At 41.5% G+C, this 144,179-nt stretch overlaps 1 protein-coding gene across 1 annotated transcript; it reads left to right on the forward strand.

Annotated features, from left to right (window-relative positions):
- Nucleotides 1-5,405: 5,405 nt before the first annotated feature.
- On the forward strand, nucleotides 5,406-121,282 carry ECPAS (Ecm29 proteasome adaptor and scaffold). Its single transcript, XM_062207765.1, has 49 exons — nucleotides 5,406-5,482; nucleotides 27,617-27,747; nucleotides 32,948-33,064; nucleotides 35,756-35,874; nucleotides 37,007-37,156; nucleotides 42,681-42,849; nucleotides 46,431-46,570; nucleotides 50,300-50,381; nucleotides 53,161-53,280; nucleotides 61,425-61,510; nucleotides 61,713-61,791; nucleotides 63,538-63,587; nucleotides 64,584-64,650; nucleotides 65,091-65,213; nucleotides 68,516-68,619; nucleotides 70,660-70,783; nucleotides 71,705-71,785; nucleotides 74,136-74,361; nucleotides 74,791-74,882; nucleotides 76,380-76,514; nucleotides 77,625-77,787; nucleotides 78,205-78,377; nucleotides 80,482-80,583; nucleotides 84,787-84,910; nucleotides 87,520-87,665; nucleotides 88,087-88,141; nucleotides 89,677-89,791; nucleotides 90,431-90,499; nucleotides 92,231-92,348; nucleotides 92,620-92,787; nucleotides 94,041-94,120; nucleotides 95,256-95,361; nucleotides 97,158-97,205; nucleotides 98,076-98,197; nucleotides 100,135-100,285; nucleotides 101,929-101,994; nucleotides 104,042-104,131; nucleotides 105,400-105,466; nucleotides 106,635-106,726; nucleotides 107,191-107,257; nucleotides 107,454-107,645; nucleotides 109,545-109,753; nucleotides 110,556-110,599; nucleotides 110,695-110,887; nucleotides 113,130-113,268; nucleotides 115,195-115,300; nucleotides 115,488-115,576; nucleotides 118,746-118,817; nucleotides 120,994-121,282. The coding sequence occupies exons 1-49, from the start codon at nucleotides 5,443-5,445 to the stop codon at nucleotides 121,131-121,133; spliced, it is 5,541 nt and encodes a 1,846-aa protein (XP_062063749.1). The 5' UTR covers nucleotides 5,406-5,442; the 3' UTR covers nucleotides 121,134-121,282.
- Nucleotides 121,283-144,179: the final 22,897 nt, after the last annotated feature.

The raw sequence follows: 144,179 nt of genomic DNA on the forward strand, positions 1-144,179 counted from the left end.
AGCTATGGGAAGGAATCGGCCAAAGTAACTCTTGGTGTGACAAAAAGAACCCACACAAAAGTGCGATTGTGATCACAGGTGGATGGATTCACTTACAGAACAAATGGAAAAATTCAACTATTTAAAGCAGGAGCCTCTTTATTATTATTAAAGAAACTGCAATCATGATAAGAAGAAATATAGCCCACATAGATTTGAAACACAGACACGATCTTTGCTCTTTAGTTATCTCTTATTCATTGTGTTCCTGTAGTCATCAGAATGGAAGTTTTAGGGGTGAGCATTTGGCACAATGTTTAAGCTGTCACTCGGGATACCTGTATCCCACATTGGCAGAATGGTTGGGTTGAAGTCTCAGCTCTGCTTCCAGTCCAGCTTCCTGTTACTGAACATCCTAGGAAACAGCAGACGGCTGAAATATGTGGGTCCCTGTCACCCTTGTGGGAGACCTGGAATGAGCTATGGGCTTCTGTCTTCAAGTTGGCCCAGGCCTAGATGTTGCCGTCATTTGAGGAATGAACTAGTAGATGGAAGATCTCTCTGTGTTTCTCTTTCAAATAAAATTTAAAAAAAATGTGATTTTTCTCTAATTATCTCTTTAGTTGAGAAATTTGGGGACCAGCAAAGTGTGCTGAATTCTCAAAAGATTTATGTCAGCATGATGCTTTACCTCTCATCCAATATCAATGCAATCTATGGTTTCTTGTAATTTTACCCAAGATTGAATCCAAAGTTTGGATCTTACAATTCTTAACCCATAAATATTGTATTATTTACAATAGAACTTGTCAGAATTTCTCCTTTTCAATTAAGCTATGAGGAAAAGTTTTAGATGTCAACTCAAATACGTGAATGGGTTACACTTTTTTCAAAACTATTTTATAGGTGTTGGAATGAAAACCTTTGAACACATTGTTTAAAGGAAACTAGAATTAAGATATTTTGGTACAGGGATAAATTTTCAAATGGGGTAAGAGTGTCTTGTTTCCTTTTTCCTTTTTCTTTCTTTCTTTTTAAGATTTATTTATCTACTTGAAAGAGTTATACACAAAGAGAAGGAGAGGCAGAGAGAGAGGTCTTCCATCTGCTGGTTCACTCCCCAGTTGGCCACGGGACTCGAACCAGAGCCCATATGGGATGCCGGCTCTGTGGACTGCGGCTTTACCTGCTACGCCACAGCACTAGCCCTGATTGTCTTGTTTTCTAATATATGCTGTTTAATTAAAAAAATATTTAATTATTTGTTTATTTGAAAGGCAGAGTTGAGGGGGGGAGGGGATAGGAGCCGAAGGGGAGGGGAAGGGAGAGGAGGGGAGGGGAGGGCAGGGGAGGGGGGAGGGGAGGGGGAGGAGAGGTGGTCCGAAGCCAGGAGCCTGGTGCTTCTTCTGAGTCTCCCACATGGGTGCAGGAGCCATCTTCCAGTGCTTTCCCAGGCGTGTTAGCAGGCAGCTGCATTGGAAGTGGAGCAGCTGGGACAATAATCGCTGCCCATAGGGATGCTGGTGCTGCAGACAGCAGCTTTACCCACTATGCCACAGCGCTAGCCCCCCCAACCCCCCACTGCTTTGTTTTATATTGAACCATGTCAGCTTTTTGCCTTTTTTTTCCTTTCAGAGAGGGGAAAATAAAGTGAATGGCGGGGTTTGCCCAGGTTGGGAATTGACTGGCATTATGGAAAGAACTTGAAGGTGTTTTAGTAAGAATTCATTGCTGTTTCTGGAGTTTGGTCTAGGACTGGAGCAAGGGATGGGAGAGGAGCCATGGTCCCGAGAGCGGCTGCAGCGCTGGAGACGATGCGGATGTACAGGGCTCCTATTCACGGGAAGTGGAGAAGAAGAACAGTGGAAGGAGTCTGCCTGGTGGTTAAAGACTTTCCCAGTGTGATTTTTAGGAAGTGGATTGCTCTAAGTCATGACATGGTTTCATGTGTGGTGAAGTCTATCTGTAAAAGCAGAAAAGAGCAGACAAGAGGGTCATGAAAGTGAACTAGGCTGGCAGGCTGGACCCAGCCCCTGACCTCCAGCAACCAAAACAAATACTGCCTGAGACTTCTTTCTAGAGAATTTTGACTTGTCCGGAACTCTCTGGGGATGGATAACTGGGATAACTTACTGTTCTAGAGAGTTTAGGACTAATCCAGGCACTTAAAATTGCTCATTATAACCATTTTTGATGAAAAACTTACTGAAATCTATTCCATATTTTGTTTTTTGATGATGCTGTCCTGGATGTAATTTCCTTCCTTCCTTCCTGAAGGGCAGAGAGATAGAGAGAGAAAGAGAGAGAGAGAGAGAGAGAGAGAGAGAGATTGAGAGAGATCTTCCATCTGCTGGTTCACTCCTCTAACGTGTGCAACAATCAGGGCTGGGCCAGGCCCAAGTCAGGAGACTGGAACTCCATCTGGATCTCCTCTGTGGGTGGCAGGGACCTAAGTACTAGGGCCATCTTCCACTGTCTTCCCAGGCACATAGCAGGGAAGTGGAGGAGCCAGGGCTGAACCAGACACTCTGATAGGGAATGTGTGCACCCAAAGCAGCCGCTTAACCTGTTTTGCCACAGTGACCACCCTTCTGCTTCTTTATTCTGCATTAATTCTGGCAACAAGATTTTTGATTTTTTTAGGCTGTGTATGCACTAAAGTGTGACTAGGGCCTAAAAGGAAAGAGGGGACTTTTTTTTTTTTTTTTTTTTTTTTGGACAGGCAGAGTGGATAGTGAGAGAGCGAGACAGAGAGAAAGGTCTTCCTTTGCCATTGGTTCACCCTCCAATGGCCGCTGTGGCCAGTGCATCATGCTGATCCGAAGCCAGGAGCCAGGTGCTTCTCCTGGTCTCCCATGCGGGTGCAGGGCCCAAGCACTCGGGCCATCCTCCACTGCCTTCCCGGGCCATAGCAGAGAGCTGGCCTGGAAGAGGGGCAACCGGGACAGAATCCGGCGCCCCGACCGGGACTAGAACCTGGTGTGCTGGCGCCGCAAGGCGGAGGATTAGCCCGTTAAGCCACGGCGCCGGCCAAAGAGGGGGCTTTCTAAGAAGTAGAAGAAATTTGTAGTTCATGGATTTTGAATGGTAACTTACTTGGTTTCTCAATGGCCTCTTCTCTGGCTCCCTCCCAATTCCTCCTGTGTATGTTACTGAAAGTTGAAGTAAATTCTAGATTGCTATTCTAAACCAAAGTGCTTCATAGGATTATGAGGCTATTTAGTGAGAAAAAGAAACTATAGTTTGAAGGGAGAAGCACGTTAAAAAAGGTTAAATAGTAGTGATCAGGAAGTAGGCTTGTAACCTTCCACAAAAATCAGTATATACAATGATGAAAAAAACCATTTTTTTTTTTGCCTAGTAATTCCATATATGCATATGAGGGTACTTCAGAAAGTTCACGGAAAATGGAATTAAAAGATTATTTTGGGGGCCAGAGCAGTGGAATAGATTAAGTCTCTGCCTGCAGTGCCAGCATCCCATACAGGAAGTGGTTTGTGTCCCAGCTGCTCCTCTTCTGATCTAGCTCTCTGCTAATGCACCTGGGAAAGCAGTGGAGGATGGCCCAATGGGAGACCCAGAAGAGGCTCCTGGCTCCTGGCTTCGCATGGGCGCAGCTCTGGCTGTTGCAGCCAATTGGGGAGTGAACCAGCGGATGGAAGACTTCTCTTTCTCTGCCTATCTGTAACTCTGCCTTTCAAATAAATAAATCTTAAAAAAAAAGATTACTTTGGTGCGAAAATCCATAGAGACAGTCCTAGAAATAGAAAAAGAAAAGGTTGCATACACAAACTTTTTTTTTTTTTTTTTTTTTTGCTTCACTCCCCAAACGGACACAACCCTGGCTGAAGCCAGGCACCTGGAACTTCTTCCATATCTCCCACGTATGTGCAGGGGCCAAGCACTTGGACCATCTTTCCTGCTTTTCTCAGGCCTTTAGCAGGGTGCTGGATCTGAAGCAGAGCAGTCAGGACTCACCAGCACCCATATGGGATGGGGACCTCACCGGGGACAGGGGGCTTAGCCAGCGCTCCCAGAACGTTAGCGCTGTCAGGTAATTCTGTAACAATAGCTATGTCTTTAGTGTTGTGTAAGTTCCCTTGAACTTGCCTATGTTACATCTGGAATGACAAATACTTAATTGCAGGGACATTAATTAGGGCTCTTAGGAATGAAGACCCTTGCAATCCAGTTAGGATCTTGATTTCGTGCCCCTGTGCAGAAAAAGAGAAGTATATGATTTCGTCCCCAGCTTGTTGTGACAGTACCAGCACGTCAAGCACAGCGATTATGCAACCTCTTAATTCGAAGCTACTTTACAAGTGTATCTGACCTCACGTTCAAAAGTCGAAGGCTTCAGGTAAAGTCCGGATGCCAAAAAGCAGTCAGTCACCCGGGTTACCCCCCCAAAAAAGGGGAACACAGGTATGGGGGGGTGGGGAGTAAACAGATCTTAACAGCTCGTGGAAGCGTCTACGCTTCGGGTGAACTTAACCTCCGCTCGTGGAACTTTTCGCAGCGCCCGGGAAGTCCCTGCACCTGGGAGCCAGTTTCTCGGGGCCACGGCGCCCTGCACCTGCCCGCGGGCCCCGGGCCTCGCCGGGGCCTGAGTCAGCGCCGCGGCCGCGAAGTTCGGCGCGAGGCGCAGGGCGGGGCTTCCTCCCGCCGACTCCGCACCCGGCTCTACTTTTCCGAGTCCACGTCTCTTCCTTTGGACAGGCGTTGTTTCCTCAGGTCGGGCCCGGCCAACGTGACAGCCACGGACCTTTAAAAAAAAAAAAAAAAAAAAAAGGCAGTCGGGCCCCGCCTCGGAAGGATCGCCGTCGGCCTGGGCAGCCGAGCCCGGCCCCCCTCACGGACTGCGGCCCGGCCCGCCTCACGCCTCACGTCGCGGCCCCCGGCTCGGCGGCGCTCGGCGCGGCATCCCCAGCATGGAGACCGGCTCGGACGCAGGTCAGAGGCCCGCGCGGCAGGCTGCACGGCGCGCCGAGGGCGGCTAGGCCGGGCCGCCCGCGCAGACCGCCGCGTGCCGGGTCCGCGCGGGGAGCGCTCGCGGGGCGGGCGGCGGCAGGTGGGCAGGACGAGCCGCGAGCGAGCGAGCGAGCGGGCAGGCGCGCGAGGGGCCGGCGGGGGGGCCGCCGGGAGGATGGCTCAGCTCTTTCTAAATATAAAACCGGCGTGAGCCGGGCGAGCGCGGCGCGGAGCCGCAGAGCCGCCGGGGCGCACGGGAACTCGGCCGCACCGGCGGCTCCGCAGAGGCGCGGGGCTGCGCGGGGCGGCGAGAGCGACGCGCGCGGCGCGGAGGACGCAGGCAGCCGTGGCGGCGGCGGCGAGCGGCCCGCGCCCAGGGACCCCCCGAGGCAAGCTCGCGGCCCCTGCCGCGTCGAGAGCCGCGAGACCCCCGCGCCGCCGGCCCGCGCCCTCCCCCTTGCGGCCCCTCCTGCGCTCCCTGCCCGGCTCAACATGGCTGCGGCCGCCGCCTCCGCCTCCCAGGACGAGCTGAGTAAGTGCCGTGGCCGAGCCCGAGGCTTTGAGCCGGCGGCGGCGCGGCGTAGGGCCTGGGGGCGGCGGCCGGGCCCGGGCCGGAGGGCAGGGGCGCCCGGCCGGTAGGCGGGCGGTGGCCGCGGCGTGCTGGGGGGCTGGGGCGCTCGGGCCTTGGCGGGCGGGGCGCGGGACGCCGCCACCGCCACCGCCACCGGCGCCGCCGGCGTGTGTAGGCCTCAGGTTTGCACCGTCACGTTGCGAAATTGAAACCGGAGCCTCGGGCGGAGCCACCTCTGCCCGAGATCCGCCCCGGTCCTGGGGTGGGGGGCGCTCAGCCCCCGGCCCGCCGAGCCTTGGGCTGGCGGAGGGGCCGGAGCCCCCCCAACCCCGGGGGCGGCGGCGGGCACCGTCCGCCCGTCCCGTCCGACCCCGCCGCGGACCCGGGTCCCGACAGTTGGGCGAGTTCTAGAAATAGAGCTCTCGGGAGAGGGCGAAGGTGCTTTTCTGTGACACCCTAGGAATCGGCCGAAAGGTCACGGACAGGCGGTGACCTCGGGCGGAGCTGGGAGGACGAGAGGGCCGCGGTGCTAGCCGCAGGCGACCCCGAGGGGTGACAGCACCTTCAGGAAGGCGAGCCAGGGTCCGCCCGACCCTCCGCCCCGCAGTGTTCCGGGGGACAGCGGTGGTCACCCCGAGTCGCAGGCCGCCGCGCCCGGGTGCGCCTCGCTGCTTGTGGGAAGTGTAGTCCCGGGGCTCCGCAGGACCCACGCTGGGGTCAGCAGCCTTGAAGGGTCACTGCACGCATCAGACACTTTGTGATTGCGTTCTGGGTGATGGGTTGAAGTGCTGTGTGTTTATTTGAGGTCCATCGTCCCCCCTCCCCCCCCCCCCAACAACCAGTGCTGACTTTCAGTCGATGACAAAAACAAGAACGGTGTTATTTGGGGGCATGATGTGAGTTTTAAGTGGAATGAAGCATGGGTGAAGTGTTGCAAGCTTGTGTTTATGAAGCTCATGTTGTTGAAGCTCCTTCTGAATTTCCATTTGAAAGCGGTTATAAACATAATTTATGTTTCTTTGGTGCTTGGCAGTTGAAAGCTGCTTTTATATACATGAGCTCACTTTTGCCCTCATAACAACCTTGTGAGGCAGCTAGGTAGGAATTATCTTTGTTTTTATAGGAGAGGAGGCAGGTTTAGAGATACTGAGTTCCTTGCTATGTTGACCCAGAACTGGTGGAGCAGGCGTGCTGTTTGCTCTTCTTGGAGCTGAAGTAAACACTCGCTGTGACCCAGGACCTGTGGTTGGAAGTAGATGGAGGCCGATAGCCACAGAGTTGATTGATTGTCTATTCCAAGTGGCAGCATCAGCAGGCCTCTGGAGATGCAGTGCCCTGATTTTATTTTTCAGTTTATTATTATTATTGTTGTTTTGTAAAGTGCACATAACATAGGATTTACCATCTTAATCATTTGTAAGTGGTCTTAGAATAAGTAGTCTGAAGCCACATTAACCATTTGTCCGTGGCATTAAGAGCCTTCACGTTGTTAAGTCATCCCCACCCTCCATCTCCAGAACTCTTCCGTCTTTTGGAGCTGAACCTGCATCCCCTCACCAACTCTGCATTCCCTCCTCCCCGCCAGTGCCTGGCAGCCGGCATCCTACTCTCTGTCTCTGATTTTGACTACTCTAGGTGCTTTATGTAAGCGGAATCGGACGGTATTTATCTTTTTGTGATTGGTTTATTTCATATAGCGTAACGTCCTCAAGGTTCATCCATGTCGTAACGTGTGTCAGAATTTCCTTCTGAAGGCTGAATATTCCTTTGTATGTGTGTATATGCTATGGTTCCTCATCCATTCATTCCATCTGTGGACACTTGGGTTCCTTTCACATTTTAGCTATTGTGAGCAATGATGCTGTGAACATGGATGTTCAAATATCAACTTGAGGCCTCTCAGGTCTTTTGAGTATATACCCAGAAGTGGATGATATGTAATTCTGCTTTTTAGTTTTTGAGAAAAAAACTCCATGCTGTCCTTCCCCACCTCCCCCATGGCTGTACCATTTTACATTCCTACCAACATTGCATGAGTGTTCCAGTTTCTCCATGTTGTCAACAACACTTGTTTTCCGTATTCTCAGTAGTAAGCATGGTAATGGGTGTAGGATGTTTGATTTTTTAAAAAAATGACTTACTGTATGTCTGCATTCCTGTTGTAGCACTAAACATGTTAAAATCTGAATTACCAGTAGAAATGGGGAGGAAAGCTAGAGGAAGAATTGGGTAAGTAAATGTGTATATGCAGTGCGCTCCTGTGCATCAGATACCTGGTACAGTGTTAAAGTTGTTGGTTGTGCTTCTGGTTAATGGATTTACTGGCTTTAGCAGCTAGTGAAAAGATAAGAACAAATAATTCTGGTCTTTACCTTCTGTTTTGTTTGGTCAGCTCATCAATGAGACACAGGTGTATGTTGATTGGTTTTCCGTATTTCTTCAAGAGGGATTAAATACTTGCAATTGGTGTCTTAAAATAAGCAGCTTGAAGCCACATGAGGGCTCTCCCAGAAGTTCATGGAAAATGCATTTTATGAAAAAACTCTGCATGGCTTTCAAATTTCTGCACCAAAATAAACTTACCTTTTAATTTAATTTTCTGTGAACTGTTTGAAGCTCCCTTGTATATACTGGTCCAGAAGTTTCAAATAAACCGTTTTTACTTTTATACTGGCTATGCTACAAGATGCCTCTTAAAATTCTACCTCTAAAAAACACCTAATTATTGACTATTTGCTGTTATTTCTGACCAGTAGATAGAAATCAAACCACTGGGTACCAACACAGTTTTCTTCCTCTAATATTTTATTGTAAACATCTTAAAACATACAGAAAAGTATTGAAACATATGAACATTCATATATCCACCACTTGGATTTTACCGTTGATAGTTGAATAATTCTATCAATCTTTTATTCTGATTTAAAAATTTTTAAAATTAAAGTTATACACATTTATGGGGTACCATGTATTTTTTTTTTTTTTAAGATTTATTTACTTATTTGAAAGGCAGAGTTGCAGAGAGAGAGAGAGAGGAGAATCTACTATCCACTGGTTCACTCCCCAAATGGCCGCAACAGTTGGAGCTGTGCTGACCCGAAGCCAGGAGTTTCTTCCAGGTTTCCCATGTAGGTGCAGGGGCCCCAAGCACTTGGGCCATCCTCTGTTTCACCAGGTGCATTAGCAGGGAGCCGGATTGGAAGTGGAGCAGCTGGGTCTTGAACAGGCACCCATATGGGATGCGGGCACCACAGGTGGCGGATTTACCTGCTATGCCACAGTGTCAGCCCCTAAATTAAAAAAAAAATTAAAATTATTTCTGTTTATTTTTAAAAAGTGTGGTAAGATACACAATATATAATTTATCATCTTTAAAATTTTTTTTTTTTACTGATTTGAGAGAGAGAGAGAAAGCTCCTATCTGCTGGTTCACTCCCCAAGTGCCTGGAATGGCGAGGAATGTAATCCATTTCCTACATGAGTGGTAGGAACCCATCCACTTGAGCTCACTGCTGCCTCCCAGAATCTGCATTAGCAGGAAACTGGAGTCAGGAGCTGGAACTGGGAATTGCACCCAGCTACTCCCGTAAGGGATGTTGGTGTTGTAGCCACGAGGCCAATTGCCTGCCATTTAACTGTTTTTAAGTGTACAGTTCAGTGGCATTAAGTACTGCATATTTTTGGGGTACATTTCTAAAGATTTATTTATTTGAAAGGCAGAGTTACATAGAGAAAGACAGAGCTTCCATTTGCTAATTCACTCCTCAGATCGCTGCAGCTGCCGGGACTGGACCAGGTTGAAGCCAGGAGCCTGGAACATCATTGGGGTCTCCCATGTGGGTGGCAGGGATCCAAGCACTTGGACCATCTTCTGCTGCTTTCTCAGGCATATTAGCAGGGAGCTGGATTGAAAGTGGAGCAGCCAGGACACAAACAGGTACCCTTACGGGATGCCAGCGTTGGTATCACTGGCAGCAGCTTAACTCTCTGTGCCACAGTGCCGGCCCCTTGGGGTGTACTTCAGAGTACGTTGGTGACATCAACACACTTTCTCTCTGTAAATATTTCAGAACCAGCCTTGCTTTAAATGTTTGTATATATTTTACTCTTCAGAATAATGCTAAGAGGTAGATTAAATTGCTATTGCTGTTTTTTGGAATGAGAAAGACTCCTTAGATCCCCTGGGTCCTGCAGCTAAGTGTGGTGCTGGAAACAGAGCCCAGGGGTCTGGCTCCAGTGCACTCATAACCAGCCTTGAGGCCAGGTTAGCCTTGAATACCATGGTCAGTGCTCTGGCTGAGGAAAAGCTCAAGGTGGATGTATGGTTAGAGTCTCAACTAGATACTGCTTTAATCCAGAGACTGTTAAGAAGTTTCTTGGTACAAAAGAAATGCTAAAGCCGGCCAAAGTATTTATAATACTACAGAGGGAGGGAAAGAATATGCGTAAAGAGATGTGTAAGGACCAAATGTTAAGATTATATGATGTGGGTAATAATTGAAGCAGAGACCAGCATTGTGGTGCAGCGTCCTGCCTGTGATGCCATATCCCATGTGGGTGCTGGCTCAAGTCCCAGCTGCTCCACTTCAGCTCCAGCTCTCTGCTCATGCTTCTGGGAGAGCAGCAGAGGATGGCCCAACTGCTTGGACCCCCGCCACCCACGTAGGAGACCCAGGAGTTCCAGGGTCTAGTTCTGGCTTGGCCCAGCCCTGGTCCGTTGTGGCCATTTGGGGAGTGAACCAGAGGATGGAGGATCTCACTCTCACTCTCTCACTCTCACTCTCACTCTCTTTCTCCCTTTCAAATAAATAAGTAAATCTTAAAAACAAAAGCTGAAGTAATAGCCATCTGTGTTTCTCAGGTCTCTTATTTAAAGATGTGGCTGTTAACACTGCATTTCTACAGACTTCAAATCAACATTTGCTACATTTGTACTTGAAACAAGCAAATATAGGTGTCATCAATTTAAGTTAAATCCATAGCTGCTTCCAGTTATCACTGCGTCACATTTTTGCAGGAGTGCCTGAGAAGCAGGGTTGACTGTTAGGTTTCTTCTTTCTTTTTTTCCCCCCTTGCTTTTTTTTCTTTCTTTCCTCTACCCTCCCTTTTCTTTTTTGTTTTTGAGCATAAACGTTGCCAAAAGGTTAGGAAACAGTTGCAGGATAGCCCTGCAACTCCTATTTGTTAGGATTTGTTCTCTTTTCACTAACTTCATATCATTTCCTTGCGAGTCAGTTGATTATACTAGCATACCAGTAAAGCTGTTATGAGGTTCTACCATGTGTTCTCATTGCTTTGTGAATCCTCACAACCACCCTGTGAGTTTGCTACTGTTGTTGTCTCTGTAGACCTTTACTATATAGTTATCTTGAACTCAGAGTCTCCGATTCCCAACTTTATGTTAATTCTGCGCCACCATTGTGTTACAGTTTATGACAAGTTCAGGGTTACTCCCCTGACCCCATGTCTTGCTAGTATCTAGAAGGAATCTCCTGTGGTGTATTAATTTTGGCAGTATCTGACGTTCGTTGAACAGATCGTTAGCTTTTTGGGTAACATGTAAAAAAAGGAGAACAAATTAGTTCTGTTAAAGGCACTTTAGTTTGTCAATTACTTAAGGTCAGAGTCTTTCTTTATATTTGGGTTGGTTTAACTGTTGGAAATAAAATGAAAATTCAATGCAGGGCATGTGGCTGGTTTTCTAATACCGTCCTCTGCCAGTTCCTGGAAAAGTTGACATTGTAGTTAGATTTCAGCAGCCAGTAGAGAGATTTCTGATAGGGAAGGAAGCATTTGAGACTTTTCACCTGGTCAGCTGTTTAGTGGTTTTGTGTTCTGGGCTTTATAATAACAAAGCCTCCTTAGAATCTAATGTTTGTTGGGATAAAGACCATTCTGGAAGGGGCAACAGCCTGTGATCTTAAAGTGTGTGCCATTCAATTTGACCACTTGACATAGCCCGGGGAGACTTGTGTTGCAGAAATTGGCCAGATAATCATAGAGATTATCAGTCAGAGAGAGAGAGAGAAAGTCTCTTGTGGTGGCATGAGTCCTGGTGCCTCTTGGAGGATGAGATGTGGGAAGCTGTGTGTAGCTGTATGTGATTCTCTAGGCATGCTGACATAGCTCCAAGACGTTGGTCCCTTTAAGGACAGGCGTACCTGCTGCTGAGTTGGTTTTTGTAGAAAGGCTATGTCAAGCCTGTGTCCTTTAAATTTTGGTTATTTAACCACATATGGAAAACCACATATGGAAAATGGTCAAGATATTTCTATTTTTTAGCTACTCCCATTCCAGTTTTTTTTCACTTTTATCCATTTTTATTTTGGATGATGCTTTCTGTATACTGTTGTATTTAATAAAGGCCTCTCAGTGAGAATAGTTGGTGCTGGGACATTGACCGTGTTCAGAGGGTAGATGTGGGTATCGTAGGCACTGCCAGTGTGCTCACATGTTTTGATCCAGTTGCTGAGCTCTCCTCTTAGATCTTGCCAGTCTCTGCCTTGATGTTTGCCATCTAATATGCTTGTTTTATCCACACATCTGTTAGTTCAATAGGCAGACTTTTAAAATTGAATGGACAATTTATGGTCCTGCCCTCATATGGCCTATAGTTAAGTCTAAAGACAGATTTATGGCCGGTTCCGCGGCTCACTAGGCTAATCCTCCGGCTGTGGCACCGGCACCCCGGGTTCTAGTCTCGGTCGCTCCTCTTCCAGTCCAGCTCTCTGCTGTGGCCTGGAAAGGCAGTGAGGGATGGCCCAAGTCCTTGGGCCCTGCACCCGCATGGGAGACCAGGAGGAGGCACCTGTCTTTGGATTGGCGCAGCGCTGGCTGTAGCGGCCATTTGGGTGAGCCAACGGAAGGAAGACCTTTCTCTGTTTCTCTCACTAACTCTGCCTGTCCCCCCCCCCCAAAAAAAAAGGTCAGATTTATATGTCAAAGGCTAATATGAAAAATAAATACCTAACAATGCTTTGGAAACCTCAAGGAATGAGAATGGCATTCTAGGCTAGAGGAGTCATAGCTTGAGCTGAGACCTGTAGGCAGGGAGATGTTTTCAGAAGAAGCTGAATGAGCGTGATGTGATGGGGATGGGGGCGCTGTGACCATGTGAAGTGCTGGGGAGGGAGTTCACCTAGGGAATTTGAGACTTGGCCCATGCTGCTTTTATGATTTGAGATCTTGGTCAGATGACCTTACCTCCCTTTTCATAAAGTTGGAATAGCAAGAATCATTGAGAGAGTTGTTAGGATCAATGTGTATAAAAAGGAACTCTGTAAACATGTAAGCTGTGTATAAATTATTATTTTTGGAGTGGGAGCAATAGCAGATGACGCTGGGAGGATGGGTTGGGACTAGTATGTTGTAGGAGTGCCAACACAACTAGTTTGGACTTTGTTCTGTGGATGGCAGAGTACCATCAAAGGCTTTTTAAGCAGGATTGTAACATGAGTAGATCTGTTTTTATGAGGATAACAGGTGGCACTGGTGTAACATTGATTACAAGGGTCTGGAGACCAAGAGCAATAAGACTAATTAGGAGATTATCACAGTGTTCTGAATTGGGACAATGGAAGGGTTTGGCAAGGAGGTACTATGAGTATAATCTAAATTCCCCAAAATGGGCAGAAAGTGTTGGTCAAGGAGATGAGGGTTGGAGATGATTCCAAGAGTTTGACCTCGGGGAGACTGGTAGGTGGAGAAGTAAGGAAGTATAGAATATAGACTTGATTTACGGAAGTAGAGAAAAGAGAACAGGTTTGTGTTCAACAAATACTTCGTTGGATAAGTGGGGAATTATTAATGCACCCATGTTGAGTTGTTCAGGAAGACTTGTTTAGATTCAGTGGCTAACACCTCTGGAATTGGAGTCAGAGCCAGTTTTGAATTCTGGCTTTGCCACTCTTTAGTCACTGTGTCCATGAGTAAGAGACCCAGCTTCTGTTTCCTCATCTGTAAAATGGGGTTAATAATACAATGTGTCTCGATTGTTATGGGACTGGGAAGCGATAACACATAATCAAAAGTTGCACTGTGCTTGGCGTGGATTGCAGATATGTCGGAACTTTTGGGAGGGAGTGAGGATGATGGTGGAATCATGAGAGTGGACAAATTGTCCAGAGACACAGGACAGTGTCTGGGAGCTACACGTCAGTAGGAGGAGAAGATGGGCAGGGAAGGAGGTGACTGCTGAGAGGCCAGTTTACATTCTCGGTTGTAATGTGCCAGTAATACATGTGTACATACTAACATTTACCTGTAAAGCTGTTGTGTAATTCAGACACTTCTAATTTTAATGTCAGTTTGTATGTGTATGATACATGCATACAGACATATATATGATCAAATGTATGTTGTGTTGATGTTGGAGTTTTTTTGTTTTCAGTGAATAGTTATCAGGGTATTTTTTAAACATTAGCACATTCTCAGTAAATTCTATTTATGGACATCTTCCGTATTCTTTCCCAAATTTGGTAAAACTATAATTTTTACTCCTCATTCTGAATTTGCAAAGCAGGGCATCAAAGATCTTAGCAAGAAATGAAAAGTGCTTTTTTTTCTTAAAATGGTAGCTATGCGTATAAATCTTTTAATTGTATTTTTTTTGGTGTTCTGAATAATAGATTCTTTATACAATTGCATATGTACGAGTGGATGAACATACCATTGGTGACCCAGAGGATTTTTGTCAAGATTGGATAAACCATGTATCACATTGATTGTAGAGGTTAGTAGACTTAGTTTCTTAGGATTTGTACTTTTTTCTGTAGCAGCATTTTAAAATGCATAGGTTTATAAGGTAGCAATTTTCTCCCAAAGTTTTGATGTCCCCCCTACCTTTTCTAGATGTCTTGATAGAATCAGTGATGTTTGTGTTAGTTTGTAAATGCAGAAGCTTTTATCTTTGTAATGATAAATACAAAAAATTAGCAAGAAAACAAAAAAGCTAAAACTTAGAATGTACACAAGGAAAAGACAATGGGGTGGTAATGATCAAGGAACATTGTCTACCACAATCACAAAAGATGATTTCGCGTGCCCCAAGAATGTCATTATGAAATTGTTTTATTTGTGAAAAGAGGAATGGAAGGAGGCACCATTGTAGTAACTGGACATTCTGAATTCTGCCAATTTTGACATTGATTTCCCTTTTAAAAAATTTAACAAGTGTGAGTTTCACTTGGGTGTGATTTTGCATGGTCGCTCGTTCTGTTAAAACTTAAGTTCAGATTGTAATTCTCTGATATGGACTCAATATCCCGTGAATACCTAGGGCTTCCTGTTCAGAAGTGCATTTTCTTGCTATGTTCCAGTTTGTCCATTGGCTCCTCCCCTCCCAGAGTATTCTCTTACTTCTCAGTATGTATATTGCTGCTGTTGTGTGATGCCTTCATTCATGTAGGTGGAATTTTGAGAGGTGATTTTTAGAATGATTTTTCGTTTATTTTTGCTGCTCTTTGGATCTTCATTCCTGAAATGTGTAGAGAAATGGAAACTTGGGAGGCTGAAGAATTATTTAGGGGAGCAACAAGGGCATTATTTTCTTCTAGGTTCTTGTCTCCTGGGCCTTCGATTGGTGTGTTAGTGCTGTTATGATACACTGAAGGCAAGCGTTCATATCACAGATGCTGGGATTTAAATGGTGACTTTCAGAATGTTCTGGAGTTTACACTTCCAAATGAGCATTTTTCTAAGTGATTTGCTGCCTTGGGTGGATCTTAACTATCATATATTTGACTTTTATGCAGTCTGATCTCTTATATGTTATCTCCCCTCAGCTGGCTGTCAGAAGCTGAGTTAATCCTGCTCATCACCTTACTGGGCCTCATTTCTAACTGGGTATTTGCCAGCTGTTCTTTCTAGGGGAAGGGGCTTCCCTGGGAGATGGAAGTGTTTGTGCACCTCAGTGTGTCAGGTGTTTGGCACTTAGACTTTAAATGTAGAGTACAGATGAGGACTGAGTTCTCATCACCTGGCCCAACCCTGCCAGGCTACCCCTGTGACTCTCACCTCTTCCTGGTGTGTGTGTGTGTGTGTGTGTGTTGGGGTTAGAGGGAGAGGCAGCAAGGTGGGGTGTCAGCAGGAGGAGGGGCCTTGTAATGGGCTGTTCTGGGTGGTGTGGGATTTGAAACAGCCTGACATCCTATGTAGAAGCTGGGACTTTGGAAGTGGCAGGGGAAGGAGGACTCCTCTGTTCCCTGCTTTGAGGGCCAAGTCACTAGTGCATTCAGTTGTAGGGGTTTCCAGACTGGGGCATCTGCCTGGGCCCTGGACAGGGCAGATTGGGGGCTAGGGTTGGGAAGATGATCCGATTGCTTCAGCAGGAACCTACTGCTCTGGACCTCATTACCTCTAAAGGTTCTCATTGTTGCTTCCTGGGCTGCTCTGGCTGCGGGGAGGCAACTCTTGTGATGGGTGATCTCTGTGGGAATGGATCTTCTCTCTACCCTCAACTTAATACATTTGTGTTTACTGTTGGGCCACCTGACTGTTGAGTATATTTGTACTTAATGCATCCCTCCTTCCCTCCCTCTCTCCCTCCCTTCCTCCCTTTCATTTATTATTTATTTGAAAGAGTTATGGAGAGGCAGAGGCAGAGGCAGAGAGAGAGAGAGAGAGAGAGAGAGGGAGGTCTTCCATCTGCTGGTTCATTCCCCAGATGGCCACAACGTCCAGAGCTGCACCAATCCAAAGCAGCAGCTAGGAGCTTCTTCCAGGTCTCCCACATGGGTGCTTGGGCCATTTTCCACTGCTTTCCCAGGCCATAGCAGAGAGCTGGGTCAGAGGTTGAGCAGCTGGGACTCAAAATGGTGTCCATATGGGATGCCGGCCCCTAATGCATTTCTTAAAAGGTGGCTGGGGGGGGCGGGGGGCAATCCTGTATTTAGACAAACAGGCATCAAAATCAAATTTGTAGGCATTAATTCCTAGAGAAGTATCCTGCTGATTTGATTTGGATTTTGCTAAGATTAGAGCAGCACTTTGTGATTTGAGATGGTGTTTAGGGGTCAACAGATGAAATAGACTTTACCAGTTAGTATCCAGTTAGATTCATAAGATTGATCGACTAGAAAATACTGCTGCTGCTGATTATTTTAAAAATGTTTGCTTGTTTATTTTGAAAGGGTTGGAGAGACAGATTTCTTCTGTCCTTTGGTTTGCTCCCCAGATGGCGACAGAGGCCAGGGATGGGCCAGGCAGAAGCCAGGAGCTTCATTTGGATCTCTCACACTGGTGGCAGGGGCGCAAACACTTGGGCCATCTTCTGCTTTTCCCATGCCATTAAGAGGGAGCTGGATCAGAAGTAAAGCAGCCAGGACTTGAACTGGTGCTTGTATGGGATGCTGGGATTGCAGGCTACACCTTAACCCACTGTGCTACAATGCTGGCCCTGAAAATATTAATTATTACACATGAAATGTAGGTGCCAGCCAGGGTTTCCTTATTTTTTGTAGTACTCATTTCAAACTGCTAATTTCAGAAATTTTCAGAGTCTGGAGGTGCTCATTCTCTTTCTTTCCCCCAAGTTGTTACTTAGAATTCTTGAGTTTCTTTTAATGTAGTTTCTTAAGCTTTTCTCAGCTTATGGACTTCTGTTTCTGAAAAATGTTGCTTTCGGTCTGCTCATGTTAGCTTGGACATGAAGTCCACCTGTTTCACTGGTTTAGGCATCCGCACACGAATTAATTCTTTTTTATTTTTTTAAAATTTATCTGAAAGCAATGTTACAGAAAGAGAGGAAGAGACAGAGATCTTCCTTCCACTGGTTCACTCCCTTAAAGGCCACAATGGCAAGGGCTGAGCCCGGCAAAAGCCAGGACCTTTATCTTGGTCTCCCATGTGGGCGGCAAGGGCCCAGGCACTTGTGCCATCCTTTCACTGATTTCCCAGGTTCATTAGCAAGGAGCTAGGTCAGAAGTGGAGGAGCTGGGACTTGAACTGGTGCTCATATGGGATGCTGGAGTTGCAGACCTTAACCTGCTGTGCCACAGCAATGACCGCAGGAGTTAAGAGGTGATGAGTCCCAGGGAAAGGATTTGCTTTAAGAATGCTTGGTTTTCTGGCCTTTCACTGGTCCCTCTTAGTCTTTTGCTTTTTCTGTTCGCTTGCTCTGCTCTCTGCAGTAACTGCTGCACCTTTCCTGGTTTGTAGCAGAATAGTTCTACCACACAGATCCTCAGGAATCTCATTTTTCAGTTTTTAAAATCCCTAAGCACTGGTATGAAAAACATATGGTGCTGTTTTGAAGATTCTGATGTTGGTATTATAAATTACCACCAGTCCTCTCCTTTCCCGTGCTACAGATGTTAGATGTATAAGCCTCTAAACAACTTTTCCAAAGCATGAAGAATTAATATTTCAAGCATTCAACAGGTCTTTGAGCAGGCAGTCTCTGCACAGCACTGAGGTAAGTGCCAGGACTGTTATAGTTTTTCAACTTGAGCTAGAGGTGATAGACGGATATAAAGTAGGAAATCAGGTGAAATCTGATTCAAACCAGGCCTCAAATTACTGTTATGGTTTAGGGAAAGACAAATTGGGCAATTACATAGTCATACAGCAAAAGATAACAAGTGCCAGGAAATACAGAAAAGGTCTGCGGGAGTCTGTAGGACCAGGGTGAGAGGGAGAGGGAGAGGATGTGTGTGTGTGTGTGTGTGTGTGGCATACTGTGTTTGACATGGACCTTGGATGGGATAGATTTGGGGGGTATGAAGATGCAGGGTGGGCTGGAGCTGTTGAGAATATTCCTGGTTGAGTGAGTTTCTTGATCAAAAGAACTGGCCTGTAGAACTTTGTGTAAGCTTAAAAAGCTGTTGGAATTTGAATGACTGCTAAGGAGTGACAGCAAGTGTGGTACATAAGGTCCCTTGGGGATAGATTGATCTAAGAAAAACTCCTCTGTTTTGATGATCATCGAAGGCGTGGGATTGCTGCTGCTTTAAAAATGAAGACTTATGGAATTGTATCTTTTTCCTTGGCAACACCTTCCCTTTGTGTGTGGAGCCAGTTGTGAACTGGCTTAAGTGAAAATGAGGTCCTTAGAAGGAGTTGGGAAGTCCTGTGGAGCCAAGAGGGGCTTTCGAGAAGAGTTCAGAACTCTGGCGTAGAAGTCATTGGACTTGCCTCCACGTCTTTCTCTCTGATGTTGTGCTTCGTGGGGTGGGCTGAAGGTGCTGGTGTCTTACTCTTAATCTAGTCACTCAGAGGAGGCTTACCTCTTTGATCCCAGTTTTGATGACCTTAGGAAGGGATGAATTGTGCCAAGAACCTGTCCCTGGCACATTGGCTGTAGCCAGTGTACAAAGTCTTGTTACACTTAGTTGTGTAGTAAGATCTAGTATCTTCATCTACTTTTCTCTGCTTCAACCTGTAGCTAGAAAGAGCATTAGAGGTAGACTGGCTAGGGTTTGAAACTTACCCCTGCCACTTAATTGCCTTGCCAACTTGGTTGACAGTGTTTTGTAGGCTGTTTCCTCACTTGTAAATTGGAACTAGTTTTGCCTAGTTGGTAGGTCATGCGTTGGAGGGTGGTGGTGTGTTCCAGTGTGCCTGTGTAGGGTGAAGACCTCTCTGGGTTCAACTTCTGATGTTGTGTTTGTGTCTTACTAGCTTGGTGACCTTTGGTAGGTCAGGTTATGAGTCCCAGTTTTTAAGCTGTAAATGTAGAGAGTATCTCTACCTCAGTGTTTTTTCTGAGGCTCAAAAGGCCACCTTAAACTGCTTTATGACTATGGTGTGTATTTGTGTGTGTATATGTGTGAAGTATAAAGTAAGTTCATAAAAAATGTATAATATGAATAAATATGCATGATTTCAGTTTCTTTTGCACCATGTTAACCATGTTGCCTTTTAATTCCATCTTCACAAACTTTTTGAAGTATCCTTGTATGCAAATCAGAATAAAGTAAATACCTTAGGAAAACTATTTCTTCCTTTTTAAAAAATATTTTCATTTTATTTGAAAGATCTTTCATCCACTGGTTCACTTCTCAAATGCCTGCAACAGCCAGGGCTGGGCCAGGCCAAAGCCAGAAGTCTAGAACTCTATCTGGGTCCCTGAGGTGGGTGTCAGGGACTTAAGTACGTGAGCCATTACCTGCTGCCTCCCAGGAATCTGGCATGGAGCTTGGACTCAAAGCCAGGAACTCTGATGGGATGTAGGGGTCCCAAGAGGAGATTTAAACTGCACCAAATGCATCCCACCCCCACCCCCACCCTCGCCAAAATATTCCTTTGTGAAATCTTTTATTATACTATGTTTCCATGATCTTTTTTTAAAAAAATAATTTATTTACTAGAGAGAAAGGGGGGAGAGAGGGAGGAGGAGGAAATAGAGGAGGAGGAGAGAGAGAGAAAGAGAGAGAGAGAAAGAGAGCAAGCATGCTTTCATCTGCTTGTTTACTCCCCAAATGCCTGTGATGGCCAGTGCTGGGCTGAAGATATAGCCTAGAGCCAGGAGCTCCATCCAGGTCTCTCATTTGGGTTGCAGGAACCCAGTTCCTTGAGCCATCACTGTTACTTCCCAGGGTCTGCGCTGGCAGGAAGCTAGACTCAGCAGCAGAGCCTGCATGTCAAACTGAGACACCGTGATACAGGACATGGGTGTCTTAACCAGTGTCCCAACTGCTAGGCCAAAATGCCTATGCCATTAATAGATCTTCATTAAAATACTTTTTAGCTTTAGATTATTAATTGATGTATGATGTGAGGGCCAGTAGTTTAGATATTTTCAGCTTTCCCTTCTTGCTCAGCTTCTACTTAAGACCTTCAATTTGTGTGTATTTTGAAATTTATCTTCATATTCAGAAAAAATTTGGTTCTTTCTAGAAAATTTTAGCAGCCTTAAAAAATCTGAAACCTGGGGCTGGTGCTGTGGCATAGCAGGTAAAGCCTGCACGCCGGCATCCCATTTGGGCACCAGTTCAAATCCCCGGGGCTGCACTTCCAATCCAGCTCCTTGCTAACATGCCTTGGAAGGCCAGAGAAGATAGCCCCAGTGCTTGGACCCCTGCACCAGTGTGGCAGACCTGGAAGAGGTTCCTGGGTCCAGATTGGCCCAGCTGCAGCTATTGTGGCCATTTGGGGAGTGAACCAGCGGATGGAAGATCCCTCTCTCTCTCTCTTCCCTTCTCTCTCTGTGGCTCTGTCTTCAAATAAAATAAATAAGTCTTAAAAACAAAAAAACTGAAACTTACCGCTCAGAAATAACCATGCTTTCATTCTAATTTACACAACTAATTCATGTATATGAAATAAATTAATAACAGTATAAATTAAACAAATAGAAAAGAGTCCTGTGAAATGCTACTCTCTCTCTTTTTTTTTTTTTTAAAGATTTTTATTTGTTTACTTCAAAGTCAAAGTTACAGAGAGGCAGAGGCATAGAAAGACATCTTCCATACGCTGGATCATTCCCCAGGTGGCTGCAGTGTCTGTAGCTGCACCGATCAGAAGCAAGGAGACAGGGGCTTCCTCCGGGTCGCCCACATGGGTGCAGGGGCGTAAGGACCTGGGCCATCCTCTATTGCCCTCCCAGGCCACAGCAGAGAGCTGGATCGGAAGTGGAATAGTCAGGACTTGAACTGGCGTCCACATGGGCAGCTTTACTCGTCACTGCAGAGCGCCAGTCCCAATGCTGCTATCTTAAATTCAGTCCTTTCCCTGTTTCTTTAAACTGTATGTGTGTATACATAAATGTGTGTGTGTATATATATATATATATATATTTTTTTTGCATACTTTCTGAGGAATGTTTTGGTGTTTAGGTTGTTCTTTAAAGGTGACATATCTAAGGAAACTGATTTATTGTTTTTTCCTTTTTCTACATGTTTTTCCCACAAGTAATAAATGGTATGAGTGAAAAACTAGTAATTATAGGTGTATTACCTTTTTAAGTCCTGTAAGAAGATAGCTTTACCTGCTTAACTCAGAAGTCAAAGTTATTTATTTTAGACCATTTTAAGAATGAGTAATTTGTCTGGATAGCATTATTACCTTAAAACTCTTTTGATAGTGTTATTTCTTAGTTCTGAAAGTATTAAGTTATTTCTATTTTATAGGATAACCTTGGGTAACAATGAAGTCCTTTAGCCTATCTTGGTCATTTTTTCCTTGGAAGTAGTAGGAGGAGAGGATGAAACTAAAGACAGGTGAATGGTATGAATTGAATAATTACTTAAAGGAAAGTAAGTGAATTTTTTTAAAGACTTATTTATTTTATTTGAAAGGCAGAGGTACAGAGAGGCAGAGAGAGAGAGAGAGGTCCTCCATCTGCTGGTTCACCTCCCAGATGGCTGCAGTGGCTGGAGCTGCACCCACCTGTAGCCAGGAGCCAGGAGTTTCCTCCAGATCTCCCACGAAGGTGCAGGGGCCCAAAGACTCAGGCCATCTTCCACTGCTTTCCCAGGCCATAGCAGAGAGCTGGATTGGAAATGGAGCAGCTGAGACTCGAACTGCTGCCCAGTATGGGATGCTGGCACTGCAGGTGCAGCTTTACCTGCTATGCCACAGTGCCAGCCCCATGAATATATTTTTAATATATTTTTTCCTCTTAAGTGAATATAGTAGTTGACGTGAGCTAAATTGGAAAGTGTATGTTTGTGTGTTTTGTTATTTATGGTTTTGGTTTGGCATTTAAGACCTTCATAGTTTTGATAGTTTTCCTTTGGGAGCAAATGTTCTTATTAATTTGAAAACTTTTTTGTATAGAATTGGAAATAGTGAATGTCTTTGTCTTGCTCCTGAACTCGGGAAAGGTGCTTAGTGTTTTACTAGAAAGTATATTTGTTGTAATTTTTTGCAAACATCCCTTAACAGATTAAGAGAGTTGTCTTCCTAGTATATTCAGCATGGAGAGTTTATTTTCATCTGTTTTACACGAGTCGGAATGTTGCATGTGATCAGATACCTTTTCTGAGGGAGGCATTTGGCAGGGACACCACTTGGAATACCCACATCCTATAATGGAATTCCTACTCTGCTTCTGATCCAGCTTCCTGTTAATTTGCATCCTGGCATGCAGCAGGTGATGGCTCAGGTACTTGGGTCCTTGTCACCTACATAGGAGACCCAGATGCAGTTCTAAGCTTTGGCCTGGTTCAGACTGGCTGTTGTGGACATTTGGGGATTGAACCAGTGGATGAAAGTTTCTGTCTTTGTCTCTCTCTTTTTACCATTCAAGTAAATCACAATAATAAATAAAAATTTAAAAATACCTTTTCTGAATATGCTGAGATGATCTTGATTGTTATTTATTTTGTTAGTGTGGTTGATTGCACTGATTTAAATGTATACCAACTTTACATGAAGGGGATAAGTCCCATTTTAGCATGATGTATGAGCATTCCCCTTTTATATGCCACTAGATTTGATTTGCTACTACAGTCATGTTCTGCATGACAATGTTTTGGTCAGTGACAGATTGTGTATGTGATGATAGTCCCATAACATTATAGTGCCTCATTGTAGCCACCTTAGTATGTGTAAGTACACTCTATGATATAGGGCAGTGATGAAATCAGCTACCTACACATTTTCCAGAACATATCCCTGTGTTAAGAGTACATGACTGTATTTTACTTATGAATTTAATATTTTGTTATTTAATTGTGTGTATTCATGAGAGAGTTATTTTATTTGCTTTTGGGATACCCTTGTTTGGTTCTGGGGTTGTGCTTACCTCTTAATGCAACAGGAAGGCAATGTCTCATCTCTGGAAGAGGTTGTGAAGAATTCAGTGAATTCATAAGGTCCTGGCATTTTTCTTTTTAAATAATACATTCAATATTTGTGCTAATTTGTGCTAATTGTGGTAATTTCTTTTTAAATAATAGATTCAGTATTTGTGGTAATTTAAAATGACTTTAACCTGTTTTTAAAGGCAGATGTTTCAATTGCAAGTTTTATCATTGAAGTGTTATCATTAGAAGTAATAAAAGAATCCTTTAAATGACTCTGTACCCAGTGTGTCTCCATTTGATGAATTCTTCTGTCCCCGAGGTGTTATATGTAGTATGGGACTTTAGCTTTTGGCCTGACTTGGTTTTCCTTTGGGGTTAGTAACATCCAGCTTATGTGGATATTGTGGGTGAGATTCTGTTAATACCTGTAACTCATTTTCTGTTCCCAGCTGATGGAATGTGTATTCTCAATATTTGATAGGCTCCTGATTTCTTTATTTTTGTAATAGTAGTTTGATTTATTAAAAAAAAAAAGGCAGTGAGCATTTGGCCTAGTGGCTCAGGTGCTGGTTAGGATGCCCATGTCATATTAAGAGTCCTGGCTCATATTCCTGATTCCAGCTTCATTGTCACTGAAGATCCTGGAGCCAGCAGGTGCTGGCTGAAATAGTTGAGTTTCTGCCTCACCCACGTGGGAGTCCTGGATTGGGTTCCTGGCTGCTGGTTCTGATCCCAGCCCAGTGCTAGATGTTGGGGGCACTTGGTGAGTTAACAGATGGGAGTTCTCTCTCTGCTTCTCCAGTAAAGAAAATAAAAGGGGCTAAAATTCAAGGAGTAATGTATTGTTGCAGTTACTAACTCCACATTATATATTTTATATGGTATGCATTTACTTAGAGTTAGGGACTGTGCTCACTTTTGGGTTCATGCATCCTCACATGTGACTAGCTACCTACAGATCAGGAGTCCCACAAATTCTGTCAGGTTCAATCATGTGCCCGAGTGACTCAAAATTCAGCAAAACCCTTTGCTTATGATTACAGTTTTATAGCAGAAGGATGCAAGTTAGAACCAGCCAGTGGGGCAGACGAGTAGGGCAAGGTTGGGGAGGGCTCCAGATGGGAAGCTTCTGCGGCCCCACATTGCTCTCCCAGCACGCTGATGTGTGATGATTCACACAGAGGGTACTGCTGACCGGGGAAGCCTCGCTGAGCTTTAGTGTCCAGGGCTTTCCTTGACCAAGTATGATTGAAATGTCGTCTGTGTGACTTGATTTCTAGCTCCCTGGCTCAAAGCTGCAACATTCTGATCCTGCGATTTTTCTATCTGTCCCTCTCTCTTTCTCTTTCTGTTAGGATTGATTTATTTGAAAGGCAGAGTTACAGAGAGAAAGAGGAAGACAAAGATCTTTCATCTGCTGGTTTACTCTCCAGATGGCTACAATACTCAGGGTTGGGCCAGGCTGGAGCCAGAAGCTTCTTCTGGGACTCCCACGTGGATGGCAGGGTCCCAAGCATTTGGGCCATCTTTTGCTGATTTCCCAGGCCATTAGTAGGGAAGAGGAGCATCCGGAACTTGAGCCAGTGCCCATAAGGGATGCCAGTGTCGCAGGCAGTCGCTTAACCTGCTGGGTCATATTGCCAGCCCCATATAGTTAGTTGTAGAGTGATCAGCCCTCAAACTGAGATATCCTTAGGGATCCACTGTGAGTTCCTTCCTTAGCATAAGCTCTCAAGGGGTGATCAGAGGGTCCTGCCATGAACAGAGGTAGTGTAGTTGCTGGCTGCAGTGCCACGTTGTAAGGTTACTTCCCCAGAATGGAGCCAGAGGTCTACAGAGATCTGTTGTTACTCAGTTACATGAAATAGGCATTCAACATGATAGCTGCATATAATATTATATAATGTTTCACACCCTCCCAGCGTCCTGGTGCAGCTGCCTTGTGTTGCTCTTTGTAGACAGGAAAATTACCTGAGAGTTTTACTTTATTAACTAAAACCAGTAAGGAAGGTGCCATGAAAATACGGGTTCATTGGCTTCACTATATCTCTTAAAGTCTCCAAGAGAACTGTTAATTGGGCTTTCACAAGTGATAGTAATTATAGTTTGTGAATATTGGCCATTTAAATTTTTGTCATGTTCTCAATGTGCATGTTTGTGTATGCACACACATAAAATCTAGATGTTTGACAGAAGTTCTTCTTAATTGGTTGATGTGAAACAAAGGATATTTTCTCAAGTCACATTTGTGACTGACATTTGGAAAACCTTGGCTGTATGTTTTTGTATTTTTTTCAGCCATTAGGCACTGGGGTGAGTGTTGTGGTCAGTTTGTGTGGACCAGGGCTGCTATAAATTTATGTGTACTAACTTCTGTTAGGTCTTGCACACTGCTTATGGCTGTTTATTTTGCTGGTTTCCTTTTCTTCACTGTGACAATTGGAAACCTTTGCCTACTACTGTCACACCTCTCGTTAGCCCCAACCCTGGCCTCCAGTTCTCCACAGAGGACATTGCACCAGTGAAAGCCATCAGAAGGGAATTCTTCCGGGCTTTTCCATAAAATTTAGAACACTGATCTAGTCAGTACCAGTGCTTCTGTTTGCCTCCTGTTATTAACAGAGATGGCCTCCTTCTATCAAAGGTAGTTCCTCAAATGTCCTGACCCTCTTTTATTCTCAGGCTCCCCTTTCAGGAATTTTCTCTCCTCTTTAATTTCTCTATCTTCTGTGGCTTTTCTCATCATTTAAACATATTCAGATCTCATTTGATCGAAGCAATGAAAAATGATGGTTATTTCTTCCCCACATCCTTTTAATCTTCCGCTGATTCCGGTACCTTGTGCAGTCTGCTTTTGCCTTTGCCACTTCATTGAAACTGCTTGAGCCAAGGTCAGATGTAAACTCTCTTGGTAAAAACACTGGATTCTGTTCAGGTCTTAGCTACATCATTTGGAATGATTCACTGCTGCCTCCTGGAAACTCCATAATAACTCTTCTGACCCAATCCTCAGTTTCTTCCTATTTTTGTCTATTGCCTGTCCTTCCCTTTTTCAAATGCTTCTTCTATCCTTAGATGCTGCTGTTCTCAGGCAGCTTGTGTGCAGTTATTGTATATACAATATGTGTGTATGTGCATACACAGCATAAACATACATACAGACAGACGTGCGAGGTAAATCTGGACAATGTCCATGATTTTTTCATCACGCTGTGTACCTGTGGCCGCCAAGCTCTGGCATAAAGTAGGGTTTAACTACATACTCGAATGAATCAAAGAGTGACCTAAATAAGGGAGTGATCGCTGCGTGGACGGAAGGGTGAATTTAGATGAGCAGGGAGGGAGGAGGAGGAGGAGGAGGAGGAAGGTTGAATTGCAGTTTGTCATGATTTATGTGGGCTGCTTCTTTATAGCAGTGAGCTTTTTCTAGTGATGTTTTCTGACTTTAAATTTGTATATTTTTCCATTTGTTGTGAGTACTGCCTGAATGAGACACTTTTGAACCTTTGGACATTTTCTCAAGCAGAACTCCTTGGAAACAGGGTCATTATCGCACATAGGTGGATGGTGCAGGCAAGGCGTTTTAGATGACAGCTACTTTCAAGTTCTTACTCTGCTGCTCGTTAGCTTAGGGACTCCTGAAGACTCCCTGCTTTTTCATGTTACACAATCTTTCCAACTGTGTAAGTCCAGTACACATTTTTATGTAGATTTCAAAATAAATTTTTCTCTTGGAACAAAGTTATGTGAGTATAATAATTTGTGTGCTACAGTTGTGCATGTGTGTTTCATATTTTTGTAACTTATTTCACAATGAAGATGATTAAAAAATCCTATAAGACTAAATTTTTTTACATCCCTTCATATACAGAAGAAAATTCCAGATAGCTCAGACTTGAATGCAGAGAGCATCCTCCATGATTTTTTTTTTTAAACAACCATGACTTTCTTTGAGGGGCTTGGGTATCCCTTCTCCCAGCATAGTTCAGGGGCCGGTGATACTGTGTTTGGAGAAACTTCAGAGCTGTATTGTCCTTGGCACCTGGTGAGAGTTTTCCTGCCTTGATCTGCTAGCAGGGTCTAAACTCCTTTGAAATCTTGTATTCTTTCTCATCTCCAAGTCCTTTTGAAAAACTCAGGAACTTTCTGTGATTTAGGACAGAATTTTATTCTTCTTGGCTTTGTTTTCCTCCCTTCTAGAGGTCAGTTAAGCATAACAGTTGTAACACAATTAGCTAGTAAACCTCTAGTGTTGTGCAGCTATCTCAAGAGTCATCTGTGTACAGGGCTGGATATGGCTAAAGTTTTGAGTGAAGGGTTTGCAGTACAGGAAGAAGAATTAAGCTATAAGAAGTCTTGATCATATTTTATTTGCTAAATTATCTTTTTTTTCCTTTTTAAATTGTAGATCAGCTTGAACGGGTCTTTTTACGGCTTGGCCATGCTGAAACAGATGAACAGTTACAGAATATTATATCTAAATTCCTCCCTCCAGTTCTGCTCAAACTGTCCAGCACCCAAGAAGGAGTACGTAAAAAGGTAAGTATGTTGGGACAGTTGTGGGAAATAAATGACAAATGAATAATATATATTCCAAAGTGAGTTTTCCATTTCCATTGTTGAAATCTAGGTTCATGATCTTAATAATGGCCCTTCAAAACGGAGAGTAAATCTAGAACCAGCTGTGGTGATTTAAAAGGAGCTTTTGTTTGCTTAGCAAAGCTGCATTTAGTATCAGCTGTACACTTGGCATCAGTGCCAGATAGTTATTCTGGAAGGTATGGAAGCTTGATCTAAAATCCTTGCTCCTGAAAGTCAGGTGGTTATGGGGCAAAAATGTTCTTCAACCACTGGCTGGCAGTGAACAGGGGTACTTTAGAAACTTCATATAAAATGGACTTTTAAGTTAAGTTTATTGTGATGCAAAAAATTTGAAATCTGGGGCTGGTTTTGTGGCTCAGCGGCTTAAGCCGCTGCTTGCTACACTAGCGTCCAATATCAGAGCACTGGTTTGAGTCACAGGTGCTTTACTTCTGAACCAGCTCCCTCCTGATATGTCTGGGAAAGAAGCAGATGATTGCCAGGTATTTGGGTCCCTGCCACCCACGTGAGAGACAAGGATGGTATTCCTGGTTCCTGACTTTGGCTTGGTCCAGCCCTGGCCATTGGGACTATTTGGGGAGTGAACCAATGCATGGAAGATCTCTCTCTTTGTCTCTATCTCTGCTTCTCAAATAAGTAAAATCAGTCTTAAAAACATTGAAATCCATGCAGGTACATAGTTTTTTTTATTTTTTAAATTAAATTAATTAATTAATTGATTTTGACAGGCAGAGTGGACAGTGAGAGAGAGAGAGACAGAGAGAAAAGTCTTCCTTTGCCGTTGATTCACCCTCCAATGGCCGCCGCGGCTGGCGCGCTGTGGCTGGCGCACTGCGCTGATCCGAAGGCAGGAGCCAGGTGCTTCTCCTGGTCTCCCATGCGGGTGCAGGGCCCAAGGACTTGGGCCATCCTCCACTGCACTCCCGGGCCATAGCAGAGAGCTGGCCTAGAAGAGGAGCAACCGGGACAGAATCCGGTGCCCCAACCGGGACTAGAACCTGGTGTGCTGGCGCCGCAAGGCGGAGGATTAGTCTATTGAGCCACGGCGCCGGCCCCCATAGTTTTTTATAATATGTGTTTCTATGAACTTTTTGAAGAATCCACAGATGCATGAATTTCAAGACTTTCTGCACCAAAATAAACTTAATTTTTTTAAAGATTAATTTCTTTGAAAGTCAGAGATACACAGAGAGAAGCAAGGAGAGGTAGAGAGAGAGAGAGAGAGAGAGAGAGAGGTCTTCCATCTGCTGGTTCACTCCCCAATTAGCTGCATTTTATTTGGAAGGCAGAGAGAGAGAGAGAGAGACAGACAGACAGACAAGAGATCTTCTGGTTCACTCCTCAAATGCCACAACAGTCAGGGCTAGGCCGGGCACCTGGAACTCAATCATGAGTGTTCCCTGTGGGTGGCAGGTACTCTAATGCTTGAGCTGTCACCAGCTGTCTCCCCAGATGCCTATTAGCAGGAAGCTGGATTCAGAAGCAGAGCTGTGACTCCAACCCAGGCACTCTGATATGGGATGTGGGCGTCCCAAGTGGCATCTTAAGTGCTGTGCCAGACACCTGCCTGACATGTCGTTTCATTTGATCTTCATAATAGCCTTTGAAATGTTACCATTTGGTTTCTACAAATGAAATTAATAATAATGGCTTAAAGCATTGAATGTTTATGTGGCCATTGTCTCATTTTGCATTATATAGATACTTTTACTGAAAGATGAAGAAACTGAGGGTCAGAGAAGTTAAATAATTTGCTTTATTTCACATGACTAACAGTGGGGTTTACAAATATATTTTCTGCTAGGTACTGCCTCTAGTCATGGTTAAGTGTGTTCTTTCTTTATATTATGTATGAACGTGAATTCAGTACACAAAAGATCAATTAAGGGAAATCATTTGAGGGTAGACAACAGGATGACTTGGGAAACAAAAGTTTTCCTGCATGTTTTGTTTTCATTTGATGTACATTTCCCTTTTTTTTCTATTTTGAAGTATAGCTGCTTTGTCAGACTTGATGATTTCTAGAGTCATGTACTAATATTAATGCTTCTTGCAGATTATAAAACCAATGTAATAATTGGATTTAGTAATTCTTAATAAAAAGTTATAAATACTAAACACAAATCTACAATGCATTTACTACTAAGGGACTTTTTCCTGCTATATAAAATTAGACTCATATGAAAGAAAATTTTAAAAATATTTTTAAAATAAATATGAATATGAAGAAAAAAGTATAAATAATCTCAATATACAAACTTTTATAATTGATGAAACTAAAATTGTACTGTGTTTTGTCTGTTGTAAGGGATTTTTGATTTCCTTACTGTCAATTTGATAAGGCACATTAGACTTAACCAGAATATTCTGTAGCATAGCTGATAATTTATTATTATTATTATTTTTTTTATTTTTATTTTTATTTATTTATTTATTTTTTTAATTTTTGACAGGCAGAGTGGACAGTGAGAGAGAGACAGAGAGAAAGGTCTTCCTTTTGCCGTTGATTTACTCTCCAATGGCCGCCACGGTAGCGCGCTGCGGCCGGCGCACCGCGCTGTTCCGATGGCAGGAGCCAGGTGCTTCTCCTGGTCTCCCATGCGGGTGCAGGGCCCAAGGACTTGGGCCATCCTCCACTGCACTCCCTGGCCACAGCAGAGAGCTGGCCTGGAAGAGGGGCAACCGGGACAGGATCGGTGCCCCGACCGGGACTAGAACCCGGTGTGCCGGCGCCGCAAGGCGGAGGATTAGCCTGTTGAGCCACGGCGCCGGCCGGCATAGCTGATAATTTTTGAGTAAATTGGGCAAAGGAGAAATAAAAGTTTGAGATTTCTGCTGACGTGTCATTAGTATACATTTCCTATTTTAAGGAAAAAGACTTGTCATGTAGAATTCTCCTTTATAGCTAGTTTTGTATATTCAGACTCATCAGAATAGCTAAAAATTTAAATGTGATCATATACCGAGGAGCAATACATGCACTGGTGGTAGGAGCATCAGTTAGTGTAACCAGTTTGGAAACATCTACTGATGCATACTGCATGACAAAGCACTTTTAGTCCTGGCTTATAGAAAACATGAAGAGAGATCTTCTATCTGTTGTCTCACTCCCCAAATGGCCACAATGGCTAGGGTTGGTACGACCCAAAGCTGCAGCCTGGAGCTCCATCTGGGAATCTCAGGTTGGTGGCAGGAGCCCAGAGTACATGGGCCATCTTCTGCTTTCCCAGGTGCATTAGCAGGGAGCTAGGTTGGAAGCAGAGCAGCTGCAATTTGAACCAGTGCTGTGATAGGGGATGCTGATGTTGAAGGTGGCAGCTTATCTCACTGCACCACAATGCCAGCCCTTGGAGTCCCATCCTGCCTGTGCCACTTGCTGGCTCTGTATCCTTGGCCAGGTTACTTTACTTTCCTGAAACTATGCTTGCTCTTCTGTAAATTGGGAATGATGACACACCTCACTGGTGGTTGTGAGAATACAGTACAAAATGCTGGGCACAAGTGCAGAGTACAGTGAAACTACTTGGTAAGTGATGATTATTCTATTACTGTTTTGTCATTCATTTAACAAACATTGGTTAAAGATTTGTTTTTATTCTTAAACACAGTTCACCTATTTCACTGTTGCTCTAAATTCCTTTGAACTTTTGCTGTCACTATTAAACATCCCTACAGCTTTCTTAAATGCTTGCTCTGATGCTAGAGTACACATTTCAGAAGTGGTGGAGGATAGTATAGTTCTGTATATCTCTCCAGGATAACTATCTGTAATTCTTGAGTCTTTCTTAGTTGAGGCTTTCTGAAAATCTGTTCTCAGTGCTCAGTTTACTCTCTTACTGGATAGTCTCTCCATTCGTAAGCCATTCATGTCTTAAGCCTCTTTATCTCTGCTCCCACCCTTGGGAACCGTTGACTTGTCAATTCTTATTTCTGCTCTTTTCCTTTCCTTTGGAAGAGGAAGCTTGTTATTTCATACTTACATTTAGTAGGATCAGATGATGTTCAGAATAAACTAAAAATACCTAGGCAGTTTGCTAGAATTTTTCGTTAATCCAGACCCTGTTTTTTTTTTAAAAAATACATACTTAGAGTATGTGCTAGAAAGACTTCCCATTCATTGGCTTACTCCCCAGATGCTTGCGGTGGCCAGGGCTGGGCCAGACTAAAGCCAGGAGCTGGGAACTCATTCTAGTTCTCATAAGTAGATGGCAGGAACCTAGTTACTGAGCCGTCAATATTGTCTCCCAGGGCCTGCATTAAAGGAAGCTGAAATTAGAGTTGAACCCAGGTACTGTAGTATGGGATGTAGACTTCTTAACTGTTGGGCTAAATGCTTGCCTCTAGATGCTGCTTTTATGACATCTTATCACTCTGGACTTAGCATCAGATGCAGTGTGCTGTGTTCTCTTGGACCCCTCAGTTGGTCCTCTGTGAGATTCGTGTGGTCTCTGAGGCTCAGTGTTCCTGTCTTATTTTCCGTGGAGTTGCCCTTGATCTGGCAGCGGGTGCTTCGGTAAATCCACAGGATCTTGGACCTTTTTGTGGTTCTCATGGTGTGGCAGTCAGTTGTTTTCTGGGGGACTGTGCTGCAGTGTAGGCCCAACTTGGATCTCAACTTTTTTTTTTTTTTAAAAGATTTATTTATTTTAAAGTCAAAGAGAGATCTCTTTCATCAGCTGCTTCGCTCCTCAGGTAGTTTCAATGGCTAGGGCTGGGCCAGGCTGAAGCCAGGAGCCAAGAACTTCTTTCAGGTCTCCCACGTAGGTATTAGGGATCTAAGCACTTGAGGCATCTGCTGCTGCTCTTCCCAGGTCATTAACAGGGAGCTGAATTGGAAGTGGACTAGCTGGGACTCGAACCAGTGCCCATATGGGGTGCTGGTATTGCTAGCCCCTGAATCTCAGCTTTAACCATAAGACATTATAAAAATAAATGTACTAGTAAAACCCTGGTGCCTGGATTCTTGGGTGGTGGCATTTTGGAACAAGGCTCTGATATTGTGTACTCTCTTGCTGGGATGTTGTATTTATGTCCTTTAAAAGAACAAAATATCTACTTACAAAAATAAGTAATATCTGAGAGATGAATTTGTCTTAGGATATGATGGGTAACATCAATTTCTGTCTCTGTATTTTAGGTAATGGAACTGCTAGTCCACCTGAATAAGCGTATAAAAAGCCGCCCCAAAATACAACTCCCAGTAGAAACACTGTTGGTTCAGTACCAGGATCCTGCCGCAGTTTCCTTTGTCACAGTGAGTATTATGTTGGATCATGTTTTTAAAATGATTTTATCTTTCATTTAAAAAAAATTGTATTTCATTTATTTGAAAGTCAGCGACAGATAAAGATTGGGCCAGCCAAAGTGAATCAAAATCTTCCATGTGGGTGGCAGGGACCCAAGTACATGAGCCATCATCTGCTGTCTCCCAGAGAGCACATTAGCAGGAAACTAGAGTCGGGAGTGAAGCTGGTAATGGAACTCAGGCACTCTTTTTTTTAAAAAGATAAATTTAACTTATTTGGAAGATTGACACAGAGAGACAGAGATCTTCCTTCTGCTGGTTCATTCCCCAAATGAGAACAATGGATGGAGTTGGACCAGGCTGAGATCAGGAGCCAGGAACTCTGGGTCTCCCATGTGGGTGATAGCATCCCAAGCAGTCAGACTGTCATCTGCTGCTTTTCCCAGGCACATTAGCAGGGAGTTGGATGGGAAGTGGAGCAGGTGGGACTTGAACTGTGCTCTGATACGGGGTGCTGCACCTCCGACGGTGACTACCCACTGAGCCACAATGCCAGCCCCATCAGGCACTCTTTTCTGGGGTGCAGGTGTCTGAAGTGGTGTCTTAGCCATGAGGCCAAATGTCTATCTTGGAACATTTTTTGACTTATAGTATGTTTTCTTTCTGAAAACATCTGACATTCAATCAGATCTCATCAGTGTATTGGCAAGTTTTTGTGGCACAGCAGGTAAAGCTGCCACCTGCAACTCTGGCTGCTCTACTTTTGATCTAGCGCCCTGTTAATGGCCTGGGAAAAGCAGCAGAAGATGGCCCAACTGTTTGGGTTCCTGCCACCCACATGGGAGACCTGGATGAAGCTCCTGGCTTTGGCCTGGCCCAGAACTAGCTGTTGTGGCCATCTGAGTAACCAGTGGATGGAAGATATCTCTCTGTCTGTCTCTGTCTCTCTCTCTCTCTTTCTCTCTCTAACGCTGAGTTTTAAAGTAAATAAACAAATCTTAAAAAGATACTGTTTTTGCAATCCAGAGAAGAGACTACTTTAAAGGAAATGGTAGGAATGGTGTAATCAATGGCTGTTTACATTGGGCGAAGCGATGATGGCAATATGACTTGGAGATCTGTTGATTTATAATAAAGAATGATTTGATTATTCATAAGAGATTATATGATTTGATTATGAATAGAGAGGAAGAATTATGTTGCATAGGTATGAACAAAGGATAATAGAATAAAGGAATAAAATGGCAAGAAGAGATGTGAAGGCTTGAATTAAAAAAAAACTGTTTCTTGGGCCGGTGCTGTGTATAATAGGCTAAGCCTCCGCCAGCCGTGTCGGCATCCCATATAGGCACTGGTTCATGTCCTGGCTGCCCCCTTCTGATCCATCTCTTTGCTATGGCCTGGGAAAGCAGCAGAAGATGGCCCAAGTCTTTGGGTCCCTCCGTGTGGGAGACCCAGAACAAACTCCTGGCTTTTGGCTTCGGATTGGCCCAGTTCTGGCCGTTGCAACCATCTGCGGAGTAAACTAGCAGATGGAAGACCTTTCTCTCTGTCTCTCCTTTGCTCTGTAACTCTGTGTCTCAAATAAATAAAATCTTTAAAAAAAAAAAAATCAAAACCAAAAACCCTGTTTCTGATGTATGTATTCAGAGGGATAATCCTTTGAAATAAATCTGAAGATGCAATAGATCTCTTTTCCTGATGGTTCCTGGTATTGAGGCCCAGTCTATGAATCTGAACATCAGGAGGCACAGACATTTTGGAGCCACTTACTTATTGGTCCAGACATTTCATCTGTGACCATTCTGGATGCATAGCTCCATCATACATGTTCCTGTCAGTAGGCAGGTAGAAAACCACGTGCCAATGAAAATGCCAGATAGAATGTCTTTAAATAAGTAATCTTATGGAGCTTGTTTGTATTGCTGGAGAATCCTTGGAAGAGCAAATTTTTATCTTATGGGTAAATCCAGATAGTGTCTTTATGGATTTGCTTAAAATGTGACATTCACATACATTATAGAGGTAGAAACACCCATAGCACCAGCTTCCCTTGTTTTTTCATCCATTGGTGATGCAATATTATAGGTGATTTTAGTAACTGATCAGTTGGGAAGTGACTAACCAGTGCTTAGGATTTGTTAACATATGGTCTTCTAGCTTGTAAAGATTAACACAGCAAATTGGGAGATCTGATGCCAGTGTGCTGTCCAGTGGAGGATGGCCCAAGTGGTTGGGCCCTGCACCCCATGGGAGACCTGGCTCCTGCCTTCGGATCAGCGCGGTGTGCCGGCTGCAGTGCGTCGGCCGCGGCGGCCATTGGAGGGTGAATCAACGGCAAAGGAAGACCTTTCTCTCTGTCTCTCTCTCTCTCTCTGTCCACTCTGCCTGTCAAAAAAAAAAAAAAAAAAAAAAAGATTTAAATGATCATTTTTCCTTCTCGGTGATAAGTAGTAGTCTATGACTCTAGGTCATGTTTCCTCACATACCCACCCTAAGCATTTGGAATACTTGGGACTGGAACTCTTCCTCTAAGATGTAGTAGTTGGTGAAACTGTGATAAACTTGTGGAAAGAGGATGATTCATATTTGTGATTCTTTTTGTTGTAACTATAACTCCCTAGGTTATTGACCACATGTTTTTGTTGAAATCATAGAATATTTCCTTCAGACTCACATACTTCTCTCTTGTTGTATTAGAATTTTACTATAATTTATGTTAAGATGGGCTATCCTCGCTTACCAGTGGAGAAACAATGTGAACTGGCCCCTACGCTTCTTACTGCCATGGAAGGGAAGCCGCAGCCCCAGCAGGATAGGTATGGTTTCCCCAGTTACCTTACTGCTCTCCTGCAGAGTCAACAGCTGCTTGGCAAATACACAGCCATACATTTGCTTTTGCTTGGGCAAATGGGCAGGCTTGAGCTCTTTCAGCTGGTAAATAATTCAGCTTTCTATGCAACTTCAGAGTCACTGTTTCTTTAATACTATTACAGAATTTCTTCATATGAATATCGAAAAATGAGCTGAACGAACAACCGTTTCTAAATTGAATGCGTTTGTCGCTTGGTTATTGTGAAGCAGTTAAGCTTCTATGATTGCAAAAATTGTAGTTGAAATCCTTTGTAACAGAACATTTCCATGTTGGAGAACATAAAGCTGCAGGGCAGTGCTCTGAAGGAACAGAGCCTGTTTGTGTTGGTGTGGGGATTGGGGAGGTGGCCGGCTTTCCATAGCATCGTTTGTTTCTGGCCTTATCCCCAAGTTCTGGGTGTGAGTCCTGTCGTAGAATCATTACGAAGAGTGCAAAATTGTGGAAGAAAGATGGATTTTAATAATATTTTCAGTTCACTTTTTACAGCATATTTATGTTAAGAGAAAAACTATACCACACCACAGTTTTTAAGTTTAATTTATAAGTTAAAAACTTTACACTGTTTGAAATTGTTTTCTTGTGTTTTAAGATATCAAAAAATGTTATTGAAAGAAGGAATTATTGAAGCTATGTTACTTAAATTTACACGTGGAAATTTTACTATTCAGAATATTGGTAGTTTAACTTTGACTTTTTTAAGGTTTAGAAAAATGTCATTTTAATTGGATGCAAAAGAAAAAAATTATTGAAAGGGAATGTTGTTAGTTGAACTTTGTCTAAGATCTATTATTAAATCTCTTCAGATGTTAAGCTTGGATCCAGTTTAGATACATTTCTTCTAGATGTTCTTAGTGATGAGCTAGATTGGCTAAATGCCAGTTGTCACTCAGTGTATAATGAGCTCTCAAAAACAAAGGTATCTGCGAATGTCCCTAGATTAGGGCTTTGGACCTTAGTGTAGTGTTGAAAATGAATGACTCGCTGCCAATTAGTGTTTTGTGATTTTTGTTCTGTCATTTGGATGTATAAAAACTTTGTTTTTTACGTAGTTGCAATAAATGTAATTGTTTTTTCAGCTTAATGCATCTTTTAATACCAACCCTTTTTCACATGAAATACCCTGTTGAATCGTCAAAATCAGCTTCTCCGTTTAATCTTGCTGAGAAACCAAAGACTGTGCAGCTGCTTTTGGACTTCATGCTAGATGTCCTTCTGATGCCTTATGGGTGAGTTGAAAGATAAAGACGGAACCATGTATCCTTGTCTTGACCGCTCTGTTGATGTGGAGTTAAGTGCTGTTTCAAAGGAGTCAGCTCTCACTTGTAAATGGATGCATCTCAGAATTTCTACTGTGGATCCGCCTTCTAAATTCCTATTTCCCTGGTTATTTTCCGTATGGATGCCCAGCTGCTCTGGCGATTTCAGACTCGGCTGTCCGTGCTGAAAGCTGTCTTTTCACATAAAAATAGTTTTACTTTTTTTTTTTTTAACTAAATTTTAAAGTAATCAGATTATTAAAACTATAGTAGTATAACATTCTTAACTATTTGTTTGACAAAGTATAAAATAGAGTTTTACAAAACTATATTTGCAGCGATACTGATTCAGGTATTTCTTTTTTTTTTTTTTTAAATTTTGGCTCCTACCTATAAGAGAGAACATATAGTACTTTTCGATGTATTCTGTATATTAATCCTTTGTCAGATAGTTTTGCTTTTGTTTGTGCTTTGGGGGTTTTGTCCAGGAATTTATCCCTACGCCAATGTCTTGGAGTGTTTCTCCTGTTTTCTTCCAGTAACTTTATAGTCTCAGGTCCTAAATTTGAGTTGATTTTTATAGATAAGGTAAGAGGTATGGATCTAATTTCATTCTTCTACATAGATACATCCAGTTTTTCCACTGTGCGGTCTGAGCACTTTTATCAAAAATCAATTGGCTGTATTTACGTGAATTAATTAGTGTTTTTTATGCTGGTACCATACCATAATTTCTGTAGCTTTGTAGTATGCTTTGAAGTCAGGTGTTAACGATGCCTCCAGCTTGGTTTTTCTTATTCAGGATCACCTTGGCTATTCTAGGTCTTTTATGATTCTATATGAATTTTAGAATTTTTTTTGTAATTCTGGATGGAATAGCATTAGAATTTTGATAGGGATTCCACAGAATCTGTGGATTGCTTTAGGTAGTATAGACTTTTTTTTTAATGACTTGTTCATTTTTTTGAAAGGTAGGGTTACAGAGAGAGGGAGAGACTGAAAGAGACAGATCTTCCATCTGCTGGTTCACTCCCCAAGTGGCCACAACGGCCAGAACTGTGCCAGGCTGAAGCCAGGAGCCTCTTCTGAGTCTCCCACGTTGGTGAAGGGGCCCAAGCACTTGGATTATCCTCCACTGTTTCCCAGGTGCATTAGAAGGGCGCTGGTTCAGATGTGGAGCAGCTGGGACTCAAACCAGCTCCATGGGATGCTGGCACTGTGGGTGGTGGCTTAATCAGCTATGTCACAGCACTGGCCCCTCCTGATTTTTGGACAGGCAGAGTGGACAGTGAGAGAGAGAGAGACAGAGAGAAAGGTCTTCCTTTGCCGTTGGTTCACCCTGCTAGGTGGAGCCTGTTGAGCCACGGCACCGGCCTCCCTCCTGATTTTTTTAAAACACAGATTTTACCAGATCTCACCAAAATCCCTGGGTTCTCATTTTCCAATATGTGTCTTTGCCTTTTTATCAAACTTTTTATTTTTTATTTTTATTTTTATTTTTTTGACAGGCAGAGTGGATAGTGAGAGAGAGACAGAGAGAAAGGTCTTCCTTTGCCGTTGGTTCACCCTCCAATGGCCGCTGCGGCCGGTGCATCGTGCTGATCCGAAGCTAGGAGCCAGGTGCTTCTCCTGGTCTCCCATGGGGTGCAGGGCCCAAGGACTTGGGCCATCCTCCACTGTACTCCCAGGCCATAGCAGAGAGCTGGCCTGGAAGAGGGGCAACCGGGATAGAATCCGGCACCCCGACCGGGACTAGAACCCGGTGTGCCGGTGCCGCAAGGCGGAGGATTAGCCTGTTGAGCCACGGCGCCGGCCCAAACTTTTTATTTTTTAAAGATTTATTTATTTAGAAAGAGTTAGAGAGGTCTTCAGTCTGCTGGTTTACTCCCCAGATGGCTGCAAAGGCCAGCGCTGGGCCAGGCTGATGCCAGAAGCCAGGAGCTTCACCTTGGCCTCCCATGTGGTTGGTGGGGATCCAAACATTGGGGCCATCGTCTGCTGCATTTCTCAGGTGCATTAGCAGGGAGCTGTTTCCGAAGTGAAGCAGCTTGGGCATGAACTGTTGTCCATAGGGGATACCGGTGTTGCAGATGGTGGCTTCACTCACTATGCCACAGTGCTGGCCCCAGCCTTTATCTTTCAGGAGAATACGATTCCCTCTGCTTAGAGTGCTTCTCTATCAAAAAGAAATACAGAAATACCAAAAGACAACAACAAAAAACTGCTTTGAGAATGCACCTCAGACTTACTTAGGTAGAAACTATTTCTGACATAAAATTTCTTGCCCTTGGCAGATATGATTTGACTGCTTTCCATGTCCTTATAACATTGAAATCTTAGCTTGGCTACTTTGTGTGTTTATTGCATTACTGACATTTCTGTCGTCTGATGGATTTTGAACCTCTTGTAGACAATACCTATTTTATTTAGCTTTTGTCCTTGGCACAGGGCCCGGGTTGTGATCTGTTTCTAGCCTGCTCACTTTGTCCTCTGCCAGAATAGTTCTTTTGAAATTCTCCTTTCATCAGGTTTCTTGCCTGATAACCAGTTCATGATAAGCTCTACATGCAGGGCTCCAAATTATCTGCTCTGCAGTCCAGAAATAAGAGAGTTCATTCTTATGCTTCCTTTCTCTTACAGTTTGCTTTCCTCGGTCTGTCTTGTTTGGGGGCTTTTGAACGCTGTATTCACTCCTACTACTTTGGTCATATCATTTCTTATATCCCTGTGATTTCTTTGCTTCTGATGTCATGGCAGATGCTATTGTATGTATTGTGTTGTCTCAACTTGCTCCAGATAGCACATACCAGACTTATACCTTGTATTTCTTTTTTTCTTAAAAGATTTTATTTATTTGAAAGAGAGAGACAGAGAGAGATCTTCCATGTGCTGGTTCACTTCCCAAATGGTTGCAGTGGCTGGGGCTGGGCCATACTGAAGCCAGGAGCCAGGAACTTCTTCCAGATCTCCCACATGGGTGCAGGGGCCAAAGCACCTGGGCCATCTTCCACTGCTTTCCCAGGCACATTAGCAGGGTGCTGGATCGGAAACAGAACAGCTGAGACTGAAACTGGCTCCTATTTGGGGTGCCGGCTTTGCAGGTGGTGGCTTAACCTGCTTTGCCACCGCGCCGGACCCCGCCTTATATTTCTTGTATTTAGGATGATGTTTTGTAGTGTTAGCTGTTCAGTACTTAGTAATCAAGCTAATGCCATTAATCTTCATATTTCTTAGAAATAAATGGAAGCTTCCTTTTACATATGTTAAATCAGGCAGCTAGCATTGCCAGATGATGATGGCTTTGGGAAATATGAGAGTACTTTGAAGAGTTCATGGAAAAATGGGAGTGAGTGTTTAGCTTAGTGGTTCAGACACTCAGGTAGTACTTGGGTTCAGTCCCAGCTCTGACTCCTGACTCAGCCTCTTGCTAAGGTAGATCTGGGGATGGTGGTGACAGCTCAGGTAATTGGGTTCCTGCCGCCCATATAGGAGACCTGGGTTGAGTGCTCAACCCCTGGCTTTATCCCTAGCCCAGCCCTGTCCATTGTGGGTGTTTGGAGAGTGAACTGATAGATGGGAGCATTTCACTTTCTCCTTCTCTCCCTCTACTTCTCTCTCTCTCATTCTCTCCCCTTCCCTCCTCCTTTCTCTCTCTCTCTTTCCTCTCAAATTTAAAAAAAAGAACTTGAAAAATGGAGGTAAAAGATAAGTTTATTTTGGTGCATTGTTTGAAATTCATAGTTTTTTTTCATACTGCACATTTTCCATGAACTTTTTGAAGATTCCAGGTAAACCTTGAATTCCAAATTTAAGAACATAATCCACTGCTTCCTCACATTTTTCTTAACAGTGAGCACTTACCTTATTATAGATAAATATTAAAGTGGTTCTTCAGTGGGTTTTTAAAGAAAATAGATACATTTTTTTAAAGATTTATTTATTTACTTGAAAGAATTACACAGAGGAGAGGCAGAGAGAGAGAGAGACACACACACACACACACACAGGTCTTCCATCGATGGTTCACTCTCCAGTTGACCACAACGGCTGGAGCTGCGCTGATCCGAAGCCAGGAGTCAGGAGCTTCTTCCGGGTCTCCCACGTGGGTGCAGGGGCTGGGCCATCTTCTACTGCCTTCCCAGACCATCAGCAGAGAGCTGGATAGGAAGTGGAGCAGCCAGGATTCGAACTGGTGCCCATATGGGATGCTGGCACTGCAGGTGGCGGCTTTACCTGCTATGCCACAGTGCCGGCTCCAAAAATAGATAAATTTAAGAAAATAGATAAATTGAATGAATATGGGATGTAAGTAATATAGAATAATTCATATGCTATCTGGTTCCGAGTGTTTTCTTTAACTTGTATCATAGTGAGTATTTTATTTTAATAATCAGTATGATAATGAAAGTTTCAGGATAGGATTTTAGAGTTTGAAAGGATTTGAATTTATGTAAAAATTTGATTTTGTACATGAGAAAATACCAATTTAATTGGATCAATATGAAATCATTAGAATTTTAATTTCTACTTATGCTAAAAAAGAAATGATAAATCAGTAATGAGGCTCCGCAAAGGACTTTTGAATATATAGTGGGAAAAGCTAATTCTCTTGTGACTTTTTCTCCTTGGTTCCCTTTTGATATTTTTATTTTGGGGACATTATGTGCTTGTGTGGTTTAAAAGTTCCGGGTGTGTGTGTAGGGGGGACGGGGCTGTGGTACAATGGGTTAAGCTACCATTTGCAGTGCTGGTATCCCGTATGGGTGCTGGTTCAAATCCCAGCTGCTCTACTTCGGATACAGCTCCCTGTTGATGTGCCTGGGAAAGCAGCAGAAGATTGCCAAAGTGCCTGGGCCCCTGTGCCCATGTGGGAAACCCAGAAGAAGCTCCTGGCTTTGGATGGGCCCGGTTCCAGCCATTGTAGCCATTTGGGGCGTGAACCGGCAGATTGGAGACCTCTCCCTGTGTCTTTCTCTGTAACTCTGCCTTTCAAATAAATAATTTTTTTTTAAAAGAAAGTTCCAGTGGGTTTTCTACTATAAAGAGTTCAAGAAGAATTGAATTACATCTTAGTAGAAATGAGAATGGTCATAACAGTGTGCTCTTGGGTATAGAGTGTTGCGTCCTCACCACTTGTCCCAGTCAGCAAACGTTTCTCTGTATTTGTCAATTGTCAGTTAAAAGCTCAGAATGTGGTAGGTCCATGGTGGCTCTCACAGGGCAATGGTTTATCGATTGAGGGTGAACAAAATGTTTTTCTTCGTTGCTGGTAACTGTTGTAATTTGTTTATAACCACATTGAGTGATATACTGTTCTGGTTAATTTGCAGAAGATGTAGGTTCTTAATTAGCAACCTTGAATTTTTCTTTATGATGAAGTTATTTCAAATATTTATTTTTCTAGAAAAATACTGCAGGAGGACAGTATATGATTGAATTTTATGTGTAAATGCAGTTGCTTTTGTAGAGAGTTAAAGATGTATTTCCTTTCCAGATATGTGTTAAATGAATCCCAGAGCCGCCAAAATTCATCTTCTGCACAGGGTTCTTCTTCAAATAGTGGGGGAGGTGCTGGAATTCCACAGCCTCCCCCAGGAATGAGCTTTTATGCAGCTAAGCGAGTTATTGGTGATAACCCCTGGACACCTGAACAGTTGGAACAGGTATGTGACACTGTTTGCTCTGGATCCTGTACACGTGCCCCTGTGCAGTCCATGGAAGCATGTGCAACGTAATTCCAGTGTATCTGGTCTCGAGTGAAGTATGCTGTTGGAAAGGAGCAGTTGATGTAATGTGCTCGTCTTCTGTTAGTTATTTGTTAGAGCCCCAGGGAAAGGGAGGAGTGGGAAGTGCTCTGTAGCTTCTCTGGGATTGCTTATGTATTTCAAGTATAAAACACAACCTCCTTACGAGTTGAGTATATTTAACTTCTGTTGTCTTAGTTTTCAGTTATAGGTTTGATAGTCACCTAGCTCCTTGGGTGCAGTAAAAGTGAAAATGTGGGGGAAAAGCATGACCCCCTTTTATATTTCTTCCCGGGAATTTAAAAATTGGCATTAAGCATTTTATTCTGGATTTAAACAGGACACAGATGTTCTCTGAGCAGCTTTTAAAAATGACTGGTGCTCTACACACAGAAGGTGCCTCAGTGTGTCTGTGTCGTCAGGCACCTCAGGGAAGAACAGATGAGATCAGTATGTAATTATTTTGGAATTCAAGCAACGTGGGTTAGTCCTCTAATCCTTCCTTCATCTCCATGGCAGTCTAAATGGTTTGATCCTTTTCTTTTTGGGAATGTAAGTGATCGTTGATCAAAAGAATGTTCCCAGGAGAGGGAAAAAAAGATGAGTGGGACATTCTTGCTACCTACAAATTGGTAGAATGTTTTATTCAGTAAGAGGTATGATTGATTAGATTTACCTCTTCATGTTTTATAGGTCTTTATTTTTTTTCCTCTTTAAACTATGATGCAAGTAAGAAAGGTAAATAGTAACAGAAGCTACTCTTTATTGAGTGTGATCTGTGTGACAGGCACTGTACTAATACTTGGAATACATTATCTCATTTAATCCTCACAGCTGCCCAATGGGGTGTAGAAGTTTGTTCCTTCTATTTTCTAAAAGGCACTGTGGTTTTGAGATTCATCCAGGTCAAGGTTCTAGGACCAGGCTTTGAACCTAGGACTGTCTGAGGGCGGGATCTGTAATTGTTGGAGAAGAGTAGTTAATACTGAATTGTAACTTTATTTTGTTCATTATTTGCTAATTGTAAGGGCCTCTGTACATGTTAGTTTCATAGTCTAGTTAAAATGAATAGTTTAGTTTCAAGACTGAAAGCTTTTTTTTTTTTTTTTTAAAGATTTGTTTATTTATTTGAAAGGCAGAGTTACAGAGAAAGAGAGAGAGAGGCAAAGACAGAGAAATCTATCTGCTGGTTCACTCTGAAACTGGCTGCAGCTGCTGGAGCTGAGCTGATCTGAAGTCAGGAGCCAGGAACTGCTTTTGGGTCTCCCCTGTGGTTGCAGGGGCCCAAGCTCTTGGTCCATCTTTTGCTGCTTCTCCCCAGCGCATAAGCAGGGAGCTGGATGGGAAGTGTAGAGCAGCCGGGACTGGAACCGGCCTGCATGTGGGATGCCAGTGCCACAGGTGGTGGCTTTACCTGCTGTGCCACAAGGCCAGTACCTCTTAATTTTTAAATATGTCTTGTTTTATACTTTTTTCTTCCAAGTAAAGCAGTTTTTTTTCTAATTATAAGCTTAATCGTAATGATTCAAATAGTCAGGAGTGGTATAAAGATTAAAAATCATGTTGTCCTAGTTTATCATTCATCTACAAGTTGTTCTCTGTGTGTAATAGTTTTACATAATGCATTTTTTACTTATATGTCATTTGTAGCTTTTTCCCATTTAACCAGTACTTCAGGTTTTGAGAAAATGTCCTCCTTTTTTAAATGTTTATAAAAAATTTAGTTACATGTAATATATTTAACCAAGGCTTCTAATGAGGGTCTTCTGTATAATTTTTAGCCTTTTTAATAATATCTGTGTATTCAACTTGTGTAATTGTCCTTTTCATGGCTTATGTAAATGTGTGAGTCTTTTTCTATTTTTTTTTTTTTTGACAGGCAGAGTTAGAGACAGAGAGAAAGGTCTTCCTTCTGTTGGTTCACCCCCCAAATGGCCGCTACGGCCGGCGCGCTGCACCGATCTGAAGCCAGGAGCCAGGTGCCTCCTCCTGGTCTCCCATGCGGGTGCAGGGCCCAAGCACTTGGGCCATCCTCCACTGCCCTCCCGGGCCACAGCAGAGAGCTGGACTGGAAGAGGAGCAACCAGGAGAGAACCGGTGCCCCAACCGGGACTAGAACCTGGGGTGCCAGTGCCACAGGCAAAGGATTAGCCTAGTGAGCCACGGCGCTGGCCTTCTATTGTTTTTAATACAGCAAGTTGTGTTGAGCAGGAGAGGGAAGGCAGGCCTTTATATGATCTGTTACGCCTTTTTAAATTGCATCTTTCTTATTTAGTAATTGTCAACTTTATTGTTCCTAATTAATATATGTCAGAACTGTGATGTAACTGATTAAGATGCAGATATTGTTTTTCTTTTCAGGTGTATTATCCTCATTAGAGTAGCTTGTAGTGAAATTTGTAGCCTCTGTCTATTGCATAAAGATAAACTGGTTCTCTCTTGGTCTTTGCTTCATTTTGGCTGGTTAGATTGAATACTGTTTGATTGGAATTTCACTTGCCTTGTGTAGAGTACACTTGAAATCATACTCTTTTTGTTTTTAATAGCTAAGAATAAAGAGGGTGTGGGTGGGAGGAAAGTTTTGGGAGGGGGAAGCCATTGTAACCCATAAGCTGTACTTTGGAAATTTATATTCATTAAATAAAAGTTTAATTAAAAAAAAAAGAATAAAGAGGGCAATAATTTCAGTGTTAATGGTAGAGTGAAACTCCATGGAATATGAGTAGTTTTTTCTTTGAAGTTTTATAAAAATCCTTGGTGCAACCTTATTATTTTTTTTTAAGATTTTTATTTATTTATCTGAGAGGTAGAGTTACAGATAGTGAGAGGGAGAGACAGAGAGGTCTTCCTTCCACTTGTTCATTCCCTAAATGGCTGCAACAACTGTGCCGATCCGAAGCCAGGAGCCAGGAGCTTCTTCCAGGTCTCCCACGCGGGTGCAGGGGCCCAAGCACTTGGGCCATCTTCCACTGCTTTCCCAGGTAGGAGAGAGCTAGATTGGAAGAGGAGCAGCCAGGACTAGAACCGGTGTCCATGTGGGATTCTGGCACCACAGGCAGAGGATTAGCCTACTGTGCCACAGTGCCAGCCCTAGTGCAGCCTTATTCTTAATGTACTACCCTGGAGGCCCTGGAGTCCGACTTTAAGGCTTCATCATTCAGGAGGCTGTCTAACTCCGTATCATAATAGTTTTGGATCAGAGAGACTTGGGTTTGAATCCTGCCTTCATCACTTAGTGTGTGCCTTCATCATTTAAGTCTCTGTTTCCTCATCTGAAAAATGGGTATGATAATATCTGTATCATAGATTGTGAGGGTTAAATAAAATAACAAACATGAATGGTTGTTCCAGTCCCTGGCACATTGTAAGCCTCAATAGGAGTTGCTGCTGCTATTACTATGAATGCTTGGTTTTTGACCACATTGATGTGTTAAACAGCGCATTTAGACTGTACTTTGTTTCCTTGACCATTCTTTTTCCTTCCCTTCATTTATCAACAGTGCAAATTGGGCATAGTGAAATTTATAGAAGCCGAACAGGTACCTGAACTTGAAGCTGTTCTCCACCTGGTGATTGCTTCTAGTGACACACGCCACAGTGTGGCAACAGCAGCGGATCTGGAATTGAAAAGCAAGCAAAGGTAACTGCTTTCCAGTTAAGCTTTCATAATTGGAAGGGCCGGGTTTCTAACAGCTTACCCAGCCAACGTTTGTACATTTAGGACCTTCTGTAACAATGAGATACTCCATTTAGAAGTTTAGGAAATGTACCTAGTTTGTCATATATAAAGTTGATAACAGATTTCTGTGTAAGCTGAGGAAGAAAAACTGTTGGCAAATGCGGTTTAAAGCTGGAATAGGTTAGGAATGTCATCATAAGAAATGAGACTTTGGTTAGGTAAATATTTTAAAAACTGATGTTTAGAAAAATGTCTCATTGAAGAAGTTGATCATTTTTGATTCTTCCTTTGAGATTTTTTAAAAAATTGTTTTGAGATTGCTTTTAATAGAGATATGTATATATTGTGGTTAATTTAAAATTAGATTTGTAAAAAGAGTTACTGAATAGATTCACATAGGATCAATACAGTCAGTTAACAGACATGTAGGAAATATTCTATATAAGATATGAAAACAGTGAAAGATAAACACTGGGATACTAATTTGTATCCATTGGTAAATAAAATTGTGTAAGTAGTTGACTAATTGATTTACATCTCTGGTGAAACTGCTACTCCTGGACCCTGTTGATTGGTATTATAGATTGAAATAATTTTTGGAAGGCAGTTTGCAGTAAATAATGAAATAAAAATATTTGTAACCTTTTATTTAAGTTTCTTGGGAAGGGTGGGAGTTGGGGTGCAGCAGGTGTCGTGCTGCTTTGGATGCTCGCATCTCCTGAGTGCCTTTTTGAGTCCTGGCTACGCAGCTTCTGATCCAGCTTCCTGCTGGAAGGTAGAGGATGAAGGGCTGATGGCCCAAGTAGTTGGATCCTTGCCACCCGTTTGGGAGACCCTGGTGGAGTTCTAGGCTCCTAGGTTCAGCCTGGCTCAACCTTGCTGTTGTGGGCATTTGGGAGAGGTAAGCCAGGGGATGGAAAAGCTCTTTCTGTCTTTCTTACTCTCTCTCTCATTCTGTCTTTCAAATAAATAAATAGATAAAATAAATAAATCTTAAAAACAATAGATCTGGTAATTTACCCTGAAGAAATCCTTTGAAAGAAAAAAAAGATTTTATTTAGGAAATGTTATATATTTATTCATTATATCGTTTCTTAAAATTGTTAAAAGGTGGAAAGAAATTCAGTTTTCCATGATGGGGATATAGTTAAGTTAGTTACTGTATGTATCATTATGGAATGCTATCTGTTAAAATAATTAAAAAATGGTATAACAGCATATAAATTGCCCCTAAATAGTAGCAAATGAATAAAGCAGAATATATAAAATGTGCCAATTGTAAATTTTATTGATGATGTGTGAAGATTGACTAGTACCATAAAAATTTTGATTAAAAGTCAAATCATGGAGTAGTTCTAATTCATTTCAGTACTCATATATAACATGCTCGAAAACTGTGAAATATGGATAAAACCACAGTGCTTTGTAGAGGTTGCAGGTTTTGCAGTTTTTCCTTGGTAAGAAAACTGAAATGAGTAAGTGTAACAGAATAAGGAAGTTAACCTCATGGTGTCTCAGTTTGCTTGCTGAAATGTGTGTGTGTGGGAGGGTGAGGCGGGGCAGTGGTAGGGGTGGTGGGGAATGCCTGCCTCTGGGGAGCATGTGAGGTGGCATGCTGGAGAAGGGTGTTTAGTCATGGACTTCATTGTGGTCATGCCTCTTGCTGATTGTATGATTTTGGAAGACTTGGCTTAACCTTGCCATGCCTTAGACTGTAAAATAACAGTTGGTCTGGATTCTATTCAGCATTCCTCCCAAGCCTAGATTCTTTCAGGATGTTTGTAATTGAGTATTTCTGACATCACTTTCAAGGTATTTGGTTTTGGTTTTGGTTTTAGATGTATTTATTTATTTGAAAGGCAGAGTGACAGAGAGGAAGAGACAGAGAGAAAGAGATCTTCCATCCACAGGTTCACTCCAGTAATGGCTGCTTCATCAGGGCTGGGCCATGCTGAAGCCAAGGACCAGGAACTTCATCTGGGTCTCCCATGGGGGTAACAGGGGACCAAGTACCTAGGCCAACTCCTACTGTCTTCCCAGGTGCAGGAAGCTAATAGGAAGCTAGATCAGAAGCAGAGCAGCTGAGACTCCAACTTGTATCCCAGTATGGGCTACCAGTGTTACAAGCGACTACTTAACCCAATGTACCACGACCCTGGCCTCTCAAAAAAAACAAAAATCTTTTAAAACTACTTATTATATTTGAATTGGCCCCATTCTTTATGCCTTGTAATGGGTTTGATTGTGGACAATACAAAATGTGGTGTTTAAGTGTTTTAATTAATTTTGGTATTATGTGTTAAAATAAATGTCTACCTTTTCCCATAAAAATCATATGACATTGTTAATAGATAAAGAGCAAGTTATGTAGATATTATTCCATTTTGTCAAAGAAAAATCCCAAAATATCTCTTTAGGAGAGCCACCTATTGATCTTTTACTTGCTGCCATACCTATTTTACACATAGAAGAAATATAGACAAGGATACACTGAAGTTAATGGTTGATCTGTTGAAAAGGAATAGGGTTATGGTGCAGGTGCAAGGACTTTTATTTTCCATATTATTTCTGAGTTTTCACAAGTATATAATCAGAAGATGAAAACTAGTAAGATGGGAAAAGGAAAAATAGAAGGAACAGCGAAAATTGTCCTTACTAGTGAGCTACTACTAAGGTTTTAGTTTGTTTTACCAGATTGTGTGTGTAGTTTGTCAAAATTCTCTAATCCTGAAGAATTATTAGAAGGGAAACAATGGAACTTGCAGGTTAGTTGGTGGCAATAAGGTAAAAAGATGGAGGTATTTAAAACAGAAGTGTAGAATGTCTTTAAGGATAGTGGGATTATGACTATCCACCCCCCCCCCCCAAAAAAAAAAGGCAGATTGATAGATTGTTAAAGAGATGGATAAGAAAAGTATTCACAGCAGTGTTATAAATTGTGTTTGCACACATACAGCATAGCATGAAAGCGGAACTAATGTCAAAGGGCAGAGAGAAGAATGTATGGCAAAACCTCACCAGTCAAGTGGAAATGAAGGATTGCATTACTAATGGGGTTTGTTTGGATGGGGGCTGCTCTGGAGCGGGAGTGCCAATCATTAGTCATCTTCTATCCTAAGTCACCTCATTGAAGGGCCCAAATAAGACTAAGTCTTGGTGACTAATGGCAGTTTGACTGCTCTGTTCAGCTGGGTGCTAAAACTGCAAGCATGTGCTGGTAGATAAGAAGAGGGGGATGTTGGGAAGGACAGTAACACAGTATCAGAGAAAAGGGTTGCAAGCTTCCTAGAGTGTGGCTTTAATGGGTAAAAAGCAGTGTGTGTGTGTGTGTGTGTGTGTGTGACTTTCCTCATCACTTTTGAGTTTTCCAGTGGTTAAACAGAAAGCTCTGCTGGAGTTGCTCCCAGGGCACTGGCCCTGAGAACCCATCTGTTAAGGAACACAGTCCTGTTTTCTTATGCAGTACCAGATTGGGCCATTGGATATAGTACTCTGTTAAATTGGGTCAGGATAAGTGATTTGAATATTTGTTGTTTAAAAAGTCCCTTCTGTTCTGCGGTATCAATTGCCTGTTTCGTTTGTGTGCTTCTGACATTTTCCTTTTGTTACAAATATTGGGTCTATGATTTCTTTTGAAATCATTGAAGTGGGAGGAAAAAAAATTTTAACCTGTTTCAAAACCTTCCATAGCTTAATTGATTGGAATAATCCTGCCATCATTAATAAGATGTACAAGGTGTACCTTGGAGATATTCCACTGAAGACGAAAGAGGTAGGTTGTTTTGATTTATTCTCACATCAAAATAAAAAGCATTTTTTTATATGAATGTATATATGTTTTCTCTGCATTTTTGTGATTCAAGATGCATCAAAACTCTATGAAATAGTAGTTTTAATACAGTACCAATCTAGGTGAATTGAACAAGCTCTGGAGTTTTCAGTTTAGGTGTTTAAATAATGCTGTACTGTCCAGTTTAGGAATTAGTAAACTTTTTGAATTAATATTTTAGGCTTTGCTGAGGCTCTATCTAATCAATATTCAACTCTTCTTTAATGTGAAAGAACCATAGATAGTCTGTAACTAAATGAATGTGGCTGTGTCCCAGTAAAATTGTGGAAATTGAATTTGAATTTCATGTGTTAGAAAATATTGTTCCGCCGGCGCCGCCGCTCACTAGGCTAATCCTCCGCCTTGCGGCGCCGGCACACCGGGTTCTAGTCCCGGTCGGGGCACCGATCCTGTCCCGGTTGCCCCTCTTCCAGGCCAGCTCTCTGCTGTGGCCAGGGAGTGCAGTGGAGGATGGCCCAAGTGCTTGGGCCCTGCACCCGCATGGGAGACCAGGAGAAGCACCTGGCTCCTGCCATCGGATCAGCACGGTGCACCGGCCGCAGCGTGCTACCGCGGTGGCCATTGGAGGGTGAACCAACGGCAAAAGGAAGACCTTTCTCTCTGTCTCTCTCTCACTGTCCACTCTGCCTGTCAAAAATTAAAAAAAAAAAAAAAAAAAAAATATTGTTCCATGATTTTTTCCCCCAACCATTTAAATATATTTAAGCAATCCTTAACTCACAGGCCTTAGCAAGGACAGATGGTAGGCCAGATTTGGCCCATTGGCTAAATTTAGTTCCTGACCCCTAGTCTAGAATCTAGAGGGTAAAGATGGGTTCTTTTGAAAACTGGAAGTGAGATGTTTGCTTAATAACCTAAGTTCTGTTTTAGTTTACTCTGTTTAATAATATCCCAAGTCTTTAAACAGTAGATAGTTGTTTTAAAAATCACCTATCTCCGTTCAGATTTAATTGGTGTAGCAGAAGGAATGATGAGACCACAATGAAGACTTCTGGATTCAGTCCATGAGTAGCCGTGCATGAATGTATTGGGAGCAGGGGTTGGCTGATTACAAAACTTCTCTGGGCCTCACTGACAGGCTGAATCAGAGCAGTGGTTCTCAGGATGTGGGGCATGGACCTTTTTGGGGTCACAGAGCTTTTTAGGGATCTGAGAAGGCAAGATTGTTTCACCAGTTTTCTGTGTTGATATTTGCACTGATTGTATGAAAGCAGTGGTTAGGTGTACATGCTAGGTTCCTACCACAAATCAAAGCCATGCCACTAAATGATTCTAGGAGCCATTCTGTTCTTTACTGTCTTGCGCTCATGGCACCAAAAAAAATTTTTTTTTTGGCTGTAGTTAAGAAGAATATTTTTATGTTTTTGTTTTTGGTTTAAACAAACAAAAAAAAAGAGCGAGAGACAGAGATAAAGACAGAGACTGAAATCTTCTATCTGCTGGTTCACTTCCCAAATGGCCACAGTGGCTGGAGCCAGGCCAGTCTGAAGCCAGAAGCCAGGAGCTTCCTCTGGGACCCCAGCGTGGGTGAAGGGACCCAAGCACCAGTGCTGTCTTCTGCTGCTTTCCCAGGCGCATTAGTAAGAATAAGAATATCTTTGATGAAATAATAAAAATTTTTTACGTGAATAAACAGGCAAACCACAGTGACTTGACAGCTTATCAGTGTTTAATGGATTTTTTTTTTTTTTTCTGATGAGGTCAATGGTGATGTAAACACTTTTTTTTTTGGTGTTTATTTAAACATTATACATTGTTTCCAGATGACCAGTGATTTGTTTTTTATTTATTTGAAAGAGGAGAGAGAGAGAGAGAGAGAGAGAGAGAGAGAGAGCGCTTCTATCTACTAGTTCATTCCCCAAACGACCACAACGGCTGGGGCTGGGCCAGCCTAAAGCCTTTTCTGGGTTTCCCATGTCCATGCAGGAGCCTATGCACTTGAGCCATCTTCTCCCAGGTGCATTAACAGGGAACTGAATTGGAAGTGGAGCAACTGGGTCTTGAACTGGCATGCCAGTGTTGAACATGAGATGCCAGTGTTGCAGGTGGAGGCTCAACTTGGCTATGCTACAACGCTAGCCCCAACCAACCAGTGATGTTATAACAGTAAATAGGGGCCACTGAAAATGCAAGGTGGACTTGTGGAAATTAGTATATTAGAGTATGCACATATTCATGGGATTATGCTTAAACTCCAAATTAGGACTAACCTTGAACAAATTGTCAACTTTGGGTGTAGTATCAAGGAAGAATATCTACAGTTGCCTGAAAAGGCCAAAGTTATCCCTAATTTTCTAACAACATATCTGTGTAAGCTGAGTGTTTGTCACATACTTCAACCAGGACAACGTATCACAGCGGACTGAATACGGAAGGAGATACAAGAATCCAGCTGTCTTCTAGTAAGATCATATTTGTTGACGAGATTGGTAGAAAATGTAGAATGGTTTTATTGCCTCCATGCAGTGTTTTGTTTTGGAAAGTATATTTATTTTATAAAAATGTGTCATTTATGAATCAGTTTATTAAGGTTATGAGTGAGTATAAAATTTTCAGTTATAATTTAATATATTGATAAGTTATACTGATAAAAATAAGAGTTTTTTTTTGGCTCTTCAGTAATTTTTAAGTGTGGAGAACTCTCATGATTTTTTCAGTTAAAAATAATTTGAAGTGTTTTAATCGAATGTATTTTCCATAGGGAGCAGTTTTGAAGCCAGAGCTGAAAAGGGACCCAGTCAGTACAAGAGTCAAGTTAAAGATTGTCCCCCATCTCCTTCGTTCTAGACAAGCAGCCGAAACGTTCCCTGCTAATATTCAGGTAATTTCTTTCCAAAGAAAAATGGCCTCTTTGTGACTTTCATGGCTATTTAAATAGAGAAAGAGCTGAGTTAATGGATATATATTAAGTAGGTGATGTAAATAAAAAGGTTAATGAAGGTTTTTTTTTTTTTTTGCTTACCTTAAATTTAGCTATAGAAATTATTTTTTAAAGTTTATTATAGCATATACTATATTATGTGAATGGTTTCTATTCACTCTAACTGTATAGTTCCTTTCAAACTATTTTTTTTTGGGAATGTGTGACTTTTCTCCAAAAATAGCACCACCAGAAACTTGGGCACTTAGGTGAAAATTGATTTACCTTTATCTGAAACCCCACATGAAGGTAGGGGCCAAGTCCTCTGGATTTTCTCTTAAAGTTATCATCTCATGCCTAATGTGAAATAGATTAACATTGTTAGTTTTGGTTTTGGTCATTGTCTCCCATGTCTCCCTTCTCCTAGTCCTGCCCACATCCAGCCCGTTTTCTCTGTTGACACAAGAATTATCTACAGTTGCAAATCCTTGTACTCTCTGTACTTTCTGTTAGTGAAGAATACAAGGTCTTTTGCAAAATATTTTTTTTTTTGACAGAGAGAAAGGTCTTCCTTTTTCTGTTGGTTCACCCCCCAAGTGGCCGCTATAGCCGGCGTGTTGTAGCTGGTGTGCTGTGCCGATCCGAATCTAGGAGCCAGGTGCTTCCTCCTGGTCTTCCATGTGAGTGCAGGGCCCAAAGACCTGGGCCATCATCCACTGCCTTCCTGGGCCACAGCAGAGAGCTGGCCTGGAAGAGGGGCAACTGGGATAGAGTCCGGTGCCCCAACTGGGACTAGAACCCGGGGTGCTGGCGCCGCAGGCGGAGGATTAGCCTAGTGAGCTGTGGCACTGGCCAAAAGATCTTTTATCTAAGTCATGATCAGTTCTGGAGGCAGATAGATTTGGCTATATTTTTTCTTCATTAATTATTTGCTTTTTCCATCTTTTTAAAAAGATGTATTTCTTTATTTGAAGGGAAGTCAGAATTAGAGGAAAAGACAGAGAGAGAGAGAGAGATCTTCCATCTGCTGATTCAATCCCTAGATGTCCACAACAGCCAGGGCTGAGCCAGGCAGAAGCCAGGAGGGAGGAGCTTCATCTGGGTCTCCTGAGTGGGTAGTGGGGCCCCAAATACTTGGGCCATCTTCTGCTATTTTCTCAGGCCAATAACAGGGAGCTAGATGAGAAGTGGAGTAGCTGGGACACAAACTGGCACCCTTATGGGATGCTGGCATCACAGGCAGTGGTTTTACCTGCTAGCCACAATGCTGGTTTGTGTGTAATCCTTAGTGTCTTATACATTTAAAATCCTGTCATCGCCAAACTTAGTTTTACTTCCTCTTTTCCAGTTTGAGTGCCTATTACTTGTTTTTCCAGCCTAATTGCTCTCGCTAGACCTCTTAGTATTATGTGGAATAGAAGTGGCAACTGGGAATCTTTGCTTTGTTCCTGATTTTGGAGGAAAAACTTTTATTCTCTCACCATGAAAATGGTGGTCATTGCAGGTTTCTCAGATATGGCCTGTGATAGGTTGATGTAGATTGCTTCTGTTCCTGGTTGGTTGATTTTTCTTTTTTTTTAATCATGAAACAATATTGAATGTTGTCCTTTTTTTTCTGCATCAATTAAGATGATCATGTATTTTGTCTCTTCATTTTGAAATTTGGATTAATTTGGTATATGAACCTCTTTGCCTTCCAGGAATAAATGCCACTTGGTCATAATGTATACTTTTTTTTTTTTTTTAAGATTTATTTTTCATTTATTTGAAAGGCAGAGACAGACAGACGGACAAAGACAGAGATCTGTTTATTAGTTCATCCCCCAAATGGCTACAACTGCCTGGGCTGGGCCAGGCCAAACCCAGAGTCCTGAGATTCTTCTGAGTCTCCAACATGAGTGCAGGGGCCCAAGGTCTTGGGTCATTTTCTGCTGCTTTCCCAGGTGCATTAGCAAGGCACTAGATCTTAGTGGAGCAGCCAGGTGTTGAACCAGCACTCATATGGGATGCTGGTGTTCATAGGTGGAAACTTAACCTCCTCTTCCACAACACCGACCCCTGTATAATTCTTTTTTTAAAGAGAATTTAAAAATTTTGTTTGAAAGGCTGAGTGATACACACACACACACACATACACGGAGGGAGCTAGGGAGGGGGGGAGGGAGGGAGGGAGAGAGAAAGAGAGAGAGAGAGAGAGAGATGCTTTTCCATCCATTGGTTCACTTTCCAAACGGTTACAACAGCCAGGTCTGGGCCCAGCTGAAGCCAGGAGCCAGGACCTCCATCCTGATCTCCTCATGGGTGATAGGGTGCCAAATGCTTGAGCCAGTGTATTTTCTAATACATTGCTGAATTCAGTTTGCTGGTATTTTGTTGAGGATTTTCAATATTTATAAAGGATATTAGTCTGTAGTTTTCTTCTAATGTCAGTTATTTGATTTTGATTTTTGAAAAATTTGAAAAAATTATCTGAAAGGCATCCATCTACTGGTTCATTCCCCAAATGCCTGCATAGCTAGGGCAAGGCCAGGCTGAAGTTGGGAATTAGAAACTCAGTCTGTAAGTACTTGAACTGTCACCTGCTGCCTCTCCCAGGGTATGCATTAACAGGAAACTGAAGTCTGCAGTGGAGCCAGCACTCAAACCAGACCCTCTGATATGGGATGTGGGGGTTCCAAGTGGCATTTTAAGCACTATGCCAATCACCTGCCCTACTTTTGGTCTTAAGCCTCAGGTTTTATTCTGTTTTTTCTTTTTAAAATCAGTGTTAAAAGCACTTTTTAAAAGCAGTGTTGTGAAGATTGAATAGAATGTGGATAGAAAGTATGGAACATAGTGATTAGTACTCATTCAGTTAGGAAGTACTAGAAGTCATTTCCCTTCCAGTTTCATCTTGTAGTCACTCCTTCTCTGTACTTAAACCTCCAAAAAAGATGACAGCATCACAAATGTATGGTTTTTGTGGTGTTGTGTCTCTGTTCATGATGCTGCCTCTGCTGGGTACAGCACATCCCTCTGCCTTTTCTTTCTTTCTTTTTTGTTTTAATTTTTATTTTTTCCCCAGAAACCTTTTATCTAAGGAATATAAACGTCATACATACAACTTTAGGAATATAGTGATTCTTCCCACTGTACCCACCCTCTCACCCACACTCCTACCCTTCTTCCTCCTCTCTCTTCTATTCCCATGCTTACTTTTTATTAAGATCTGTTTTCAATTAGCTTTATATACATACGATTAACTATGCCAAGTAGAGTTCAATGAATTATATGGAAAAAAAAACACACAGCTGTTCTTCAGTAGTCCAGACAAGGGCTGTTCAAAGTCGTTGCATCTCAAAGTGTTAATTTCACTTTTTAATGTTACCTTTTAGGTGCTGTGTTATCACAGATCAGGGAGAACACACACTATTTGTCCTTTTGGGACTGGCTTATTTCACTAAGTATGATGTTTTCCAGTTTCATCCATTTTGTTGCAAAAGAGAGGATTTCATTTTTTTTTTTTTTACTGCTGTGTAGTATTCCATGGTGTACATATCCCATAATTTCTTTATCTAGGCTTCAGTTGAGGGGCATTTGGGTTGATCCTATTTCTTAGCTATTTGGAATTGAGCTGCAACAAACAAGGGGGTACAGACTACTCTTGCATATGCTGATTTCATTTCTCTTGGGTAAATTCTCAGGAGTGGAATGGCTGGGTCATATGGTAGGTCTTTATTCAGATGTCTGAAGTATCTCCATACTGTCTTCCATAGTGGCTGTATCAGTTTGCATTCCCACCAACAGTGAATTAGGGTACCTTTTTCCCTACTTCCTCACCATCGTTTCTTAATTGTTGCTTTCTTTATGAAAGCCATTCTAACTGGGGTGAGATGAAACCTCATTGTGGTTTTGATTTGCATTTCCCTGACAGCTAGTGATCTTGAACACTTTTTCATATGTTTTTTGGGCATTTGGATTTCCTCTCTTGAGAAATGTCTAAGTCCTTTGCTTTTTGCTTCACTGGGTTGTTTTGTTGTTGTTGAGTTTCTTGATCTCTTTATATATTCTGATTATTAATGCTTTATCAGTTACATAGTTTGCAAATAATTTCTGCCTTTCTGTTGGTCACCTCTTCACTTTGCTGAGTGTTTCTTTTGCACTACAGAAACTTCTCAATTTGATGTAATCCCATTTGTCAATTTTGGCTTTGATTGCTTGTGCCTCTGGGGTCTTTTCCTAGAAGTCTGCCTGTGCCAATGTCTTGTAGTTTCCCCAATGTTCTCTAATAATTTGATGGTATCAGGTTATAGATTTAGGTCTTTGATCCATTTTGAGTGGATTATTATGTAAGGTGTAATGTAGGGGTATTGTTTCATAATTCTGCATGTGGAGGTCAAGAATTCCCAGCACCATTTGTTGAAGAGACTGTCCTTGCTCCAGGGATTGCTTTTAGCTCCTTTGTCAAAGATAAGCTGGTTGTAGATGCATTTGGGTTGATTTCTGGCATTTCTATTTTGTTCCATTAGTCTATCTATATGTTTTTGTACTGGTACCAGACTGTTTTGATTATAACTTCCCTGTAGTATTTCTGGAAATCTGGTATTGTGATGCTTCCGGCTTTGGTCTTGTATAAAATTGCTTTAGCTATTAAGGGTCTCCTGATTTTCCATGTGAATTTCAACATAATTTTTTCTAGATCTGAAATTAATGTCCTTGGTATTTTGATTGCTATTGTATTGAATCTGTAAATCTTTTGATGATACTGATTCTTCTAATCCATGAACACGGAAGATTTTTCCATTTTTTTGTGTCTTTTTCTTTCTTTAATGTTTTGTAATTCTCATTGTAGAAATCTTTGACATCCTTGGCTAAATTTATTTCAAGGTATTTGATTTTTTTTTTTTTTTGTAGCTATTGTGAAGGGGATTGATCTTAGAACTTCTTTCTCTGTGGTGGCATTGTCTTTATATACTAAGGCTTTGATTTTTGTGTGTTGATCTTATATACTGTCAGTTTACAAAACTCTTCTATGAGTTCCAGTAGTCTCTTAGTGGAGTCTTTTGGATCCCCTGTATATAGAATCATGTCATCTGCAAATAGGGAGAGTTTGACTTCCTCCTTCCCAATTTGTATCCCTTTGATTTCTTTTTCTTGCTTAATGGCTCTGGGTAAAACTTTCACACTGTCCACGTAGGTCCACAGTGTACCCCCAATTTGTGTGGAGTTTCCTCTGCCATTTTCTCCCTAACCGTTCCCTGTGATTGCACTCTCTCCACTTTTTTTAAGTATCCTCCCCTAGACTAAAGCAGTAAGCACCCTCCCTTGTCTGCCTGCCATCTTGAAAAACCTCCTCTCTCTTTGCCTTTTTTTTTTTTTTTTTAAGGATTTATTTATTTTATTTGGAAGAGTTACAGAGAGGAGAGGCAGAGAGAGAGAGAGAGAGAGAGAGAGAAAGAGAGAGAGAGAGGTCTTCCATCTGATGGTTCACTCCCCAGTTGGCCACAATGGCCGGAGCTGTGCCGATCCAAAGCCAAGATCCAGGAGCTTCTTCTAGGTTTCCCACGTGGAGGACTTCAGCCATCTTCTACTGCTTTCCCAGGCCATAGCAGAGAGCTGGATTGGAAGAGGAGTGGCCAGGACTAGAACCTGCGCCCATATGGGATGCTGGCACTTCAGGCCAGGGCGTTAACCCACTGCACCACAGCACCGGCCCCTCCCTCTGCCTCTTAATCTGGTAAACAGCTACTTATATTCCAGTGTGTGTTCAGGTGCCACCTCCTCTCTGAAATGCTCCCACTTTCTGCCTCTCCTCCTCCTCACTCCCAGATGGAGAATACCTCCCTTGTCCTTGTGCTGCCCGCCAGTCACAGACTTCTTTCTTTGCATCTCGGTTTGTTCATATGGCTGTTTTCTCCTTCTAATGATAAAACTCATTACTTCTGTCTAATAGATACAAAATACCTGAAATTATTCAAATGTTATAGTGTCTCCATAAACATAAAATTGCTGTAGAGCTTCTTAGCTTTCATTTTCCAAGCACCATTTCCCAGGCAGTATCTTGAAAATTTTGGTTCAGAAAAATGTGGTTGTAATAACATCACATTACATAAGAAGCTGCTAGCATAATATGCTTCCTATAGGTTTATACTTTATTTCTAGCTGTTTATGTTTTCAAAACAAATCTAGCTGAAATTGAGCCTTTCCAAAGACAAAACTCACTGTACATCACCCAAAACATTCTTGCTTCCATGCCTATTTCTAATGATGTCTTTAGCAGTCTCCTGCTTGTTGTGCCCTGACCTCTTCTTCATCTTCCTGTCAGAGTTGAGAGGTAGAGTTACAGATGGAGGAGGAGGAGAGAGAGAGAGAAGGGTCTTTATCTGCTTGTTCACTCCCCAAAGGCCAGGCCTGGGCCATGCCAAAGCCAGGAGCCAGGAACTTCTTCAAGGTCTCCCACGTGAGTGCAGAGCCATCCTTTGCTGCTTTCCCAGGTGCATTAGCAAGGAGCTGGATTGGAAGTAGAGCAGCCAGGACTCAAACTGGTGCCCATATGGGAAACTGGGGCTTTAAAGTGCTGTGCCATGGCACTGGCCCCTCTGTGTCATTTTTAATTACAGGTACTTCTTGATTTCTCAGATTGAGGGTATTCATTTTTTAATTTTATTTTTAAAGGTTTATTTTACTTATTTGAACGGCACAGTGATGGGGAAGAGAGAGGATGAGAAGAAAGAGATCTTCCATTTGCTGGTTCATTGCTCTAATGGCAGCAAAGGCCTAGAGCTGAGGCAGGCCGGAAGCCAGGAGGATGGAATTCCATCCAGGTCTCCTGTGGGGGTTGTAGGGCTCCAAGTGACTTGGTTCATTTTCTATTGCTTTCCCAGGCACCTTACCAGGGAGCTGGATTGGAGGCAGAGTGGTGGGGATTTGGACTGGCACTCTGTTACGGGACACTGGTGTTGTAGGTGGTGGCTTAGCCCATTGTGCCACAATGCTGACCCCAATAGTAATGTTTTCGTTTTGTTGTTTTTTGGTATTTTGTGGTTCTTTTTTTGTTTTTTTTTAATTTATTAATTAATTTATTTTTTATTTTTTGACAGGCAGAGTGGACAGTGAGAGAGACAGAAAGAAAGGTCTTCCTTTTTGCCGTTGGTTCACCCTCCAATGGCCGCTGTGGCTGGCGTGCTGCGGCCAGCGCACCGCGCTGATCCGCTGGCAGAAGCCAGGTGCTTCTCCTGGTCTCCCATGGGGTGCAGGGCCCAAGCACTTGGGCCATCCTCCACTGCACTCCCTGGCCACAGCAGAGAGCTGGCGTGGAAGAGGGGCAACTGGGACAGAATCTGGGGCCCCAACCGGGACTAGAACCCAGTGTGCCGGCGCCGCAAGGCGGAGGATTAGCCTATTGAGCCGCGGCACCGGCCGGTAATTGTGGTTCTTAACATAGTGGCAGTTATAAGGCAGATACTTGGTACTGACCTGGAACTCGGGTATTAATGTTAATTAAGATCCGAGTGTCGTTAGTAGTTGAGGTACAAGAGTATGGACTGTTGTTTTTTAAATATGAGACTAATCTTTCACATAAGAAGTAGAAATACGAGAGATGTAGACAGCTTTGATGTTGATGTTTAATGTTTGAATTCTGGATGTTGCTTGGGGCTCATGTGCATGGTCTTTGCCTTTCAGACATGATTGGCACAATAATAGAGCACCTGTGTCCTGTCTGCATACTTTTTGAGTGTTTAATTTTGATATTTCTATGAAGCTTTTATCATAATTTATTTTGAATGACTACATGTAATTAAGAAACCTCAGTCTCCCCCATACGATCCTGCCTGTTGGTGGGGTGGAAGAGTGGTGACCCACTGCAGGATGGATTGTGCCTTGTTTCCTAGTGGTAGGCTCATGTGTTTTGCAGACTTATGAGATCAACCATTGTGATTGTTTTTTGTTGGTTTATAGACTATTGATAGAAACTACTGCTTTGCTAAGTTGGTCAGCCAATGTTTGTACTGAAAAATTAATTTATGAAGAACAAAAAGTCTGCTACTGAATCCTGACTACTGTTCAAAAGTTTTAAGTTGTTGTTTTTGTAAACTGATATTTTTGACTTTGTTCCTTTTACATAGGTTGTATATGATGGACTTTTTGGCGCAAATACAAATTCAAAGTTAAGAACATTATCCTTGCAATTTGTGCACCACATTTGTATAACGTAAGTTTTTTTGAGCTACTTTAAAGTTTTCAAATGATTTTTCTCTATAAATAAATTGTGTTAGCTCATGTTAAAAATTTTTTAAAGTTTTAATATATTATTTGCCTTATTTCAGCTATTTCTCTATTCTAAGTATTTGTTTGAAAAGATATGTAATTATGGGATTCTTACCTTGCTTTGTGTGTGTGTGTTTTTTCAAAAGCTGTCCAGAAATCAAGATTAAACCATTAGGTCCAATGCTCTTGAATGGCCTCACCAAGCTAATCAATGAATATAAAGAAGTAAGTGACTTATTTTTAAATATCTGTTAATATTTTTATATTCTTAACATTTTTGCTTAACATGGAACAAATTTCAGAAATCACTGCCATGTTTTACTTTTTATAGAAACAAGTGTTAAAAAGTGATACAAGGATTGAGGGGGTTTATCATCTATTTAAGTAACATTTTCTAAAGTAAGGACGTCTTATGCTGCTCCTAAGCACTGTACAGACAGAATTGAAGGAATTAGCTGCGATCTCTTTTGTGATTTATTTCCATATGGGACTGTTTGAATTTGGCTTGTACTGGGAAAGTGTTACCCCTTAGAGGCTGAGATTTTGCTGATTGGAAATTCTATCTAAACATGCATTCAGTAAATTTTTGATTCCATAAACTAAGTGGGATGAGGATTCCTTGGATTGTAGGTTTTAAAATCCCGTTTTTCCCTGTTGCATTTTTCTCACTGTCTCCAGTATTTCAGGGGAATTTGCTTAAAAAAGGTAATGTATCAAGAACCCTAGTTGGCATTATTTTCCTTAGTTGTAGCTAAATGTGAATGCATGTTTGCAACAATATAGTGAGATCAAAATCTTGTCACGTCATTTAAAGTTAGAATTGAGTGTGAATCCTATTTTTGTTTTTTTGGGAGTAACAAATTCTTTGGACCTCTGTTCTTTATCTGAGAAATTAAAATAATGATGCCATCATATTGGAGTATTGGGAAGATTAATTGAGTTAGTTCACATAGATTCAGGAGCACAGTCAAGGCACATGGGTATATGTTAGTGAAAAGCTGATCACTTGTGCAGCTGTGCCGTGGGATAGTGGCATACTTGGCTTTCCTAGCTGCTTTCTCCTGTTGGACAATACTTTCCTGATGTTTAAGGTTTAGGGGACCTTTTAGATTGTTTTTATGATGATATAGTCATATACTTTGGAGTAGTTCATAATAACAAAAAATACTTCTGGGCTTTTGGAATGACATTGGGTATTTAAAAATAGGTTAGAGAGGCCGATAAACCACAGCCCCTGAATCGCATTACCTCAGGTTGACATCTCCCCAACAGATGAATCTGTGAGAGTGGCTGTTTAGGCATGGAAGGGCAAATCCTAGGTTCAATGTGTCAAATTCATCTGGCAGAAGTTTGAAACTATGTTCTGAATAATCAGTCAGACTGCTGGTTTTCATAAAGTCATGTGAAGTTCTATCTGTATCTTGAAGGAACTGCACTAATTTACCTGAGGTCTGTGATGTCCTTAATTTTGCACGAGAGAGGATGCTATTTATTAAAGTGCAGATTTCTAGAAAATCGCTATACAATTTACTGCAATTTTGGTGAGATAGGGAAGATCCTAGTCTATTGGGCCAGTGATACATTTTCTAATGAGTAGAGCTGTTTTCTTAGTGTGTTGAAGATGAATTTTGGTGTGTGCAGGTTACAGTGTTGAAGTATCATGAACTTAGTATTAGTGAATAGAAACCTTGTATCTGACCACTGGGTTTACCTTGTGGAATGAGTTGGGGCTACAAGATTTTGTTTTGTTTTTCCCTTTAGTAGTGTGATGGATTCTGGGTTTGGACTTTGAAAGTTTTGTTCAGATACTAATATATAGCCAGCCAAAGTGAGACCTACGTAAAACAAGGAGTAAGATAATGCATGTAATTGCAGCGAAAAGGTTGTGCTGTTTACTGTATTTTTTGTTTTGTCTGTTTTTTGTTCTTTTCTTTTTTCTTTTCTTTTCTTTTTTTTTTTTTTAATTTCAAGGACCCTAAACTACTGTCAATGGCATATTCAGCTGTTGGAAAACTCTCCAGGTGAGTAAACTCTTTTTCAGTGAGAGATTGGTAAACTGAGAAAAATGATGTAGCATGTAATACTGGATGGAGAACACTTTTGTTGTTAGTCTGAGAGGAATGCTTTTAATGGCAATTCTTGGTAGAAGGGAAAAGATGTGAGATATTTTTATTTACATTTGAAGATGTATTACCATATTAAATAATAGTCTTGAAATGAGATTTCAACTGAATTGTGTTATCATGGATTAAATTTTTGTACCCTAGAGACCTTTGATTGATCTAAAGAGTTCTTGCTGCCTCTTACTACTTGTCTTTATAATCTCAGTAATCAAGATTTTCCAGTGGTTCTCTTTTCTGATACCGTTCACATTGTGATTCTTAGTATCCCTGTTTCCCAAGATGGATTTATTGTCTTCTGCTCAGTATGATTTCCTCAGTGCAGGTCCTCCTGGTTTCATTTTCTGTCACTGTATTTCAAGTTAGGGAGACAGCTGTGGAGCATCCTCAGTGGCACTGTGTGCTGCTCTGCACTCTGCACAGGTTCTCTATTGAGCCAGTTAGACTGGGTCTTACTCACTGTGCAGGGAGAGGAGCTTTGGGTTTGAAGAAAATCTCCCCCGACAGGCTGAGCCAGTGGGGGTCTTCAGCAGACCTTGCCCCGCCTGGTGATGAGAAGTAGCAGAGCCCTTATCATAATAGCCTTCCGTTTAAATCGCAGCTTAGTCTGTTTTCTTCATGTTAAAATCAGAAATGTTACCTGAATGCATGGACTATTACAGAGGGGATATCTGGGAGGTATATTAGCAAGGATTACCTGGATTAGACAACTGAAGAAGTAAATATTTACTTTGCAAATATTGTACTCTTAAGGGAGTTAATCCAGTGATACTGACATTATGTTCAGAGGGGAAAATGTGGAGTTCAGAAAAATTGTGTTTAGCTCCATTCCCCCTCCCCTGCCTCTTTTTTTGTGGAAATTTGTGTTAGTAATGATATTCCTATATTCTCTTACAGTCGAATGCCTCATTTATTCACTAAGGATATAGCTCTTGTGCAGCAGCTTTTTGAAGCCTTGTGTAAGGTAGGGAAATGGCTCGTGTGTTTATGCTTTTTTTTTTTTTTTAAAGATTTATTATTTATTTGAAAGAGTTACACAGGGGGGTGGGGGGAGACGGAGAGGGAGAGAGAGAGAGAGACTGACTTCTGTCTGATGGTTCACTCCTCAATTGGCCGCAACGGCCGGAGCTGTGCCGATCTGATGCCAGGAGCTTCTTCCAGGTCTCACATGTGGGTGCAGGGGCCCAAGGACTTGGGCCATCTTCCACTGCTTTCCCAGGCCACAGCAGAGAGCTGGATTGGAAGTGGAGCAGCTGGGTTTCAAACTGGCGCCCATATGGGATGCTGGTGCTTCAGGCCAGAGTGTTAACTCACTGCGCCACAGCGCCGGCCCCTATGCTTTCTGTTTGGATGCTCACCTGGAAATCCAACAGGGAGAGAAACACTGTTTTGTTATCTTTCTAGGAAGAGCCTGAAACTCGACTTGCTATTCAGGAAGCGTTATCTATGATGGTTGGAGCTTACAGTACTTTGGAGGGAGCACAGCGAACTCTCATGGAGGCCCTTGTGGCTTCATACTTAATAAAGGTATGTCCAACCATGAGCTGCAATGCCTGGTAGTATACATATTTTACTACTTTAAGAACAACATTTGAATTGCTTTCCTTCTTAACTGCTTTGATAATTAATAGAGGTATTTGCTGATTATATTTATGATTTATGATCAATTTTTATTTTTCATGATGGAAATCTGATTTTAGGGGAAAAGGAGTATATTCATGATATTTAGAATAATGCTTATGTTTGAAAGATTCTGTGTGAGAAAATAGTTTCTAGTGCGTGTCCTCCAAAGTGGAGGTATCCTGTCTTCCTGATTGGCAGCTGAGCAAAATAATGCAGTGGAGCAGAGTTCTGCAGGTCACATTGCCAGAGAAAAACAAAAGGAAAGAAAGACAGGTTTCCTGTGTCAGACTGAGTCTATAGGAAGTAAGCCAGTACTGCCATACGTACTCTGCTGCCTTCTGGTCCTCTACTTGGCTTTCATGGAGTTGATGCGAGAATCTGGAGTGTGTAGATTCATACCTATGTGTAATACACAATATCAAAGAAATGTGTATTTTCACTAGTCAGTTCTTTGTAACTTTGTTTCTATGAGATTGGAAGAAAGAATAATGGCAAAAAATTTTGGTGAGATTAATATAAATTGTGTCCTACTGAGATTAGACTAATAGGATTTAATATATTTATATTGAGGGAGTCATGAAAGGTTTCAAAAAGTTTTTGTTTCTGTTGAAATATGGCAGGGTTAAATTGTGCTGTTGTGTACATTCAGAAGACTTACTGTATGTAAGGATTTCCATTATCAGAAGCACCTAGTTCATGGTCAAACATGACGGACAAAAGACTTCTAGGGTTATTTAGAAGCTCATTAGAATAGAATACTTAAAACTTTCCCTGCATTTCTGTGTTCATAACAGCTCAGTTCACAAGAGCAGAGATGATGCAATCAACCTAGATGTCCATCAGCTGATGGCTGGATAAAGAAAATGTGATACACACAGTAGAGTATTACTCAACCATAAAAAAGGATGAAATCCTGACACTTGTAATAGAATGAGTGAACTGGAGATCATTATGCTAAGTGAAATAAGCTAGACCCCAAAAGACAAATATCACATCCTCTTATTTGTGGGAGTTAATGTACATATAGAGAGTATAAAAATTGTATGACTGTCACGTCATTTAGGATTTAGTTAAAAATATTGCTTCATTGAATTATACCATGTAGATGATGATATACCCTTCTTTCCCCATATTACAGTTGTCACAGATCCCTCATTTTGTGTAATTACTATTTCTGTTTTCATGAAAGAATAGTACGTGTGTGTGTGTGTGTGTATGTCTACATTTGAAGTGAATGTAGCAAAATGTTAGAAATTATTAAATTTTAAAACTTATAAAAAGGAGAAAACTTTTCCTAGGTAACAAAGAAGCATGATGCTTGTATAATGTTTGTAGATATTGTTTCTCCTCATGTACACTTAATCATGTAAGATATCACCAAGAAAAACTAATTTCTTTTTAAAGATTTATTTATTTGAGAGGCAAAAAAGCAGAGAGAGGAAGAGACCGAGGTAGGGATAGAAAGAGAGAGATACCTTCCATCTTCTGGTTCACTTCCCAAATGGCTACAACAGTTGGGGGCTCAGCCATGCTGAAGTCAGGAGCGCAGAACTCATCTGGGTCTCCCATACGGGTGGCAGGGACCCAAGTATTTGGGTCATCATTTGCTGGTCTCCCAGGTTCGTTAACAGGGAGCTGGATTGCAAGTGGAACAGCCTGGACTCCACCCAGCACTCCAAAATGGGATGGAGGCATGGGTTATGACAACCTACTGCAACACAGTGCTGGCTTTCAAAACTAATTTCTTTTTGTAGACAACACTTACAGCAACCAAAATTCTAGGCTAAGTCATCAAATTTAAACTAATCCTTAATATCATTGTTTCCCTCTCTCTCTTTCTCCATCTCCAGCTTTTTAATTTGAAAGGCAGACCAATGGAGAGACAGAGAGACAAATAGACAGAGATCTTGTATCTGTTGGTTTACTCCCTAAATGCTTGGAGCCTGGAACTCCATCTGGTTCTCTCATGTGGGTGACAGAATTACCTGTTGCCTCTGAGGGTGTGCTTAGCAGGAAGCTGGAGTGGAAGCAGAACAGGGACTTGGGCACACCCACAGGAGCTGCTCTTTAATATAGCTCACGGAATTCTAAACAGCAAGACTATCAAGATAAATAGACCAGTATACATTTCTTAGTATTGCTTTTATCTTGTGTTAGGTTTGTGGTTGCAAGAGTAACCCAAGGGGAGAGTGCATGAGAGCAAACCTTCAGGATCAATGGATTATTTTTTTTGAAAGTCCTTTTTTTAAGGAAATGACTTTTTTTTTTTTTTTTTTAGATTGATTTATTTATTTGAAAGGCAGAGCTACAGAGAGGCAGAGGCACAGAGAGAGCGGGAGAGGTCTTTTATCCGCTGGTTTGCTCCCCAGATGGCTGCAATGGCCAGAGCTGGGCCGATCTGAAGCCAGGAGCCAGGAGCTTCTTCCTTGTCTCCCACTTGGGTGCAGGGGCCCCAAGGACCTGGGCCATCTTCCACTGCTTTCCCAGGCCGTAGCTGAGAGCTGGATTGGAAGTTGAGTAGCCGGGACTCAAATTGCCACCCATATGGGATGCCAGTACTGTAGGTGGCGTCTTTACCCACTATACCACAGCATCGGCCCCCAGGATCAGTGGATTCTAAAGCTGCTTTTCTGGTTGAACTTTGTTTTTATAAATTATTAATCTAGTTCAATTGAATATGTAGTTGAAGCTGGTTTTGGGGTCAGTTTTAACTTTAGAACCAATTTGAGAACATTAGAGGTATTTTGTGCTAAAAGTTTATAGGGATTCCAAGTAAGCTATATTTGTATTTGCTTCAGAATGCCTGAATTTCTCTTGTGTGACAGAACTTGAGATCCGGGGAGGCAGAGCTAATGGCCAGACACTGCCACAGTGTTACTGGTCCCCAAGTTTTGGGCTGAGAATGTACATGTACAGAGAGCCCTCCCAGCTGTGGTCTTTGTGTGCTTTCCTGCTTTACTTGGAGGATCCTCTTAGCTTGAGAAAGGTACTTAAGTAGCTGTCACTGTCCAGAAGACTTTTTAAAACATGATTGAAGTCATTGAACAAATGATTTGTCTTGATTTTATTTATACATGTATTTACTAAAATGTCAACTTAAATTTTGTATTGCTTACGTTTAGGATGGGTGACTTGTCTTGAATGAATTGCTGGTGATTGACTTTTTTTCCCCTGTGGTGATCTGTGTGTTTTAATGTTTCAAACAGCCTGAAGTTCAAGTTCGGCAGGTGGCTGTGAAATTTGCCAGCACAGTGTTTCCCTCAGATCATATACCTTCCAGGTATTTGCTCCTGCTGGCTGCTGGAGATCCGTAAGTTTCTAAAGGTGTTAATTTTTGTTTGTGTTCATTTTTAATTGTTTTGAAAAAATGTGTGAAGCTTGAAATTTAGAAGCAATTTTTTAAATAGTTAAAAGTATGGCCTTTATGATATAAACTTCTACATCTGCACTGAATATTTAGGTGCTTTCTCTCTCTCTCTCTTTTTTAAAGATTTATTTATTTGAAAGAGTTACACAGAAAGAGGAGAGGCACAGAGAGAGAGAGAGAGAGAGGGAGTCTTCCATCTGCTGGTTTACTCCTAAATTGGCTGCAATGGCTGGAGCTGCACCGATCCGAAGCCAGGAGCCAGGAGCTTCCTCCTGGTCTCCCACTTGGGTGCAGGGGCCTAAGGACCTGGGCCATCTTTTACTGCATTCCCAGGCCATAGCGGAGAGCTGGATCGGAAGTGGAGCAGCCGGGTCTTGAGCTGGAGCCCATATGGGATGCCAGTGCTTCAGGCCAGAGTGTTAACCTGCTGTGCCACAGCGCCAGCCCGCTTTCTATTTCTTAAGTGAGACTTTTGTATATATTTTTTTCTTTTGTGTTATCAGAGTTAGCCTTACCTTGGAAGACTAAAAAGCCTCATTCGCGCTGAGGAATGGCTTACATAAAATTATGTGTTCATTGGTGAATACCCTTGCTTATCAACTTGTACTGTCCATTTCTTTAAAAATGAAGATTTTTTGATAACAGTTTCAGTATTCTAGTTGCTCCAGGAGTGTGTCCCTGATAACCTTGTTTCTCGGTAATTTGCATATATTTTGCTGTGATTTTTTTTTTTTTGGTTGGAATTTTAATTGGATATTACAAGTTATTTCTGTGTTCTAGCTTTTCACCTTTTTTTTTTAAATTAAGGTTTTATTCATTTATTTAAGAGGTAGAGTTACAGACAGTGAGGGAGAGACAGAAAGGTCTTCCGTCCGTTGGTTCACTCCCCAAATGGCCGCATTGGCCAGAGCTGCGCCGACCTGAAGCCAGGAGCCAGGTTTCTCTTCCTGGTCTCCTACTTGGATGCATCTTCTACTGCTTTCCTAGGCCATAGCAGAGAGCTGGATTGGAAGTGGAGCAGCCGGGACTTGAACTGGCACCCATATGGGATGCTGGCACCGCAGGCGGAGGATTAACCTACTGCGTCACAGCGCCGGCCCCGCTTTTCACTTCTGATCATGGCTGCTGCTTTTCATATAGCTGCATTTAGATTTGGTGAAAGTGGCTTTGAATTGTTGAGCTGTGTTCTAGAGCTCTGCTGCTTCTCATTTTTCTACAACAGTTTTCCAACCACAGGCCAGACACCCCAGGACCTGGTGGCCTTGACTGTATCATGAACTCCAGGGAGTTGAGCAAAGCTTTTAACTGCTGTAACTTATCTCCAAGTGTTGAAAGTTATTTTCATTTACAAACCCCAAACCAAAGTGTAACTCATTCAGTAGTTTTCCTTCTTTATTTTAATTAATACTGCCGAATTATAAAGGGAAATTCCCTGGCAGTTTCAGGTTTTCTTTATTAATTCTTCTCATCTCTTTTTGTGTTAGGAAAATTGGGCCTAGATCAGAGGCAATTAAAGACTTAGAAGGCTCTTTGTATAGTATCTGAATAAGACTCTGGCCAGGGCTGTAATTGATTGGGTTTTACATTTTTACAAACTAGCACAGACTGCTAGCCACATACATAGAGCACTGTTCAGTTACTGAATTTTAAATAAAGTATGGATTATAGTTACTTATAATTTGCCTGTAACAAGGAAAAAGTGCACACATAAATATTTACATAGTGAATTGCAGTACCTGTCTTGTTTTTTCTTATGAGTAAAAGTCAAAGATGCAAGACAGATGACTCTTCAAATACTAAGACATTTCCAAAAAAAAGTAATTTCTTAAAAAATGTATTTTACTGATTCTTTGTTTAGATAGTCACAAGTATATTTAAGCTGCTTTCTCAGAACTCCAGTTATACATTGCAGTTGTTACTCTTCAAATGGTTGTTCTCCCACTGGTGAAATTGGTTGTTTGTTCTTGTTCTTCTTTCTGAAAGACGAGAAGAAGTTCATGGAGAAGCACAGCGAGTGCTGAGGTGTCTTCCTGGTAGGAACAGAAAGGAAGGGCCGGCTAAGCAGATGCCTTCTTTCCCAGAGATGGTGTATTACATCCAAGAAAAGGTGCGCATCCGACTTGAGATAGCTTGCCTCAATCATGTAATGGATGAAGAAAATTAAAATAAACATTTTAAAAGTGAAAAGTGTAATCAGTAAATGTTAAACAGCAGTAAATTCTATAGCAGTGGTCATATTTAGAATATGAAGGAGGTACAAAGTAAGAAGAAAAGTATGATTCTTAAATGTGATTGATGTGTGTTACCTAAATCTGAATTACTTGCAGTTCCTTTCACACTCGTCAGCATTTTGACAGTTTTTTCCTCTTTGTATGCTGAGCCTAAACATACTTGTCTTGTTTTGTTTTTATGGGCACTATTTGGGATGGCACACGGGAGGCTGTTGTAGAGAACAGGTTGTCTCCACAGTGATCGTCGCAGAGTATCCCGTCACGTTTTCTAGTTCTTTGCTTTTGCACAGTTCTTTCTGCTGGCAGGTTAGAGGATGGGAAGTATGACCCCCAGCCTTGACTCTGTCTCACTTTTTGCATCAGAGTTGGTTTTCACCTTTGCTGGGGATCCTAGCTTTTAGGGGAGCTGGGGGTCTCTTGGAGCAGCCATGATTTCCTTTTCTGTAGTACAGTCCTGTTTGCGGTCCAAAGGTGTCCTGTACTCCTATTTTCCTCCTACCTCCACTATTAAAACGATTGGATGCAGTGGCATGGGGTGACTGTGTCAGTAGTTGTCTTCAGTAGCTATATATATTTTTTAACAAGCCGGTAAAATGCAAGAAAAGTACAATGCTCATGCCATTTAGATTGTGAGGTACATGCACACTCAGTAGGATTAATGGTAAAATGTTTTGATTAGAAAGAGAAGCATACCTCGCACAATAATGTAACTAGAAAGCAGTTATTTTTGAGTTGAGGAAGGGCACCGGCCTTCCATTTTCCAGTAAGTATATTTGTTTTGGGCTTATTTTTATTAGGCTTCCCATCGGATGAAAACTCCAGTCAAGTACATGACTGGGACCACCGTCCTTCCATTTAATCCGGCAGCCTTTGGAGAGGTAGGACCTTCGTGTATTTCTATTTGCTTTCATAAAGGTTTGGAAAGATAACACTACACTCAGAGATGTCTGTGGGGGGTGTGCATGTGTGTGTGTTATAGGTAAACTCATATTGTAGTATTGTTCTTTCCCAGGTTATTTATTTTTATCTTTTTTAAAAGATTTATTTATGTATTTGAAAGTCAGAGTTAACATAGAGAGAAGAGAGGCAGAGAGAGAGAGAGGTCTTCCACCCACTGGTTCATTACTCAATTGGCTGCAATGGCCAGAGCTATGCCGATCCGAAGCCAGGAGCCAGGAGTCAAGAGCTTCTTCTGGGTCTCCCACGTGGGTGCAGGGGCCCAAGTACTTGGGCCATCTTTACTGCTTTCCCAGGCCATAGCAGAGAGCTGGATGGGAAGTGGAGCAGCTGGGTCTCGTACTGGTGCCTATATGGGATTCCGGCGTTTCAGGCCAGGGTGTTAACCTGCTGTGCCACAGCTCTGGCCCCTATTTTTTTATTTTTAAGATTTATCTATTTATTTGAAAGTCAGAGTTACACAGAGAGAGATCTTCGATCCACTGATATTCACTCCCTAAATGGCCACAATGGCCGGAGCTGGACTGGTCTGAAGCCAGGAGCCAGGAGCCTCTTCTGGATCCCTCATGTGGGTATAGGAGCCCAAGCACTTGGGCCATCTTTACTGCTTTCCCAGGCCATGGCAGAGAGCTGGATTGGAAGTGGAGCAGCTGAGACCCAAACCAGTGCCCATATAGGATGCCAGCACTACATGTAGGCAGCGACTTTACCCGTGATGCCTCAGTGCCAGCCCCAGGTTATTTATTTAATGAAAAAAAATAGTACTTGATATTTTCTTAATACATAGTGGAGTCTATGTATTTATCTTGGTGATATTCTCTTTGTGAAATAACTGGATGTTCTACACTGATTATTGTTGGATTTTTTTCTTTAAAAATATTTATTTATTGATAAGCAGAATGATAGAGAGGGAGAGCAGGGTAGAGGTGTCTTCCATTCACTGGTTCATTCTCCAGATAGGCATAACAGCCAGCCTGGACCACACTGAAGCTAGGAACCAGGAACTCCATCTGGGTCTTCCACAGGGTGGCCAGGGCCCAAATAGTTGGGCCATTATACACTGTCTCCCCTGCACATTTACAGGGAGCTGGATTGGAATTGGAGCAGCTGGAAAACCAATTGGCACATTTACACTGGTTGCCAGCCTTGCAAGCAGTGACTTAACCTGTTGCACCACAATGCTGGGTGCTACTGCTGGGCAGCAAGTTAACTTTGGATTTTAAAGCCAACATATTATTGAGGTTGTTAGAAATATCTAGTTTTGAAGGTAGGAGATTATTTGATATCAGTTGTACAGAGTTTTAAGATAATTTGCATGGAGTAAGAATACTCACAGTAAATTGTGGCTGTCCTTTTTTAGCTACCAGTGGAGGAGCTTCTAGTGGACTCCTTGATAGCAAGTTTAAATCTGGCTTTTATGGTGTCCCATCTGTTTTTCTATAAATGATTTGATCCTACTTTCTCAAATTCTTGAGTCAATGGACATGAAACAACTGGAATTCCATAGGAACAGGCCATTTGCTCCAGGCTTCTGATTGTGTGTATGTGTGTGTATACACATGCATGTGTTATTATCTCTCTCTCTCTTTCTCTCTCTCTCTCTCTCTCACACACACACACACAGCTCTTAAAATGTTTTTCATTGTGATTTTTAGACTTCAAAAATTGAATTTGTATTTTAACTCCATCAGACTCCATTTAAAAGCACTCTGGATTTGTGAAAACTTATTATTATATCATTTTTTTCCATCGTAGTTTAGTTAATATGTCTTTTTTTTTTTTTTTTTTTTTTTTAGGTTTATTTGTTTTTGAGAGTTAGAGAGAGGGAGAGACAGGCTGAGAAAGAGAGATCATCCATCCACTGGTTTACTTCCCAGATGGCCACAATGGCCAGTGCTGGGCCAGGCCAAAGCCAGAAGCCAAGAGCTTCAACCAGGTCTCTCATACGAGTATCAGTGGCCCAAGCTCTTGGGCCATTTTTCACTGCTTTTCCCAGGCTGTTATCAGGGTACTGTATCAGAAGTAGAGTAGCTGGCACACAAACTGGCACCCATGTATATATGCAGTGGGTTTACCTGCTAAGCTGTAATGCTGGTCCCTGCTTAACGTATTGAGTTCTATTTTCTGGCTTCTGTGAGGATTGTGATGTCTTTATGAAGGGGAATGGGCAATCTTTATGATGGGGAATCTAACTAGAAATTGTCGCTTCAAAGAACCCCTTCCCCTCTAACTTTGGGAAGCGTATCTGGTATTCCTCCTCTTCTGTTTCAGATAGTTCTGTACTTGCGCATGTGTCTCGCTCACAGTGCTGGGGTGGTGCCCACCTCTCAGAGTTTGGCTGATATGCAAGATCATGCCCCAGCCATTGGGCGCTACATACGGACTCTGATGTCGAGCAGCCAGGCAACAGCCTTATCGTCTTCCAGTAAGAGTGGAGAAACCAACCCTGTTCAGATCTACATCGGCCTGCTTCAGCAACTGTTAGCCGGTGTTGGAGGTAGGAAGTCATGATGCTATGGAAACACACTAAAGTACTTAAACTAAGCGCAAAATGTTCTCTCCCTTCATTTGTGTAAGGGTGGATTTGTCTTTGTTTCTTTTCTAAACTTGATTCAGCCTTGATATACCATTTCTCTTTTCAGAAAGAAATGCTAACAATAGATAATTCATTTTTACTTTGGAAGTGGGTGTAAAGAACAGGACATCTCTTTATGTAGATAACTCATCTGTAAATTTGTTTTTTTGAACCACATACTATATTTAGATTGTGTAATTTTTTGATAGAACTGAGGGTATAACAGTATCCTCATACTTTACTATTGCCTATAGATTTAATACTAAAGAATAACTATATTTTAAAGGAATTTTGTGATCCCTTTATGTCTGTTACTTTTCTTGAAACTTAAAATGGTTCTGAATTCTTTAGGTTTGCCAGTCATGTACTGTCTGTTGGAAGCTGTGTCAGTGTATCCAGAAAAGTTGGCCACCAAATTTGTAGACAAAACAGAATGGATAAAGGTATGCCCTGTGTATGTTTATTTCTCTTTGATGCTGTAAATTTCACACTTTAGCCTCATAATTTCTTCTTCTTACCAAAGTTGCCTTTAGTTAAAAATTTTTTTTTGTAAGGTAGTAGATTTGCATGTTAAATTAATATATAAAATATTTCCTTTCCCTAAGTGTCTCCCATCTACCCAAAATTCCACCAACTGCATGCCCTTTCTTCTCTTGCCTCTGATAGTATACATAGATCAGCAGTTCTGGAATTTATGCATTACACAGACTAAAACATGTTTAAATTTTTTTTCTCTATTCACACTATTTTATATCTTCTTTCACTTAACAGTGGAACTTCCTCTATAGCTGTGGAGGGAATATCCTCTTTAGCTCTGTCATTTTCCTCTGTATGAATGTGCCATAGTTTACGCTGCATCCTTGTTGATGATCATTTAGGGTCCAACTTGCTGCAATGAATGGTCTGTCATCTTATGAGAAAGTTATTTTTTAAATGAATTTCCCAGAAGTGAAATTGCTGGGTCAGAGGGCATTTGCTTTTGTAATTTTGATAGATAATGCCACACCCACCATGTGGATGGGACCAGTTTATGCTTCCACCAGCCATGTGTGAGAATATTCTTGTTCCACAGTTGCACCCAAAGGGTTGCCAGGTTTAGCAAATAAAAATACAAGACGCTCAGTTAAATTTGAGTTTCAGATAAACAGTGACTAGTAGTTTAGTAACAGTATGGTCCATATAGTTTTATGTATCTCTTGTGCTACATAAAGCAGTCCTTTTTGGGAAATGCAGTTTAAATTATGGCAAAACATACAGATTATATGTTTAAGAGTGAAAACATGACTGTAATTTACCAAGAAATGTGAGTTTTGTACTTTTCTGGAAAATCTTGTCTCGTGAAATTGCTTCTAGTTTAAAAAGCATGTATTCTCTATGAATATTTACCAATTTTAAAGTAATATTGTAAATTTGAACTTTGATTTTTGGATCAGGGATATCATACTGTTTGTCTATAGTACAAATATGGCCTTCCAGCTAAAAATTGTTTCTACAGTTTTAAGTAGTTGGAGAAGAAAACCCAAGAGGCAATTAACATTTCATGTGTGAAATTACAGTGTCCATGACATGTTGGAGCACAGCCATACCCACTGGCTTGTGCACTGTCTGTGGCAGTGGCTGCACCATAGTGCAAGAAGGGAACAGTGGCAGCAGTGGCCTGATGGCCCCCAAAGACTATTGTGCCCTTCACAGAAGAGACCACTGACCTCGGTTCTACCTCAGCTGTACTTAATTTCTCCTATTAGTACTTTTGTATTTTTGATGAAAATGTACTTGATTTTGATATATCATTTAGCTTTCATTTTGTTTGGAAATAGCTTGTGTTCTTTTCCCATGGATACCAATAAATTGAACCTTACAATGTGTTAATTTTAAATGTTAGATGTCAGTAGAAATATGGTTATATAACATGTATGCATTTCTTTTTCTATACTGCTCAGAGCCTGATGAACAGCAGTAAAGAAGAAATGCGTGAATTGGCAGCATTGTTTTATTCTGTGGTGGTATCAACGGTGTCGGGAAATGAGTTGAAGTCAATGATAGAACAGCTTATAAAGACTACAAAAGACAATCATGTATGTTACTGGTTTTGTTTTTATTCTTTTACCATTGCAGATAGTACAGTTTTGCCATGGTATCTAACCTGTTTTTAGTTTTTGTATTCTCATTTGTAAAGTAAAGTTAGAGTCTTTTTATAACTGTAAAGATTAAATAAGACATTGATTGAGTCAGTTCACTTAAATTTGAGAGCACTGTTTCAAGTGCTAGGAAGACAGTGGCAAGTAAACACATGAGAATTTCTCATACTGCCTGTTACTGAAAAATGTTAGCTTCTTTTCTTTCTTTTTCTTTTTTTTTTTTTTTTGACAGGCAGAGTGGACAGTGAGAGAGACAGAGAAAGGTCTTCCTTTGCTGTTGGTTCACCCTCCAATGGCCGCCGCAGCCAGTGCGCTGTGGCTGGTGCACCGCGCTGATCCCAAGGCAGGAGCCAGGTGCTTCTCCTGGTCTCCCATGGGGTGCAGGGCCCAAGGACTTGGGCCATCCTCCACTGCACTCCCTGGCCACAGCAGAGAGCTGGCCTGGAAGAGGGGCAACCGGGACAGAATCCGGCTCCCCGACCGGGACTAGAACCCGGTATGCCGGTGCCGCAGGTGGAGGATTAGCCTATTGAGCCGCGGCGCCGGCCTCTTTTATTCTTCTACATCTGCTATTTACCATTGTGCTTATAATAAAACAAGCTGTTTTCAAGTAGTTTATTGGCTACTCTGTGTTTAGGGATTTTAGCATTTAGAAATAGAACCTGTGTTTTGTTGGCAATCGGGAGCAATTTTGTTAGGAAACTATGATCCTATAGTTATGGAACCTCTGTAAACCCAGAGGAAAGCGTGGGTGCTGTGAGAGCATACAGGAAAGTCACCTGGTCCGGAGTTGAGTGGGACTGGGATTAGGCAGTGTGAATCTGGATGTACATCAGGACTCTGCCTTATTTCCCAGAATTGTCTGTGTTAGAAACTCTGAGTGCCTCTTGTTCCCTAGACCTCTCTCACACACATCCAGTGGAACCTCAGGTGGTCAATTTATTCTTTGGCCTTAAGTTTTATCAGATAGATGATTATAATACACAATTATTTCAGTGTATTCTTTGTGAGAGAAAGAAACATTTGCTATTATGTTCTTAAATTCAGAGCCCCGAAATACAGCATGGATCCTTGCTTGCATTGGGATTCACAGTGGGAAGATATTTGGCTAAAAAGAAAATGAGAACAGCAGAGCAACAAGACCTAGAAACAGATGCTGATTTCCTGCCCGAACAGGAGGAACTCATTCGGAATGCCACAGAAACCATAGGTGACTAATGTCTGCTGACTTGGGCGTTGCAAGTTTTGAATTATGTGGTTTTAATTTCTTTTCACAGCACAAGGCTTTTTGCTTTTTGTTTTTTCCATAAAACCTTATAGATGTTAAGTAAATTCTGTGTTTTTAATAATGATGAAGATATTTGTGTGTGTGTACATTTTCTCCTACATGTTTGCATACAGTAGATCATTCTGTTATGGGAGGAAATTTAAACATTCATAAGAGACACTGCTCTGTGCTCTGTTGCCTAGTTTCTTATTATCGAATAAATGTTAACAATTTTGAACTTAGAAGATACTCTGGTTTTTTATTTTATCTTGCTTTTTTTTGTAGTAACATTGCTGGGTGTTTTGGCTCACAAGGATAATAGTACATTATTCTCTCTGTTGTGTCTAATTATGCTCACAGGCTCATTTTTGGATAGTACGTCGCCCCTCCTGGCGATTGCTGCTTGTACAGCCTTGGGTGAGATTGGCAGAAATGGTCCACTCCCAATCCACAGTGAGGGATCTGGCTTTACCAAATTGCACCTTGTAGAAAGCTTACTAAATAGAATACCTTCCAGTAAAGAAACAAATAAGGCAAGTCACTTTCTGTTTTCCTTTTTTTCTGGAATTCCATGTTTCTATTCACAGACATGTAAACGAATAAAAATCAAATTATAATGAGAATATTTGTAGCCAGAGGAAGGATTTAATGTATAAAAGAATGATAAAGAAGGAAGTCGCGGTTTTTAAGAGTTAGGGATTTTTTTTTTACAACTCTGTGTAACCATCATTTGACCCAATTGTTCACTTTGAGATTGGAAATCTATGAAGATTTGAGTAAAGTATTGAATTAATCAGAAAATATATATATATTTTTTCATACAGAAGGTAGATAATAAAAAATGTTATTTGTTTTTTGAAATTGTAAACCAAATTAAATCGTAACCTCCTGTACTGGTTTGGTTTTAAAAAGTCTAGGCATTAGTAACCTGAGTTAAAGGACATCGCTAGTTTTTCAGGTTTTTTTTCTTTTTTTTCTTTTTTCTTTTTTTGACAGGCAGAATGGACAGTGAGAGAGAGAGACAGAGAGAAAGGTCTTCCTTTTGCCGTTGGTTCACACTCCAATGGCCGCCGTGGCCGGCACGCTGCGGCTGGTGCACCGTGCTGATCCGATAGCAGGAACCAGGTGCTTCTCCTGGTCTCCCATGGGGTGCAGGGCCCAAGGACTCGGGCCATCCTCCACTGCACTCCCTGGCCACAGCAGAGAGCTGGCCTGGAAGAGGGGCAACCGGGACAGAATCTGGTGCCCCGACCGGGACTAGAACCGGTGTGCCGGTGCCGCAAGGCGGAGGATTAGCCTAGTGAGCCGCGGCGCTGGCCTGGGTTTTTTTTCTTAAGATTTATTTATTTATTTGAAAGGCAGAGTTTGGGCCGGTTCCATGGCTCACTTGGTTAATTCTCCTCCTGCGGCGCCAGCATCCCATATGGGCGCAGTGTTCTAGTCCCGGTTGCTCCTCTTCCAGGCCAGCTCTCTGCTGTGGCCCAGGAAGGCAGTGAAGGAGGGCCTAAGTGCTTGGGCCCCTGCACCTGCATGTGAGACCAGGAGGAAGTACCTGGCTCCTGGCTTTGGATCGGCGCAGCACTGGCTGTAGCACCCGTTTTGGGGGTGAATCAATGGAAGGAAGACCTTTCTCTCTGTCTTTCTCTCTCACTGTCTAACTCTGTCAAAAAAAAAAAAAAAAAAAAAAAAAAAAAAAAAACAAAAAAACAAAAAGAAAGGCAGAGTTATAGAGAGGCAGCAGAGAGAGAGAGAGAGAGAGGTCTTTCATCCACTGGTTCACTCCCCAAATGGCCGCAATGGCCAGAGCTGTGCTAATCCAAAGGCAGGAGCCAGGAGCTTCTTCCAGGTCTCCCACGTGGGTGTGGGAGCCCAAGGACTTGAGCCATCTTCTGCTGCTTTCCCAGTCCATAGCAGAGAGCTGCATTGGAAGTGGAGCAGCCAGGACTAGAACTGGAGCCGGCACTGCTGGTGGTGGCTTTGCTTTACCTTCTATGCCACAGCTCTGGCCCCAGTTTTTCAGTTTTAAATAAATGTTTTCATAGACTTAGAAACATTCTTTGTGATCAAAGTAGCTTAGTGTTGGAGTATGACTTAATGAGCAGAAGAATCAATTTACGACAAGTTAAAGAAACATATTATTCTTGATTTAGCTGTGATTTAAAACTGAGAACATTACACAGTGTAGTTTTTATTCATTATCAACCGTTGTTTAGCACTTGTAATGTTCCAGGGAGTATGCCAAGTGTTTTCATGTATGAATTAATTGAAGCCTCCCAAAAAATCTAGTGAAGGAGTCACAGTTGCCCTCTCTGTGTGAGATAAAATGCAGAAAAAGAGTCCCAGAGAGGTAAAGTAACTTGCCCAGGCCACATACCCATAAGTGCTTGAGGTGTGATTTGGTCTTAAGTCCTCTAGGCCCAGAACCTGTTTTTCTGTGAGAGCTTAAAGGATGATAACCCTATAGGTTTCTACCTCTGATATCTCAGAGACATAGAACTGTATAATTGGAGGTTTTTATAAAGATGTATGCATTGGTGCATTGGTTAGAGAGATTGCTCTTCTCATTGCCCTTTGGAAATGCTGTTATGTGGTAAAGCTGTTACACCTTTGGTTAAAAGAAAAATTCTGTTATTTCAGATGAAGGAACGAGCAATCCAAACACTGGGATATTTTCCAGTTGGAGATGGAGATTTTCCTCATCAGAAACTTCTCTTGCAAGGTCTGATGGATTCCGTGGAGGTATTTATTATTACTATTTGATTGGTAGTCTTATTTATTTTTATTTTTTTTAAAGATTTATTTATCTGAAAGAGTTACACAGAGAAGAACAGGCAGAGGGAGAGAGGAGGAGAGAGGGGTCTTCTATCTGCTGGCTCATTCCCCAATTGGTTACATCGGCCAGAGCTGTACTGATCCAAAATCAGGAGCCAGGTGCTTCTTCCAGGCCTTCCATGTGAGTGCAGGGGCCCAAGGACTTGGGCCGTCTTCTGCTGCTTTCCCAGGCCATAGCAGAGAGCCAAATTGGAAGTGGAGCAGCTGGGACTCGAACCAGGGCCCATATGGGATGCCGGCACTAAAGGTGGTAGCTTCACCCGCTATGCCTCAGGGCCGGCCCTGATAGTCTTTTAAACAAATGGCATTTTTTAGTTGTCATTTTGCATTCTGTGAGATTTTTAGAAAAATTATTTGAAAGGTAGAGAAAGAGAGGCTCTTCCATATGTGGTTTGTTCTCCAAATGCCCATAGCAACTGGGGTTGGGCAGGCTGAGATCAGGAGCCTGGAAATCAATCTGGATCTCCACTCTGGGTGGCAGGGGCCCTACTTGAGCTATCACCTGCTGTCTCTCAGGGTTCACATTAGCAGGAAGTGAAACTGGAAGCTGAGCCAGAACTCAGACCCCAGGCATTCTGCTGTTTGATGCAGGCATTCTGACCAGCATCTTAACTGCAGCTCCAGGTTCCTGCCCTGCTCTAGGTTTTTATTTAAACTTTTACTTGTTCACCAAATACTTGGCTTTAGGCTCACCACTGTGGTAGGCAGAGCATTAGCTAATAATCTATAAGGGAAAAATATTTTCTAAAAGTTTTTGAATGAAGCATGGTGAAGTGTAGGTACACAGTACTGGTATTGCAGTCATTCTTGAGACCAGTGATTTAGCTTCTGTCCCCGGATGCCCAGTGTAGTGGAGCAGACCACAAGCAGAAGTAACAGATGCTGGTGCAGTAGCATGGCCAGATCTGTCTCCTGCTTACTCTAGCCTTAATTCTTTTTTTTTTTTTGACAGGCAGAGTTAGAGAGAGACAGAAAGGTCTTCCTTCCGTTGGTTCACCCAAATGGCCGCTACGGCTGGCACACTGCGCCAATCCGAATCCAGGAGCCAGGTGCTTCCTCCTGGTCTCCCATTTGGGTGCAGGGCCCAAGAACCTGGGCCATCCTCCACTGCCCTCCCAGGCCACAGCAGAGAGCTGGACTGGAAGAGGAGCAACCAGGACAGAATCCGGCACCCCGACCGGGACTAGAACCCGGAAGTCTTAATTCTTGACATTCTCTCACAATTTTGGGTCTCAGTCTCTTTGGCCTTCTTTGTTGTGAGCTTCTTCTCAGGTTGTTGGTGTGCTATTGGAAAAGCCTTCCCTACTTTTCTGAGTAGATTCTTAAGTTATTTGTGCTGTCACAACTTTCATTCTTTTTCTTCACAGTGTTTGTTAGTTTCTAATTGCCTACTAGACCGACGGCAGGTCTAGTTTGCTTATGATTATAAGAGAAGTGCCAAGCAATCTGATCATGATAGGACCTTCATAAATGTCGATCGAGTCAGTAACTGAATGAGGAGACATTTCATGGAAGGCAGTGGACACACAAGGGTTTGTAGTTCTGTCAGAGATCGTTGGATTGGTGCAGGGCTTTCATAGGAGAGATTGTCACTGGGCCTTGAAAAATGGAGAGAGGAGAAGAGGGGAGAAGAGGATAGTTGAGGCTAAGAACTGAGGCAGCTGAGAGACCGACAGGTGTTAGAATTCAGGACTCTGGATTCTCAGTTCAGTAATTTGGAAGGAAATATTTTGGAGATGTGGGGACACTGAAGTATTCATGTATCAGGTTCTTCCCAAATGTCACTGGCGTTGTAACCACTTTGGGAGAAACTTCTGTTGTCTGTTTTTTCATCTTTTCCTTTTTTTTTTTTTTTTTGACAGGCAGAGTGGATAGCGAGAGAGAGACAGAGAGAAAGGTCTTCCTTTTGCCGTTGGTTCACCCTCCAATGGCTGCTGCGGCCGGCGCATCATGCTGATCTGAAGCCAGGAGCCAGGCGCTTCTCCTGGTCTCCCATGCGGGTGCAGGGCCCAAGGACTTGGGCCATCCTCCACTGCACTCCCGGGCCATAGCAGAGAGCTGGCCTGGAAGAGGGGCAACCGGGATAGAATCCGGTGCCCCAACTGGGACTAGAACCCGGTGTGCCGGCACCACAAGGCGGAGGATTAACCTGTTGAGCCACGGCGCCGGCCATCTTTTCCTTTTTAAAATCCATTCTTGTTCTGTTTAAGTAAAGGAAGACTTGTCGGGATTCTTAATATTCTTTAAATGCCATTGTTTTAAGAGTTTCAAAATATAGAAATATGTGAAAAACTAGAAATAGGGAAGTAAATGGAAAGATTAAAAGTTAAACATTATTGAAAAAAAAAAACACGAATCAGAGAAGCAGAGTATCTTCAGTCAACTAGGACAAAGTTCTAGTGTTTCATTTTATTATTTTTTAAAATTTATTTGACAGGTAGAGTTATAGAGAGAGACAGAGAGAAAGGTCTTCCTTCTGTTGGTTCACTCCCCAAATGGCCACTGTGCTGATCTGAAGTCAGGAGCTTCTTCCTGGTCTCACATGCAGGTGCAGGGGCCCAAGCACTTGGGCCATCCTCCACTGCCTTCCTGGGCCACAGCAGAGAGCTGGACTGGAAGAGGAGCAACCGGGACTAGAACCCGGTGCCCATATGGGATGCTGGTGCCGCAGGTGGAGGACTAACCAAGTGAGCCACGGCACTGGCCCCCTGATTTTATTATTCTTTTAAAGATTCATTTTTTGACTTAAAAGGGTTAGAGGAAGAGACAGAGACAGAGATCTTCCATCCTCTGGTTCACTTCCTAAATGGCTGCAATGGCCAGGGCCATGCCAGGCCGAAGCCAGGAGCTGTATGCTTTTTCCAGGTCTCCCATGTGGCTGCAGGGGCCCGAGCATTTGGGCCATCTTCTGCCCTCCCAGGCACATTAGCAGGAAGCTGGACTGGAAGTGGAGCAACCAAGAATTGAACTGACACCCATATGTCATGCCGACATCACAGGTTGCAGCCCCGAGATAGCTGTCAGAGAAGTGTTGACCAGGGAAATTGTATTATGAAAGCCCTCGTCTTTTTTCCTAGTCTTAGAAGCATGTGGCGGTAGCAGTTGACGCCTCATCAAGCGCCCAGCTAAAGTGCTTAGAGCAGTCAGTGAATGTAGGAGTGGCCAAACTGTTGTTGGTGTGCTTTGTTCTGTGTCTGTTCCAGTATCTGTCATTTGCTGTCCCTTCATTTCGTTATTCCTCCAATTCTTAGGTTTCTTCCAATTCACAATGAACAAGGCAGGTCCAGTTCCATGTTGGGTCAATGATTCATACTTGTGTAGCATGTCAACATTTCTATATCAAATTCTAAAATATTTGATTATATAAAACATATAAATTTTTGGCATTTAACTTTTGAAACAATTTCAAATTTACAGTGAAACTGTATGGATAATATAAAAAAATTCCTGGATACCTTTTATCCAGATTGCCCAAATTTTAACATTTTACATTGATTTATCATTATTTTTCTCTGAATCATGTGAGAGTAACTTACAGATAATCATATAATTTATGAGTACAAGGAGTTAATAAGTATAAATAACTAAATAAGTATAAATTACAATAGCTACTATTGATTGTGTAGCTATTATAATCCAGCATACTGTATAGTAGAATCTTTATGTACTTTAACCTAGTTTATTCTTACAGCCTTATGAGGTAGGTGGTAATGAGTATTTCACAGATGAAGTTGTTAAGTCTCAGAGAAGTTTAAATAAGGGTTTGTCACTGAGAGAGCGAGTGAGAGAGCGCATGTATGTTAGAATTTGCACTGGTGGAGGCCAGTGTCCGCCCAGACAACCCCTACCACGCTTCCAAAGTGGTCCTCTGCTGAGGGACAGAAGGGCAGCATGGACTTGGAAACACATCTTCAAGTGAGTCCTGCGTTCTCCACTCCCTCAGCTTCCCTGCTTGTGAACCACCAAGTTAACTGAAAGGAAGCCAGGCAGAAGAGTGCAGACAGCATGCAAAGAAACAAGACAATTGAGCCATTTTTCTGTTAAAAAAAAGAAGTAGATACTTTTGGGAAATGTTTTCTTTCATTCATGGTTTTGCTTCCTTCATTGCAGGCCAAGCAGATAGAGCTCCAGTTCACTGTTGGTGAAGCCATTACCAGTGCTGCGATTGGAACTAGTTCTGTGGCTGCCCGAGATGCCTGGCTCATGACTGAAGAAGAGTATACTCCCCCTGCTGGTACTGGATTTGTAATCATCAGTAATCCTTTTCTGTTTCTTCATTCCATTTGAAGCAGAACAGCAGCAGCAACACACACACTTACGTACACATTCCATATTCTTTTTCAAAAATTTGTATCTGTCTTAACAGTTTGGTTCACTCAAGAAAAATAGTTGATGAGCAGGAACTTTTATTATGCATCTGGCAAACAGGGAAGGTAGCTGTGGATCACTTTAATATTATGCTCTCATGTGAGTAATTAGCCAGTTTCAGAATTCCAAGTATAGCAGTTTTTAAATTGTGTGTCTTCCTCACCCTTTATTCTCTAATGACCCTTGAATGTCTTCTCCTAGTGTGCCATTGTCCTGAAGGTGTAGTGGCTCTTAGTGACTATATAATGGAGGGAATACATAGGTTCTGACTGTATCTTAGAGATAACTGTGACTTCAGAATATCTCATGGCTTAATTTGAATTTGGAATTGAAGATATTTTTCAGTGTTTGAACCAGAATTTTACAGAGTTTTTTGAATTAAATTTTTTTTAAGTTTTATTTTTTTAGTTTAGAAAAGTTAAAGGGTGGTGTCCTCATGGTAACCATTCTATTATAAATTGTTTTCTATCATGAATACTATAATTATTGTACCTAGTGTTGTAGTTAACATTTGTTAACATTTAACGCCGCAGTAATGTGTTTGCTTATTTTTTCATTAGCTACCATAAAAAGATTTAAAGGAAATAGAAAACACACTCTTGTTTGTACTCCAATTGGGAGAAGGGTGGATTGATGGAAGCTGATTTCGAGTCAGTTCTCTGAGGCTTTTTGAAAGCATTTGAGGCAAGGAGAAATTTGTATAAAAGGAAGGAAGTACTCAAAGAAGGGAAGTGACTGTTGTGAACAAAAAGGCAACCACACTTGAAATGGAAATTGTCATGTTGCATGTGAGAGACAATGTTGGAGGGGTGGATTTGCTGTTAAGAGGCATGTTTTTGAGTCCGTGGGTGTTTGCATAGTCACCGTAGTAAATAAAGACTAGTAGGTATCGATGCTAGTCTTCCTATTTCTGACCATCCTCTGTGTTGCCTCAAATTCTTTTTGGAAGCCTGAATCCTGTTGGGCTTTTTATTCATCCAGAAGAATCCCAGATTGTCCATTAAATGTTAAGGTTCTTTTGTCTTTGTTTAGGGAAAGGAAAATATATTTTGGGGAAGAGGGTGATAATGAGTCTTTGACCTGATTTTTGATCATGTTCTATATGTCATTCTCATCTGAGTGTTATTCAACCTTCTGGATGTCTTTTTTTTTAAATATTTATTTATTTTGAAATTCAGAGTTGTTTTAGGGGTTGGGGACTGGCAGTGGGGGGAGACTCATCCCAACTGCTGGTTCACGCCCCAGATGGCTGCATGCAATGTCCAGGGCTGGGTCAGACTGAAGCCAGGAGCTTCAACCAGGTCTCCCACATGGGTGGCAGGTGCCCAAACACTTGGGCCATCTTCTGCTGCTTTTCCCAGGCCATTAGCAGAGAGCTGGATTGGAAGTGGAGCAGCTGGGACACGAACTGGCATTCATATGGAATGCCAGTGTTAACAGGCAGTGGCTTTACTGGCTACGCTACGCCAGCCCCAACAGTGTGCTAATCTTGTTGTGAATAGAAAGACCAGCATTTGAGAAGCCAGTTAAGGCCTTGGTCTTGGCCATCTTGTTGTGTTTAGCATGTAATCTGTGGCGCATGTGGGGCTCTAATACGGGCTTGTGACTTTGGTGATTGTAGTTGTCCAGATAAGAGAACTGCAGATGCCCCCGTTATGGTTGTGTGAAAGAATAAAGGATTCCGCCCAACTGTGAAAACTAGATTACTGTGATCAGGGGAAGTGGAGGGGGTTGACTGCTCATAGACTGCTGTTGGATCAGTTGAGTCAAGAAGTGGTCATTGGGCTTAGCCACAGGAAGGAAGTGATAACTTTTATGAGTGATTTCTGTGGAGAAGAGAAGGTAAAAGGCAGATTTCTGGAGTGGGTTCAAGAAAAATGAGGAGTGTAGTTTGACTATAGTGTAGATAACTGTTCTGGAGGGTTTTAACAGAAAGTGCTAAGTCTCGATTGGAGGATGAGACTTTTGCCCCACAGAGGACGATAGAAAACACGTAGATACAGGGGAGGTACGTGCTACTGGTGTCTCACGAGAGGAGGCACAGACTTCTGCTAAATACTCCACAGTGTACAGAACAGGCCCCCAGCAGAATTATCTAGCCCAAATGTCCGAGTGCTGAGATGAGGAAACTGAAGTCATAAAGGAAAGGAAAAAAAACAGCGTGGCACTTGCAGGAAGAAAGTGGAATAGAAAGAGCTTTGCTTTTAGGTGGAAAATGAGGTCTGCTAGAGAAAGAAAATTGTGAGACTGGAGAGAGTGGGCAAGTTTTCATTGTAGGGTACTAAAGTTACCTGAGTACCTTTGATAGATTCCTTCAGCAGCTTGTTTAAACACCTTAGTCATTTGGACTTTAATATGTTGTGTTACGGCATTGTTGTATTTCAATTCAACATTGTTGTATTTAATTGTTAATTTAAATTCATTTCTAAAGGAAACTGTTATTTTAACTGTTTATCCTTATTTGCTTTTCCCCAGGAGCCAAAGTGAATGATGTGGTGCCATGGGTGTTGGATGTAATCTTAAATAAACAGATCATCAGCCCAAACCCACATGTGAGGCAAGCAGCCTGCATCTGGCTCCTTTCCCTCGTGAGGAAGCTAAGCTCCCATAAGGAAGTAAAGGTAAGCCAGGCTGTATATGCAAAGCTCTTTTGGAAATCATAATAATTACAGGTAAAAAGTAGGAAGGAAAGTGTGTGCAGGGAGGCTGTCAGCCAGTGGCAGAGTGGAATAAGCTGTGTGTATGGGAAGACGGTGGTGCCGATACCTGTTGGCTGGAAGATGGTTTTGAACTTGAAAGTGTAAAGTCAGAAGCATGAAAGGTGGGGAGGCTCAGATGGGAGCAAAGGTCAGATTGCCTTTAGGCTGTCTGTAAGTGGCGCAACTTCAGTTAATTTGGGCACTTGTGAAAATGAGAACACAATAGGGTTTGTGACTGTCTTGGGTCAGGAGACTTTACAGGTCTTGTGCACCCTGAGAGGGAGATTCTTACTCTCTGAAGGGACAGAGGCTCAGTGTTCCAATGTCTTTTTTCTTCTTTCAGTCTCATCTTAAGGAAATCCAGAGTGCATTTGTTTCAGTACTCTCAGAAAATGATGGTAGGTTGTTGGTAAATATGTGATTTCTGAACTTTATTAATCTTGTATTTTAAATTTTGAAGTCTGAATTAATGAAAATAAAACTTGAACAATAAAAATAAGGCAAAATTAAACTTTAATTATTAAGGATAAGCATTCTGTTACTGGCTTAAAAAACAGAATTTCTTGTGAGGATATAGGAAGCTTGGATTATTATCTATAAATTAGAGTATGTTCTTCAGCTTTGCTTTTAGAAATGGAATAGAGACTCCCCCACCCCACTCTTCTTTTAACATTAGCGCTATTACTAGTAGTTTTCTTCTGCTTCTGTTTACTTTTCCTGATGTAAAGCTGGGAGAGAGTAAATGTATGTATGTTAGTCATGTACGTAGTAACTTTGTGGGGTGGGCATTTGGCATGCTGATCAAGATGTACTTGGAACACCCACATCCCATTTCTAAGTGCCTGGGTTCAAGTCCTCGTTCTGCTTCTGATTCCTTTCTGCTAACATTCAGGCATGCATGTTGGGAGACAGGTGATGGCTCAAATACTTGAGTTCCTGTCACCCACGTAGGAGACCTGAGTTCCAGGTCCTTGTCTGTGTCCTGGCCCAGCCCTGATTGTCGCAGGTGTTCGAGGAATGAACCAGTGGATAGAAGATCTGTCTTTGCCTTTCTCCATTTCAAATAAATAAAAATTAGTAGCTTTATTTTGTACCTTGTTTTAAATATATGGTCTTATATTGCCTTTTCATTTCTAAAAAAGAAATTGAATGTGGGTGTATTGAGGCTTTTTTTTTTTTAATCTCTGATGTGTGCAGTTGTCTTGGCTATTCTATCACTATTTACTGTGAAGTGACATCATGGGTCCATCAGTGTTGTCTGGGTTTGTGAATTGGACCTCTGTACATATAGTTTTCATTTATTAAAAGTGACTCATATGAATCTTGTCATTTGCAACAAAATGGTTGTAACTGGAAACCATTATACTTAGTGAAATAAGCCAGTCCCAAAAAGACAAATACTGTGGTAACTATAATAGAGTACCTAAAAGGTAATGTATAGAAGTGAAATTGACACTGATGTGATGATTTTGAACAGCTCTTGTCTTGACTGTTGAACCATGTTTTTTGTTTCTTTTTTCTTCATGCTATTCGTTGAACTCTCTACTTAGTGTAGGGTTATTCTTATGAGTATAAAGTTAACTGAAAGTGGATCTTTGTAAAAAAAAAAAAAAAGAATGGGAGAGGGAGCAGGAAGAAGGGTGGGAGTATGGGCAGGAGGGAGGTAGGGTGGGAAGAATCACTATGTTCCTAAATTTGTATATATGAAATGCATGAAATTTGTATTCTTTAAATAAAAAAAAAGTGACTCATGCTGCCATCTCCATCACTAAGATGATTTAGTATGTTTTTAGCAAAATAGATTGATTATATTTTTATATCTTTGATGTAATTTTGGATTAAAGTTAACACAGTTTTTAAAAAAATTGATTTGTTAGCCAGTAGACAAATTTTTCCTAAAAATATAACTTTGATTTTTTTTTTTTTTTAATAGAACTTAGCCAAGATGTTGCTTCAAAAGGCCTAGGGTTAGTTTACGAACTAGGCAATGAGCAAGATCAGCAGGAGTTGGTGTCTACACTTGTAGAAACACTTATGACTGGCAAAAGGTATGATAAACTTAATTCCAGATTTGAATACATAGGGCAAATACATGTGCATACTAAGAACATGCTGTGGAAGAGGAAATTCAAATTCCAGTTTCCTATTTATTAAGCCTTTTCTAAATCGCAAGTCACTGGCTGTTATGCTGTGGATAGCAGTTTACTTATTCTTGTGTGTACTGTTTGCTTCACGAACACGGCAGTAGGTCAAGCTTTAAAAATTGACGTGGACTCAGGACAATTAAAGCATTGGATTAATAAGAAACATAATTACCTGTGGCTGAATGAAAATTAAGATATGAAGGAGCTGATTGTATATCATTTGTAATCTGATCTGTGAAAGTGAGTGAGGAGTTATTTTGTAACTGGTTGCTGTGCTGTGTTGCCTGCCTTAGAGAATAGGTAAATTTAGTGGCCCCATTTGATATAGTATAACTTGGTATGAGATGTCTTTCACATCTGTTAACTTATTTATTCTAGGTTCCTTTTTGTAAAATTCCAAACTTCATGGAAAGGAGTAGTTGACTTATATTCTGCACACAGTAGGCACTTGATCAGGAGTTATCAGTTTGCAATTGAGATGTATCTTTAGGTGAATGGTGGTATAAAATATTGGGACTAAATTAAGTTCTTGTTTTGGTTTAGAGCTAAACATGAAGTTTCTGGAGAGACTGTGGTATTTCAAGGGGGTTCCCTTGGCAAAACACCAGATGGGTAAGTGTGCCAAATCCATCAGTCAATTATGGTAGATATCTTTCAATATAATTTTTTAGTTTGGTAAATAGAGCAGTCATGAAGTTGATTTCTACCCTGTTAGGAAATGTCATGTATTGCTGGATGAAGAAAACTTCTATGGAAAAAGCCTACTAGCTTAGCTTGGCTTTCTTGGGAAATTGACTGAGGTAGAGATTTGTACATGGGCAGTTTACTGGGGAGTGTCTGGGGATCACCCCTGGGTGGAGTGAGGCAGCAGGATAGGGCCAGAAGTTGAGGAAGGGGCTGGATTTCTGCCATCATTTCCTCAGATAGTCACCTCTCGGGCCGGTGGCTGCTGGGATGAGATCACCCATCAACGCCTCCCTGTTTTGAGGCTTGGAACCTGGGCCTTCATCTCCGCTTGTAAGGTCTTCACATCCCCTCAGTGACGAGCTGCTGGTGGTGGGCTGCTCCAGTGGGAGGCCGTGAGCTTGCTCTGAGGCAGTTGCTGGAGACTGGACTGAGACTTGTCGGGTCCCAGCAGCTGCATCTGCGAGGGGCATCTGATCGCACAGCTCAGTGTCCACTGATCCTGGCTCTTTAGGGAGTGTAGCTCACAATCCCAGAGTCCACCCAGTCAACATTTCAAGTTAATCGATTGCTTTACTTCTTTTATATTATTATTTTTCCATTGTGGTTATATCATTGTGCTTCCTGTAAGAATTATCAGGCGTATCTGTGCAGCCCTCTGCCTTCCTGTGTGTCATGCAGAGTTGTTGGCTGCATTCTTCTGTTTCATCCTTGACATCCATTCTCTCACAGTCACTGGTTTCTCATTAAAAGTTGTTTTCATTCCATATTTATTCTCCTTGTAGACTCCTTTTGAATTTTTAAAAAAGTGATTATTTTTCATAGAATGACAGAGAAATGATAAGATATTTGAACAAAATATTATTTGCTCAGGGGAAAATAAACAGGACTCAAAGAATTTGTTGCAAGGATTGGAGTGGTCTATCTCAGAAAAGACTCGGGAGACACGTGTTGTCTTCAGCTGATACTCAGGATGATGAGAGAGATTCATGCACAATGTGAAGAAGAAGTACTGAGGCCGGCGCCGCGGCTCACTAGGCTAATCCTCCGCCTAGCGGCGCCGGCACACCGGGTTCTAGTCCCGGTCGGGGCACCGGATTCTGTCCCGTTTGCCCCTCTTCCAGGCCAGCTCTCTGCTGTGGCTAGGGAGTGCAGTGGAGGATGGCCCAAGTGCTTGGGCCCTGCACCCCATGGGAGACCAGGAGAAGCACCTGGCTCCTGCCATTGGATCAGCGCGGTGCGCCGGCTGCAGCACGCCAACCGCGGTGGCCATTGGAGGGTGAACCAACGGCAAAAGGAAGACCTTTCTCTCTGTCTCTCTCTCTCACTATCCACTCTGCCTGTCAAAAAAAAAAAAAAAAAAGAAATACTGAGTTCCTTCCCAAGGTGGTGAGGCTCCACCTCCTGGGCGTTGCAGGTGCATCAGTTACTTAGCAGCAGCAGTACAGAGGGGCTGAGGAATGCTTGGTAATTGAGTTAGGTGACCCTTTGTATTCTTAATGAGTTTTCTGTCTCCATGGTGATAGATAACCCAATGTTAGGAATTGAGTGACAATGTAGTTTTTAAATGTGCAAGTAATTTTGATCATGTAATTTTTATCACTCTTGGAATAGAGATATATATGATTGCACACTTCTTTTTGCTTGTTTGTTTCCAAGCCAGGGCCTTTCTACTTACAAGGAGCTTTGTTCTTTGGCAAGTGATCTTAGCCAGCCAGATCTGGTGTATAAATTTATGAATTTAGCCAACCATCATGCAATGTGGAACTCTAGAAAGGTAAGTTACTCTCTGGAAGGTTTTTATTTTTGACTTTTCTCCCAAACCAAACATGTTACATGGGCAGGTAGTGGTTGTTGATACGTGGCATGTCTTGTGATAGTCTATGCTTCAGTATAGAGAATGAGACCACCATACAGGAAAGCTGGGATACCCAATAAATAAGGCTCTATGTAGGGACAACTTTGGGAGGGAGAATTTTGTGATCCTTGTACATTTAATATGTTGACTACTGCACGTGTGCTGAGCAATTCCATCTTCTTATTTTCAGGGTGCTGCTTTTGGTTTTAATGTAATTGCCACCAGAGCTGGAGAACAGCTGGCTCCTTTTCTGCCTCAGCTAGTTCCTCGTCTTTATCGCTATCAGTTTGATCCCAACCTTGGCATTCGACAGGCCATGACAAGCATTTGGAATGCACTAGTCACTGACAAATCCACGGCAAGTATCTCTGTGTTAGGGAAATGCTGTAGAGCTTCTCTGAGATCACACGCAGGATTTAAACCCAATGTTATCTTTTGACTTTGGGCACTTATTCATAAAAATACACTTTCATCCTTTGCTTTCTTCTTTCAAGATAGCAAAAACCCTCATAGCAACATTTATTGAAATCTCAAAAATAGAAACAGCGTAAATGTCCACTAGGTGGATGGTTAGGGCAGTGACAGTATATTCACACAAATGGAATACTGTATGTTGGTAGGCACTACAGATGCACTGGAGAAGCAGTCATGATTGTTATCTCTGAAGAGTTCACTTAGTTGGAGAGACAATTACTGTATTTTCCTTTTCGTTTTCTGTCATCTGGCCATTTATCTTATTCTGTCCTACTTTTAGGTATCTCCTGGCTTTCATTTGGGTGTCTTCTGCTTTCTCAACTTTGTCTGCGTCAGTTCCAGGGCATGTCAGTGCTGTGTTTACTGTGATAGTTCCCAGCCTTATACTTCGGCTTTGGATGTGACTTGTGCCCCAGACTTTGTCTAACTGTTTGACATCTTCACTTGGATGTTGTCTCAAGATACCATAAACTTAGCATGTCTGGAATAGGACTTAACAAAACACCCTTCTGTTTCTGTTCTCCTCACCATTATGTCGTTTATTTAAGCAAGGAAACTTGGTGTCATTCTTGATTTTTGTCTGTCTGACCATCCATCTCCCATATGAATCCAGTAGCAGAATCTCTTGGCTCTGCTTCCAAAATTGTCCTTGAATCCACTCTCTTCTTTGTCCCATGCTTTCCTAATGAACAGGTCATGATTGTTTTCAGCCTTCTGTGTGGTGCAGCAGCATGGTTGCTTAGGGTCTGTGTGATGCACCTTGAGAGAGTGCTGTGGGAACACAGAGGAGAGTCTGCACTGGAGGGACGAGTGGGAGTTAGCCAAGCAAGGAGGACGTGGAGAAGTGGTGTAGATAGAGGTGGTGTGTGCCAGTGAGTGGCAGTGAGACAGACTATTATTTGTAGCTATTGAGTCCTGGAGGTTTTGTATGTATGCTAGATGATTGAACTTTCTTCTTCACACTAAGGGGCCCTCAGCATATAGCAACCCAAGTGGGAAGAAATGTATGGGCCGCAGTGCCTAGAGAGATACTTAATGCTGTTAAAAACAGTGTTAAATGGTCAGTGTGGTTGAAAGGTGGATGATTTGTTGGTGGTGGATTTCACATTTTAAATTTTACTATTTTGTTTTTATTAGGTAGATAAATATTTGAAGGAAATTCTTCAAGATTTAGTTAAGAACCTTACCAGCAATATGTGGCGAGTTCGAGAATCCAGGTACCACTTTGGAAATATAAGACTGGTCAAATACACTTGATTTTTTTTTTCTTCAAACTTGTAAGTTTTTTACTTTGTATAAATTGAATATATTAAAACTACTACAAAACACATTTCTAGTTAGGTTAGACAGTTCATGTTTTTCAGTTATGTCAGTGGTCTTCTGAAGTTGTCTGAGTTTATACAAGGGCACTTCAAAATGTTGGTGGAAAGTGAAATTTATTTGGTGCAAAGAAGTTTTGAAATCCATGCAGTCTCCAAAGACTTCATGAAAAAACAGACCCATGTTGTGGTGCAGCAGGTTAAAGCAGCTGCCTGTGATGCTGGCATTCTATATGAGTGTCAGTTCGAGTCCCACTGCCTGCTCCTGATCTAGCTCCCTGTGAGGGTGCCTGGGAAACCAGTAGAAGATGGCCCACATGCTTGGGCCCATGTGGGAAGCCTGAAGGATTTCTGGGCTCTGGACTTTGGCCTGGCCTGGTCCTGGTCATTGTTGCGTTTGGGGAGTTAACCAGTGGATAAAGATCTCTCTTTCTCTGTGTCTGCCTCTCACTTTGTAACTCTGCCTTTCAAATAAATAAAATCTTTAAAAAAGAAAAGAAAAACACCGCCCCTAATAAAATTTTTTTAAGAATTTAAAAAATGAAATTTTTTTTGCACCAAAATTTATCTTTTGATTTAATTTTCCATGAATGTTTTGAAATACTTTCATGTAAGTAAAAGATTACAGAAGTTGAAGGCCATTTGTTAAATTGGTAGGTATCAAGATTTATATACTGCCATGGCTTTGTGTTATAGTATTTATTGTATGTGTATAATTTGCATTCATTAGGTGCCTACTACTATATGCCCTAGGAGCACACAGTAAAAAAACAATGTGTTATCTCAGAGATTATATTATAGTAGTGAGAAATAAACATCTGAAGATTATAAGTGCTGTGGACACACACACACACACACACACACTCGTATATATGTTTGAGACACTGCCAAGAGACAGTAATCATGCCTGTCTTGGGGTAAGGGGACTAGGACTTGAAATATGGGCAGAATCCATATTCTTGTTTGATATGAATGTTTTATAGTAAAATACTGAATTTGTTGAACACATTTGAAACAGTTTTTTTATTTTCAGCTGTTTAGCTTTGAATGACTTACTTAGAGGAAGACCCTTAGATGACATCATTGATAAACTTCCAGAAATTTGGGAAACACTTTTTCGAGTGCAAGATGATATCAAGGTATCATGAAAACAAATCTATGTAAAGTTTTAGGATAGGTAAAACTGGAACTGCTAAAATATATGTGTCGAAATTCCATTATTCAGATAATTTTCAGAGACCAAAATTTCCCTCCAAAATTTCAATTAGATGTCTTGAAATTGCAATTTAATTGACTTGATTGAAAGAAAAAGAAAGTAGCTATCATTTGACGTTCTTTCATAGAGACCTCATGTTACTGGCTTAAGGACAAACAACAGTTTTAAGCTAATTTATTTTATTTATTTATTTATTTTTTTGACAGGCAGAGTGGACAGTGAGAGAGAGAGAGACAAAGATCTTGCTTTGCCGTTGGTTCACCCTGCAATGGCTGCTGCGGCCAGCGTACTGCGCTGATCCGATGGCAGGAGCCAGGTGCTTCTCCTGGTCTCCCATGGGGTGCAGGGCCCAAGCACTTGGGCCATCCTCCACTGCACTCCCTGGCCACAGCAGAGAGCTGGCCTGGAAGAGGGGCAACCGGGACAGAATCTGGTGCCCCAACCAGGACTAGAACCCGGTGTGCTGGCGCTGCAAGGCGGAAGATTAGCCTAGTGAGCCGCGGCGCTGGCTAAGCTAATTTATAATGACTCACTTAGATTAGTTTCATTACTGACATGACCAATTCCTCTGAAGCATATCTGGACAATCTAAATTTTAGGCATATTTTTGGTATCTAATGATTAAAGCTAGGCACTGCTGTTTTGCCTCTTTGCTTTATTCATGAGAGATTAAGCCTTTGAAAATCCTCATAGTTTTTAAAATATATTTGTGTTTATAATACACTTAATTACTGAACTATTTTATTTATTTATTTGAAAGGCAGCATTTCTTGGAGATAGGGAGAAATAGAGAGAGAGATCTTCCATCTGCTGGTTCACTCCCAAAATGGCTGTAATGGCTGAGCTGGGCCAGTCTGAAGCCAGGAGGCAGGAGCTTTTTCTGGGTCTCTTAAGTGGGTGCAGAAGCCCAAGCAATTGGGCTGTCCTCTACTGCATCCCCAGGTGCATTAGCAGGCACCTGGATTGGAAGTGGAACATCCAGGACTCAAACCACTGTTCAAATAGGGTGCCAGCGCTGCAGGCAGTGGCTTAACCCGTTACGCCAGAATGCTGGCCTCTGAACTGTTATTCTTTATGGATGTTATATAAGGCAAAATCATGTCATATCTGAGTTTTAAAAATTAATAATATTGCTTTGTAATATGTCACATGATGAGAAGAAAGTCTAATGAAAAAGTTTTTTTTGCATTTAATATTTTTTTAGAAGAAAGGAATTTATTGAGGCTTTAGTGATTAGAAACATTGGAAAAGCAAAATCAAAACAAAACTTTCCATCTAGACTTAAGAAATGGCTTTTAAAGGCACACCACATTATTTATATTCTAATAATGATGATTATAAGGAAATAATCGTCATGTGTTAATACTTATATGTGGATCAGGGAGCTAGTGATCAATATATTGTTGCCCCTACTAGTGAGTTTCTGTCAAGTTTCCCAGATCTCTTCAGTCTTTTGACTTTTAACACTAGAGATTGTGCTCATCTCTTTCATGGAACTTCAGTCACCCCCAGGATTCAAGTAACAAGAGAATCTGATTACCTATTGTTACTGTCAAAACTGTTCACAAACTTAATGACTTAAAAAAGAGAATATACTTAATGTTGAAAGTAATGCTTTTTACTAATTGGTGTAGGGCCTAAGACAGTTAAGTGTGCATTGTGGGCTGAATTAGAATGAACTCTCTAACTTGTATGATACTAAACTTTTCTCTTTTTTAGGAATCTGTACGAAAAGCAGCAGAATTAGCTCTGAAAACTCTGAGCAAGGTGAGAATTTCTATTTTACAGTGAGTTGGAATGAGGCAGGGTTCTATATGACTATAAGAAGTAATGTTTTGCTAGTGTGAGTACATTAGTTGCTTTGTAATTAGCTCTGTGTTTTCATTGCTCTTAGAGTACGTGAAAAAGTAGGTGCTATTACACTGGAATGCTAGTATCACGAACAAAGTATACCTCTGGTCTTTGTAATTGGTAGCTTCTGTGGACTTCTACTACTGTGTGACTTTCACTTGACCCTGAAGAATGCATTACTCATTAGATCAAGCATCAGCTTTCTTTTCTGTTATCATGGCTGTGTTTATGTGTAGATCTACTTTTCGCATTCCAGAGGCTAACAAGCTTTTTGAAACTAGGCTGCCACTTGAACTTGATTTTGTGATACTTGTCTATCAAAGGCTTTGACATTTCTAATTGCATAACCCTTGCCATAAGTTACATTCTTAGTAAGTAGTAAAACCACGTTTTAAATCTAGGTGTTTCTCACTCCAGACTGATGTTCTTGACCACTATATGGTGCTGCCACACCAAATTATTGATGAGGATGTTGATATTAATAGCCTAAGCCAATTTTAAAGTACTTTTCTCAGTTTATCTTCAGCTGTTTTGTTTCACTTACATATTAGAAGACCAGAGCTTAAAGAGTAAAATACATTACCACATTCTCTGGTTGTTTGTTGGCAGACCGAAGTCTCAGTATCAGATCTCATTCCTCTGTTTCTCCCTATGGAGTCATGGAAATAGACTCACTTAATCTTTTCTATTGAGATGTGAAGAAAAAAGCTTTTTGTCAAGTAATTGCTTTGTTGGTCAGATTATGCTTTATTAGCTCCACTAATGTCCGTGTCCTTTGCATGTGAGGTTTGTGTGAAAATGTGTGACCCTGCCAAGGGAGCAGCTGGCCAGAGAACCATTGCTGTCCTTCTGCCTTGCCTTCTGGACAAAGGAATGATGAGTCCTGTGACGGAAGTTCGAGCCCTCAGGTGTGTGGATCAGTTGATGAAATGAATGTATTGGATTTGCTTAGTTCCTTGCCTATAGTAGAATTTTTTTCGTTAAATGTTAGATTCTTGAAAATATAATATAAAGAAATGGGTTGAAGAGAATACACTGAGGTGACCCAAGCCTTAATGAAAAGTTGTGAGTCAGAATTTTTTTGCAGAGGGGCCGGTGCTGTGGCATAATGGGCTAAGCCTCTGTCTGCGGTGCTGGCATCCCATATGGGCTCTAGTTTGTGTCCAAGCTGTTCCTCTTCTGATCCAGTTCTCTGCTTATGGAAGATGGCCCAAGAGCTTGGGCCCCTGCACCTGCATGGGAGACCTGGAAGAAGCTCCTGGCTCCTGCTTCAGGTTGGCCCTGCTCTGGCTGTTGTAGTCATTTGGGGAGTGAACCAGCGGATGGAAGATCTTTGTCTCTGTCTCTCCTTCTCTCTGTAACTCTACCTCTCAAGTAAATTAATAAAGCTTAAAAAATTTTTTTTTGCAGTAACATTTTCATGAGAACCTTGTTTCCCACTTGCATTTTGAGTTGTGTTCAACTCTATTATCATCTCTTCCTGTCCCAGGAAGCACTGATTCCTTTTATGTCAGAAATCCTCAGGGGCTTGTTTTTTGTGTGCAACACTTAACTAGTATTGCCGTTTTGCTGTCTCAGTAATTTAAGTAGTGATTCTGAGAGGCTCCTAAATCCATGGGTGAAAGGCCGATGAAGCTACATAGTGCTTTAGGCCAACCAACTCTGAACCCCTCTGATCACGCTTAATGGGGAAAGAAGGCAGCATGCTGATTAACCCTGATTTGATTAGGACACATTGTATACATATACTGAATGTGTATATGGGTGTGTACACATATATAGTGTATGTGTACATATATATAGGCATGGTGTGCCCCGTGAATATATACAAGTATTGCTAATCGAAAAAATTTTAAATGTTTTTAAAAAAGTATGATAAATAGGGGTAAATGGTGCAGCCGTAAGATGCCACATGGGTGCTTGTATTCCACAGAGTGCCCAGGGTTGAGTGTTGGCTCCACTTCCAATCCAGCTTTCTGCTAATGTGCACCCTGCAGGCAGCAGGTGATGGCTCAATTGCTTGAGTTCCTACCACCCATGTGGGAGGCCTGGGTGCAGTTCTGAGCTCTTGGCTTGAGCCTGGCCCAGGCCTGTCTGTTACTGGCATTTGGAGAGTGAATCAGTAGATAAAGAACAATCTCTGTCTCTGTCTTTCAAATAAAAATGAAAATGAAAATTAAAGTTGATATACATTCTGATATGATGGACACATATTGCATCACCTATGGAAAAAAAAAAGAAATTGAACCTGAACTTGATTTAGTCTATAGAAATGCACAGAGGACAGAGGAACATGTTATCATATGCAACTAGAATACAGTCTATGACAAATAAGAAAAGGGGAGGGATGGAGATTCCAGGAATGCAGTAAGTTGCAATATGTGGATTGACTCTGCCTCCTGAGTGAAAACAGTTCTAAAGAAGAAGTGAAACAATTAGAGAAATGAGGATATTGAATGATTTAAAAATTAATATTTTTGAAGTATGAAGGTGGTGTTATGATTATGACAGAATCTTTGTCTCTTGGAGATACATGGGATATGCATCCAAATAATACAGTTGTAAGGGGTATATGTGCCTGGATGAGTGGAGGAGGTATAAATGAAACAAAATTGGCTAAATATTTATAATTGTTGAACTGTGAGGAGAATGCATAGACTTTCATTTATGTTTCTTTCTACTTTGATATGTTTGTGCAAATTTCTCTAATGGATTCAATGAAGAAGAGTAGAAAGACCGGGCTCTGTAACTGTGCACCTGTATGTAGAGAATAGGTTCAGGGGTAGACTTGCAGGGCTCCTAGGCTTTGGTAAAAGGACTCAGGGATTGTGTTTTTTGTCTGTAGCATTAACACCCTTGTGAAGATCAGCAAAAGTGCAGGAGCCATGTTAAAACCACATGCACCAAAACTCATCCCAGCTCTGCTGGAGTCCTTAAGTGTGTTGGAGCCCCAAGTTCTCAATTATTTGAGTCTTCGGGCTACAGACCAAGAAAAGGTGAGTTGATGACCCAAGATTATTGGTAAGTGTCATGAAAGAAAAGCCCTAATAACGCACCACATTCATCTGCAGGATCCTGCCAGGGTTCTGGGACTCTGACTCCACCCGCCCTTAACTCCTCACACAGCTCCTCTCCTGTGACCACGTCATATCCTGGTATTGGTGGGGGGGAGCCTTGTGCAGACTGTTTTATTTATCAGATGAAAACTGATACCTCCATCTAAAAACTGTGTCAATATTCAGCACATTTTTTTGCTAACATTTTTTAAAGGTTGAATATACACCTTCAGAGTCCTTCTGTGGGTTGCCCCCTGCCCTATAAGTAGAAGGTTTGTGCCTCAACTTTGGCATAACCTAGAGTTGTTCTGCTTTTCAGATACGCTATAGTTGCTTAGCCAAAATTTTTAAAATTATAAATGAAACATACTTTCTGAACGAAATGACAATTCCCTCGGGCCCTCCTCTCCTGTCACCCACTACTGTTCCCTGAGGAGTGCCCATCATGAGCAGGTTCAACCATGTGTTGTTTCAATTTCTTTTATAGTCATAGACAACAAATCCAAACAAACATTTGAATTTTAAAGTAGAATCAGACTGTGGAAGTTGGTATGCAGCTTGTCTATGTTCTGTTTTCTTATAGCTTTATTTCACTCTTGAATGCATGCATATCTAGTGAAGTGCTTTTGAATTTTTGTGGGAGAGGTTTTACAACATCAGAAGTTATAATGTTCTTTCTTCTCTCTACTTTTTCCAACATTGAATAATGGCAATGTGACAGGGAAGAATCTTGTCATTCTATTTTGTAGTTTTTTTTTTTTTTATTAGCATTGTCCTTTGTCTCTTCAAATTTTATTAGCCACTTACATTTCTTTGTGAATTGTGTTTCGAGTCCATGCCTGTTTTTCTACTTGACTGCTTTGTTTTTTTACATTTGCCTTTGTTTATAAAGAATATTATATCCTTGTTATGTACAATGTGTTTTCTCTCAGTTCGTCTGCTCTGACAATTTATTCTTTTCCCTTGGCCTGTAGTATTACAGTCTGTTCTTCATTCATTATTCTTTCCTTTTTCAGCTGTAAACTCACTCTTAGGTCTCCTAGGATGTTTACTAAGTATTGAGCATTAGGAAACATACTTCTGGCCCAAATGTTGCAGCCCTAGGCAAATCACTTTGTGTGCCTTACTTTCTTCATTTATTTTGTGCTGATGGTATAAATCCTCTAGCATGGTTATTAGACTAAAGTACAAATTACAAAGCCTCATTACAAAGTCAAAGCACTAAATGCATGAAATTTTATTGTTTGGAGGATACAATTTTTCAAGATTGTAGTTAGAGCTGTAATCTGCTTCTGTTTTTAGTGGATAGAAATCTGAGATTCAGGTTGGCTGGATGACTTGCCCAGTCAGACCATGTTCATTTCTAACTGTTTCTGAATATCTCACCTTTGGTGAGATGCTGCCTCTACAAGTAAATTGTAGAGTGTGGCTCACAGGAAATTAGAGTTAGATATAGGTTTATACCTATGGATTATTTTTTAAAAGTTCTTTATGATGGAAGCAAAGTCCTTTGATATAAGGATATATGTGACTTATTCCTAAGTAACTGAATGACCTGAATAATTTGAATTTGTGTGTTTCAGGCTGCAATGGATAGTGCCCGACTCAGTGCTGCCAAATCCTCTCCCATGATGGAAACAATCAACATGGTAAGTGTCTAAATATAAGGAGAAAGCTTGTTGGTTTGCTTACTTTAGAGTGTAATTCTTGAGAATCTTTGCATTATGTTGAATGAAGTAAGAGATTTAAAGGTGCATCATGCAGCTGTTGTGAGTATAGTTCTAGCTCAGGGTTAAGCCTTTTTTCTTCTGTGCTTCTAAGTGAAGTAAATAATTTTCCAAATACTAGAATTGATGGGTCCAAATTTGTGTGGCAAGGTAGAACAACATATTACAAGATCTTAAAAGAAACCTCTGTAGATCTATAACTGTCCTCTGGTAGTTAACCAGGATCACAAAGTTGGACAAGAGAAATATTTTTTATTGTCTCCTGGGAGACCATTACCAAAATTTAGTCTAAGGATATTATATTTTTATTGGATTATTAGAAAATAAAGCTTAAAGAAATAAGGAGCAGTTAGTGAACACCATAGAGTAAGCACTTAGAGGTATGTGAATTTTCAAACTTATAGATAACAAATTATAGGGAATTCACCTAAGAGATTGACTTACTGGGAGTGGTTTAGTAGGATAGGCCTCCTGGAAAGATCAGTATTAGGCTAGTTCTTTTACACTAAACATGGATTGATATAGAGGAAGTAGATTCAGAGGGATCTTTCATTCTTGGGTAGTCATTTTTCTCCTTTAGCAAAGATTTTTTTAATTTTATGTTTAAAAATTTTTCATGTTATTTATTTGAAAGGCAGGGATGTGGGAGAGATAGATTGATGTCCATTCCATAGGTTCACTCCCTGAATGCCTGCAACTACTTGGACTGGGCCAAGCGGAAGCCAGGACATGTTACCTGCTGCCTCCTAGGGTGCTCAGTAGCAGGAAGCTAGAATTAGAAACAGAAACAGAGCCAAGACTTGAACCCTGGCACTCTGATGCAGGGTGTGAGCATCCCAAGTGACATCTTAACCACCCCACCTGTTTTTTTTTTTAACATTTATTTTATTTATTTGAAAGTTAGAGACATTTTCCATCTGCTGGTTCACTCCAAAATGGCTGCAATGGCCGAAGCCAGTAGCCTGGAGCTGCTTCTAGGTCTCCCACATGGGTACAGGGACCCAAGGACCTGGACAGTCTGCTGCTGCTTTCCCAGATGCATTAGCAGGGAGCTGGATCAGAAGTGGAGCAGCTGGGACTTGAACTGGCACCCATATGGTGCTGCAGGCAAGGTTTTTTTTGTTTTGTTTTGTTTTTTAAGATTTTATTTGAAAGAGTGATAGGGAGGGAGACAGAGATCTTTGATTTGCTGGTTCACTCCCCAAATAGCTGCAGCTGCTGAAGCTAGGAGCCCAGAAGTCCATCCAGGTCTCCCATAGAGAGACAGGGACCCAAGCAATTGGGCCATCTTCCTCTGCTTTCCTAGGTGTATTAACAAGGTGCTGGATCAGAAGTGAAGCAGCCAGGACTCCAACCAGAGCTCTGAATGGGATGCTGGCATTGCTAAGCATCAGCTTAATCCACTGAGCCACAGTCCTGGCCCCTCTGTGGTTTTTTTTTTTTTTTTTTTTTTTTAAGATTCTATTTATTTATTTGAGAGATAGAGTTACAGCAGCAGGAAAGACAAAGGTCTTCCATTTTCTGGCTCACTTCCCAGATGACCACAGTGGCTGGAGCTGGGTTGATCTGAAGCCAGGAGCCAGGAGATTCTTCCGGGTCTCCCATGTGGGTGAGGGCCAAAGCACTTGGGCTATCTTCCACTGCTTTCCCAGACCATAGCAGAGAGCTGGATCGGAAGTGGAACATCTAGGAAACGAACTGGCTGGTGGCCACAGGCAGTGGCCCAACTCACTATGCTATAGTGCTGGCGCCCCCCCTCCCCCGTTTTAAATATTGAGCCATGGTGAATGATTTGTTTGTAGAATGATAATATTGAAATCAGAACAGAATGAAACCTGTGATTTTTTTTTTTCAACTTCATTTCCAATCAAGTGGGTACATATTTGACATAGGCAGTTTTTGATTGAAGAAGTGAACGTGACTTAATAATTTGCTAAGGTCTACCTTTATCTTTATTTTTTCCTAAAAGTGCCTGCAATATCTAGATGTGTCGGTGCTGGGTGAGCTAGTTCCTAGATTGTGTGAACTGATCAGAAGTGGTGTAGGTCTTGGAACTAAGGTAAGTAAGTGTATTTTTCAAAGGAAGAAGTGTGCGTCTTAATTAGTTTTGGCTACCAAAGTATAACAGCGCATAGGTTTGAAAGTCATAATCTTTTTAAAATAAAACCTTATGTTGTAGTGTATTAACCATTTTGTTTCTGTGGTTGCACAATAAAATGTGACTCAGGAAATACCATTTTATTTTTTTGGTGGAGTCCTTTTTTTGTTTGTTTCTTGGTTGCTAGATGCACACCCTGGGGTTCTCCTTTATCATCAGTTGATGGCAATAATCATTGGACTCTCAGGGAATGGTTAGCACAGTTCACAGAGGAATCAGCATGGGAAACACTTGTGTTTTAAGATTTCAGCATTTATAAACCAGGAGAAAATTAAAAAATAAAAATTAGCCCTAATTTTCCTATGCAGAGATAACTGCTTAATTCTGGAGAGCTTGCTTCCTGTGTCTTTCTGTGCATATGTCTCTGCAGTATTATCTCTGAAGGCCGTATGAGACCATTGGTTGGCTGTAACAGTGTGTATTTTAATCCTTCAAGGAACACATGATTCTTTTTCAAATTGTGTTTATGATAAAACAAAGCATGGGGTGAATATCTGAACACACTGGAAGCTATTTTCTTTTGTTAAATATCTAGAAATAGAGATATTAGTATAGGGATAGACAAAATGACCTATTGTATAGTTGCCTTCCCAGAAGATTATACCAATTTTTTTTAAGAATTATATTTTATTTATTTGTAAGGCAGAGTTAGAGGAGGAGGAGGAGGAGGTGAAGGTGGAAGTGGAGAGAGAGAGAGATGGAGAAAGAGAGATACGGAGAGGGAAGGAGAGAGAAAGAGAGAGATCTTCCACCTACTGGTCCTCTGCTCAAGTGGCTGAAACTGTTGGGGGTGGGTCAGGCTGAAACCAGGAGCCTGGAGCTTCTTCCAGGTCTCCCACGTGGGTGCAGGAGCCCAAGTACTTGAGCCATCTTGGCTGCTTTTTCCAGGTGCATTAGTAAGGAGCTGGATCAGAAACGGAGCAGCCAGGACTTGAATGGGCACCCATATGGGATGCCAAAATTACAGGCAGTGGCTTAACATGCCATTGCACAATGTCCACCCCTGCACTACTAATTTAAAATAAGAGTAGTCCATTTTCTGCATTGATCCTGGAGGGATGATTAACTTTATGTATTTCATATTTTTAAGTCTTTGGTGCCTAAACCAAATTATTTGGTAGAACATTGTGACCGTCACATTTAAATATTTGCTTTTTGTCACCCTGCAGGGAGGCTGTGCCAGTGTCATTGTGTCATTAACCACTCAGTGTCCCCAGGACCTAACACCTTACTCAGGTGAGTTTGTCAAGTGAAGTATAGTGATACTGATTAAAGTCATGTCTTAGGTGACACAGTTTTAAAAGGGAAAATAATTACCACTGAGAAATGCCTGTGAAGCTGTCTGCCCCCCATTTCTTTGTCTACAGGACACGCAGAGTTTAGCAAGTTTTCAGTGTCTTACAAATAAATGGTTATTCCTCGGTTGTAAGGAGGTACACTGTCTCCCATTCTATAGGATTTGCTCACCATATAGCTAATAAAATTGAAACAATTATTTGGAGAAAGAGACAGTGCTCCCATCTGCTGGTTCATTCTGCAAATCCCTGCCATGGTTAGGACTGGGCTGGGCCTGATCCTGGAGCCAGGAACTCAATCCAGGTCTTCTACGTGGGAGGCAGGAGCCCAGTTACTTGATTGATCACACTGTCTCACAGTCTGCATTAGCAGGAAGCTGGAGTCAGGAGCGGGAGCTGGTGTTGGGAATGGAACTCAGGCACTCAGATGAGGGATGTAGGTGTTGTAACTGCTAGGCTAAATGCCTGCTTCCTGTAAGTGATTTTATGTGAATATTTTTTTCAACCTAGATTGACTCCTATATAAGGCTAGTGAACTTTATTCATCTAGTTCTCATTTTTGCAACTTTCTCTACAATATTTTAGATGTAGGTTAATTTTGAATTTTATATCAAATAAGAGAAAACAAAAGATAGTAGCAACATAAAGTTGAAGAACTACTAGGATTAAATCAGATATTAGTTAAAAGGTTACATTTGTTAGGCCGGCGCCGTAGCTTAACAGGCTAATCCTCCGCCTTGTGGCGCCAGCACACCGGGATCTAGTCCCGGTTGGGGCGCCGGATTCTATCCCAGTTGCCCCTCTTCCAGCTCTCTGCTATGGCCCAGGAAGGCAGTGGAGGATGGCCCAAGTCTTTGGGCCCTGCACCCGCATGGGAGACCAGGAGAGGCACCTGGCTCCTAGCTTCGGATCAGTGAGATGTGCCGGCCGCAGCGGCCATTGGAGGGTGAACCAACTGCAAAAAGGAAGACCTTTCTCTCTCTCTCTCTCTCACTATCCACTCTGCCTGTTTAAAAAAAAAAAAAAAAGGTTACATTTGTTTTGTTCTTGGAAACAAAGTAGAACATTTGGTCAACCAAGTGTCAGATATTTTGCTTTATTTCTGATAGGTAAACTTATGAGTGCTTTGCTTAGTAGCCTGTCAGATCGGAACAGTGTGATTCAGAAATCCTGTGCGTTTGCCATGGGCCATTTGGTTCGGGTGAGTAGAATTTCTTATTTAGTTAAATAAACTTTTTTTTTTCTTGCTGCATGAACGAGTATTTGCCAGGTGGGGGTTTCTTGCTGATGGCAGCTTTTTAAAAACTTTATTTATTTGAAATACAGACACAGGAGGAGAGAGATTTTCAGTTCATTGGTTTACTCCTCAGATGCCTGCAACAGCAGGGTTGGTCCAGGCTGAAGCCAGGAGCTGAGAACCCAATCCAGATCCCCCTTGTGGGTGGCAGACACCCAATTACTTGAACCATTTCCTGCTTCCCTTTATGGTGCACATCAGTGGGAAGCTGGAATTGGAAGTGGAATTGGGATTGTAACCAAGGCACTTGAACATGGAATGTGGAGATGTTCCAAGCAGTGTCTTAAATGCTGTACCAAACATTTGCCTCCAGACACTTTGATAATTAGAAATAAATGACTAGGATTTATTTTGTTTTTATTTTTTAGACTTCACGGGATAGCAGCACTGAAAAACTTCTACAGAAGCTCAATGCCTGGTATATGGAGAAAGAAGGTATCCTCCTTTACTCCTTTATGTCTTTAAGTTTAGATGTTAACCTAATAATACCATACAAATTAGGTCTTATGCTCTGATTTTGTTTACTTAACTAGAAAGATTTCTAATCGATTTGATCTGTTTACTTGCTTTGCTGTGGTACACATTGAGCGATAGTACCATAAAAATTTTGGATTCTTCTGCTTCTTCCCAGAGCCCATCTATAAAACTGCTTGTGCTTTGACTATTCATGCTATTGGACGGTACAGCCCTGATGTACTGAAGAACCATGCCAAAGAAGTTCTGCCTTTGGCATTTCTGGGCATGCATGAAATTGCCGATGAGGAGAAATCTGAAAAAGAAGAAGTGAACTTATGGACTGAAGTGTGGCAGGAAAATGTTCCTGGTTAGTAAGCAGTGCTTATGATTTATAACTGCTTCTTGGGAGCCGCTGCTGGAATTTTTTATTCATAAGCTCCTCTATTGCTACTTCCTCAGGACTTTAACAACATTCATATTTAATTTTAAGCCCATTGGAATAATTAACTTCTCAAGGTTGACCCCCGGAACTCTTCTCTGTGCTTGCTCATTACAGTCTACGGGGGGAATAAAAACTCGACCTAAATTAAGTAGAACTTTACTTGTAGTTGGGAGTATAATAGTGATTTTTTTTATTGCCTTAGCGTATGATTTTAGTTTTTAAATTTTTGCTTCCTGTTTTTTTAAGATTTATTTATTTATTTGAAAGTCAGAGTTACACAGAGAGAGAAGAAGAGGCAAAGAGAGAGAGCGAGGTGTTCCATCTTCTGGTTCACTCCCCAGTTGGCCGCAACAGCTGGAGCTGCGCTAATCTGAAGCCAGAAGCCAGGAGCTTCTTCTGGGACTCCCACGTGGGTGCAGGGGTCCAAGCACTTGGGCCATCTTCTACTGCTTTCCCAGGCCCTGGCAGAGAGCTGGATTAGAGGAGGAGCAGCCGGGACTCAAACCGGTGCCCAAATGAGATGCTGACACTGCCAGGTGGTGGCTTTACCTGCTATGCCACAGCGTTGACTCCTTGCTTCCTATTTCTTTTTTAAAAAAGATTTATTTATTTATTCAAAAGATAGAAATATAGAGGCGAGGGCCCAGTACTGTGGCACAGTAGGTTAATCTTCTGCCTGCTGTGCCGGCATCCCATATGGATGCTGGTTCTAGTCCCAGCTTCTCCTCTTCCCATCCAGCTCTCTGCTATGGCCTGGGAAAACAGTAGAAGATGGCCCAAGACCTTGGGCCCCTGCACCTAAGTGGGAGACCTGGAAGAAGCTCTTGAATCCTGGCTTCGGATCGGTGCAGCTCTGGCCATTGTGGCCATTTGGGGAATGAACCAACGAAAGGAAGACCTTTCTCTCTGTCTTTCCCTTTCACTGTCTGTAACTCTGCCTCTCAAATAAATAAATAAAATCTTAAAAAAAAAAAAAAAAGAAATATAGAAGAGAAAGAGAGAGGTTGTCTATCCAGTGGTTTGCTCCCCAAATGGCCACAATGATCAGGGTTGGACCAGGTAGAAGCCAGGAACCAGGAGCTTCATCTAGGTCTCCCATGTGGGTGCTGGGGCCTAAGGACTTGGACCATCCTCTGTTGCTTTCCGAGGTACATCAGCAGGGATCTGGGTAGGAAGTGGAGTAGCTGGGACTTGAACAGGTGCCCATATGGGATGCCAGCACTGCAGGCAGAGGCTTAACCTATGCCACAGCACCAGCCCTACTTCCTTATTTTTTATAAATTTGAAAAAGAGGTATATTCCATCTTCTCATCTACTCCCAAAATGCCCAGAACAACTGGAGTTGGGCCAGACCAAAACCAGCAGCCTAGAATTCTGTCTCCCATGTGGGTGGCTGGGACCCAAATATTTGAGCCATCACCCACTGCCTTCTAAGGTGTGCCCTGGCAGGAAGCTGGTTTGGAAGTGGAGGCAAGACTTGAACCCAAGCACTCCAGTATTGGATGTGAGCACCTTAAGTGGTGGGCCAAATGCCTGCCTCAGGGTAGTGTTTCTCAGATGTGTTTTTCCCCTTGACACATTAATAGACGATGGCCATTTACATAACACCCTCCTGCAAATGTATGCAAGTTCTTAAAGTTGTTCTGTTGTAAAAAGAAGTTATAGCACCACTCTCTGTCTTTCTCTCTGAGAGGGTGGCATGTTTTAACTGTGGAGAATTGTTGCTTTCAACTGATGGTCACTGACTTTTATTCAGGCTTAGAAAATTCAGTTAATTTTTCTTGTTACTTGCAAGTTATTTTAACTTTACTTTTTAAAACCTAGGTTCCTTTGGTGGCATCCGATTATACCTGCAGGAGTTGATTACCATTACCCAGAAGGCTTTACAGTCTCAGTCCTGGAAAATGAAAGCCCAGGGTGCAGTTGCCATGGCATCAATTGCAAAACAAACCAGCTCCCTAGTGCCTCCCTACCTAGGAATGGTCCTGAGTGCACTGCTGCAAGGCCTGGCTGGGAGAACGTGGGCCGGGAAGGTAAAGAACCCTTCGTGCCCTGTTACATCACAGGGCTCCTGAAACGCTTGTGACTCTGTTTTCTATGAACGGGTGCACTTCGTCTAATTAACTGTGCTAGTTCATCTCAAAGTGTAACCCATGTGTCTGACTAATACAGAGTAATGATGGAGATTGATTTATTTCACATATTCAGCCTTCAAGTTGTTTAAACCAGGTTGTCATTATTTTGTGTTTGTTGGCATTATGATCAGGTCCAGGCTGGGCATAAATGATTAGCAAGACAAGCTTGTTTCACACGTAGGGCCTGTAAGTTAGTAGCAGTCATTCTTCCACAAGGGCTGTAGTAAGATACATACAGTGGACAGTCCACAGGGCACATGAGCTTGTGGTAGCATCTGAATATAATGAAGAATCGCATGTAGAAGTCAGTGGTGGCCAATGATGTAGAGTTGTGAAGATGATACTGGATAAAGGAAACAGACATGAGTCTTACTCTGTGGTACTTGTGCCTGTGTGACCTGGGTCAAATCTGTTCGCATGGCCTTGAGGGGGACTTCAGCAACTCATGGGGAAGTAGAATCAAAAGATAATGTGCATTTCCAAGAACTTTCTGAAAACCCTTCATAGGAAATGGAGAGCATCCGTGGTTGGGAGTCCGAGTCAGTGGGTGTGCCTGTGACAGTGAAGTGTGTTAAGGATAAGATGACTCTTGTGAATTTCTGTTATCACAGTTATTAACTATTCCAAGTTGAGTGAACATGGAGAAAGTATAAAGGACATGTTTGAGTTAATGCTATTTTGTCTTCTCCCAACTCCTTAGGAAGAGCTACTGAAAGCCATTGCCTGTGTGGTGACAGCTTGCAGGTAACTGTTCTATCTCTCAAGATAGCATTGCTTAAATGGAGCCTGAACGCTGCAGCCTTTATTAACGGTTTTCTTATTTTTTATGGGTCGTACAGTGCAGAGCTAGAGAAGTCTGTGCCCAATCAACCCAGCACGAATGAAATTCTTCAGGCTGTTCTGAAGGAGTGTTGCAAAGAGAATCTCAAGTACAAGATTGTAGCAATCAGCTGTGCAGCTGATGTCTTGAAGGCCACCAAAGAAGACAGATTCCAGGAGTTTTCTGACATTGTCATACCTCTCATAAAGAAGGTAATAACCACTTATGTTCTCTCAGGTCTGGTTTATACTTAAAAAAAAAAATATTTCCTGTGTCGTGAGTGCTTGTTTTATTAGTATTAGTTTAGCTGCAAATAGCAGAAAATCTCAAAATATCATGGGCAGTTTGTCTCTCACTAGTAGTTGGGAGCCTCACAAAGTCTTCTGGGATTCTGGCTCCTTGCAACTCCCAACTCTGCCATCCCTGGGGAATGGCATTGTCCTATCTTTGTTCTCAGCAGGTGCTGGCTGAGGAGACAAAGCAGTCACAGTGGATGTGTCAGTTCTTTCTTAAGGAGAGTTCTGGAAGCTGCCTTCTGGTACTTGGTCATATCACATTGGCCAGTGGTTGGCCATGTGGCCACCCTTGGTGGCAGATGAGGCTAGGGAAAGCAGTCTGTTTTGGGCACCGGTTTGCCCTCCATGGGAGAAGGGGCAAGTGGATTTGTAGTGTCGTAATGAGCTTTGCCTTGGTGTGTCTGCAGAATCCACCCCAGTTACCTTAGAGAGTGAAGACAGGAAGCCAGTGTGTCATGGCGATTGCCTCTACAGTGTACTGATGGATTTTGGTTAAAACAAAACTAAACAAAACTGGTGTCATTTGGAAAATGAATACTCATGTCTAAAGGTTGGACATTGATTGAGAGGAAGAAGCAGGTAGTTTACCTATTTGTGAAGCATTAACTATTTGAAATTGCATTTGTAACATTTTGTTGCAAATTTGCAGTTGTTTCCTTTCAGTAATTAGGCTGCTTAGATAATTTGTTACATACATAATGACAGTGGATGGATTTGGGAGACTTGTGTCTTAAGTAGGTTCTGTCACCAGTTGTCTGGATGAGTTACTTTTGGCCTCTGTTTCCCTGTCCCTCAAGAAAGAGTTTGGATTTAGGTCATTACCAAGTTCCTTCCATCTTAAATTCTCTGATTCTAAAGCAAGTCTTGGGCTCAAAGTACATGCACAGTATTTTTTACTTTTTTTTTTTTTTTAAAGATTTACTTATTTGAAAGGCAGAGGCAGAGGGGCAGAGGCATCTTCCATTTGCTGGTTAACTTTGCATTTGACCACAACTGCAAGGGCTGGGCCAGGCTGAAGCCAGGAGCCCGGAACTTCCAGGTCTCCCACATGGGTGCAGGGGCCCAAACACTTGGGCCATTTTCAGCTGCTTTCCCAGATTCATTAGCAGCGAGCTGGATTGGAAATGGAGCAGCTGGGTCTTGAATGGGGCCCATATGGGATGCTGGCAGCTTAACCCACTATGCCACAATACTGGCCCCATTTTTCACTTTTGTTTACAGATTTCTTTAAGATATTTTTCCTAAATTGACTAGAGATACAGTATCCTGTTACAAATTCTTGTTATAAATAGGTAAATTGTGCTAGAGAACTTAACATTTAATTCTTAAATTTTTAAAAAATTCTTTATATTTATTTGAAAGAGAGGGAAACAGAGATTGTCCATATGCTGGTTCACTCCCTTAATGCCTACGCTAAGCAGGGGCTGGACCAAACCAAAGCCAGGAGCCCTAAACTGAGACTGGACCTCTCATGTGTGGTAGGGATGTGGGTGTTTGGGAGTATATTATCAGGAAGCTAGAACTGGAAGCAGAGCTGGGACTCAAACCCAGGCATTCTGACCTGGGATGTGGGAGTCCCAGGCAGCGTATTAAACCACTACACCCAATGCCTACCCCAGCATTGAACTCTCCCACACTGGTACCCTGATTGCTTTCTTTCCTTTCCTTTTCTTTTCTTTCCTTTCCTTTTTCCTTTCCTTTCCTTTTCTTTTTTTTCCCTCTTTTCTTTTCTCTTTTCTTTTCTTTTCTCTTTTCTTTTCCCTTCCTTCCTTCCTTCCTTCCCTCCTTCCTTCCTTCCTTCCTTCCTTCCTTTTTTTCTTTCTTTTCTTCTCTCTCTCTCTCTCTCTTTTTTTTTTTACATTTTAAGCTTTTATTTAGTGAGAAAGATGCATAGGAGAATGAGGGCTTTATCTAAGAGAGAGAGGTAAATCCAGGTTCATAGCGAGCACCAGGGACCAGCCATGTGGAAGAGCATCTAGGCCAGGAAGCCTAGGGCAGGTGGCCTGAAGGCCACGTGCCCTGGAGGCGCAGGGCTACAGCCAGCCCCCTCCTGGCTAGAGGCCAGGGCAAGGAAGAGAAGAATTGCTTTCATAGTATAGTATATATCTTTAAAGGAGGAAATAATTAAATTTTTCTTTTATTTCTTTGATAATCCTAGAACTCACTGGAAAGCACTGGGGTCCGGACAAGTAAAAATGAAGATGACAATGAGAGGGAAAGGGAACTCCAACTGGAGTGTTTGCTGGGTGCCTTTGAGAGTCTGGGCAAAGCCTGGCCCCGAAACGTGGAGACTCAACGTAAGCCCCAGAGCCTGCATTGAAGAAGTGCTATAACCAGAGGTTACTTAATGAGAGCAAAGATTTTCTGTATGACAAATTATAATTATTGTTTCTTGTAGAACTTGGTTAATCAACTGAGAATTATCCACTATAAACTGCACTCCCATGTCAGCAAATAGTGTCATCAATCACTGTATGACTTTGCTAGGGCTATTGTAAGGCTGGTGTAAGCAGAAACTGTTTTCTCATAATTCTGGAGATGGGTGTTTGAGATCAAGGTGTGTGTAGGGCTGGCTTCTTCTGTGGCCTCTCGCTAAGGCTTACTCATGGCCTTCTGCCTGTGTCTTCCCCCTGCGTTGTCATCTTCTCTCATAAGGACTCCAGTTACATACTCCTGTAAACGCCCTATCTTCTCATATCTTCTGAGGTCCTGGGGGTTTGGACTTCAACACAGGAATTTTAGGGGACACAATTCAGCCCCTAAGAACTATGATACATTTTATACAGATTTATAAGAAAGTTCTGTTACTCTTCTTATGACCCTGAATCTATTCTGAGGAATCTACAGAACTTACTGGTGGGATCTCTTCATCTCAAAATTGTTGGCCTTCCTACCAGATCTTTGGTGAGCAAATGAAATTTGTTTCCCTGAGAAACTCATGATTCCGTGATATTTTCATTATTGGACATATATTTCCAAAGGCTTAGATGAATAACACTAAGCCCTTGTTGGTGGATGAGGTTGTAGTCTGATGGGAGCCTTAAACTTTGGTGGATGCTACTCTTACTCTTGTAAGTTTGCCTTGTGTTGGGTCCCACAGTGCATGCCACTGAACCTCTCAGTGTTCTTGAAGTAGTATAAAAATACTGTTGATTATTTGTGACTGTGTCTAAAATCCAACTTAGGGTTTTATTTGAGCCTGTCACTCTTTGTTAACTTAATTACTTGCTATGTTTAAAATATGATTGCTGTATAAACACAGGAAAGATTTTTCAGCAGATGCACATTTCAAGTGGTCTTATTTGTTGGTACTATGTTATGGACTTGCAGTGGAAGTCTAATTATTTGACAGTGTTAGGACCTGTTTTCTTCTACTTGATAGGTAGAGAAAGTAAGGAATTATATTTAAAAAGATGATATAATTACAAAGCAGTTTATTTTAATAAATGATATAGAAATTGCTATTTATTTGCCAGTTATTCAGAGCCAGGGACTTTCTTTTGAGAATTTACTGTTACAGATTGTCTTCTCATTTGTATCTTACTCATCATGTACAATTTCTGTTTTTGCTTTTTGAAATAGAAATCATAAACCTTTAGAAAAGAGTCCAAGTGCAGAATTTTAACTGCTTCCCTCATCTTTACATTTGTTTGAGCCCTACAGAAATTCTACAGCATTTAAAAAATAACTACTTTGTCAAGTTTTATACTCCTGACCTGTCAGTTAGCATAATATTAATTGTGTAATTATACTAACAGTTGCAGTTGGCTTAACAAATTAGTGATAATGGAGTATTGCCTCTGTAAACCTGCAGTTTGCAGCATCTTGGGCGGATCTAGAGAGCTGGCCTCCAGAACTGCTTTCTTCCACTGTCTCCTGGGCACATTGAAAGGGGAGGGGAATGTGGTTGAGGTGCTGCTCAGTTTCAGTCAGGGTGGGATGCTTTGAAAGCCAACATTTATGGACAGCTACATGGCACCTGGGTGGGGGTTTGTGGTCAAGGACATTTTATCTGGTAATTGGGTACACAGTCAGGCTGAACTTCCCGGAAACGTCATGGCTTTAATTAAAGATACTGCCTTAATCCCCGCTCACCCTTCTTCTCTCTCCCACTCTTCCCCTCTCCCTTCCTTTCCCTCTGTCTGTCCATTCTTCATTTACTGTGTCTCTTACTCCTTCCCATTCTCCCTCCTGATCTGTCCCACTTTGTCTCTTTTCCACAGGTTGTTACCGTCAAGAGCTGTGCAAGTTGATGTGTGAACGGCTAAAACTCAGCACATGGAAAGTGCAGCTGGGAGTCCTGCAGTCAATGAATGCCTTTTTTCAGGGGTAATTTGCTTCATGGTTACGGTTTTAATTTTACTCCTTCTTCCTCTTATCAGTGAAATTCTTGTACGGTTTAAAGCTAGTAGCTAAAACGACATGATAAATGATACATACTGATAGAATTTGTGCCAGAAGGTCTGAGGGTGATGCTTGGTGATTATGTTTGTATTTTGCTTTTTGAATTCAATAGGTTAATGCTTTTAGAAGAAGAACATGCAGATCCCGAGGCTTTGGCTGAAATTCTCCTTGAAACTTGTAAATCAATCACACATTCTTTAGGTGAGTGTACTCAACAGACCTTGATAAGGAGGTCCTAATTTTATTTTTAAATTATATTTAAAATTTATTTATTTGAAACAAAGAGACAGACAGGTAGAGGTCATCTGCTGCTGGGTCCCTCCCCAAATGCCTGCAGTAGTCAGGGCTGAGCCAGGCTTGAAGCCAGTCCAGGTCTCCCTGTGGGTGTTTTCACCTGCTGCCTCCCAGGGCATGAATTAGCAGGAAGCTAGACTTGGAAGTGAAATTGACTCAAATCTAGACACTCTGACTTGTCATGCAAGCATCCCAAGTGGTGTCCTTTTTTTTTTTTTTTTTTTATTAAGATTTTATTTATTTATTTGAGAGGTAGAGTTACAGAGAGAGACAGAGAGAAAAGTCTTCCTTCCGTTGGTTCACTCCCCAAATGGCTGCAACGGCCAGAACTGCACCGATCTGAAGCCAGGAGCTTCAGATCAGGAGCTTCTTCCTGGTCTCCCATGCGGGTGCAGGGGCCCTAGGACTTGGGCCATCTTCTGCTGCTTTCCCAGGCCATAGCAGAGAGCTGGATGGGAAGAGGAGCAGCCTGGACTAGAACCAGTGCCCATATGGGATGCCGATGCTGCAGGTGGAGGATTAACCTACTGTGCCATGGTGCAGGTCCCCCAAGTGGTGTCTTGACCACTATGACAATGCCTGCCCCAAGAGTCCTAATTCTAAAGCTATGGGAGAGAGCTTCAAATGTCTCCTGCTCTTGTCCTAAACTAAATTTCTGGAACAACTACTGAACTTTCCTACTTAATATACTATCCTTAAGATTGGAATACTGTAATCTGGAATTATAATAGAATGTGAGCACCTAGTTTATTTAATTTATTTATTTTTTGATATTTAAAAGTATTTATTAGAATCAAGGACCTCCAGCCAGAGCACTGTAGAGGGGGGCTTCCAAGAGACGAAAACCCAAAGGGACAAGTGGCAGTCAGCTTAAGGTACTTAAAAGTATAATTTTGAAGGAAAAAAAAAAACCTGACAATGAGATTGGTGTTCAGTTACCAGGCGGGGACAAAAACCATCAAAAGACCTCATTTACAATTATCCATTCTGTCTGGCCAGCTAAGGGAGGATAGATAACTTGTTTTCACAATAAGCTGTGAGCTCAGAAAGAGCTCCCTTACGAGTCTCATGGTAAATTTGGAGATTCTGAAAGAAAGAGAGGCCTGTTTGTTTTTGCTAAAGATGAAGTTTTGGGGAAGGAATCAAATATTTTACACTCCAAATTCCATTGGGATCCCCTATCTGTTAACCTGTCTGAGTCCTCACATTCCCTCCTCCCAAAGATGGAAACCCTAACATCTGTTGGGGGAACTGGGTGATGATCCCTCTGGCTGCTTTATGCTGAAAAGGGGCATCTTTGGGAAGGGGAGTCAGGACAGGTTCCAGCGGGAGGTGGCTTCTCAGCAGGAGATGGCTTCTCCATGGGGATGCAGAGAGCACCTGTTTAGAAAAGACTTTATGACAGACACTTTAGAACATTTCAGATTTATAGAACATCTGCAGCAGTGGACATAATACTAGTATACACTCTACCCAGATCAGCTGTGAACATTTTGTCTCATTTGCTTTATCACCTGGCCTGCTGTATATATACATACTTTTTTTTCTGAATCAGTTGAAAATATGTTGCTTACATGATACCCCTCGGCCTAAATTCTTCAGTGTACAGTTACCAGGTTTAGGATGTGTAACATGGACACAGTCTCTTACTTCCTAGCCATGTCCTTTGTTTTCCCCCCTCTACTAAGGAATTCAGTACAGGGTCATTCAGTGATTTTAGCTGTGATGTCTTCTTAGTTTCCTTTAATCTGTCACACTTCTTTAGCCCTTTTTATATGGCATTGATAAACCTGAAGACTAAAGTCCTTGTCCCTACTCTTGAAAAAACAAAACAAAATATTTCTCATTTGGTATTTGTCTGTTTCCTGACGATTAGGTGCAGGTTATAAATTCCCAGTTGGGAAACTGCACAGGACATGTTGTTGGCCTCACATCCAAAGGCACACATTATCTGGCTGTCTTCATTGTGATCTGAATTTTGATTTCCGGGTTAAAGGACTGTTGATTGTCTTCTTTGTATAGTAAGTAGCAGCATGGTGGAACACACTTTAAGGCCATTCAGGTAATCTGCTGCTCCTTGTAACTGTGTCTAGCCAGGGGCTGTTAGAAGACACTTAGAAGACAATGCACATAGGTCTCCGCTTCAGACTTTGTTCTCTATACTTGGCATTCATTATTAGCTCTCTTCTGAACCAGTGTTTACAAAGATGATTCCACTTGTAGCACTTGTCCACATTTATCATTGGGTAGTTGACATTCTGTTGTAGGTAATATTTTTCTCCCCTGTGTATTTATCTGGTTAACTGCTATTGATTCATGGCTTCCTTCCACTCTCCTCATCTCCAGTGGATTATGATTAGTTACTTAATTTGTTATTCAGATTATCTAGCTTTGGCCAGTGGGAGCCCCTTTAGGCTGACTCTGCTGTCCCTTTTAACAGGTCACCATCATTCTCTCTAGCACTTCCTTCCCTGCCTTGGGCTTGGTGTGGGTTAAATTTTTTGGTGAAAAATTTTCTCTGTGAACTAGCTGCTGTGTCAGTAGACTCCAAAGGAGCATGTTTCTGCTGCAGTTATTGGAAGTAGCCTGATTTTATGCAGAAAGAACCAGTAATTAACAAACTTGACGTTACGGGGTTCCAGGTGTCCCTGCAATGGCTTTAATATTGAGTTGTGTAATGCTCTTTGGTAAAATGAAGAGAGACATGCAAACCTAAAGACCATTTTTAGGTGTGAGATGGAGATGACTTTGTTTGAGATAGTGTCTTTTGATTTCCTCCCTCTAAAGTTGGCCCTTTGTTGCCATTCATGGTGGCATATATTGGTATATATTGGGTGGCGGTGTGTGTTTTTGGCTGACAGGTCTGTCTGTCTCCCCCACACATCTACAATAGGAAATATGGACATGACACATTTTGAATATTTGGTGATAATTAGCCAAGGGAAACCTACTTAAAACAGATTTGTCTTCTCATGGAGTGATAATTTCTGAACACCTTTCTTTCAGTAACACTAATTTAATCTTGGAGGTTCTGTATTTTAAGGCATTCATATGAACTGTATGGTTTTGTTCTTAGAAAATAAGACCTACTCATCTGTGAGAACAGAAGCTTTATCTGTGATAGAATTACTGCTTAAAAAACTTGAAGGTGAGTTCTTGATAGTTGTAATTGGAAGGCCAATCATGCAGGCCACTTTATGACATATGTTTTAGAAATTTTTGTTTTCTGTATTGCAAATAATCTAAAATACAAGTTAATAAATCAGGGAGGAATTTGGAAAATTTGTGGATAATGAAATTAAAGATAACTTTATATTGGTACAAAACTTGAAATTCACACAGTTTTTTTTTTTTTTTTCTCCCTTCCACATATTTATTTATTTGAAAGGCAGAGTCACAGTGCGAGGCAGAGCTAGAGAGAGAGGTCTTCCATCCACTGGTTCACTCCCCAAATGGCCGCAATGGCCGGAGCTTCGCTGATCCAAAGCCAGGAGCTTCCTCCGGGTCTCTTCCACTGCTTTCCCAGATCATGGCAGAGAGCTGGATTGGAAGTATAGCAGCTGGGACTTGAACTGGCGCCCACATAGGATGCCTGCGCTGCAGGCTGCAGCTTTTCCCGCCACGCTGTGCCATAGCACCGGCCCCAGTTTTATTTTATTTTTTAATTTAATTTAATTTAATTTAATTTATTTAATTAATTAATTAATTTATTTATTTTTTGACAGCCAGAGTGGACAGTGAGAGAGAGAGAGAGACAGAGAGAAAGGTCTTCCTTTTTTGCCGTTGGTTCACCCTCCAATGGCTGCTGCGGCCGGCGCATCAGGCTGATCCGAAGCCAGGAGCCAGGTGCTTCTCCTGGTCTCCCATGCGGGTGCAGAGCCCAAGGACTTGGGCCATCCTCCATTGCACTCCCGGGCCATAGCAGAGAGCTGGCCTGGAAGAGGGGCAACCAGGACAGAATCCGGCACCCCGACCGGGACTAGAACCCAGGGTGCCAGCATTGCAGGCGGAGGATTAGCCTATTGAGCTGCGGCACGGGCCCCAGTTTTGTTTTATACTATGCATTTTCTATGAACTTTTTGAGGACTCCCAAATACACATACAAGAAAAAAAATGTACAAAGCTGAAACTATTACATTTTATTGAGTATTTAAATTTGGTACTCTTTTATATACTTTTAATGTATTATTAAGCTATAGTTATCTCAAAGTAATAGCTTTTGTTTCACTCATGAGTTGTGACTTAATCTTAGTTAATTATAGGCGTGGTTGACAGTGGCATAGTGGTGTTTACATGTAAATGAACAAGCTGACATATGGAGAAGAGGAGCTGGGAAAACATTTTAACAGTTGTCTCCCTGAGTCATCAGATTTGATAGTAGCAATTTTCTTAATCTTATTATACTTTTTTGGAGTTTTCGTTTCTAAGTCTCATCAAGAAGCAGGTTCCTCTGGTGGTCTGCTACATCAATTATAAGAGAACTGCTGGCACTTTCCCCATTGATTTGAAAGGAGGCCTCTTTTTTGTTTGTTTGTTTTGATCCCCTGAATTAAGACTGGGAAGATGGAGCAGTGGTCTCTACCACCTTGTATATTTGTTTTTTCTCCTTCTCTTTGCTTAGTAATTAAAACACCTCTCTGAGGGCTCCATAAAGCAGACCTTTATACCTTTCATTACCTGTATTTTTTTTCTTTTAAAGAAGAAGTGGGTACTTCGCTATAATCCCAAATTCTCGGGTTGCCAGATGTGTGCTAATATATTCTTGATGGGAACATTGAAGCTCAAAGGTTAATAAGCTGCTTGCTTGAAGCCACATCACTAGAAAATGGCAGAACCTTGTAAATAAGATTGAAGATTTGATGCACTCCTATTTTCTAATTTTTTCAATATGTATATAGTGCTCAAATACTTTTCTTGACAAGTAATAAAATGTCTACTTAAGTTGGTTTTGGAATTGTGTAATTTTTTAAAAGATTTTTTTATTGAGCATATCTTATAAAGTGGCCTTTTGTTACTATTGAAATGACTGTTTTGCTACTGTATGTCTTATGTTGTTATTAATTCCCATTTTCCTTCAGGGTGGTTCATTTCTCTTGGTCCCACCCATACTGGGGCAAAGGGATGAAACTCCCGATGTGCTTTCAGGCTGTTGTCAGTAATTGGTTTTTAAGATACCTGTTAAACCTGAGGTTGTTAGAGTCTTATCTGTTATCAGGGGATTGCTTTATGTTTTGGGACTAGGGTGTATGGAAGAGTTTTAATTTCTCTTCTTGTTCTGTAAGGATTCTTTTTTTTTTCCCCTCCATTCTTTCTTCTTCCACTAGAATCTAAACAATGGCAGAGTTTGACATCTGAATGCAGAGTGCTCCTGATTGAGTCTCTAGCCACTATGGAGACAGACAGCAGACCAGAGCTGCAGGAGAAAGCATCGTTACTGAAGAAGACACTTGAAAATCTGGAATGAGTTAAAGGGGAAGACACAAACAAGTGCCATGTTCCTTGGGAGTTGAGATGGTTTCATACTTTGACAAACCAAGTGGGGAAAAAAGTAAAGATTAATCTGTAGCATGCATCATTCCTTGGCTGAAATAATAATAAAAGAAGAGCCTTAAATTTCGTTCCTTATTTGCTTTATTTTACTTGATATTTTTGAAGTAATGGCTGAGTGAGCTTATGGAATCTTGGATGTTTGAGAGATGGTTGTAAATGCGACTGGCAGAATTAGTTATTAAAGCTGCTACTAAAGACATTGACAGATAAAACTTAAAACTGCATCCATGTTGAATAAAATTATTTCAAGAAGGGATCCTATAAATTATTTAGTTTAATTCCCCATCTTTTATACCTGAGAAAATATGCTCCAAGATGATGTAGCTTCCTTCCTTAGGCCGTGCTGTGTCCAGACCTGGTGTTTGATGTCCTGAATCGTACAGTTTACTTTACAACCTGCTGCAGAATCTGTGCTGGCTCTGGCCTGCCCAGGCCACTCCCACTGTGGCAATTCTCCAGTCCTCTCAGCAGAACCCAACTGGCCCTTGTCATTGGGTTCTTGAAAGTCAGAAGCTGGTATTGCCTTGTACTGTGTTAAGGCAGCTGGTTTTAGAAAACAGTTGTTTAGCAGCTTCATGGGTTGTTTCCATGTAACTCTGAATGAAGTCCTCTTATAGACACATGGAAATAGATTTGGCCAAAATTGCTCATTCTGACTTTATATCTATGGCTGCATATTTTGCAAAACCAAAAACAGTAAAAACAGAGTCGCAGACTGCCTTTATTTTATAATCTCAAAACTGTAGTGATTACTTAAAATTTTCTACTCACTTTTTTGCTAACAGTATGACTTTACAGAGGAGGAGGAAAGCCTTTTAATTAGCCATTTGGGAGTTTCGTTTCTTTCTTTTTTTTTTAAGAAGCCTTTCCTCAGAATAGCGTGACACCACTCTGAGTAAGTAATTGCAGCTAGGGTTTCTTTGCTTCCTTTGCACTCTTGCCCCTGCCTACAGGCGTAGGATAAGGTTAACGTAGTGTTCATGGTGAACTGAGAACTCTGGCTCACCTTGGATGCCAGAGTCCGAGGTCAGTGTACATACCCTGATTGACATTAGCACCAGGAATCTCCATTATTTATTATTTTTAGTGGTCTCTATTGACCAATGTATTATTTCAGGCTTTTTGAGTGACAAAGATGACTTTTTACATCATGACCCAGAACAACGTGTGTGTGTTGTTTATTGTTTGTGTGTATGTGTGTGTGTGTGTGGGGGGGGGTATGTATATCTGAATATAAAATCTTTAACCAAAATAAATATTTTATGAAATAATATGTTATCTTCCTGTGTGACACTCTGATCTCTCCCCCTGTTTGAAATGCTCTTCAGACTCACCAGATTCATTTCCTGACTGTCAACTGGGCTGCTACTCAGTTTGGGAAACACTGCTGTACGTGGTATCTAAACTTGGCTACACTTACATATGCTGTGTTTTGGAGTTGCTTCCGATTGGAAAAAGGGTTTAAAATAAAAGCTTAAGTGTTTATACCAAAACATCCTCTCTGCTGATACTGAAATATAATTGTGAGTTTTAGTGGCATTGTGAGTTTTAAGGAAACTGTCATGGCCTTGCACTCGAGCCTGGCTTTTTGCTGTGGGAAAACTCTACTTTGGATGTTTTTCATAAAGCTGGCTTCTTGGGAGTTGTACTTAAGTACCAGTTAAGGTACTTAAATTACCTTGGAACTTAAATTACTCTTGGCAAGAATGCTGGGCAGGAAAGATACTTTCATGAAGTAAGTGTAAGGACAAGAATTGTGCTCTTGAATCCCATCAAGTGTTAGAACCTCATCAGAGTGTATGTTACTGTTAAGCTTTTTGTTATTAACTACATAGGGAATTCCCCTTGGTGCTGAGAGTGGTGCTGAGACACCCAGACCTTAGTGCTTAGTGCTGTTGAGTTACGTTTATTCTAGCTCTGTAAGACATCACCAGTTTATACACTTAATGCTTCACCTTTGACCACTGAGAATTTCATAATGCTAATGTAGCTGCTGGTCATTGTGCACACGTGTACATATTTATTTAAAGGATTACAAGCGGAGAGCTTGTAGTTGTTGAATATTGAATCATTGACACAAGTACCCCCACACATGCTCATGTCATCAGCCCCCGTTTTCCAAAGTTCCTGGGACAGATAATGATTAGTCTGTTCCTAGAAGTATTCAATGCTACTTCTATAGACAGCTGATTGGCAGGGGCTGTCACTGAATTCCTTATTTCTGGCATTAGTACATTAGATCTATCTTCACAAATTTATTACTGCTTGAAAAGGAGATAACTGAAGTGTGACAGTTGGAAACCAGAACCGTGAAAATGGTATAAAACTGTCTTTTTTTAATGAATGTTTGAGTCCAATTTATAGTTCCCAGGGTGACTGCTTTGTAATCCTCATACAATGTGCCTGCACAACAAAACTGACTGCCACCAAATCTGTATTGCTTTCCCCCTCCGTCTCTGACATGTATAGTTACTCACAAGGAAAAGAAAAGAAAAACCATGTTGGTCCATGCTCCAGGAGCAGTTGCACTGCGTGGACACTGTCTGCCCTTGGTGGGGCATTTTCTACCTGCTGCTGCCACAGTATCTTCATGCTGCTTGTCAAGTTCAGGGAGTTATTTTGACATTGACCCTCATTGTAATTACAGACTGTTGTTAACTGAATGTGTACGTAACAGATTTTTGTATTTTATATGTGACCCCTTCACAGAATCCTCTGCACTATGTACTCAGCCAGCTAAGCATGTGATAGTCTTATTGGAAGGGAAAAACCCCACCCAAGCCCAATAAGATATTAAATGGTAAATGAAAACTGCATGGTGTGTCTTTCTTGAAGTAGCGCGTTAATTGTTACCAGTTCTCTAGGAAAGTCGTTCACCTGCCAAGGCATTGATACACACGGTTATGGATATAAAACGTCAGAGGCACAGCCACTTGCTGTTCTCTAAGTTGCCAGATGAAGTTTAGGCTGTGGTGGATAGTCTCAAAGGTGAGAGTTACCTGGCTCATTCTCTGGCAGCAGCCCACAGGCCTAAGCTGTTCTCTCCTGGTATGCTGCTTTTGTCTTTTCCCTTTCAGACAGGTTCCAAGCAAATTGACTGGAATAACAATTTTTTTTTTTTTTTTTTGACAGAGTGGACAGTGAGAGAAAGAGAGAAAGGTCTTCCTTTTGCCGTTGGTTCACCCTCCAATGGACGCCACGGTAGGTGCGCTGCGGCCGGCGCACCGCGCTGATCCAATGGCAGGAGCCAGGTGCTTCTCCTGGTCTCCCATGGGGTGCAGGGCCCAAGCACTTGGGCCATCCTCCACTGCACTCCCTGGCCACAGCAGAGAGCTGGCCTGGAAGAGGGGCAACCGGGACAGGATCGGTGCCCTGACCGGGACTAGAACCCGGTGTGCCGGCGCCGTAAGGCGGAGGATTAGCCTAGTGAGCCGTGGCGCCGGCCCTGGAATAACAATTTTTTTTTTTTTTATTAAACTTTTATTTAATGAATATAAATTTCCAAAGTATAGCTTGTGGGTTACAATGGCTTCCCCCCTCCCATAACTTCCCTCCCGCCCGCAACCCTCCCCCCTCCCGCTCCCTTTCCCCTTCCATTCATGTAAAGATTCATTTTCAATTCTCTTTGTATACAGAAGATCAATTTAGTATATATTAGGTAAAGGTTTCAACATTTTGCCCATATAGCAACATCGAGTGAAAAAACTACCATTGGATTACTAATTATAGCATTAAATAGCAATGTACAGCACATTAAAGACAGAGATCCTACATAATTTTTTTTTTCAAAATAATTAATTTTCTATGCCATTTCCATTTTAACACCAGGTTGTTTTTTTTTTTTTTTCATTTCCAATTCTCTTTATATACAGAAGATCACTTCAGTATATAATTAGCAAAGACCTCATCAGTCTGCGCCCACACAGAAACGCAAAGTATAAAAATACTGTTTCAGTACCAGTCATAGCATCACTTGGCTTTAGACGACACATTAGGGACAGATCCCGCATGGGGTGTAAGTACACATTGACTCCTGTTGCTGACTTAACAATTTGACACTCCTGTTCATGGCGTCAGTAATCTCCCTAGGCTCTAGTCATGAGTTGCCAGGGCTATGGAAGCCTTTAGAGTTCGCTGACTTTGGTCTTATTCAGATAGGGTCATAGTCAAAGTGGAGGTTCTCTCCTCCCTTCGGAGAAGGGTATCTCCTTCTTTGATGGCCCCGTTCTTTCCACTGGGATCTCACTCACAGAGATCATTCATTTAGGTCTTTTTTTTTTTTTTTTTTCCCATGATATCTTGGCTTTCCATGCCTGCTATACTCTCATGGGCTCTTCAGCCAGATCTGAATGCCTTGAGGGCTGATTCTGAGGCCGGAGTGTTGTTTAGGACATCTGCCATCCTATGAGTCTGCTGTGTATCCCACTTCCCATGTTGGATCTTTCTCTCCCTTTTTGATTCTATCAGTTAGTATTAGCAGATACTTGTCTTGTTTGTGTGATCTCTTTGACTCTTAGACCTATCAGAGCTATCAATTGTGAGCTGAAATTGATCACTTGGACTAGTGCGATGGCATTGGTACATGCCATCTTGATGGAATTGTGTTGGAATCCCCTGCACATTTCTAACTCCACCATTTGCGGCCAGTCCGATTGAGCATGTTCCAAATTGTTCATCTCCTCCCTCTCTTTTTCCACTCTTAGATTTAACAGGGATCACTTTTCAGTTAAAATTTAAACACCTGAGAATAATTGTGTGTTAATTACTGAGTTCAACCAATAGTACTAGAACAACAACAACAACAACAAATACTAAAAAGGATAAAGTATTACATTGTACATCTAAAGTCAGGACAGGAGCTGATCAGTTCATTGTTGCTTATAGTGTCCATTTCACTTAACAGGTTTCCTCTTTGGCGCTCAGTTGTCATCGATCAGGGAAAACAAATGATATTTTTCTCTTTGGGACTGGCTTAATTCACTCAGCATGATGTTTTCCAGATTGCTCCATCTTGTTGCAAATGACTGGGTTTCGTTGTTTCTTACTGCTGTATAGTATTCTATGGAGTACATGTCCCATAATTTTTTTATCCAGTCTACTGTTGATGGGCATTTGGGTTGGTTCCAGGTCTTAGCTATTGTGAATTGAGCTGCAATAAACATTAATGTGCAGATGGCTTTTTTATTTGTCAAATTAAATTCCTTTGGGTAAATTCCAAGGAGTGGGATGGCTGGGTTGTATGGTAGGGTTATGTTCAGGTTTCTGAGGAATCTCCAGACAGACTTCCATAGTGGCTTAACCAGTTTGCATTCCCACCAACAGTGGGTTAGTGTCCCTTTTTCCCCACATCCTCTCCAGCATCTGTTGTTGGTAGATTTCTGAATGTGAGCTATTCTCACCGGGGTGAGATGGAACCTCATTGTGGTTTTGATTTGCATTTCTCTGATTGCTAGTGATCTTGAACATTTTTTCATGTGTCTGTTGGCCATTTGGGTTTCCTCTTTCGAAAAATGTCTATTGAGGTCCTTGGCCCATTTCTTAAGTGGGTTGTTTGTTTTGTTGTTGTGGATTTTCTTGATTTCTTTGTAGATTCTGGTTATCAATCCTTTATCTGTAGTATAGTTTGCGAATATTTTTTCCCATTCTGTTGGTTGCCTCTTCACTTTCCTGACTGTTTCTTTTGAAGTACAGAAACTTCTCAATTTGATGCAATCCCAAATGTTAATTTTGGTTTTGACTGCCTTTGCTGTTGGAGTATTTTCCAGGAAGTCTTTGCCTGTGCCTATATCTTGCAGGGTTTCTCCAATGCTCTCTAATAATTTGATGGTTTCGGGTCGTAGATTTAAGTCTTTAATCCATGTTGAGTGAATTTTTGTGTAAGGTGATAGGTATGGGTCTTGCTTCAAGCTTCTGCATGTGGAAATCCAATTTTCCCAGCACCATTTATTGAATAGACTGTCCTTATTCCAGGGATTAGATTTGGATCTTTGGTCAAATATAAGTTGGCTGTAGGTGTTTGGATTGATTTCTGGTGTTTCTATTCTGTTCCATTGGTCTATCCATCTGTTTCTGTACCAGTACCATGCTGTTTTGATAACAACTGCCCTGTAGTATGTCCTAAAATCAGGTATTGTGATTCCTCCGGCTTTGTTTTTGTTGTACAGGATTGCTTTGGCTATTCGAGGTCTTCTGTGTCTCCATATGAATTTCAGCATCATTTTTTCTATATCTGAGAAGAAGGTCTTCGGGATCTTGATGGGTATTGCATTGAATGTATAAATTGCTTTTGGGAGAATAGACATTTTGATGATATTGATTCTTCCAATCCATGAGCATGGAAGATTTCTCCATTTTTTGGTATCCTCTTCTATTTCTTTCTTTAAGGTTTTGTAGTTTTCATCGTAGAGATCTTTAACGTCTTTGGTTAAGTTTATTCCAAGGTATTTGATTGTTTTTGTAGCTATTGTGAATGGGATTGATTTTAGAAGTTCTTCCTCAGCCGTGGCATTGCCTGTGTATACAAAGGCTGTTGATTTTTGTGGATTGATTTTATATCCTGCTACTTTGCCAAACTCTTCGATGAGTTCCAGCAGTCTCTTAGTAGAGTTCTTTGGGTCCCCCTCCTCCGTTCCCGCGCTGGCGAGATTCTGTGGCTCTGCCTCCTCTCCCGCCGCTGCCGCTCGGCTTGTCTCGGTTGGTTTTCCACGCGGTGGGTTCCCTGTAAGTCCTCTGTGTTTCCTCCACAAGATCCGGAAGCGATTCCTCTGCAGTTTTTTTCTTGAGTTTTTTCCTGATGCTACAGTAATTCCGCTTTTATGAAAGTTTATTTTCCCAAACTAAGGCACACGTCCTCACTATCCGCCATCTTGGCTCCGCCCCGGAATAACAATTTTTTAAAAGATTTGATTTATTTATTAGAGAGAGACAGAGACTGAGAGGTCTTTCCGTTGGTTCACTCCCCAGATGGCCGCAACAGCCGGAGCTGCGCCAATCAGAAGCCAGGAGCCTACCTCAGGTCCCCCACACAGGCACAGGGGCCCAAGCACTAGGGCCATCCTCCACTGCCTTCCCAGGCCACAGCAGAGAGCCGGACCAGAAGAGGAGCAACCGGGACTAGAACCGGTGCCCATATGGGATGCCGGTGCTACAGGCGGAGGATTAACCTAGTGTGCTACAGCGCCAGCCCCCCACAATTTTAAGTGGGAAATAAAAATGTCACAAAAAAATAGAAGCTTTCAAACAGTGATGCTTATTGGAACTTTTAAGTTTTTTTTTTTTTAAACCTATAAAATGATACATGTAAGTAACATTGATTAAAGCCTCCATTTAAAAATGTAGAAGATAGAGAAAAGAGTTATGAGGAATACCATTTTTGTGTGAGCATTCTTGAACATTTTAAACCCAGTCTTGGTTACTAGTGTTTAGACAAATAATGCAGTACAGTCTTCAAATACTAAACCATCTTCTGAACATTAATAAAGTAGAGATTGAGTATTTGTTTTGTTTCAGCACTGTAAAAATGCCCCGTTTCTGACCATCAGGATTTCCAGCGTGCTGTTTGTGGTCCTCAAATTGTTACACTGGATTGGGTATGTGATTTTTCTGCTTTCATGATTTTCCTGTTTTTAAATTTCAGCACTTTGTGATGTGGCCAGGTATGCTTTTCTTTGTATTTATGCTGCTTCAGCTTTGCTTAAGATTTTTCAGTTTCTAAATCTGTGCACTTTACCAAGTTTTGGATTTTTTTGGTCATTATTTACTCAGGTATGTATAGGTATATGTATGCGTATATAAGATTTATGTCGTTTGTTCTTTTCTTTCTGAATCTCCAGTTAAATCTACACTAGAACATCGAATATCACTCTACAGTTCTCAGTCATTTAAAAGAAATGTATCTTTAAACCTCCTCACTCTCTTTGTTCCATATTTATTTTGATATTAAAGCCTATGCAGTGAACTTTTATTTCAGATATTATGATTTTCATTTCTAAAATATCTTTAATTAAAGATTGTAAATATTTTTCTGCTATTTTCAATATATTAACTTTTTTTAAGTTACAGCATAAGTATAAACTTTAGGTAGTTGTTTCATATCTGGGTCATCTTCTGTTTGGTCCTTGTTGATTGTCTCCTCACCTCCCCGTCCTGGTTCTTCATGTCCAGAATTTGGGGATTTCATCCTGGATGTTGTAAATCTTTTGCAGATACTTGGGATTCTTCCTTGCAGTTCATATGGTTGGACTCAAAACCACCCCTCTTTGGTAGGGGTGTCTCAGGTTTCAGTTCTGTTTTCTTGGTTGAGCTATTTGGTATCTTCCCTGGGCATCAGGTGTGTAGGTATAGATGGGTAGAGTTTACACACAGGAATGTGGGGTTCTCTTCTCTTGTCTTCTGTCCCTAGATCTGCCTTCCTCAGGTCAGCAAGTTGGTGCTTTTCAGTGGGGCCTCCAGCTGCTCTGCACTAAGCTTTGGCTATGCCTTGCCCTTAGGACAAGCTGTGGAACCAGGAAACTCCGTGTCCTGGCCCCTTGTTTTGGCCCTCCTCCAAAAGTCTACCCATCGTTGACTCTCTAGAGCCTTACAAGAATTGTGTGTGTGTTTCTCCCCAGTGTTTACAGCTGTTAATACATGAGTCAGTCTTCTGGGAATTCACAGCACTATGCTGGAAGTAGAATTTTTTTTTTTCACTAAATTGATAGAAAACTAAGTGTACCCTTACCATAACATTCTGCTCATTGGTGTTTATCTAAATTAATAGAAGCTAATGGCCATGTAAAATCTCCACATCGATGTTTATAACAGCTTTTTTCATGATCACTGAAACTTGGAAGCATCCTGGATATCTTTCAGTGGGTGAATGATACATGTTACATCCAGACAATGGAATATTATTCAGTTCTAAAGAGAAATAGGCTATTAACCCATGAAAAGATATTACTCAGTGAAAAGAAGCCAGCCTGAAGAGGCTGCCTATTGTGATTCCAACCATAGCATATCCTGAAGAAGGGAGAGCTATGCAGACAGTTAAAAGATCAGTGGTTGCCAGGGGTAAGAGGGGAGGGAAGGATGAATAATCAACAGGACTTCTAGAGCCGTGAAAGTAGTCTGTGGTAGTGTGTATGTGTCAGAAATTTGTCCAGAACCATAGAATGTGCAGCATCAAGAGTGATCCCCAAGGCAAGCTATGGACTTTGGTTGGTAACAAAATGTCTAATAATGTACCACAGTGATATAAGTGTTGATGGTGAGTTATGCATGTGAGAGTCAGGGGATATATGGGAGCTCTACTTTTCTATCTTGCTATGAACCTAAAACCACTCTTTAAAAAGTTTACAAAGCAGATGATGACAAAAATACTTGGATGTCTGTCACCCATGTGAGAGACCCAGATGGAGTTCTGCTCTTGGCTTCCGTCTGGCCCAGCCTCTGCTGTTACAGGCATTTGGGGGGCATGAACATCAATGTCTGTCTGTCTCTTTCACTCTGGCTTTCAAATACTTAAAGAAGGATTACCTGGAGAATTTTTTTGAATTAAGTATTAAAAATGAATTATTTTTAGATAAGTCTAAAAAGTAAGATTGTATTGATTTACTTTGGATTATAAAGGTAAATGCTTATTTGTACAAATAAAGAAAATCATGATTGTCTATAGTCAACCATCCTAGATAAAATGTTAATATTTTGATGGGTACTATTCCAGGGTTAATAATCGTTAATGACTTAATTATTAGTAATGTAATCCATGTTATTAATTTTTAGATTAAAATTATGTATACAGTTGTATACTTAATGTGAAATATTTTTTGAATACTGAACTCAGCTTTTTTGTGATCTAAATGCAATAAAGTTAGAGCTATGCCAGTCTATTAATGGATACTTAGATACTGCTTATTTCATTTTCCTTTCTAAACAAGACTATCATATACATTCTCGAATACTCAACTTTGAAAATTCATTGTTAATTCATTGGAATAATTCTTAGAAATGGGATTGCCAGATTAGAATTTATGAACGTTAATGTGTTGTTACATATTTATATGGCGCAAAGAGAAGAGGAATTAATTTCTTATTGAACCACTTAATATTTACAGGCATTATTGTTCTTTTTATGTAAATAATCTGATTCACAAGTGGATTTGTGATACCATCTTAAATTGGTTAATCATGCTTAGTCACCATTGACTAACAAATTGCAGCCATTGATTAGAAATATCAACTGTTTTATCACAGTTTGTCTCTCTTGTGAGTTCTGTATTGGCATTGAATGGAGGACCTGCTCTTATGCTTTTCTAATTGATTTTCATCCCAGATGTGATTATGATGCTTGTTTTTTTAAATATAATGTAAAAAATGACCACTGTGAAAGTCTAATGTTATTCAAATAGTAGGCACTACTTTGTGTATATAATATGCAGTATTTTAAAAGTTAATGTAAAGTTGAATATAAGATATTTTACCATTTTTTCCCCATGTCAAAGTGAGTGAGTCCTACTGACTAGCCGACTGTTACAAAAGCATTCACGTTCCCAAGATTCGTGTTTTCATCCTGGAACGTCTTCAGTAGTAGATTGTTAATATTTTCCCATTTTGGTTTTTTATTAATTTATGTATATAGGAACATTTGACTTCATTTCTGCTACTTATCCTTCAGCAGTGGTAAGCAAACTGGCGCACGGACCAAATCTAGCCTGCTGCTTATTTTTGTAGATAAAGTATTTCTGGAACACAGCCTGGTCAGTTTGTTTAAATATAGTCCATCTGTGGCTGCCTTCATGGAGAGTTGAGTATTGTGACAGGGACTGTACAAAGTGTAAAGTATTTACTACCTGAACTTTTAAGAAGTTTGGCCGGTTGTAGAGGATTCATAGAATAAATGGAGAGAGGGAAGTTATCTTAATATTTCAATTAAGTAAGTTTATCATTTCCTGTTAAAAACTTTTTAAACAGACTGATATTTTTGACTAAAGTTTTCATTTCATACCAATGCAAAGTACAGCAAGTTCTCATATAAATACTTTCTTTTCAATTTAGGGTTTATGACAAGTATGTAAATTGGTTATTTAAAGATTGATGACATAATATGGTCACAGCAGTTGTAGCTAATTTATACCAGCACTTGTTGAAGAAGGAATTTACATGTGAAATTACATGGAGAAAAGAATATGGATAATGTTGCTTCTGGTTAGAAATAAGAGTTCAGGTTTTCAGAAGTTTGTTTTCAAAATGAGGTTTAACCTAGGACATTTATTTGCACTTGGAACTTCTGCCTGCTTTTTGGATCTCTAGCTATTCTGGCTTATTCTTTTCTATGCTGACATAATCTTTGTAATTTGATACCAGTTATCCTAGCCATTTCAGAAATTTTTAGAAATGAAGTGTTAAAATGGAAATTTATGTGCTTGAGAATTATTCTCCAGTAATCACAAGTACAAGGGAAGAAGAAAAAGAGGAAAAACATGTTTAGAATATTTCTTTCAAGGAGGGGGTTTGTTTCCAGTTTTTTGTAGATGTAGGGATTTCGGTGCAGGGAATAACTCTCCAGAATCCATAGGCCATAAAACAAGCCACAATAAATGAAAAGATTGAAATTGTAGAAAATGTGTTCTACAGTCACAGTGAATTGAAAATTGAAATTAATAGCCTAATGAAATAATAAGTGAGAAATAAATAACATACTTTTGAATAACCAGTGGATCAAATAATAAATCTCCAGAGAAATTAGAAAATAGTTTGAGACATATGGAAAAAAAAAAAAAAAGAGAGAGACCCAGCATACCCAAATGTGTGGAATTTAGCTATTGCAATGCTTAGGGGGAAATCTATAGCTGAAAACACTGGCATTTTGAAAAATTGCTATAATTGTCCTTCCTAAGCTTGAGGAAAACAGAGCAAATTAAATCTTTTTTTTTTTTTTTTTTTTTTGACAGAGTGGACAGTGAGAGAGAGAGAGAGAAAGGTCTACCTTTTGCCATTGGTTCACCCTCCAATGGCCGCTGCGGCCGGCGCACCGCGCTGATCCGAAGCCAGGAGCCAGGTGCTTCTCCTGGTCTTCCATGGGGTGCAGGGCCCAAGAACTTGGGCCATCCTCCACTGCACTCCCTGGCCATAGCAGAGAGCTGGCCTGGAAGAGGGGCAACCGGGACAGAATCCGGCGCCCCGACCGGGACTAGAACCCGGTGTGCCGGCGCCGTAAGGCGGAGGATTAGCCTAGTGAACTGTGGCGCCGGCCCAGAGCAAATTAAATCTAAGGAAAGCAAAAGGGAGGAAATAAAGATCATAGCAGAAATAGGTGAAATTAAGGTTTTTCTTTTTAAATACTGGCTGACAATCCTTCAGCTATACTGATCAGAAAAAATTACGAGACAAGAACTAGTAAGTGGACATTACTACATACTAATCTTAAAAAAAGGAAGACAGGCATTTTGGTGCAGCAGGTTAAGCCACCACTTGGGGGTGCCCACATTCCCATATTGGAGTTCTGCGTTTGAGTTGGTGCTGGCTCTGTTTCCAAACCCACTTCCTGCTGATGTGCATCCTGGGAACCTGGGGCAGGGGATAGGAGATGGAGGGGGAAGAGCAGCAGGAAATACTTCAAGTACTTGAGTCTCTGGCACTCCATGTGGGAGACCTGAATGAAGTTCTGGGCTCCTGGCTTCTGCCTGCCCCAGCTCCTGGCTATTATGGACATTTGGGTAGTAAACCAGTGGGTGGATGATATCTTTCCATTCCTCTCGTGCTTTTTCAAATAAATATTTTTAAAAATAGGAACATAGAGGTGTTAAGAGGAATTGTATGCCCACATATTAGGTAAATAATATATAAGATAACATTTATAGATGAAATGGACAAGTTTCTAGAAGACACAAATAAGAAGTGAAATCTGACTTAAGAAGTAGAATAGTAGTTAATATAGCAAATGAAATAGAATCAATTTAAAAAGCTACATGCACATACCCAGCCCAGATGGTGAATTCTACCAAACATTTAAAAAGAACACCAGTTCTAAAATTCCCAGTTCATTCTGTGGGCATTATCTACCCAAACTGGGCAAAGACTTCAGAACAAACAGAAGACAACTGTAGAGTAATTTATCTTAAGAATGTTGACATGAATTTTGACAGCAAAATACTAGGAACTGAATGAAGCAATGTGTGAAAATGATGATATCATGACCATGTGGGGTTTATCTCAAGTGCAAGTTAGTTAAACATGAAAATTAATATAATGCACCATATATGTGGACAAAATAAAGGACAAAAGTCACATAGTAATAAATGCAGAAAAAAGCATTTTATAAAATTTATAGTCCTGGGGGCCAGTGCCGTGGCATAGTGAGTAAAGCCATTGCCTGCAGTGCCAGCATCCCATATGGCACTGGTTTGAGTCCCGGCTGCTCCGCTTCTGATCCAGCTCTCTGCTGTAGCCTGGGAAAGAAGTAGGAGATGGCCCAAGTGCTTGGGCCCCTGCACCCATGTGGGAGACCCAGAAGAAGCTCCTGGCTTTGGATTGGCTCAGTTCTAGCCATTGCAGCCATTTGAGGAGTGAACCAGTGGATGGAGGATCTCTCTCTCTCTCTCTCTCTCTCTCTCTCTCTCTCTCTCTCTGCCTCTATGTAACTCTGCCTTTCAAATAAATAAATCTTTAGAAATATACTCCTGATATAAACCAACCACTCATCAATTGGGAATTGGTGGGAATTTCATCAACCTGATAAAGGAAATCTGTGCAATACTATGACAGTTACATGGTACATACTGGAGAAAGACAATGGTTTTCTGAAGATAAGACATAAGGATGTTTATTCTTGCTACTTCTAACATTATTCTGGGGGTTCTAAGCAGGGAAATCAGTTAAGAAAATGAAGTAAAAGGCATCCAAATTGGAAAGGAAGAAGCAAGACTATTTCAAAAGATATAATTTTATACAGAGAAATGTTAAGGAATGTACTTAAAAATCTATTAGAGCTAGTAAGTTCAGTAAGCTTGAAGCTATAAGATCAATTTATAAAAATCATATTGCCCTATAGTATCAATGGGCAATCTAAGTAAAATTAGTACAACAGTTTCATTTGTGATGAAAAGTTCTTTGTTTTAGAATAAAAAAGTAAATGTAGTGAAATAAGTGAAAAATTACATGCTGAAAATTACAACACATGAAAGAAAAAAAAGCTAGAAAGATATACCATGTCCATGATCAGAAGACTGTATTTTTATGATGTCAATGCTCCCCAAGTTGATCTACAGATTCAATCTAGTCCCTACCAAAACTCCAACTGGATTCTTTGCAGAAATGGATAATCCCAAAATTCGTATGGAATGGAAGGGACCAAAAATATTTTGATAAGAACAAAGTTATACTATCTGTGCTTCTTGATTACAATAACCTGTAGGAATCAAGTCTATGTGGTACTAGCAAAATGATAGACTTGCAGATAAAAGGAATAGTATTGAGAGCCCAGAAATTAAGTCTTCACATTTATGATAAACTGGGTTTCACCAAGGCCATCAAATTCATTGAACAGAGAATTGTGCCGGAACACTGAATATCTTCCTGTACATGCATCCATATCCCAGACAAAAATGAACTCAAAATGGATCAGGCTTAATTGTAAGCCAACACTACAAAGCTCTTGAAGGAAATTATAGAAATAAATCTTCATGATGATGGGTTATGAAGACTTCTTAAGACGTGATACCTGAAACACAAGTGACCGAAAACACATAGAAGTTGAATTTCATCAAAATTAGAGTATTTTTTGTGTTTTCATAGAACACTATCAATAAAGTGAAAAGACAACCCACAGGTTAGGTGAAAATATTTGCAAGTCATATACCTGATAAGGGATTTGTGTCCAGAATAGTGAAATTTTATGTCAGTATTAAAAGACAATCTATTATTTAAATGTACAGAGGTTCTGTATAGATATTTATCCAAAGGAGATATACAAATGGTCACTAGGTACATGAAAAAATTGCTAAAATCAGTAGTCATTAGGAGAATGCAAATGCAACATAACAAGTATTAGTAGGGAAAGGGAGAAATTGGAACCCTCCTACATTGCTGGTGGGAAAATAAAATGCTTTGGGTGACAGGTAGTTCTTCAAATGTTTACACGGAGAGTTAACATATAACCCAGAAACTTCATTCCTTTATATATGAGCATATCTATGAGAAATGAAAACACACGTCCATTCAGGAACTTAAATATAAATGTTCATAGCAACATGATGAGAACCAAATAGTGGAAACAATCTAAATGAGTATCAATTCTTTAAAGTCTCCAAGTATTATGACTTATTGTGTATTTTCCTTCCCAGTTCTGCCATGTTTTGTTTAGAATATTTTGGAGCTCTTTATGATTATGTCTTCATAGATCTTCATAAAATGTTGGCCATACTTTGCTGTTTCTTCACATGTCTTGTAATTTTTTGGTTGAAAAGTAGACATTTTATTTAATTTCATTTTAACTTATTTAATATAAATTTCAAAAGTACAACTTTTGGATTATACTGGTTTTCCCCCCCATGACCTCCCTCCCACCTGCAAACCATCCTGTCTCCTGCTCCCTCTCCCATCCCATTCTTCGTTAAGATTCATTTTCAATTATCTTTATATACAGAAGATCAACTTAGTATTACTAAGTAGAGATTTCAGTAGATTGCACCAACACAGACACACAAAGTAAAAAGTACTGTTTGAGTACTAGTTATAGCATTAATTCACATTGTACAACACATTAAGGACAGAGATTCTACATGGGGAGTAAGTGCACAGTGACTCCTGTTGTTGATTTAACAATTGACATTCTTATTTATTTTTTAAATATTTTCCAGATGGTCAGATTTATTTGGTATTCTGTCGCAGTATTTTTTTTAATTTTATTTAATATATATTTCCAAAGTGTAGTTTATGGATTATAACGGCTTCCCCCCCCATAACTTCCTTCCCACCCACAACCCTCCCATCTCCCGCTCCCTCTCCCATTCCATTCACATCAAGATTCATTTTCTTTTTCTTTTTTTGACAGGCAGAGTGGACAGTAGAGGGAGACAGAGAGAAAGGTCTTCCTTTTTGCCGTTGGTTCACCCTCCAATGGCCGCCGCGGTAGGCGAGCTGCAACCAGCACACCGCACTGATCCGAGGCAGGAGCCAGGTGCTTCTCCTGGTCTCCCATGGGGTGCAGGGCCCAAGAACTTGGGCCATCCTCCTCTGCACTCCCTGGCCACAGCAGAGAGCTGGCCTGGAAGAGGGGCAACCAGGACAGGATTGGTGCCCCGACCGGGACTAGAACCCGGTGTGCCGGTGCCGCAGGTGGAGGATTAGCCTACTGAGCCGCGGCACCGGCCAAGATTCATTTTCAATTATCTTTATATACACAAGATCAATTTAGTATGTATTAAGTAAAGATTTCATCAGTTTACACCCACACAGAAACACAAAGTGTAAAGTACTGTTTGAGTACTAGTTATAGCATTAATTCACATTGTACAACACATTAAGGATAGAGATCCTACATGGGGAGTAAGTGCACAGTGACTCCTGTTGTTGATTTAACAATTGACACTCTTGTTCATGGCATCAGTAATCACCCTAGACTCTTGTCATGAGCTGCCAAGGCTATGGAACCCTTTTGAGTTCGCCGACTCCGATCTTATTTTGACAAGGTCATAGTCAAAGTGGAAGTTCTCTCTTCCCTTCAGAGAAAGGTACCTCCTTCTTTGATGGCCTGTTCTTTCCACTGGGATCTTACTCGCAGAGATCTTTCATTTAGGTAATTTTTTTTTTTTTTTTGCCAAGGATGGAATATATTAAACAGAATTAAATAGAATGTTGAAACATTAAATATTTAAAATAAAAATCAGATTTCCTTCCCATTTTAGGGTGTATTATTGCTGTTTGTTGTTGCTGCTGGGTTTTTCTTTTTAAACAACTTCTTGAACTAATTTTGCAAAGTCTGAATTCCTTTTTACTTGTGACTACTGCGGTATCTGCTCAGTTAGCTTAGTGCTCAGCTAATGGTTGGAACAGAGATATCTTTCGGTCCCTTGCACCTCTAACTTCTCCATCCTGGCACTGAATCCTGTTTTTCGATTGTCAAACCTCTATTATTTAAGATGCTGTGTTTTATGACTTTAACAAAGTTTGGGAATATCAGAGTGGAGTAGAAAATATTCAAGACCAGCCAACAACCTAAAATCCAGTGTGAGAGCTCACTATTTTTATAGATCCCTAACATTCCCTACTGCCAACATTTCTCATTGACTGGTTTCCCTGGATTCCTGCAAACTTTCTGAACACTCTCTCCTCTTTGTAATACCCTCCCCAGTTCTCTCTCCCAGTGCCTCAAACCCCTTCTCAAGAACCCAAGAATAAACTTAAAGAAAACACAAAACTTTATTTATTTGAGGGATTAGGGGGAAGGGGAGAGAGGAAGAAAGAAAACTAGGAGCATAGAGTTCATTTCGGGTCTCTGACATGGGTGGGAGGAACCCAACTGCACCACTGCCTCCAAGGGTTTGCCTTAGGACCTGAAATTGGGTTGTTTGCAGAGCTGGGACTCAAATCCAGGCAACTGGATATGAGATACGTGAGTCTCAGATCTGATGGCTTAACCACTAAGCCAGATGCCCACTTTCTGGAATAAACATTAGAACTCTTTAAGATAATTATTAAGTAGAATAGTTGTTTCTGTCATAACCTTTTCCCTTTTGAACTGGTCCAGGGCCTGCTTTCAGATCCCTTGAGGTGTTTCTACAGAAAAGAGCCACATGGCTGTGAGATGGGCTCATTCACACTTCTGAAAGGTAAAGTGGCTGAAGTCGATTTTGCTATTAATTAGCATTTTCTCCTTTGATTTATTTCATTTGGTTTGTGAGAAAGTCTTCTGAAAGTCAGTGGCTTCCCCCTCTCAATAACTTCCCTCCCACCCACAACCCTTCCCTCTCCCGCTCCCTCTCCCTTCCCACTCTCATCAAGATTCATTTTCAATTATCTTTATATACAGAAGATCAAACTAGTATATATTAAGTAAAGATTTCATCAGTTTACACCCACACAGAAACACAAAGTGTAAAGTACTGTTTGAGTACTAGTTATAGCATTAATTCACATTGTACAACACATTAAGGACAGAGATCCTACATGGGGAGTAAGTGCACAGTGACTCCTGTTGTTGATTTAACAATTGACACTCTTGTTCATGGCATCAGTAATCACCCTAGGCTCTTGTCATGAGTTGCCAAGGCTTTAGAAGCCTTTTGAGTTCGCTGACTCTGATCTTATTTTGACAAGGTCATAGTCAAAGTGGAAGTTCTCTCCTCCCTTCAGAGAAAGGTACCTCCTCCTTTGATGGCCTGTTCTTTCCACTGGGATCTCATTCGCAGAGATATTTCATTTAGTTTTTTCTTTTCCATGGTATCTTGGCTTTCCATGCCTAAAATACTCTCATGGGCTCTTCTAGACTGTAGATTTTTTAAAAAAGATTTATTTATTTATATGAAAGGCAGAGTGACAGAGAAAGAGATCTTTCATTTGCTGGTTCACTCCTCAAACAGCGGCAATGACTGAGGTTGGGCCAGGCTGAAGCCAGGAGCTTGGAACTCCGTTTGGGTCTCTTGTGTGGGTGACAGGGCCAAAGTAGTTGGGTCATCTGCTGCTTTGCCAAGTGTGTGAGCAGGGAGCTGGATCAGAAGTGCAGCAGCCAGAACGCAAACCAGCATGCATATTGGATGCAGGCATCATAGGATGTGACTTAACCCACTGTGCTACAATGCCAGCCTTTAGACTCTCAATTTTGCATAATATCCATGTGTTTTATTGGCTAAGGCACTGCTGTTATTAATATTTTATTGTTCCTTTTTAAAGAAGAATTATTTACTTATTTGAAAGAGTTACCAAGAGAGAGGGAGAGCGATCTTTCATCCACTGGTTCACCCCCTACATGGCTGCAAAGGTCAAAGAAGGGCCAGACTGGAGCCACAAGCTTCATCTGGGTCTCCTGTGTGGGTGCAGGGGTCCAAACACTTGTGTCATCTGCTGCTGCTTTCCCAGACCCTAGCAGAGAGCTGGATTGGAATAGGAGCAGCTGGACTAGAACCAGTGTCCATATGGGATGCTGGCATCTCAAAGGAGGCAGCTTTACTGGCTACACCACAACGCCAGCTCCTGTTGTTTCTTCACTGTAAGTTCTTCACAGCTCTTATTAGGCTTTCTAGCATATTTCAGTCACATGGTGAGGAGTCCATGCTGTTAGCCACTATAGTTGAATAAGTACTGCTCATGATCATACAGTGCCATACACATCCCTGGGCACTTCATGCACAATAATGTTTTTTAAGTTCTGTGAAAAAGCTTCTGTGGTTTGGGTGTAGTTCATCTCCCAATGCTTCATGCACTGGAGACTTGGTTCCCAGTATGGCGATATTAAGAGGTTATGGGACCTTGAAGAAGTGGGGCCTACTGAGAGTGTGTTCTGGCATTGGGGACGTGTCCTTGGAGGGAACTCATGGGAGCCCAGTCTCTGTCTTCCTGTCTCACCATGTGTCACTTTCACGTCTTCCATTTTGACGCCATTCCCCATGAGACTCACCAGAGCCAAGCAGAGGCTGGCACTGTGCTCTTTGGGCTCTAAAACTGTGAGCCAAGTAAACCATTTTTTCTCTGTCAGGTACCCAGCCTCAGGTATTTGGTTATAGTCATGGAAAATGGACTAATAAAGCAAGCAGCCAACAAACCAACCAGGTAACTAACCAGGCCCTAAGTGGTGATGAGGCCAAGTTTATAGGTACGCAGTTTCAGTTTCAAATTCTAACCTAAAATCTTGTCAGTTCTGTGACCCTGACATATGACCTCCCATCTCTGAGTTTCAGTGTCCTCTTTATCAAGTAGAGTTGTTAATTTTTTTTACTTGCTCTAATTTTACAGATAACATCTATAAAATGGTTCCATATCTTAGCTATTGTGAATTCAGTTGCAATGAACATGGTGGTACAGATAACTCTTTTTTTTTTTTTTTTGACAGGCAGAGTGGACAGTGAGAGAGAGAGAGACAGAGAGAAAGGTCTTCCTTTGCCATTGGTTCACCCTCCAATGGCCGCCGCGGCCAGTGCACTGCGGCCAGTGCACCGCGCGAAGGCAGGAGCCAGGTGCTTCTCCTGCTCTCCCATGCAGGTGCAGGGCCCAAGCACTTGGGCCTGGAAGAGGGGCAACTGGGACAGAATCCGGTGCCCCAACCGGGACTAGAACCCGGTGTGCCAGCGCCGCAAGACGGAGGATTAGCCTATTGAGCCACGGCGCCGGCCACAGATAACTCTTTAATATGCTATGTTTTTTGGTTTGGGTAAATTCCCAGGAGTAGGATGGCTGGGTCATATGGTAGGTCTATATTTAGCTTTCTGAGATATCTCCATACTGTCTTCCACACTGGCTGGACCAGTTTACATTTCCACCAAGAGTGGACCAGGGTACCTTTTTCCCCATATCCCTGCCAGCATTTGTTGTTTGTTCATTTCTGTGTGGGAGCCATTCTAATGGGCATGAAGTGAAATCTCATTGTGGTTTTGATTTGCATTTCCCTGATGGCTAGGAATCCTGAGCATTTTTTCAGGTGTCTGTTGGCCATTTGAATTTCCTCTCTTGAAAAATGTCAGTTCAGGTTCTTTGCCCAAACTGGATTGTTTGTTTTGTAGTTCTTGAGTTTCTTGAGCTCTTCATAAACTCTAGAAATTAATCCTTTATCAGTTTCATAGTTTGCATATATTTTCTCCCATTCCGTCGGTTGCCTCTTCACTTTGCTGAGAGTTTCTTTGTAGTGCAGAAGCTTCTCAGTTTGATGTAATCCCATTTCTCAATTTTGGCTGTGATTGCCTGTGCTTTTGGGGTCTTTTCTAAGAAGTCTTTGCCTGTGCCAGTTTCCCCAATGTTCTCTAGCATTTGATAATATCAAGTCTTAGATTTAGGTCTCTGATCCATTTTGAATGGATTTTTGTGTAAGGTGTAAGGGAGTGGTCTAGTTCCATACTTATTCATGCAGGTGGAGATCCAGTTTTCCTAGCACCATTTGTTGAGACTGTCTGCTCCAGGGATTAATTTTTAATCCTTTGTCAAAGATAAGTTGGTTGTAGATGCGTGGATTGATTTCTTGAGTTTCTGTTTTGTTCCATTGGTCTACATGGCTGTTTTTGTCCTAGTACCAGACTATTTTGATACTGCCCTGTAGTATATCTTGAAGTATGGTATTGTGGTGCCTCCAGCTTTATTTTTATTGTGTAAGATTACTTTAGCTATTCTGGTTCTCTTGTGTTCCCATATGAATTATAGCATCATTTTTTTTAGATCTGATACGAATGTTGTTGGCATTTTGATTGGGATCACACTGAATCTATATATTGCTTTCAGTAGTATGGATATTTTGATAATATTGATTCTTCTAATCCATGAATATGGAAGATTTTTCCACTTTTTAATGTTTTCTTCTATTTCTTCCTTTATTTTTTTGGAATTTTCACCATAGAGATCTTTTACATCCTAAGTTAAATTTATTACAAGATATTTAAATTTCTTTTGTAGCTATTATGAATGAGATTGATCTTAGAAGTTCTTTCTCAGGTGGTATGACATTGTCTGTGTATATCAAGGCTATTGAATTTTGTGTGTTGATTTTATAGCCTGCACTTTACCAAATTCTTTTATGAATTCTAATAGTTTCTAAGTGGAATCTTTTGGATCCTTTATATATAGAATCATGTCATCTGCAAATAGGGATAGTTTGACATCCTCCTCCCTAATTTGTATCCTTTGATTTTTTTTCTTGCCTAATGGTTCTGGCTAAAACTTCTAGGACTATATGAAATAGCAATGGTGAGAACTGGCATCCTTGTCTGGTTCCAGATCTCAGGGGGAATTTCTCCAGTTTTTCCCCATTCAGTAAGATGCTGGCTGTGGGTTTGTCATAGATTGCCTTGATTTGTGTGTTGAGGAATGTTCCTTCTGTACCCAATTTGCCTAGAGTTTTCATCATGAAAGGGTGTTGTATTTTATCAGATGCTTACTCTGCATCTATTGAGATAATCATACGGTTTTTGTTCTTCAGTTTGTTAATGTGATGTATCACATCGATTGATTTGCAGATGTTGAACCATCCCTGCCTACCAGGGATAAATCCCAGTTGGTTCAGATGGGCCATCTTTCTGATGTGTTGTTGGATCTAATTGGCTAGTATTTTGTTGAGGACTTTTGTATCTATGTTCATCAGGAAAATTGTTTTATAGTTCTCTTTCTCTGTTGTATCTTTTTCAGGTTTAGGAATTAAGGTTATGCTGGCTTTGAAGAAGGAGTTTTGGAGGATATCCTCCCTTTCAATTGTTTTGAATAACTTGAGAAGAATTGGGATTGGTTTTTTTTAAAAAAGATTTATTATTTATTCAAAATGCAGAACTACAGGGAGGCAGAGGCAGAGAGAGAAAGGTCTTCTATCCACTGATTCATTCCCCAAATGGCTGCAACATCTGGAGCTATGCCAATCTGAAGCCAGGAGCCAGGAGCTTCTTCTGGGTCTCCCACAAGTGGGTGCAGGGGCTTAAGGAGTCAGGCCATCTTCTACTGCTTTCCCAGGCCATAGCAGAGAGCTGGATTAGAAGTGGAGCAGCCAGGACTTGAACCAGCGCCCATATGGGATGCCGGCACTGCAGGTGGCGGCCACAGCTGCCACACCACAGCACCAGCCCCAAGGGATTGATTCTTCTTTAAATGTCTGGTAGAATTCAGCAGTGAAGCCACTGGGTCCTGGGCTTTTCTTTGTTGGGAGGGTCTTTATTACTGATTCAGTCTCCCTCTATGTTATTGGTCTGTTTAGGTGTTCTATGTCTTCATGACTGAATTTTAGAGGATTGTATGTGTCCAGGAATCTATCCATTTCTTCTAGGTCTCCTGATTTGTTGGCGTGAAGCTCTTTGTAGTAATT

Source organism: Lepus europaeus, chromosome 12 (assembly GCF_033115175.1).
Source record: "Lepus europaeus isolate LE1 chromosome 12, mLepTim1.pri, whole genome shotgun sequence".
Classification (NCBI taxonomy): domain Eukaryota; kingdom Metazoa; phylum Chordata; class Mammalia; order Lagomorpha; family Leporidae; genus Lepus; species Lepus europaeus.

What these genes read in the sequence shown, in the direction of transcription:
- ECPAS (XM_062207765.1), top strand. Translation starts at nt 5,443, where the DNA reads ATGGCTGCGGCCGCCGCCTCCGCCTCCCAGGACGAGCTGA. An exon ending in TTTTTGAAGCCTTGTGTAAG is followed by an intron (nt 64,651 to 65,090) that starts GTAGGGAAATGG and finishes TTATCTTTCTAG; the next exon opens with GAAGAGCCTGAAACTCGACT. An exon ending in TGGCTTCATACTTAATAAAG is followed by an intron (nt 65,214 to 68,515) that starts GTATGTCCAACC and finishes TGTTTCAAACAG; the next exon opens with CCTGAAGTTCAAGTTCGGCA.